Below are 121,700 nucleotides of genomic sequence, written 5' to 3'. Positions count from 1 at the left end.
TAATTAAAGGACTCATTAAATCCAGATTTTGTATTTTCACTTTGCAGTTTTATTAATATTTTAACTGGACTTCTGATTTCTGACTGATAATTTGATTCTTACAAGGTTTAGTTGTAGTTTTAAAAAAATATATATTTTGGTCATGCATTCTGGTTAATCATCTGCAGACATGGTAAAATAAATCTATCTGACAAAATATCTGCGATTCTTTAACCTGCTACTGTTGGTCTGTCATTACCAGCCACTGGTTTGCTTTAGCTATAGCTTTGCTGTAGCTTAAGATGTACATGTCTGACTTGGTTTGCTGGAAAGTCAGATGTGATCATGGCAGCTTGAACCCTGTTGATAAAAAATAAAAAAGTACTTAGAACCTCTTTCATTCTCAGAATGGCACTCTCAACCTTAGGAAGAATTAAAATGATGCTGTCTATTTAATTCAGACTTAAGACCTAAGAACAGTAAATGCCAACTTGAATTGTGTCCTCTTTCACTAAATCAACCACATACATACATACATATCAATAATCTCAAACATCATCAATGCTGCTTCAAGTGCCAAGAGATGCAATATTAACGTGAATCCAGCAGAGGGAGCTGTTCTCCAACAACTGAAGAGTGGAAATGCGTCAACTCTTCATGAATCTCTGAACTGGGCCCTGACGTTTAGCTCACTCCATAGAGTGTTGTCTTTATGCACCGATTTGTTAGCTTAAGTTACACCAGCAGACTTGTCTCCTGATTGTATATTAATGTCTGGAGTGCAAACATGATTTTTTTTTTCAGTTAAGTACAGTGCATGTATTTTGTCAGCGCTTTGCCTTCAGCTCCCTTGTGTTTCCATGTAAGGAAAAATGATGTAGTCAAAGAAATGGGTCCCGACAGTGGTTACCGACATGTCATTAGAAATATGGAAAGATTATCAGGCTAATAAATGTGCTCTCTATCATCTCTTGTAGATTGGACTGGATGAACGTTCATTATTTGCTCTCCTCAAATATCAATCTTTATTCTTCGCATGGACATCTCCCTTTGGTTGGCATCCTCCTCATCCATTCTTCCAATTACACATCACTTCCACCTGAATCCTCTTGCGACCCATAGCATCAGGAGCAGCAGCCACAACATTGTTTAGGCAACGATGAGCTTATATCACCCCAGCTGACTGCAAGCCAGTGCATAGTTTCCAAGTATTCTCCTGTTCGAGTCAAGTGGTGATGAAAAGCTGGATGCTGTGATGCAATCCAGAAAAAAAAATCAATCAATAAAAAACACTCACTCCCACTCAGTTTGTGACCGAAAAAAACTCCAGGGCCTGCAGTTTGGACAGATAATGCTTTGTTATTAATAATATTCAGTAAGCAGATGATTCTCCTGCAGCTGTTGACTCTTTAATCTCCTCACTAACCTATGATAAGATATCAGAGCACAACCGACCTTATCTACCCTCTCATTCTAACGTGACACCTGAGATTTGCCCTCTGCACAAGGACTATTGAGAATTTGTTTTCCTCCATACTGACCCATAGCAAGAAGTTGTGGTTTACAGGCTTTGACCTTTGATTGAGATTCTGCTCTTTATCTGTGTCGCAAGAAGGTGTTTCTAGCTTTAGTGTCATTACTGTCCGTTATTTATCGAAATCAGTGCATGTTGGGACACTTTGATGCTTTCTTTTTAATTAGCTTACAATTTTTCAGCTTTGTGAATCTAGTCAGAGAATTTCTCCAAAACATTTACCTGAAAATATGTGTCCTTTGTTCAACTATAATCTGAAAAAACAGACATTTATTCAATAAACTATGTTTTCAATGCATTGATTTTTTTTTTTTTACATTTATGTTGAGCACCTTAAGGAGTTCCTTTTTTTTTTAATGAATTTCCATATTATTATATTTGTATTATATTTGAATGATGGATAATGGGTTTCCTATTCTAATCCCATTCAGTGATGATATGACATAATTAAAATAGATGTAGAAGTTACAAGATTGGCAAACAGGGCCGACAAAATAATAGCAATTAAAATAATGTACCTTCAGCTGGTGTAATTCCCATCATTTGACAATGGACACAATTAAGTAGTTAAAGCTGAATAAGGGGAGAACAATTAGCATGTTAAGAAATGCTTGGACAGCCAAAATAATGAATCCTTCTGAGCATAGCTTGAAAACTAAAACAATCAATATAAAATGGTAAACCATTCCATCTAGGGGCAGTTTGAGGTTACAGTAAATTATATTTATGATAGTAATTTAGGTTTTTCAAATAAGACAAATAGTTGGGAGAAACAGAGCAAATGAAAAATAATTTAATGTGTGTGAAAGCTAAATCATATTAGTATATTGCTTATTTAGTTTTTACAGATGAATTGGTGCATAATTACTTTTTTCACAATTAAATAAAATAGTTTTGTGCTCTTGATAGTTTAATGGCCAATTCAGTTAAAAATATTGCCTTGGTTCATTACACAACTTCACAGTATTTTTGCACATTCAATTAACACTAAGCATCACTGTACATTGAAAATGAATAATGTTTAAGTAATACAAATACTGCTACATCTATTATTGGAGATTTTTCATGTAAATGCATTTAATACATTTCGTTGTGAAATTAAACTTTGAATTAGCGGTTCAGAAAAAAACATTTTATGCTTTAGATCAAATCAAACTAATGGCTATGATAATAAAAGAAGACTCTGGTGTTGCTTTGCTGTATTTTGCAGTTTGGGATGTGTGTGAAGCAGGCTAAGTAACCCGTACATCCTCCTCCCCAGCCACATCTCCTACTTCGAGGGACAATCCTGAGGCATTCCCAGGGTAAAAGGGATATTTCATCCTTCTAGTGTACTCTGGGTCTGCCCCGAACCACCTCCCTGCTGGACATGCCCGGAGGACATCCAGCCAGGTGTCCCGGGGGCAACCTCATCAGATGGCTGGACCGCCTCCACTGGCTCCGTTCAGCACCAAGCCACATAGGCTCTGAGTTATTCACTTCGTCCACAAGAGTCAGTCACTCTGCAACCGACTGGTAGGGACAATATCCTCTATTTCATCATCTCACTCATGATGACCGTGGATGAGAGCTGCAGTGTTTGAACGTGGATCGATGACTGGTAAATTGAGAGTGTCACCTTCACACTCAGCTCCCTCTTCACCCGCATCACTGCGGACGTCACACCGATCTGCCTTTGGATCTCATGCTCCGCCTCACCCTCACTAGTGACCAAAACCCCCAAGATACTTGAACTCCTAACACAAAAGAGGGCAATCCACCATTTTCCGGCAGAGTTGCCATGGTCACAGTGCAATGACGCAAGCAGAAGTGCATCATTAACAATTAGTTGTGTTGAGTTTGAATTTCCCGAGAGCATCACTAAATTAAGATAATATTCACTCATTCTACAAACATACAATTCAGCAAATATGGAGAGTGAAGAACAGTAATTGGCATTTTTGCACGTTCAGCTGAGCCGCTGTGCGTCTGCTAATAGATTCTTTGGGTTACACTCTTAATTAATTGGAACTACTTAAAGCTGCAAGAATCAATATTTGTACATTGACAATGGATCAAATTACTACTAGTGTGTGGTGGTCGCCAAGAGGTGTCGCTCATAGTGATGATGGTTTTATGGTCTCCAACTTTACTGGTTCACTCTCACTGCTCTAACTATACTGCATGCCCATTATCGAACAGCAAACAGAGTTAGCCACTAGCTGGTGAACATAGCGGAGCATTTATCTGCTAGAGAGATATTTCCCCCAGGAGTTTGTTTTGAGCAAAATAGAGTTCAAAACAGTAAATACTCTAATAAACCTACATTTGTTCAGTGGACACGACTCCAACTTATGCAACATTTTGCTTCATATGTGCTACAAAAGACGACTGTTTGCTAATAGTTCCCCAGAAGGTCAGTGTTGTGTTTGATGGCTTGTTTTTGCTGCCTCCAAGTGGCCAAATCATTAAATCAATGAATGTAGGATTAAAGCGACCGTGTAGCAGCTGAACACTGACAAATCTGCCTCAATATATATGACCTGCCTCCAGATCAGCCGATAGCTAAATGAAATTGCAATGAGTTTCAACCAGCAGTGGCTATTTACAACACAATATGTATTAACATTGTTTTTCTGCTGAATAGAGAAGTTTGGGGGTTTAGTTACTTTTCAATTATGAAATACTTTCAAAATACAGGAAATATTAATGGGAAATGTAAAATAAAATGTTAGTAGGCTAGGTTAATTTATATAAATTGAAATATTGAAACGAACAGGCGGCTACTCTGCTGAAATCTTATCCTATATTTAAAGGTTGAAGTGCACAGATGCCTGGCGCCAAAACCCAAAAAAAAAAAAAAAAAAAAAAAAAGAGTCTGACGTCAGCCTGGTGCAGATCCTGATCTCAAAACAATCAAAGCAGATCCCTCCGCTCTATCTAACGCAGGTTTTCCTTTTTTTCTTTCACATGACGATTTCAGCAGAGCACGCGCCTGTTCATTGAATTATGCGTCGCACCTCCTCGTCATGACAACGAGCTGAGAGACTGAAATAGTGTGGCGTCCTATGAGCGCACAGAGAGAGAGAGGAGAGAGAGAGAGAGGAGAGAGAGAGAGGCAGAGAGAGAGAGAGAGAGAGAGAGAGAGAGAGAGAGAGAGAGAGAGAGAGAGAGAGAGAGAGGGAGAGAGAGAGAGAGAGAGAGAGAGAGAGAGAGAGAGGGAGAGAGAGAGAGAGAGAGGAGAGAGAGGAGAGAGAGAGAGAGAGAGAGAGAGAGAGAGAGAGAGAGAGAGAGGAGAGAGAGAGAGAGAGAGAGAGAGAGAGAGAGAGAGAGAGAGAGAGAGAGAGAGAGAGAGAGAGAGAGAGAGAGAGAGAGAGAGAGAGAGAGAGAGAGAGAGAGAGAGAGAGAGAGAGAGAGAGAGAGAGAGAGAGAGAGGAAAGAGAGGCAGAGAGAGAGAGAGAGAGAGAGAGAGAGGGCTGTTGAAGCACAAGTCGTGGGCTCTTCTTCAGTGCAGGCATCGGGCTTCAAAATAATATGACTGCATCCAGATCTGTGCAGCACATACGGTGTTATCCTCCAGCCATGAAGGCTGAACGGAAGATCCCCGCGCCGTCTCTCTGCCTCAGCTTCCTGTGAAGAGCTTCAGATACCAAGTGAAACCAAGAGAGAGAGAGAGAGGGAGGGAGAGAGAGAGAGAGAGAGAGAGAGAGAGAGAGAGAGAGCACCACGCAAGCGCGTAAAGAGAAGATTGGACACCTGATTTCTTTTCCTCGGGTGTCTTTTAGAGCGCTATTTCACATTTTAAGTCAAACAAACCTTTTTGCTTTTTTTTTGTTCTTTTTTTTTTTTTTTTTCAGAGCCCTCTCGGTGCTGTGTGTGTGTGTGTGTGTGTGTGTGTGTGTGTGTGTGTGTGTGTTGTGGGGGTGGGGGGTGAATACCGTGGATTATTATCAGCATGGACAAATGGGGAAAAGAGGACAGAGCACTGCGTTGACTTTTGAGTCTTGACGCTACAGCGTTACGCATTTATTTTACTGTGAGCGCTTTTTTTTTTTTTTTTTTTTTATTTTAACCCCCCCCCCCATCCCCATCCCTCTCCCCCCCCTCTCCTCCTCCTCCTCCTCCTCCTCCGTTTGAATCACACTCGCTGCTGCATCTCTCAACATTATAAAAAAAAAAAAAAAAAAAAAAAAAAAAAAAAAAAAAAAAAAGTCAAATATCTGTGATTAAAAAGAACAGAGCAGGGTGTTGTCGAGAAGAAAAAAGGAGAAAAAAAGGGGGGATGAGAGGAGGAGGGGGCCGGTATGAGGTGTGCTTTTTTTGGAAAAGCCGGAGAAAGACGGACACCGAGAAGGTGTTGTGATGAGAGACAGCCTGCGACGCGCTGCCCTCCTGAGAAATAATTGCGATCTGGGGGAAGACATGGCCTAGTTAAAACACCACCGACACCCGGCAGAGGACAGAACAGAGGAATCGTGTTTGGATGGACGGGCCATCATCATCATCGTCATCGTCACAATCCCAGTGCTTGCATCGAGTCTTTTAGGTAAGCCGTATGTCCACCACTACCTCCTAAACGTGACTGGAGATTTTTTTTTCTGTCTATCATTTTTTTTTGTGTGTGTGTGTGTGTGTGTGTGTGTGTGTGTGTGTGTGTGTGCGCAATCTGTACGCTTTGGTGACTTCGCACATTGCGCACGTTTATCCATCTTGACGCACTGTCACTATTGGGGAATGAGGTTTTGTAAATGTAAATCCTGCCACTTTTGTTGCTATAGCACACATTTCCTTCCTCTTCGGTCGGCCTTGCCTGTTGACAAGCTGTCACATCTTGATCAGCCCTACTTTGTGCCTTCAAACATCGCCGTTCTGTCGTTTGAAGCACGCTGCTAGAAAAGATGATATTCGTGTGATTTTAATTGGAGTCAACTCATCATGTAGGCTGTCAGTCAGACTGGATGCTCTTCTCTATTGAGCTCCAACAGCGTCCTGTTTCCTCTGCTACGGATTGTTTTCATAATGCTTTTATTACATTTGTTGATGGCTTGTATTACAGCTTAATTAGACACACATGCTGCTATGCTGCAATATAACTAATCTCAACCAGAGTGTGTGACAGGCCTTGAACTCGGAAGATGTCCTCTCCCATGGAAACCCACAAAACACACACACACACACACACACAGAGAGTGTGCGCAAAACACTCACACAGACACACTGTGTCCTAGAAGATGCAGATAGGATTGTGAATTAAATGCACACACGCTGATGATCCAGGGAAAGGCTCCATTAATATTCAGTGGTGGTTGGGCAGTGCTCAGTTAATGGCAGACAACAGGACCTCTGTTCTGACAGGTCGTGGATGAGAAATGGTATATTTTCATTTTTGGGGAATAAATCTCTTTCTCCCACTGATTCGGTGCCTCTAGCTATGGAGGAGTGACATTTAAAATCCATCAGAAAACCAATAAAGTGATTTTGTGGACTTTTGCTGAATTTGGCATTACTCTTGTTCGTGTACTGTTGGAATAGCTGTGATTGCTTTCTTAAGCCAGCGTCGTGTCATCCTGGTTAATGGCATTTGGACACTTACTCAGATAGAACAGAACATGGCTGAAGACTTCTAAGACTTGCATGGGCTTCGTGTATGCCATACATTTGCCAAATTCAAATGTTCTCATTACATAGAAGAGAAAATAGAGCAAAGATTTGGCAGAGATTTAACCAGAACCCCCGTATTGAAATGTCTCATGGGAACATTTAAAACCTGTATTCTTACCAAGATAATAAATTGATTATCTATTTCTGAAATGGATCCATTTTGTGTCTAGTGATTCAGTAACAAGAGGGCCTGGAAGATTTAGTGTTAATATATTGTCGTGCAATTCTTTCCTATACAAGGATATAGTGCAGTGACATCACACATACTGTGATCAACAGTTAATACGTGTACTTTAACAATTAAAACTGCCAGCATTGTTTCTATCTCTAAGAAAAGATATACTGGGACTGCAACCGTTCCCTTACTACTGTATCCAATAAATTACAGCAAAGGGCCAGTGATGCTTATATTGTGGTGAGCACAGTGTCGTTTAGTTCCCAGTGGGAAAATAGTTAAGATAAATGGAATTAGTAGATGGAAGAAAAGGTGATTGGGCCATCGCAACGTTGTGTATGTCGAGGCGGGACGCCGGTCAACGCAACCAGATACAACGGTTCATGAGTTCTAAAAGGGCGGCACTGAAATGAAAGACAATATCTCTGCTAAGTGCAATAATGCCTCCCGCAAGTGTCTACAACAAACATTTTATGTGTTATGAAAGGGGGCGGGGCTAACCTACACAAATGAGACAGCAACTTACTGCTGAGCACATTGATGCCTCCCTTAAGAGTCTACTACAAAGGGTTAAGGGGTCCTGAAAGTGGCGTGGCTATGGTCCAAGCAAACTCATGAAAAAGTGATTTAGGGGAAAATCGGACAATGTACGCTGAAGTTACAACAACCTCTTGTCTCATGGCAAAAGGCGCTTCATTGTTGCCACGGCAACAATATTGCGGGAACACGTAAATGTTTGGTAACTTTTGATTGCAAAAGTTTTAAGATTGTACTGATCAAATTAGAAATTGTTTTGATTAAATCTGATTCACGAGTTAGATAAAGTATGGTAAAGTAAAGGCTTAAAATGGCTTGAAAGTGCACATTAAATATAAAATGACCAACTTCCTGTTGGGTTTACGGAATACCTTTAAGAGACTTTTTTGTTACGTCTCCTTATTTTACATCTGCCTACCAAATTCGTAGGTGAAACCTCAATGAGGGGTTACATTTAACAACTTTGTGGGATGCCTTTGAGTCATTTTGCCACATTCAATATAGCATTACATTTTTCACCACGTGTGATGTGTTTTTGAATTTTCAAAATTTTTAAGCAAGTTGAACACCTCAAAAAAGGTGATTCATTGGCATAGATTTTCATTTCAAAATGGTGCGTGCACCGAGGTTAGTGCTTGGTCCCTAATGAAAATAGAAAGAATGGCACCTTAATGGATTGGATGACAACGTGAAGTGGAGACTTTCAATCCAGAACAAAATGTGTTTAGTCTTAATGTTTAATGAAGTACGTTTGGGTGAGCAAGGTGAAGTGTCGGAAAATGTTCAATGTGACATCCTATCCTGCATAAACATGATCAAAACCAGAGCTTTCATGAAGGAAAAGGGTTTATGTCAAGATGTTTTGTAGTTTATATGCTGTAGCTATATATCTGATTTTGAGAGAGCAGCCTTGTGAAATGCTAGTGCTTATTTCCATCGCCGAGGCCCACAATTTAAAGTGAACAGTCGAATAACTGTACTGTATTGCACTATTGCAGTATTGTACTTCTGATATTTTAAACTTTCATCTATCATTTATTTTATCCGCTTACTGATGGCCCAGTGCATGGCTGTGGATTGAAGTGCACAGTATTCTTTAAAACAATATAAATAATATGTAAATTATGAATTTGATAGTTGGTGAAATGGCCCTTTACTCTGTTTTTTTTCCATTTTATAAACACAATTTGCTGTTCCATTGAGTAAACAAGCCTTGCTATGAGACAGAATGAGTCAATATAAAGACCTACTGTATGATAGCAGGCTGCTGGTGCTGTGCATAGGCTGTTTGCACTTACCCACCAAGCCATAGGATGTACTACAATCTGGTTGGTAAGTAATGGTAAATTGAAGTGTCATTTGTTTCTTCATTTCACTGTGGCCATCTGAGTAGAAACAAAAGTATGAATAGCCTAATAGTTGATTTTTTACTGGGTTTAAATGAGACAATTCTGGGCCCAACAGATGCGTGAAAAAACGTTAATATGCTGTGATTTATCAACATTTTATATTATTACAATTGTGCCTCTGTATTTTACTAAAGCTTGTTTATGTTTCTACTTGGGTTTAATTTCATAGTCTGTGGTATAGTCACTGCTTTTTGTCACTGTCTTTTTTTAAACGTCATATTTTTAGTACTGTAGAAACCAATGTCTCAGTCCTTACAAATTATGTTGCTACCAGATAATCTTATCTTCCGCTGTTAAACCAATCTTTGTCCATGTACATGTCCTCAAAAAACTCTTCATATCAAAAGCATTACAAGCTGTACAGTATCATTATGCTGCCATCATATGAAGAGGGTCGCACTGAAAAAAGTGTTAAGAAACAAGTTATCTCCTAGCAATGACGCATTCACACTTTGAAAAGTGAAAAAAGTATTACGTATGCTCATATAATTAAATATTCTCTTATAATACGGTTGCACTTAAAGTGCCTTTGCCATATAATTTTAATGTAAGAACAGCAGATGCAGGCTGTGACTCACAGAGAGGTTTTTTCTGTTCTTGACCTAACATCATCTTTGCAGGTACAACTGGTAAGTCTTGTATTTAAAACCAGCAGATCATTTGGTGTAAAAGTGATCCAATCACATTGTCTACTCTAAAGCTGAAATATTGAAATGGGAATTTAAGTGATAAAGGATGGGCATCACATGACAAACGTCCGGGTGTTTAATTGGCCATTACATTTAGGGCCTATGAATATATAAATACTTAAAAATGATTGTACTTGGTCAAATCGTAATACTGCTGTATGAAATTGTCATTGTGCCTCAATGCCAGCACCTTCCACGATTTTTTTTTTGTGTGTGTTATTGCTGTTGTTTTCTCTTTTTCTGGGGTTTATTCTGAGGTTCCCCTGTTGTTCCTGGTTTTCATGTCACAACTGTATGAACTGTAGGCCAGTCCCTTAAGGAGAGACTGCAGGATTTTGCACTTTACAAAAAGTGTGTTTCAAGTGCTCAAAAAGTCCACAGGAGAGCCCTCGTGTGCTGTGTTCTCCAATTGTTTTAGTGTGGGACTACCCTGAGCCCTCAGATATGTATCAAGAACATTCTTCAAAATCTGTAATGTCTTGGACTGAGATGTTTGACACTGGGATTGGACTAAACCTGTAGTCCCACTGCTCCACCGGCACCAAGTCCCATTGACTTGCTGTCTAGAAAGCTGCACACTTAATGTACAAAAACAGACACATCATGTGACTTCTTAAATTTTTGAGCAATGCTATGTTGTGTTTTTTGAGTATTTGAGTCACGATAATCTTGAGGCAAGAGAGCCAGGCCCCAAACAGCATTCAAATCCAGCCTATATTGACCAGCTTGGAGGCGGGGCAGTTGTTATTGTCCATACATCCACTTTATGACCGCATCATACAGCATCTTTACATAAAACATTTACTGTATTCCGGGGTTATTGGTGTAGTTGCTGTAATGGAGGCTTGGAGATTTTAATTCTGTGTGAAGATGTCAAGTCAGAGAAATGGGAGATTAAATTGACCCAGCTCTCAGTCACGTCACGACCAAGGGGGAGAAAAGCAGGAGAATAGCTTGACCTGACCCATTATCCGTGAGCAAAGTAAAGCTGGAGAAAAACGCCTGTGCAAATGCCATGGTAACCATCTTGTGTAACCTCCTTTGAACAATATCGCATAGCACTCATCAATGAGACAAACCAGGATAAGTGCTGTCCTGTCTTGCAAAGTCTGCGAAGAATATCACACCAAACCCCATTAAAATATCTGATAATTTAATGTGTCTTTTATTAGCAGCAGAGACGCAAGCCCATTAAAACGAGACAAGCGACCTTTCCAGAATTGCAAAGTTCCACCCTTCGATTCATCAGGCATGATCCATTAAGCAGCTATAACACTTAGTTATCTGATATGTTGTGGGCAGTGAGACGCAAACTTGAGCTGGCATTCAAATATGGCATGGCATGGCATGTACTCTTTTAAAAACAAAACAAAAAAAAAACTGTTTCAAGCGGTGGTAGTTTGTCATTGAACTGCACTGATCATAATTCTCCTTGCTTATGACACAGCACAAGCATTAAGCAGCTGGTGCTCTTTAGAAAGGTGTGTGCAGTGGTGACATGAATTGGACAGATATGCAGTTTGAAATGTAGCCTACATGATGTATTGGGGAGGTGGCCCATTTATTAATAATTAAATGTCATAGTTTCTACATTTGCAAATGGGAAAATAATGGCCAGTTAATGTTGCGGTATGAAGTTAGCTAATGCTAGTTTCATTGGCTTTGGATACAGTGAGGAACTTTAATGCTAATGAGATACGGTGCTGAAGGAAATGTTAATAACCATGCCTTTGCCTACTCTTTACACCTAGAGCAGAAGTGAAGTGTCGCCCAGTGGGGGGAAAAACACACACAGTATGTCCTCCCTGTCTTGTGAATGGCAATGCACTCAGTGTCTTGCCATGAAATCCAGTGTGGCTACTGTACTACAAAGCTGAAAACGTAATAAGGGACAAAAAATGAGTAAAGATTAACATATATCGACGTGAAACAAAGAAAAGACTGCATATAGTGTAGTCACCAACTCCGAATTATCTGAATCCTTATTACATAAACAGAAAGTTAACGCAGCTGGAAGTAAGATGTTTGACTACGTACTCCACAGACATTTTAAGACATTGCTATGATCTGAGGCAAACATTGAGAAGCACTGATAATAATAATACTCTGAAAAAGAATGCGGTCTGACCAGGCTGACTTCGTGCCATCAGGAAGGTGCAAAGACAAGCCACAGAGGAATACATTCACAGTATATAATGACAGATTTAAACCCTGTTGTCCAAAGTCTAGACATCCACCTCAGAACCATACTCGGCTAAGATAGAGCGATGGCCATAAACATGGTAAGCTTTGACACATCACGGCAAAAGGTAACACTACAAATTCTGGATGCAGAAGGCATTTAAATATTGAAATTAGAACTTTTGTTTTGATTCAACAAAAATGTTTAGTGTTCCAAATAAAGCTAAAGTACTGCACTTGACATTAATTAACAAAACGTCAAAGTAGCTGCTCTGTTGAAGCCCTGTGCAAAAAAACAGGCATCCCACAAGGCTCTCCACTTGAATGATTAGCAAGAGACTTTTTTATACGTACTGTCTACTGTTTGGATGTACTGCTGTGTGTTACATTACATCAACTGGTTTAGTCTTGTGATTTCTGTTGATCTGGGTGTATCTATTGTCTCACACTGGATTCTGAAGTGCTCATTGGGCCCTTATATGCCAGGTCATTTCCATTTTTCATTTTTGTTATGGTGTGAAGGATTGTTGGTTTCGGTACTGTTTTAAGTCAGAAGGTCAGTTGTACATATTTCCCCTAATCTTAGTATGTTGTACGGTGATTCAAGATCTCTGCAGTAATCATCTCAATAGAACCTCATTGTCCACCCTTGTGTCTGTTCTGTTCAAATAAACCAGGAAAAACCAGGGTTGCCCTGTTTTCAAAAGGCCAAGACCGCTAGTTTGAAGGCAGTAAACCTTAATGTTTATCAGCAGTTCAAAAGGTTGGTCTGCAAGTTACACAGACAGTTGCAGAATCAGTAGGCTGGTGCAAGTGGAAGAACGAAGAGGAGCCAGATAAAAGCTCAGCCCAGCAGCGTCAATGCAGATAAAAACTGATTTACCTGGACAGTAATATGAAGAGGAGCACTCGGTCCCCTATCATCTAAAGAATAAAGAAATGTTTCTCCTACACATTCAAATTGGCTAATTTACAGTATTTTCTATGATCTATTTAATTAAATCTGTTTATTTTGCATAATACATTGTAATTAAGCATGGAATGTGTTATAAGTTATTATACGAGGAAAGCAACATGAGATTTCTGATGTTGTGTTACTGCATGAAAAATGGATGATGGAATAAGGCAGGTTAATACAAAAGAATAAATAAAATCAGAAATAAAAATCAATTCTAGTATATTCTCTCTTCCCTTGTTTTTTCCTTCAATTTTGATAAGAAAATCTGATTTTCAGGCTTTATTATGAAAAAAACCGAATTGTTTTGTTAATTATCTCTCAGAGCTTCTTTTAATTTTTCACTGTGCACGGCAGTTTGCTCATGAATAATAGCTATTGTTTGCTTCAATAGAATGAGAAATCTTTATTGGAATTTTTTTTGTGCCTGCTGTATAAACATATAAACTATGTAGTACTAAATGAAAGCCCATTGTAAATATAACATCACAGCATCCCCAAGCTATATTTTCCATTATATCCGACGCTCCGTCAAATCACTTGAACTTGATGAACAAGAAGATCAGTTTTAGTGAAGTCTAGTATGTAACCAAGGGGTTACATTGTGGACTGCTAAAACCACTACTTTGTGCAGTGCTCTTGCAAAATGTCAGTCAGTTCAGTCAGACACTTACATTAAAGGATTCAGGACGATTTGTTGCAAATAGATGTCCAGATGCACTTGTTGGAAAAATAGCACTGCATTTCAAGGCGCTCAACAGATAGAATCCAAACGGCATGGGAGAGTCCGTGTGGCGTACGACCCCGAAACAGAAGCACTGACATGAATAATCACAGGAGCGAGAGTGCGAGCTTGTCCGATTATCGAGACCACCTAATGACCTTGTTTTAATCCAAGAGGCGATTGTAAGAGTCAGTTGATAATGATCAGCTGATGGCATGCAGAGACCCAGTGCTCTACCTGAACCCACATGATGCTCCATTCCTCTACATAAGAATAGGCGTCCATGTTTAAAAAGCCCTGAACTCAAAGGTGTAGCAATTAGCATTCTGGCAATTTATCAACAATCCTTTCTCTAATGTTGTGTTTTGGACTTGTTTTATATTCAGCTGTCAGGCTTAATGAGGCATAATGTCTAATTTCACTTTGAGGTTTCAGTGTCAGCTTATTTAAGCAAATTGTGCGAATAATATGTTGCTGTCTACTTTTTATTGAAATATTTTACCCAGCACATTGTTTTTTTCCTGTCAAATAAAAAATGTATGGATTATTACATTAAAGAACAGAAGCCAAAAGGTTAAATATTATGCAAACACTGTGTAGGAGAAATCAAACGTTATCAGAATTTAGCGAGCTTTAAAGTCTTCTATGTCTTAGAGTGACACTTGCAACCCAACTGACACCCACCGCCTCCTATTCAGATGAGCTCAGAGCAGTATCTTTGGAGTACAGGAAACCTCTCGACACCTTTGGGCATACAAATCATTTCAGCAGAATACATCACACACAGCGAGTCTCAGCGCTCTACTTAAGCCAACGCGTCATCAACGCAGCCAGCCCATCGGTCAAGGCACGCTCTCCGCTGAACGTGACAGTCCTCTTAAGGCAACGTTTAAATTTCAGCAGTCGTTTTGTGTTGTGGCAGCTTGAATAGTGTGCCAAAGCAAACTGTATGTATTTACTCAAATGAATGATGATCCTGAGTCAAAATTCCCCCAGTGTTGGGCAATGAAGCAGGCTTATGTTCCAGGACGTGTTGCTGAACTCTTTTGGCTAGAAAAATAAGCCAGTCGGCTTCTGCCCCCCAGGAACAGATGAGCAGTGTGTAGCTGTAGGGCCAGCTGCATGACTTGTAGATATATTTGTTATTACCAATTATTATGATTCTCTCTAGTCAAACATAGTGCACCTGCTAATTCCTACACTTACAGCATATGATTTCTTTAACTTCCCATTTGTGATTGATCCTCCATTTAAAAATCTGAAAAGGCTTCCCCTATGGTGTGCATCTAGATTCCCAATTAACAGCGACAGCTCCTTCCTTATCCAGACTGTACAATGTCCCCACGTACATTAGGTTATAAGGGCCTTTATTATGGCTATAGACAAACTATAAAAATAATAATTGATTTGCCCTGTGTATCCATTGATTTATGCCAGAGTGTATTAACACATGATCTACAGTATGTGTTGCATCTCAAATAGTATTGTAGATCCCCCTGCCTTATTTAAGCCATCATCACTTGCATATTTTCAGACATTGTATATGTGAAGCACAATCTATGGTGATGCATTCCTAAGGATGTAAAGGAAAGTCAATTGCAAAAAGGGACCTTGGTCAGGAACATCTGCAAAACCCTTGATTACAGTACCTTTAGGGAGGTTTTATTATTTATTTATTTTTCATCCAATGTCAACAACTTAAACATTTTTAATTTTTCTACTATACAAGCAAATAGCAAATACAGAAGGCTATGGTTAAGGATAGAAAAAAACTGTGGTTAAAGCAAAGATACTATGGTTAAAAAACAGCAAGGGTTAGGCAACAAAATCACTTAAAGTTGTAATCCTTAAGATTTCAGACTTGGTTGATTTGTCTTCACCCATGGTTACCATGGTAACAGCAAGTGCAGTTTAATGCTTCATTGAATGGCTATTGCAGGAAAGTGCCGACAATGAACACTTTAAAAATGGGGTTTGATTTCATAAAAATCTTAAAGATTATTACTTTATGGTTAGGGAAGAATATGGAGCTGAAAATGAACGTTTGCCTTTTTATTAACTCAAGAGGAAGGTTTGGTTAGGCAACTCAAACTTTTAGTTAACATTAAGGAAGGACTGCACCCCTGAATAAGAAAAATGCAAATGTTAATCCTTAATTTCCCTTGGTTTTTCAAAAGTGCATCAAAATATCAGACTAAAACCACTTTTCCTTTTTTTAAACAAACAACGGCAAGAAAAGAGAAACCAATGAAACAAAAACTTTTTGGTATTGGATCCCCTGACTATATTGGGTTAGTGACTGCATTTACACAAATAGAGCTTCCCTCGTTTATTTTCGGAGAAAATGGCTGGTTTATTGCCAAAGAGGAGAAACACTGCAGGTTTTCCCAGCCTTTCTGAAAACATTTTAATTATTAATTTGTTTGGATACTCAGAACACATCTGCACTACAGTGTACTACTACAGCAGTTACGGAGTTGTGTTTTAGCAGCAGGGAAGGACACAAACTAGACCCAACAAAAGGACACAAACTAAACAATGAAACACTAAGAATGAAATCATGAAAAGTGAGATGGTGATGTAATTGTAAAACAAAAAATTCCCATATTCCGTCTTAATTCTTTCAACTGAGTGGAGCTATAGTCATTGTACCTCTTAACTTGATCACACACAATATATTTTATATTGGAAAATTAAACATTTAACCTAATCAAAATATGTCAGTCGCACAGACTTTACAAAGAAAGATTTCATAGTCCGATCTACTTTGTGATAAACTCAATTTTCTAGTGTGGAGTTTTCTCTAAGAAAGGACTGGTCAATACTGACGACACACGTCACATCACTATTACTGACAAATACTTCAATAGTCTGATGATACTTGGGTAAGTTATATAAGTGTTAAAGATTGTCAGGTGGCCTTGTGAGAAGACACAATTTTATTTTTAGAACTTTCAAAATAACTTAAAGCTCTGAAAAAAGTCATCCGTCTACATCAGTGGAAAACATAACGTGCAAATTCCTTCATGATCTACAAAGTGTCCAACCCCAGAAATAGATGTTATTATATGAATGGGCTATTCGTTTGGGTCATCATTTTTCTTATAATAACATTATATTTGAACTAAAGCATATAGACCAGGCTTTTGTTCAATATTATAAATTATACAATATAAAATATGTGACCTTCCACAAGTTGTACATCTGGACTTCTGTTCAGTTTCATAAAAGGGATCATCTCTGATGTTAAGTCATCATTATTCAGTATATCTGGTATGCAGTGCTCTAGAGCACAAACCTACCTTGCATTATGAAAAGCTTTGTTGATAATGGTTTGAATGGGATTATGATTATAGGAGCCAAGGTGATGGCTGCTATAAATTTACTGTTAACAAGGTGATGATTCTCAAATGGCAAATAGTTTGTTTGTGTGGGTTGGGCAATAATTACAAATGATTGTTTATGGTTCATTTCAGTGAAATTGTAGATGGAATGAAAATGTTTTGCAAAAATGTTTTTTCCAAATGATTATATCAAGCAAAATGAAATGCATTTGAAATGGTAATTCAGGGTTAAAGTTGTGTAGTAGCGTAACAACGCTAGCCGTCTCAGAGGACTGTGTGTGATATTGGTGCTCCAACTCACATTTGTCGCTGTTCAACGAATGGCCGGACAAGTTCAAAACCCTAAATATTGCAAATAATGCTGCGCAACTTCCAGTCCTAAATGAAGAACATAAATTAGATTGAATATGTTAAGTAGATCAGTCACTTAAAACAAAGTCTAACCCATGTTCTTGCGTCAACTAAAATAGGCTTTAACTTTGAAAAGCTATTACCAAGTACACATAGAATAGGTAAAACAAATTTCTCCACAATAGACTTCAATCATTTTGATTTAAAGAAATATTCATACCATAGCTCAGCCTCACATTTTTCTCAACTCAAATTATAATTCCCTTAGTTTTACTTGTCCAGGTATCTCCCCTTCATTCCCACCTGTCATTGTCCATGAACCTTAACAGATACATCCAAAGGTGCGCTGCAGTCTTTTTGTCTCATTACATCTGCATATCACTCTTTGTCACTAATATAACTCCATGTTCCCGCCTTTCTGTTGCAACTCGTGCCACTTCATCTTAAATTTCACACCACTTCTCCAGCACAGCCCTTATCTGCCCACACTGGTGCAGTATCCAGACTCTAACTGCTCTTCCCTATTCCCACCACCACCACCACCACCCCTGACTGTACACTCCTGGAATAAATGATTATTATTGTGTAAATGTCATGTGTGTAGTGTTTAAGTATCAGCCATGTGTGCTTTTTCCAGCCTAGGTTTTCTTTGTGCTCACATGATCTGATGTAAGAAAGAAGCAGGTGTGTCTGACATGTCTCACTCTGCCACTCGCTCTCAGGATGCTCCTTAAAGCAAATTGCACCGTCCACAGAGGGTCGGGGATAACAGGTAACGAAATACCTAATTTGCAGTACATTTAACTAAATGTAAATGGATACTTGTGATTTATTTATGCAAAATCTGACATAAAACAATCCCCTCCCCCCAAAAATATTTTGGGAACATAACTGGCTGGAGTTAGTACATGATAGGAACAATGCAAGTGCCTGCTTGTTTCTCTGACAACAGAGGTTGCAGTAATAGTTCAATTCAGCACACACACAGTTCAAGTGATTTAAAAAATGGGGGCTTTTATAACCACTCACCTTTTTGTCATCCCTGTAAACAATTACCAAATATTTTAAATCCCCCATTTTGTTCCTTCATACACGTGAACGCATTTAAGAAACGGAAAATTAGGAGCTGAAATCAGAGTATTTAAACCAGGTTACTCTTACAGTACTCCTGTTGACATGGACAGACAAGTGTTAATATGACAACTGCAACAATTTGATTAATGTCTTAATTAGTATACAGGGCTATTAGTGCAGACATAAATGCACACATTATAATGTGGGGCTGTCGTTTTCACCTAATATCAATGTGGATGATGAATCGGCTGAAAAAAAAGCATCATTATGTAACACACAGCTGGCAGGAGATGTTTAATTAGCTTTGACACTTTGCATTCAAAGTTATATTTTTACTGATTTATTAATTATATAACCTGATAGTTTCTCTACTCTACAAAACTTAAAAAACAACTGCATTGAATCCAATAAATTCCTGCAGTAAATTAGAAAATATTTCATATATTAGAAAAAAATGTACAATAACATACTGTACTTGTTCAGATAAGTCAAGATTATTGCCTCCTAGAAACAGATCTTTTCTTTCCCAGCTGTGGCTTGTAAAACCCCAGCAAACAGCCAAGCGACTTCTCTTTTGACACCACTGAAATTGAATTGCTTTGAAATGAGTTGCGAGGGAAACTTGATGGCAGAATGCCTGTTTGAAAATTATGTACAGTGCAATAAAAAAAGTATTGAGACAGTGACATGTTTCAATTTGACTCCAGCACTTTTGATGTGAAATGAAACAATGGCTGTCAGCGCTGATTTGAAGCTTCAGGGACGGGTTTGCTCGTAGCTCAGTTCCATACATAACTTCCCAATTGTAGAACAATTCAGCCGGACGTTGATCCCAAACATAGAGACAAGACAAGCAAAGACTTTTGGGGGCCAAACATCTGTCATAACTCAGTAGATGAAAGCAGCCAAAACAAGCAAGATGTCAGGGTGGCTGTGGAAGTGTCATTTTATAATTTATTATTTACTACATTATGTTTCGCTTTCATATCATTGTTCCTGTGCAGCAGGAATGAGGTCATTGATGGAAAAGCCTTAAATATTGTGTTTAAAGTCCTTTGTATATGCTGTAAGTATGTATCATCTTCACAAACTATCAGTGTGGTACAGTTTTAAGAAAGGGGATTACAGGATGATGAGCTGTAACTTGACATTCAGCAAACCACTTAACCACGCATATCACCCTTACTGCCTGCACCTGCCTCTGTTTCAGCCATGACAGCTTCTTCCTTTATTTCTCCCGCCATTGGTCTCTACTCTCTACTCCCCCTTGCCTTTTTTTTTTAATCCTTTTTTATCCATCCTCTTCTCCTTCTCCTTTGACCTCTCACTCTTTTCATACACCCTCACAACTGCACACGTTCACCTCCTCTTTGTGTGCTCACAAACCTTCTTCACTACTGCTGTGAGTGGGTTGAACTTAGAGCTACCAAAGTTGTAATAAAGCAGGAGTTGCATAGGAACCAGCTTGTGGCAACAGACAGAAGTTGTTGAATGAACCTTAACCATAAAAAACAACTTGAGCAAATGAAATATAAATATACAACTCTGTTAAATCTTTTGGAAAGCACAGATTTGATTCGACACCATCCATCCAGAGAACAACCATTTTTGAAAAAATAAATACAGACAATATGTTGAAGTAAAGTTGACGATGTTGAAATAAAGCTATGAAATATTGTAATTATATTACTGAATAATTTCAGCTAATATGAATTTGGCAACCCTGGACTCGACAGTTGACTATAATGTTACCTTGTCAAGTTCTTAAATACATTTGATTCTTAGTGCACCTAGTGGCATATATTTAAAATGTACAGTGCAGGCCTTTTCTCAACAATGAGTTTGGACTATTTCTCCCCAAGGCATTATTATTATATTATTATTATATTAGTGATTTGTAAAATAGCCTATCCCTAGAGCTTTTATGGCGTTTTCTTTCACCAACTCACCGCAAAACCTATCAAGACGTTCTCCACATAAAGGGAGAGGGATTTGCTTGTCAGTTGGACGTGGCTGTCACAGCTGGTAATGAATTAGTCAGACTTGCACATTGCCAGCGAAAATGTTCATAACACATCCACATGAAGAACATGAGACACACATTGACAGTGTAATACTCGGGTGCCCTCAGACAAATGACATACCTTTGAAAACGAACAGAGTATTTTTACTTAATGCACCAGTGTAGCTCCTTCAAACTAGAGGCTAAAGCATGATGTAAACTCGTGTGATATTGCGCGGCGCTGGCTCGCAATGATCACATTTAAAAGAAGGCTAAACCGTCTGGCCCGTGGCTACATTCAGACTTTTGGGTTTCCTGTCAGCCGGGGATCCTCAGGCTCTGTTCACTCTTTCTCACTCTTGAGTCGAGGATAAAGCTGATTGCAGTTTTGCTATGGGGGGTTAGCGTTGAACGTGCCTGCCTGAGGAACCTAAGCTAGTTAATTCAATGTTATCCAGTAAATCTCCTTTCAAATTGCGCGCCTCTAGACATGCTTTTATGTTTTGTTTTCATCTCTGCAACCACCTTTTCTGTTTCCTCTATTTTATTTTTCCTAGATTTAAGTAAAAGATTATCATGAGCATCATTATTCACATTTTTTACATGTAACAGCATATCAGTCAGACTGGGCGATCAAGTCAACATGGCTAAGCTGCCCTCTCTGTTTAACTTAGTGGGCCATTCTATTCTTAAATTAGCTTTAAGCTCGAGGCAAAGCAGCTGTCAGACTGCTCCCTCAAACTGTGTGTATCGCCCACAGACACCTATACACACGCTAACGCAGCTAGCGTTTCACCTAGATCATCGCTAATTAGTGTGTCACCAGATTGTGCACACTACTCGGCTTCAGTGTGACGCATTCTCCCACTCGTAACGACCAAAAACACTTAAGAAAGCAGATAAATAAAAAGGAGCAGCCCCCTAGAGGCAGCCATGTTCATATATACCGTATTTTTAAGAGTGTCTGGCCAGTCGCCTTCGAGATATCTTGCTCTGTTTGTGTGCTGGTGAAGAGAGTTGTAAGATAAAAGGGGTTTCCATGTGATCTACAGGTGTTAACTAGAGAGAACAGTGGTGACTAACAGCAACATATTGATTTTCTGGTCCAGCAGTGACAGAGAGCCTTTTGTCTAACGTCTCCTATCTGCTCCTACTGCCTGCTGCTTTATGATCCCTGCTGCTGCTTTGATGATCTACATCGATGCTTCACTAAGGCCCCTTTAATTTACTTCTACTTGATAATTTGGGAAATTAATTTGTAATCCTAATTTGTGTTTTTCGTGTTGTTAATTATTGGGGTGAATCCAAGAAGCAGTGTAGTGAAGGAATATAATGGCAGTTCATTTTGTTTTAAATTGTTCTTGTTGAGGCCTCTGCTGCTCAGTCAGGAGACAGGATCTGTCCAGAATCCCTTTACCCCTTTTGAATGAGATATCTGCAGTAATTTCCTGGGTTAATTGGAGTCATAATAAGTGTTAAGGGATATTTCCTTGTGGATATTCCCACATTTTTCTGGCTGCAGTGTGATGAGGATGGGAAAGCAGTTGCAAATGGAGCGGACATGTTATCTGATTGAGCTGCTCTTTGAGTCTGAATGCCTTATTGTAAATATAATAACTTGTTGGATGAAGCTCACTGCCCCCATCAGCACAAACAACAAAGTGGCTCTCCACAATGATAGGGTTGCCATGAATTTATAACCTAAAAGGTTGATTTCCTCGGACAGATTAATGCCTTTAAGCAGTACACAACCATTGAATAACTGGTTTATAACTCTCCATAATAACACTCTATAATGTAGTAGTCAGCAGATATAAGTGTTTGTTAGTATATTCATTAAAAACTATGAGTCCTGCTGCTGACTCCCATAAGTGGAGGCTGCTGTATTAGATAATAAATTAAAATGACTGACAAATACTTATGACAAATTCTCAATAATAAACACATGAACATGTCCAAATATCTGTTCTATCAGATTCCTTTTGATACTCAATTGCTGATCGAACGGAAATGTTGGCCTGGTGGTTGTTCAAAATGAAAGGTCAGGGGGTCATGTGATCATTAGAAATCATCGTCTGGGGACAATTTATGTATTTCAAATTTGATGGCGGCCTGGCAAGTACTCCCTGATAAATCTTTCTTACTAAAATATGGCCAGGCAATAATTTGAATTAACTCAATTTTCTGTTCACGTGGTGAAAATAGAGGTATTACAATGTGCACAAAAAGGTTATTTTTGGTCAAAAAACTGCTGGCTACAAAAGCTGCCTTTTAGTTTTGACATTCCTGGTTACTGTGACATAAATAAACACTTTATTATGGGACTGAACTGACTGCAGATGTCTCCGGACTTCAGATGGCTAACTTGCTCTGGCCTTTTCAGTCTGTTCCGACCTGGTGACTAGCTAACATTAGCTAGCCAACTGTCAGATTGACTTATGCCACACCAACAGCAGGAGCAGATCAGTGTGTGCACACTTTTACTCTATCTCTGCTGAAGCTGACTGACTGTCAAAGTGGAGGCCAATGCTCTTTAAAGTTGAAGCATCTGGAACTGACAGTCAATGACTGTATTAAATAATTTCTGTAAAAGCATAACACTGACAGCCTCGCAGATGTCGCAGGTACTATTCTTGCTCAACTGTCTTGCACATTAAGTCCTAAAAATATAAAAATATATATAAATCTCAATCATGTTTTTACATTTTTTTGGTTAAAATCATGAATGAACCATACTTGACGTTGTTTTTCCTTTTTTGGCTACATTTAGCCCAAAGTGAATGACCACATCCAAACTGAATGACAAACATCTTAAGTCTCAGACACTACCTGATTTTTACCAAAAGACTGTAAGCCAAAACAGTAATTCTTTAAAGTTTGTTTGCAACAAAGAACAAAAAAACAAATACATATTTGTCTCGTGATGGGTATAGTCTCCCAGGGTTATCACTGGGTAAGGCTAAAATTCAATCAAAAATCAACCAGCCTACTTAATTTGTTACAGACATTCTCATCAGCTACATGAAAATGCAGCTCTAATGACGCTGTTGAAGTCAGCTGTGATTTTTTTTTATCTCCACAACTTGAAAGAATACACCACCAAAATTAATTTGTATCTTCCCAGAAGGTTCAACAGTGATCCTATTGCAATAATCCTAATATGGTTTGAAGCACGATTGACATAAAGTCTGTCAAATCTCTGCCTATAACCCTCTGCAGCCCTCCCCTTGTCTTCGAAGGCTTCATTTTTCATTATGTGGTGTGTCATAAAGTTAAAAAATCTTTTAGGGGCTTTACTGTTTTCTTTAATTAAAAGCCACTTTTTAAATCAGTTGGGCAGTTAGTGACATTGTTTTTAAATTGTGACCTAGAATTAACCGAGGACTGAGTTATTTGAGTTGACCAGTTGGATCTCCAAGCAAATGCATCACACATGATCCGAATCAACGAGAATAGGCAGAAACTGCCCTCTCAGTGCTGAATATTAAATGAACTGACTTGCCCAATGCTGTAGGACTGTCAAAGCTTTCACCTCTGCCCTGTTGCCTCAGCGTCATCGGTGCATCATGTATTTGTTACAGATTACAAAGAAGAGGAACTGACTCTTCTAGTGGCAGCTTCTGAGTACCGACCAAATAAATTCTGAAATAATGCCGCACTCCAGGAGTGGCAGCCATGTTTTCCCTCATCTCCTATTCCTGCATCAGCCAGTCCATCATGGCATTCTGTACATTGGGCGGTTTCTGGGTTGCTTCAATGTCTAGTACGAAAAGAAGATGAGGCCCTTTGGCTGAGCGTACATATGCAGCCTGACAAGTCTAATCTTGTCTCTAGTTATCGTCTCAACTCATCAACAAAACGACATCTTGCCCAGTCCAGTCAAGATTTTAGAGAACATTGAGACCTCCATATAGCTATTTTACTGAAATCTGTTACACTCTTTAACACATGAAATGCACAACTGCAATCTATGCATTTAAGTAATAGCTTCTTATTTTGTACATGCCTCCCTTATTCCTATCCCCATGATAGCCTGTGTGAATTAAAATGTCAAACTTGATTTTTAACAGGATAAAAAGATTCTTCAGATTTCACTCTCATTGACCCAATAGTCTTGGCAGTATAGGGGCCCAGCGGTGCCTGAAAGGGAGGGGGGACTTTTATTTTATCCACCAGAAAATCGTTTTGTTTACTTCACAACAAATATTTTCACATTTTTGTAACGCCTATCACGATTAGTCTTTACTATTTATCTGTGAAACTATGCATAGAGAACAAATAAATTGAGATTTTACTTCTGATACTGCTGTTATCGAGCATGTTTGATGATATTGTGATAAGTATGTGTACACAAGAAAGGGGAGTGCAAACCAGAAGAAGTAGCCCTGGAGAACAGAAGTAAACTAAGTTATTTTAACGTAAGTGATTTTTCATCTTCTTTAAACTCTGTCTTTGTAACTTGTGCTGAATAGCAGCCACTGTGGCCAAAAGTGAAAATGGTAAATGAGTATCAGTACGTAAGTAGAGAACTGCAAAATGCTATCTTAAGCTTTCTACCACCAGCCAACATTAATTTTCTCAAGCTACTGGTCAAACTAAGGAAGGCTCGGGTAGCAAAACCCCTGAGTGTATTAAATTGCTCAAAGGTGTGTTTGACTGCTTATGAATTCAACTTTTAATTCACGAGAGGAAGAATATGATATTTCCTCTTTCAAAACGTACATAGTCTTGCTTTAACAAAACCTGCCTGAATTTTTTAACTATGTACTTAAAGCCTCAAAGCTTTTCAGATCACGTCACCGTTGGTAGAAAAGAAATCAAGTAGCTGAATATGCTACTGTAATGATCTGATTATTCCGTTTACGATGTGACAGGCTATGTTCCCACATCAGTTATTTCCCTCAGAATCACTAACAAAAGGGAAGGCACCTGAAGCAAACTACTACGTCTTGCAGATGCCTGTTCAGTGACAGAAACAATCGGAAGACGTTCACATAATTCATGCAAGGTATCACGGGCCTAGGAATAATGTGCATTTGCTTTCAAAGTCATTGGGTATAGGCTCTAAATGACACTATTAATGTCTCCTGCAAAAGGAAGTTATCGTTCCCATTAGATATCAATGTATAGAGACAATGGATGACTGCATCTAGACATTGTCGGTTGCAGGAGAATACAACAAACAACCATCAGAGCTTTGTTTGTTTTTTAGATTAAAGGGTCCCTTTTTGCTTCGCCTGTAGATAGCAGACGAGCAACTTTAGTCAAAAACTCAGCACTCTGTTTCTGGCTTGCTAAGCTGCTTGTCGACCACAGATGTTGACTAGCAGAGGAGAGCAGCTTGACAGCTGAAGTAATGCATGTAGTTTTAACAGTCAAAGTGGAAACAAAGCAATATAAAATCCCAAAGGCAAGCATTTTCTGCAACACCACCATTCCGCAAAAGTTTTCACAAACCACTCTGACCATTTCGTTTTTTAACATACCCATAAAGGTGTAGAACTGGCAGAGACATTACCTTCTCAAGCAGCCTCGGCTGACAGAGCTACCTGTTATATAACAACAGCTTAAAACAGCCTGGTGATTTGTGTGTCAATTTATCCCGTTTTATGCATGTAGATTCACGCTCAATGCAATTTCAGCTCACGGATGGTTGACATGAACAGATGTTAGAGATGTTCGGGTACTACCATTTGCAAGTCACGTGTGAGAGGTTGCTAACAGACCAATTTGTGCTTACCGTAGAGTCTCACATGAAACATCTGATGCCTCAGCGGATTTTAAGCATCTGTCTGTATGTCATTGTCGGTGCATGCAGGGATGCAAGCTTTTAAGAGAACAATCTGACAGGCTACTTGAACCTCACCTCTGCTATCTCAGTAAGTAAGGAAATACTTCTGTGTGCATCCCAAGGTCTTCTGGGTTTGTGCTATATGTTCAGACCCATTTACCAAAAGAATATGACAAGCACAGATGGTGGTAACTATAGAAATTGTGAGCAGTGAGTAGTGACAGCGGCTCTGTGTCACTTAATGCTTTTTGAAACCACAAGGTTCATACAGTGTTCTGTTCAGTGTATATTGTAGAAGTATTGATGTTCAGCCTGTGTCTGCCTTGTTTCCAATATTCCTCTTGAATTTAGCAGCTTACAATACATTCCTCTTACTAATTTGTAGCTGGTTGATCAATACCACTCTCATTTCTGTCAGTTGGGTATGATGCCACAGCGAGCAGACTGTTAAAGCATGAAGACTGTTAATAAGGAATAACAACAAGCACGGCTCAGTCCGGAGGTAGTCTTGTTAGTTTATTCTGTACTAAAACAGAAGTGTAAAACCTAATATTTGTGTTTTTGTGTAGAAATTATCTTTGTCCAGCGCTGGTTACCTGGCAACCTCATGGCAGTGTTTCTCATTTATCACCTAGACTGTGGTGGCCTGCCAAGGTCTATTTTGTCCTGCCACAGTTTCATAATGAACTGAAAATATTTGTATTCAGCGGTGGGCTGGCTGACACACTCGCAGTTCAGAATTGAATTGAATTGAATATGAGACTGACCAGTTTTGATTGGCAGCCGATCTATCGGTAAATCTCTACTTACTAGTAACTGATATTGTCAGATAAAAGAAGTAAAAAGTACAATATTTCCCTCTGAGATGTAGTGGACTAGAAGTATAAAGCTACATAAAATGGAAACACTTAATTAAAGTAACAACATTTTCTTCCGAGGGAGCATGTCCCTGGACCCCCTTTAGGGTCCAAGTCCATCCACTATTGTCTCATAAAAACCTGTGGAAAACACTGTCATGGGGATGACAAGCACAACCAAGAAACAGTCCACCTCCTCTAAAAACAAAACCTGTTGTATTAAAAGTAGACAAAGTTTGTATCTTTCGGACAGAGCCAGGCTAGCTGTTGCCTGTTTTTTTTGCTAAGCTTATTTGATCGTCTCCAGAATATAGCTTCATCATGTAACTCTTAGCAAGAAAGCGATTAAAATGATTTCCCAAAATGTCAAAGTTTAAATGTACTTGGCTTGCAAATAAGTCTAGTGGCTTCTCTAAACACGCAGTCTTACCTCCTCACAATGGGTCCATTACTTCAACGTGCAGAGACTCATGTACTGTATATAATTCACATTAATGTTTTTCTAAGTTGGATTTTAAACTTGACTATGTATGCACGCTAACTTTCTCGATGAAAATGAAGGGTGTCCTTACACCACTTAAGTCCTGCTCAGAATGTACTGTAGAGTTGTCATGAGATGGAGTCCCTCAGAGGGCTTTAATGAACAGAATATTTTCTCCACATAACTTGTTCCTCTTTTGTCCTTAATGAAGCAGAGTACCACTCACGTCACTAACTTCGAACATCCTGTAATGTTGCACGGCATCTTTCAGCTGTCATCCCTTGTGTCTGCTGGCTGGCAGCAGAGTTTGGGGGGGGGACTAGGTGGCATTCAACCAACAGTTAGCGCCACATAAAGCCTTTATCACACCTAAACGGCTCCGTCTCCCAGAGCCAGAGTGAGATAAGCACTGCCCATTCATCTGTAATGATGTGGAAGCAAGAACCAACTGAACTGAGTTGAGAGGGAAAGGCTAACTCTGACACAGTGGGGACGGCTAAAAAGGGTGCAGGGCCGATGGGGTTTGCCTTGTTCACTCCTCAAAATGATGTGTTTATTTATGTGGTTTTCTCTGTGGATTGAAGTTGATTTACAAGATGAGTGTTTGTAATTATCTGCAAGATGAAATGTGAAACAGGAGTCACATTACACCGTGGTCATTGAAAAAGTTTACCGTGGGACTACAAATTGCATTTTCCCACACCTCCAATGAAATGGAAGTTAGAGCTTCTGTGTAATGGGATGTATTTCCCAGTGAAACTGAATATTTGACACATGAGGGATTTAAATCAGCTGAGGACTGTTGGCTCCACATTCACCTCTCTCACCTGTTAGATCAGGAGCAGGACGAGGGAGAGATGAAAGGGACACTTTGCAGCTTTTCAATTGGCCGTGTGTCACTGCAGCGTGGGCAGTACATGCAGATGAACGGCACCCGGCCTCCCTCCATGCCACCAGCACCCTGAACTCCCTGCTCACCCAACTGCAAAAGCCTACCGGTTGTTTTGCGTCATCCGGGAGACTTTTGCTATCCCTTAAATTAATAAGAACGCTACATTTTTTGGGAGATGAAAACAAAGTTGTTGCACACTGATATCCAAACCCACATTTCTTCCTGTCTCTCTCATGTCACTCTGTAAGCTACTATGTACCACAAACGGGAAAGAGATGTTTAATATGATAATCGGATGTTTTTTTATGTAAACACAGGATGATTCATCAAATATTTAAAACCATTTTACAATAGAGAAAGGACAGGGACTTTGATGTAAGAATACACTGATACGGATTTTTGGTATATATTTTTTCATATAACAAGAGATTAAAGAACAATTAACCCAGGGACACAGGATTAAAATGGGAACATATGTTCTTCATTTCACTGGGCCTTTAACCCTGCTCATTGTTAGCTTATGTTCTCAAGTAATAATTGCTAAACCAACAAGTTAAAGTTCTTCCTTGTTGGACACATTCTGAAGTGTGTGTACACCTTTGAGATTTCGAGCCTGTATTTCCATTTTTTTCCACATTATTTCTGATAGCATCTTAAGGCAGATTTAAATGAAACCAATGTATTATTTGTAACTTGTTGTCTTTCCCATCTTACCAGGCTTCCTTTGGTTCTTTTCACAGTTTTCACCTCAGTGTGCCTGAATGATGTGATCACAAGTTTACAACTGTAAATACAGCATGTTAGCGCCCAAAAATGCATTAGGGCGGCATCACACAAGCTACTTTTGTAGATTCAATGTACATGGTTATTTGCAAATTCAGCGAGGATATGAATTTTGACAAAAGTTGAATATGTGAAACCTTTTTTTTGTTATCAGGAAAATGGTGATAAAATGGAGCCTATACATGTCACTAAACCTGTCTGTCAAGCTTGATAATACAGAGAAAAGAAAATATATGTAAATAGAATAAACAAACTACATGCACATGACTCTCTATGGTAGTTCTTGGTTAAGTAGCAATGAGCTAGCTGGCTAACAGGACAGTTGAAAAACCGGTACATTAACACAGTGGCAACAAATGAGCAATCTGGAAAGACACTAATGGATACAGTTAAAGCCATTGTGGTGAACATTGAAGAATGCAACATAATGGCATACTTACTGGTTTCATATTGAATGAAGATCTTTAATTCCTATTTTAGACACGTGCTGCATTACTACACTACACCTGTCGGCAGCAGTGATTGTTGCCCATTTTTTACTTAATTTCAAACTTGGTTCTGTGCATTAAGTCTGCATAGTTGACCTTATTGTAAATGCGTCACTGGTGATAGGGTACATCCAACGTGCTGTGTCAAGACGAACCACTTTAACATAAGTGCTATAATGCTCAATGATTTTTATTCAAATCAATTGTCTTCAGCACCACTAAATCGCATGACATGACAGATATACAACTATTGGTGTCTGTTGGGGTAGACACAATAGCAAACTTTAGCCTTAGGGTAATATAAATGTACTACATCTGCAGTCAAGTGTCATTATTCCTTCTCTTTTGATCTAACAGACACTTCATCTAAGGTAGAATCAGCATACCTATATTGTCCTCCAGTGCCTTTTAAAAAAGAAAACACTGACAGGGTTTAAAGAGCACAGTTATTCACACACTGACTCAAACCTGAAACCTGTCTGTGTCTTTCAGGTGTAATTGGCTTCCTGACTGCAGCTCTGGACCCTTCAAGATTTCCAAAGAGGAAGACGGATGAGACCACAGAGTCTACCTGAGAATGCTACCCGTCCCTCCGGCAGACCATGTCACCATAGGAGAACTGTTAACCTGTCCCCTTCCACAAACCTCTTTTTTCCTTTGTTATTTCCCATAACCCACTGAGTTTGTGACCCCTCTCTACACCCAGCTCAAGTCCTAGTGATATGACTAAAAGAGCCTTTATTTTGGACATGTTGTTTTTTCCTCTCAATGCTGCCAGCCACCAAGGCTATGGTGGGAAGCGTCATTATAATTCTCAGCAGATTGCTAATCACTGTCTGCTGTGGCTCTTGGGACTAGTGCTACACCTCACCCTCTCCTCATGTCAACGAGTTGACCTGAAACACCCCATAGTGTCCACTGGCTATGGAAAGATACGTGGTATCAGGAAGGACCTCAACAATGAGATCTTGGGCCCTGTGGAACAGTTCCTAGGTGTGCCGTATGCCACGGCACCAGTTGGCGAGCGCCGTTTCCAGCCTCCTGAAGCTCCAGGCTCCTGGCAAGAGATTCGCAATGCCACCCATTTTGCACCAGTGTGTCCCCAGAATGTCCACGGGGTTTTACCTGAGATCATGCTACCAGTGTGGTTCACCGACAACCTGGACGCTGCAGCGACCTATGTTCAGAACCAGAGTGAGGACTGCCTTTACCTCAACATCTATGTACCAACTGAAGACGGTGAGTGAGACAGAACTCTCATACTAGATAGAGGAAGAGATTAAGTTAGTCTTGGCCTGTTAAACTGTGCTTTTTAAGTGCGTCAGAAGAAGGTGAGTAAGAGTGAAATCCCAAGCCTTCCTGAAAAGATTAGTTTGTGTCACAACTGTTTCAGAGCAGCTTTTACTTTTCTAATCATTTAAAATTTTCAGCTATCTGATCAGTTATCCAGGATTATATTCATTGGAAAAAAGTGTCAACCAAAAGACACCCAGGAGATTACCAAATATATTCTCTGATAATCTCCCTGTCTTGTTTTAATGTCAATCTCAATTAGTTTATATTTCTTTATTACTATTGGTCTAATGGTTTTCTAGATGCACTTACTGCAGCATCATCAGATATGCAAACTTTCTTGTGCTAACACTCTGTTGAGCATTAGATAACACTTTACTTTTATTTCTCATATTTAATTAATTCTAGCATTTTATCAGTTATTTAAAATGCATGCACAACATCCTCTACTAACTAGCTGCCTTTTGTACCAATTAGCCATTGTAACATGCTATGTTTGTACATTCATTTGCTTAAACCATGCATGAACATTATATCTTCACAATACTAATTGTGTTAGCTTGCTAACATTAACCTTTTGCATGAGCAATGCAGAATGAGTTCCATGTGTTTTGACTGACTCAAAATAGTCAGCAGCTGATTAAGTAACTGACACCATTAACATTTTGTTACTTCAACGAGTACAATTATTCACTTACACAAGTCCCTACATTAGGGACGTTTTCAGAAAATTATGAAAGCACAATTTTCTTTTTTTCGTTATTCTATTTTTTCTTTTTTTGATCTGTCAAAGTGTACATTACTCTACTTTGTTTTAATACAGTCATAGTCGTATAGAGATTCCTACAGTAACCAGCTAGCATTACCAAAGCTAACACCACTACTGTGTTTAGGCTATGAAAACTAGTGTTTTTGTAGCAGCTAGGTTAAGAGAAAATATAGCAACTATAATAAATTGACAAAGACAACCTTTTTTCACATATTCAGTTTATTTCTTTTTTCTAAAATGTTCCAAAGGGTTATCACATCAGGCTAATTTATTTTTATATAGTCAGTGTTGTCTCTAATGCCCCTACATTAACTAGCTAGCATTACCCACGCTTACATAACTGTGACCCTCACCCTGCCAGTTGTAGGAAACCATTAGAGCAGGGTTTTTTTTAAATGTCAAACCATCAAAACCCAATTCACACTGGGCCTTAACTGGAAACGACTTTGTGCTTAAATGAACGTCCCTGAACATTTTTACTGCCAATTCTTTGCATCACCTTATATTATGAATTAATATTGCATTTTAATTTATCTTAATTTCCAAGCGATATACATTTTTTAAATCCCAACTTTGTTTTATGCATGTGTTATTGAAAACATGTACACATGTTTTTTCCTCTCAGTGAAACAAACAGAGTTAGCCTTTTACATAAGATTCAATGTTTAAATCGTCTACAATTACCATAACAATCCAAACCTTAAGGCTCCCTCATGTCGCTCAAATGTGTGTTGCAGATATAAATATTAAATAAAAAACTATAGAAGAAATTCTGCAAATTTACTTGGCGACCCTAATAATATCTTCTCCCAACCAGGTTTTGGGAAAAGACTGCATTAGCGAGTTGATGAATAAGGCATAGATTACTTTTAATTGTGAACATGTAAGCTGAACTAACCTGCATATTTTTTTTAGTTTCAGTTTGCTATCAGACTAACATTCACATTGACATATTGTATTATTGTTAAACACTTACTAGAAAACATTTTATTCACTTGCCAGTTTCATTGTTTGAATGGAATTAGCTGTTGTAGCAGCTTGGTTAGGGTAAAAAAACTGATTCAATGCATTGCCAAAGATATTCTTGCTTGGGCCTCCTGGGGTAAAATTAGCCCAAAACTGAAGATCACTATAAAGCAAAACCTCCACCTCTTCATGTGCTATCTGGGTGTACTTCTTGCATTAATGATCCAGTGGAGAGTGTTTGAGAAAGCAGATGGGCAGGTAAAAGAACACAGGATCAAAGTGTAACTTTGGAGGGAAAGCATATGCTACTTATGATAGTAAGCAAGGTTAATGATAAAATGTAAAAAAGTCTATGATTAATGTGCTCACCTGAGAGTTACGTGAGAGTATGCAAGACAATGTTTATGCATTATTGCTCTTATTCTGTATGAAGTCTAACTCCAGGATTAGTCTAGAGTGGTGCACAGCTTTGTAGTCTAACACTAAAGCTGAAACCATAACCTACTTAGCTAGATGGAAGATGGAAACAGATTAATTGCTAGTGGAAAATGTGAAAAATGACTGCAGTATTAAGTTAGACCAGAGAACCAGAGATGCTATGAAGAAGAAAATAAGAACCATTTAACTACTCTTAACATAGGAAAGTATGCACATGTTCTCTGCTTTTACAGTGTGTATGCTGTACACTACTTATGTCACTCTCTCCGAGAACCTGACGTAGGATCTTCAGCGTTATTCCCAGGGGACAAGGTGTGCAAATGAGTGAGACTGATTTAACATGTAGCCCTGTCTGCTTGTCAGAATCTGTCACTTATTGTCAGGGGTCACTGCTTACACAAGGCTGATTCTGTCCCCAAGGATATGTTTTGCCCTGTGTGTGAGAGAGAAATAGAGACTGAAGGAGACTAAAGTGCCCCTGAAATCAAACACACCACATTTTACACGTAACTGCTGTCAGAATCTCACAAATAGTTTTCATGGTGTTAGTTACACTTGTGATAATCTCACAATTACCAATAAAAAATCTTTAGTCATTGTTTATTTAGAGTTTAACGCTCTTAAACTCAGCTAGTTTGAGCGCCTTGGTAGCCGAATGTTACAGAGCATGCCATATAAATGCTTTGTTGCGTGTCCCACTATTAGATGGATTGCGATGACATTTCCAACGGAGATCAATGTCCTTCTAAGGGATCATTTTGAATCACTTTGGTGGTACCTGACTTTTTGAAACGTCCAATACTTGGTCTATGTCTTAATACCTGCCAAACTAAAGACATTCCCATCGGTGTCAGTTGTACTTTGTGTTTAGTGGTAACTAGGTTTGGTGACAACTGTGGACATAATACCTTCTGAACATCAGCATGCATTTAGTTCAAAACCCTACTGTGCCTACGTACAGACTAACAGAGCTGCTAGAGTGGCTGTCGACTCTTGGTGGAGTCTAGGCAGCTTTAGCTCGTAGTTTAGCTTGCTAACTTGGTAGCAGTAAGGGATGGTCAAGCATGTTCCAATGAAGGATGTCAGGGTTGTACTGTGCTGTGTTTGGCAGTGAGCAGTTGCATTGCCACTGATGGCGGATGTAGGTGGTCCAAAATGAATTGGCAGCACAGAATCATACCGACTGGATCAAAATGTTTTGGTGCCAAATCTGGCCTGCTCAACTTAATTTTGACACATTTATAATCTCCATAGTACAACATTATGTATTATCTTCCCGTCCTCAGACAAATTCACAGACAAAAGAAAATTCACAGCTCTCTTCTCTTTCTGCATCTGTTCACCCCTCCTGCTCTTTCCTCCCCAAAATCCTCCCTGCTTCTTCTCTCTTCTCTCCCCTCTCCTCCATCTTTATGCAGATGGCGGTAGAAGGGGTCACTGTTCTGAATGCAAATGAGCTTCTTGCCCTTCCCCACCAGGCCACTATGTAGCCTGCTACTTCTTCAATTCAAATAAAATCCAAATAACTCCTTTGAATAATGTAAATTAAACAAATGTTCTTGTGGATTCAACAGTGAGTTTCCCTCTCCCTTTATCTCCCTCCCACTCCTTACCTCCTTTTACAGTGTTCCTCCCTAACTCTCCTATGTTGCCAGGCTGCGAGGCAAAAGAACTGTCTCACTGCATTCCTGTTTCCTCAAGACACTCTTCGGCTACGGGCCTAAGATCTTTCATTTTTATTGCCGCTAGAGCAGCCATTTACTGTGCTCTTTATTAAAAAACATATTTCAGGAGGCAGGACAGTGAAGGCAGGGATGGAGGCGGATGCTGGGGGCACAGTAGAGGAGATGGAGAGCAGAAGGACAGGACTGCGTGTGCTGGGAGCTGCTGCCTGGATGCAGGGGGGGTTGAACCGAAGCTGTCTGACACCTTGTCAAGCAGACAGGCCACCATAGACATGACATACTGCAGCTTCATCCCGTTTACCGCACTGAGGAAATAGAGAGGGACGGGAGGCAGCTTGCGCTCTGGCCACTAGCTCACTGAACCGAACAGAAATGCTGTTGACTGAGCGATGGAGCTGCATTAGGTCAAACAGTACTGGGACAACCCAAGCCAAATGCTCCCGCGTAGGCCAATGCATTTCTGTGACCAGTGGCCCATTACATTATGAGACAGTCAACCTACCGGCAGGCTTCTCCACTGAGGCAGAAGGGAAAGATGTTTTTTAAAAAGTGTGTTTGTTTCCCTTTGGCTACATCCTACTTTTTGTCTTGTCTAACCCTTTCTGGTATTCCTTCAAAAGTCAGAAGTTTGTTGTCAGAAGTTAAGACCTAGATACTGCCAAGAGCATTTCTTTCGAAGCAAATCACCCACATAGCAATGCTATTTATTTCTGTAGAAGAATGCCAGCAGTAAGTTAGTCACAATATACTGACAACCTACTCTGAAATTATAAATGCATTAGTCCAACAATGGAAATATAGCTTACAAAAATAATTAGATGAATAATTATTGTTTCGTATTTTTTTAGCCATGCAAGCCATGGCTCTTGGGATGGTAATGTAACACACCTTATATACACATTCATGTTCCCCTCAAGATTAATTGTAACTATGGTGATGCTCTGACTTCATCATCTAGGGGCATCATCTAGTAAAAAGTTATCTTCAATGCTTTGGTTTATAAGCATACCTGCAAAACTAATGGCATTCCCATCAACCTCAGCTGCTGTGTGGCGGGAAGATGAGGAGACCTACGTTTGATAAATGATCCGTAATGTGCCCACATGCGGTCCACACCTCACTGAGATCGGAACTCAATGAGGGCCGGGCCACCTCGGCATGTCGTCTTTCTTTTTGGATCTAAATGCGAGCCAGATCCGGTCTCGGAGCATACGTACTTGATAGTTAATGCGTCCTGGCATAATCGGATGACAGAAGTCCCATTGAAAAGACAAGCGTAATGGCCGCCCTAGTCTTGTTTAAACTGACAGAAACTGACAAAACAAGACCTCACCTTGGTCTCTGGAAAACTCTGATGGGCCTTTTCCGCCATTTCATAGACTTAACAATCAAGAATAATAAGGTCAACAGATTGTATGATAATGAAAATTGTCTTAACACAACAGTACTTCTTCTTTGTCACTTTCTTTGTCTTTTAGTGTTAAACGTTAGGGTTTAGGGTTTATATATAAAGTTGGATGGTCTGTTACAAAGTGCGACTCTTTGATCGGAGCTTATACTCACGTATTGGTTAGCTCTTTATTAGGCATTAGAGAACGAATGAAATCAGAGAAGTGTCCATTAAGCGGTGAGGTGTGGTTTTAGAGTGGTGCTAAGTAGTGGGGAAGTGCTGACAAGACGGAGGACTTCTGTGCCTCACTATCCATTACCGGTCTGTCTACCCGTCTGCTCCGTAGCCGAGGACCAACTACTGTACCATCTCCTTCCGTGGCAGGAAGCGCTCTGTGGATCAGGCGCCTGTATGCTGGTACTCATAGGATGCAGCAAATCCATTCAGCATTGATCCTTTTCCATTTAGACGGGAGATAAACATTTTATATCAGGAAACCATATTCATACAGAGGGATGGGTGAAAATGCAGCGGTGGATTGCTGTGATGCTCTTTGCCAATAGAAGCAAAGCAGTGTGAAAAGGGTATATGCCGTCACTTCACTGTGAGGTTTCTAGAATAACGGTAGAAACAGACATGTCAACAGCACTCTTCCAGAATGATTTACCCCTTGGCATACCCGACATAGAGTATTCTTTAATATGAGGGATGGCAACGCCTCCCTACCGGAGAGCAGGGAATGTGCTGCTGGGTTGGTTACGGGGAGGACAGCAACGGACGATAAGGACACTGTTAGCATGCTTTGTGTAGCACGTAAAGGTCTAATGTGTGTGGGCCTGCGTGTGTGTGAACGTGAGTTTCTTTTAATAGCATTCTCTAAGACATGCTTATGTAGACAGTGACTGAGAACGACACAAAACGCAGTAGTAAATGTGGGCTGATGGAAGGTTCCACTGACAAAAAAAACAAACTAATGGGATCCTTATCAGTTAAGACTTACAGAGGTTGACGTGCCAGGGTGTCGGTTGGTCACTGTGATAAATGCTTGTTATTGGACATGCCCTATGGAGCATTTAACTAGCGTTACCATTAAAGCTTGATGTGGGACTCCTCTTTGACCTTGGTGAGGGGAATCCTGTCACAAGCCTTCGCAGGCGGTGTAAACATCAAAAACAGCTCTCTCTTTGCTAATTTGGAAGGAAAGACTCACATTTCAGGCTATATGCCAGAATTTCTCTGTGCACAATGCGCATACTAGTCACATGTATTCACAATGTCCTTGTGTGTGTGTGTGTGTGTGTGTGTGTGTGTGTGTGTGTGTGTGTGTGTGTGTGTGTGTGTGTGTGTGTGTGTGTGTGTGTGTGTGTGTGTGTGTGTGTCTTCAGTGTAATGTTTTGACATTCAAGACTCTTAAGATCGTGCAGGGCCTTTCTGCCTCGGGACTGCAACACTGTCCTGAGCTGGAGCGGGATACAGAGAATCTTGGCATTCCTTTGCCTTTTCTGACCAAAAAAGAGTGATGGCTTGATTCTGCTCATTGATTTTCCTTTACAGAGCAGCGGTGTGTCAGGACTGATAGGGAGAAGGGTTGAGGAGAAGTGGTCTCTGGGGTCATTTCAAGGCGGTGCGTGACTAGATCCTGAGCAGTTAAAACAGAGGTGTTTGGGGTTATCGTTTGAGGAATAGGTGTGCAATTCTTGTAAACATTTGTCTCTAGCTGTACATGGCCACTGAAATGTAACGGAGCATCTGTTCTTTTGCTATTTTCCTCTTTTAATCTTCTCTTGTATTTTCTGTTTTGTTTTTCTGCAAATGCAATCTTTTTGAATTTTCTGTTTTGTCCCCCCCACCCTCCTCTTTTCTGAACCTTAGGTCCGCTCACGAAAAAACAAGATGAGTCTACAATGAACAGACCAAGGGATGAAGGTATTTTAATTGCATGTTTTTTTCTTCCTCGTGCCCCATTTTTCAAGCTCTGTGGGGAATGTTGTGTTTGCATCTGTATTAATAATCACCTTAGACTCATCACTCTATGTGCACATTACATTATCCATTGTTAACTGCTTTTATCAGCACATAGATCTGACAATCCCACTCACTGGCACACGTTGAGCTAAAATGCATGAAGACAGAGCTACATATAAAGTAGTTTTTCTTCATTCCCCACAATTTCGGCTTTTTGTGCACCTGCACGGGGAGCTAATATACTTTCCTTTCCCAGTTGCTATGTGGTTGATCAACCACACGCTGATGTTCTGACTATCCTGTGTGATGCATCACTGAAAATCAATACTCAGTCCTTTTTCACCGGCACTTTCATTCTTGTTCTAAACTCCTCATGAAATGGTCTGCTGATTTATTGTCCTTCATAATGTTATTGGGCTTTCTCCAGTTCTTCATTTTCAAAGAAGAAAAAAACTGGAGGATTTCTGCATATTTCTGCTATTGCTGTGCATTTTCAAGTTCACTGCAGTCGAATTGAGATTGCTCTCACTACTTTTTACTGATGCACCCAAAATCTATGCAGACAGCGTGTGCATCTGTTCCCAGACATACTGTATATTACATAGCATTATGCATACATAGAGTGCATAACATTTCCATTTGTGCGCTGTGTGTCTACTCGAGCACAGTACATGTGCAAATTTACGCCTGAGTGCATGTGCTCTAATTTGTGCCAATGTGTGTGGTTTTTCTTTTTTTTTTTTTTTTCCTGTATTTTCAGCACTGTGCTATTTGGGTATTGAATTCTCTCTCCCTTGCATCTCTAATTGCCATGGTTTAAAAAGAGACAGATGTAGCTAATCCAATTGTGTGGTTTCTTAACGGTGAAAACAGAAGGAAGGATTCATGCAGGATTGCCTAGGAGAGGAGCGGAATGATAGAATAGAGATGAAAGAAAAGGAAAAGCTGAGCACTGCGAGAGCACAGGGGAGGGCAATGAGGGGGAGAGAAGGGGAAAAAATAGTCATAATGAAGACAAGTGCATGATGAAATGACATTTACAAAGCTTTGAAAGTGAGAGAGATGTAGAGAAAGAGAGATTGAGAGGGTGGATGAGTAGGAGACTGGTAGATCTTGACATTTATGCCGACACCTGATGGGTCTTGACAGGATCAGGAGGGCTGGATTCCTCACTTATAATTGCTCATGTATGGATCGGACAAAGGTTCCCCAACATTGTTGGAAAATACTATATTTAGCATCTTGTTTTTCAATGTTATTTTTAAGGAGACTGCATTGCCTGGGCGTGCATGCAAGTGCTGAGTAAGACTGAAACTTTTACGCCCAAATCAATTGAGATTTCCATAAGAATGAATGAGAGAGGCCCGTAATAATAAGAAAAGCAGAAAGTAGGCAGTTTCTTTTGGGAGTCAAGACATAACATTGAGAATAGAAGTGAGAAGGGGGTGAATATTGAGGAGGATGGTATCAGGTTAGGTAGAAGAGGAGTGAATAATTTGCCAGTGTTTTGGAGGCAGGCAGGAAAGACAGAGAGCTCTTTGTTGACCGTAGAGGCCTTGGATTTGGGCTGAGTGAAACACTTTCACCCTGCGACCCTGGAACCCTAATTACCCCTCTGTTTGTGCTGAGCCGCCTCCATCATTGTACCTTCACCCTCACATCAACACACATCCAACTCAGTTCCCATTTTTATTTCTTTATTGTTCGTTGATGCAGAAAGTGATTATCGCATGCAAATGTCGACATATCCTCAGTGTTTTGTTTTACTGCCAGAGTTTGTTTAGCCAGACACCTTACCAAAATACCATGTGTCCCATTTTATCAAACCATAAACCAGACAGATATTATTTTTAAGCTTACCTGATGAAAGTCCAAAGCCCCCCGACATATTGTCAGAATAAAGAGTGGACAAGTGGTGAGATATAGACTGCCAGAAGTTTTCTTCTTTTGCACCACTTAGACCTTTTCCTATTCACCTTTCATTAAGGCATTGTAGGTATGCATGAGCTTTTTATCTTTTATTCCAAAATGAATTACATTTTTTTTATTTCCATTTAGTTTTTTGGGCGGGCTTACTCCTAGCCTCCATTGGGCTTAGCAAATATTTCTGTTATAACTTTATTTTTTTTACTTATTAGGGAAAAAAATTTCACTCTCTTTTATCATTATTATGATCATTTATAAAAGCTAAAAGTGAAAAAATTGTATTTAGAGTCAGTTTTGAAATCAAAGATCACAGTTCAATGCGAACATAACTGGTTGATCTTTTAATGTTAAAATTATAAAAGAAGAACACTATCATCTTTCAGCCTTTCGGAAAAAACAATGAATGAAAGTCTCAAATGGAAAATACATTTTCTGCTCAAGGCTAGTGGAGCAGAGGGTTAGCTTGGAAATGGTGCTCCCTATTAAAGGCACAATTCGTAGATCCAAATTTAAAGAAAAGACTACAAACTCAGTACTTTACTTATTTTCATTTATATGGAAGTGTTGATGAAGTGCTTGAGAACACACAGTGAAAAAACAAAAACCACCAAATGTATTGACTGGCTACTAAACCGACTAAATTTAAAGGGAATTTATATTTTAACTCCACAAATTTCACACATCAAAGTCAAATTTGGTGGAGTTATAAAAGAAGTGGGCATACCAGAACTCTGCAGCTCGCTCCTACTAGTTTAACACACCTAAATCTCCAACCCAGCTCATAGCAGTTGAGTTGCATTGTGGGTAACGTAGGCATTTGAAAAAGAGGGAAGAATGTGTGCAATAAAAAAGGCTAGTTCTCTAGTTCTGTGCAATTCTAAATCAGCCCAGCAATGTTTTAAATTGTTTTTGGTGTTTGACAGGTGAGTGTGCACCAAATAGGTTTACATCAGTTATCTGTGTTAACACAGCATTTAAATAGTATCTTAAGAGTTGAACAGAATGCAGATTGGGCCTTTAACATGGCTGCCATATGTCATAGCCTAAGTGTGTTTTCTCTCAGGATTTAATTTATGGTATGAGTGTTACTTTGCAGCCTGCTGATATGTCACTCCTCTATACAGTCCTGGTAATGCCGGGATAATTGAACTTGTTTACATATCCTCCGGGAAATCAGCCGAGCTACAGAATACACCAGAGAAGAGCAGAAAAAGAGCAGCGCGTCAGAGTGTATGACTGAAAATCTTTATTTTTAGCCAGTCTGCCTGTGTCATACGTTTGATCCATAAAAGATCTCTGTGTGTGTGAAGCCATATGTGCCATTTTTCCATGTTCCCCTTCTGTGTGTCTGTGTGTGTGTGTGTGTGTGCACGACTGCGAGTGACGCACCCAAGTGCATGTGTAACCTGAGATTCAGGTGGTGATGCAGGCGGGTGTGCAAATACGTGAGTAGAATTTGTTACCACGGCAACAGGCATTCAGTGAGTCGGTGCAATGGAATGGCTGGTGCAGTTCTATTAGCGAGAAGCAGTTTCCATAGCGACTCAACATCGCAGCTGCCTATGCAAGAGTTTGTGTGTGTGTGTGTGTGTGTGTGTCTGTGTGCGTGTCTCTGTATGAATCCTGTGTGAATTTGAGTGTTCATTAGCGTACCGCGCTATGTATGACTTGCTTTGTAACATTTCACATTTTTTCATCCTTGCTATCGTGTTTTTCTTTTGGGGGGTGAGAGCCTCCCATCCATGTCTCTACCCCCGTCAGTTCTCTCACACTGCCCTATTTTCATCTCCTTCCTCTCGCCGTCTCACTCCCCTTTATCTCTCTTTCTCTCTTCCTATCTGCCTCTCTCTCTCTCCCCCCCATCTCTGAGTGCTGAAGCTCATCAGGGTAAACAGATGCTGTGGCTGTTATTTATGTTTCCACTTGGTCTGGCTTTCATACAAATTATCCACAGGCCTTGCACAGTGCAGACGCTCAGCCTAACTGGGCTGCACTGGCAGCTCTCTCAGCCTTATCCACGCTCAAACACTCCATACCACAGACGCTGCGAAGTGGGGGGGGTTAAGGAGGTGGGTGGGGGTGCACACTGACAGAATGAACCATAGCAACACACTGATGGGCACAAAGACACCAATAACAGAGAGGGCATCCGAACTGGCTGCACCATTTGCTCCACTCATGGAGGGGTATAAGAGTTTTGGATTGTACCATCACGGCACAGGACAGGGGAAGCCGACATCACAGAATGAAATATAGAGGATAAGCCCAGTGGGGCTGACATGAAATACTTGCAGCCAACTTAAAGGCAGTACACTGAAAATGTTTCATATTTAGTATCTTTATCCTCTTTGTTCCAGTGAATCACTGGCTGTAGCAGGTTAGAAAAAGCTGCTTATGGATCTTTTTACTTTGTTGACTGCTGCAGTAGTTTAGTTTAAAGTGGGTAGACTACCTGTTGCCTGTGGACACTCAATAGGAACTCTTAAAATGTGTGGGTGGGTGGTTTTTACCAAAGAATGAATGAACATGAAAAATATAAAAAACATTGTTTGTCTGTGTTGTGCAGATATCCGGGATCGTCGTAAGAAGCCGGTGATGCTGTTCATCCACGGGGGCTCCTACATGGAGGGCTCAGGGAACATGTTTGATGGCAGCGTCCTTGCTGCCTATGGAAATGTCATTGTGGTCACCATGAACTATCGGCTCGGCGTGCTAGGTAAGTTTGGTGTGCCACACATCCTGCAGGCCTTACCAGGGTTAGGGTTAGCTTCTGATGCTGGTGTTAATAGACTTTGTTTGACAGGTGTCATCTCACCTTTACTGGTCCCTGTGTCAGAGAGCTGATTTCTATCAAAATATGTGTTTGAGAAAATTTGTGGTGCACTGTATGAAAAATAGCGCTCTATTAAAAGCACCAATATTAAAACATCCATTTGCAGGCTCCTGTTGTCCAAATACTGTAGGTGTTGTATTGTCTTACTCTAAGCTAACATCACAAGGCATATGGATGTCAGCTTACACTTGTAATGGCGTACACTGTAATGCTATTTAAATCTTTGACATAGAGCATGCCACTCATCTTAAATTATTTCAGTGTTGACATGCTACAGCAAAAAGAGCATGTAAGGTAATGTGCAGACATCATGCACAAATAAGGTATAAAAGGGTGAATATCCCAAGGGAGATACAGTATAAGATAAAGTCCCATCAAAGCAAAAAAAAAAAGAAATTGCTCAAGCAGATGACATTGCTTTACCAGTGCTAGATTTTGATATATTTATTTTATTGTTTTTATCTTTCTTCTGATGGCATGGTAATACTGTTCGTGCACAAGCAAAAATATTTATTCCAAAAACATTGACATCCCCTTTTAAATTTTGATGATGAATTCTTATAATGTTTCCCCTTTCTTGTCTACATTTGCTGTGGTAAAAACTATAAACCTAAAACAAAGACCCAAAGCCGAGTCTTTGCTACAAGGATTTTGATGTTGTAAACCGCACAAATAAATGTTTTAAACTTCAAATTGTTCAGTATGAAACCTAAGCTCAATGTGCATTCGACAGTGTAAATCTGTTAGGTCTGCTTAAGAAAGTACACTGTGATAGGTTTACCTGTTGCTTGATGCAGATGTTATTCTTAAGCACAAATTAGGTTTTAATCAAGCAGTGAATGTTTCTATTAGTTTCATGGAAATACATGTCATCTATTGTCAGTTTTATTCTGTCATCATCATTAAGTGGCATATCAACTAGAAGAGATTAATATAGTCTGCACAAAGAGGGATAGGGGGATGATTGCCACAAAAACGAGCAGATCAGTTGCAAAAATCAAATGTCCATGCTCCACAATGTGTGTGATAGTTTGTCTAAAAAAGTGAATTTAGTGAATTAATGTTAGGTTACTCTTTAAGATGCTTTTGGGAAATGAGGTCCTGGCATCTTCAACACTTGACCCGGCTGAACCCAACTGTTACCTCTAAATTAAGGACCTGAACCCGACCCAGGCACAAACTTTAATTATTTCATCCATTGTTTTACGTGTAATGTACCGACAAATGATCAGGGTTTGGGTCGAGCAGCAGAGGTTGAATACACACCTGATGTTACAGACATGTGGGACTTGGAAACATGTGTATGTACAAAAAAACAGAATGTGTGTGCAGCTCCTTGATCTGTTCACTAAGGGTTATTTCTGTGCAACAGGGGTTTCACAGTAAAGCACAAACAGGTGTGTTTACTGTGTTCACTTACCCTGAAATTTGTTTTGTTTTTTCGATTAATTAATTGTTGTATTAATATGCACTACTGCAGAAAAAACAAGCCAGGATTAGACTCACTATACAGTATACTTCAGAGACACCACAAACCCCTTAATGCCTTTGGTGTACACTGAAAACAGAAATAAAATGTGTGTTTGTCGCTCTCAGTGTATTTTTGGATTAAGGGCTATTCCATTTTTCCATTCTGATGGAGCTTTGCAGTGCTAGCATGGCCTGTGTGTGTGTGTGTGTGTGTGTGTGTGTGTGTGTGTGTGTGTGTGTGTGTGTGTGTGTGTGTGTGTGTGTGTGTGTGTGTGTGTGTGTGTGTGTGTGTGTGTGTGTGTGTGTGTGTGTGCGTGTGCGCACCCTGCCCTTGTGCTGCTGGATATCAGTAGAGTCAAGTATTTACATACGCCGTCATCTTTCGGAGGTGTTTGCACACAGACTATCTGACGCTGGCATTTCAGTTGCCAGGTTGGGTAATCAGATATTGTTTATTGCATCACGCCTGTTTCAACATAACAGAATAATGATAAACAGAGAAATGGGAGTAGTTTAGGATGCCGTCCAAGAGCTGCAGAGAGTATTAACAGAGGGTAACATGATCCAGAGCGTTATTGAGAGTGCCAATGGAGAGGGGACAAGGACAAACTGAGAGTTAGTGAATAGAGGACCTGGACATGCAGCTTTTATCCTACTCCATTTCAGCTTGCCATGAGTTGTTTTTTTTCACAGCTGCTAGACAAATCATGACCGTTTACAAATTGGGCGTGAGATTCAGTTCACATTTTGAAAGCCGGTTTGTTGAATGTAGTATTTAAACTAAACTCTGAATGAAACGCTTTTACTGGGGTATCTATGTACACTTCCTTTACAGACACATCGACTCGATCGATTTACGTTGACGTTGTTGCCGTGATTCATGTTGGAGATCTTTGAAGTTCATGCTCATGCATTGTACATTGTGTGTCTATTGCACTGAACTTTACACACACTATCATTAAAATGCATACGCAATACATACATATAGATGTGTAGAGCGATCCTGCTGAGTGATAATGAGGGATGACGCAGTGTCCTCGATTCCTTTAACATTGTTGAAAAATGTTGGTATGTGGGCGAACGTGTGCTATCCCTCTCTCACTCTCAGATATGCTTTAAATGGGTTACTGTACTAAGGCGATTATCGTAGCATGTGTGTTTGTATGTTTGTGTAGCATAAGCATACATGTTTGCCCATGTGCACACAGATATCTCCTAGTACATGTAGCAGTGTGTAAGTGTGTGCGTGCGTTAGTGTGTGTGTGTGTGTGTGTGTGCTACTTGGTTGCGTGCCGTGCGTAAAATATATGTATGAATAATGCACCATCCATCTGAATTTTTAATAGCGCTCCTCTCTGACACTGAATTTGAGTCAAAGTGAGAAACACAAGCATGCCGTATTTTAATAGTTTTATGTCCTAATCTTTAGTATTATCCTGTACTTACACACACGGGAGCTTACATATGCCAACCTCATTTCATACAATGCCTGCGCCTTTAAAAGGGTGAGAGGGAGTCAGGAATAAGGGAAGAAGTGAGAGCAGGGAATAGAGACGGATGAGCGAGGGAGAATCGTAGAGAGACAGTGAGGGAAAAGGAAACAGAAGGGGGGAGATGGGAACAGTCTAAAAATAAACCGTCAGAAATGCTTTTTTAAATCTGCAGTGATGCAAAGTATTCATTCTAATAAATGCTCTTGCAGTGTGACCACAGCACCCTTCCATATGGTTTAAGGCCATATGCTTTCACCCCAGTATGACACGTACACATGTAACTTTCCAGCAAATATACTTTTCTTATTAATTAATGATACGCCCTGTCGTTGTGGAGTGAAATGGGAGAATGAGAAGAAAATGTCTGCTGCACACAGACTAGTTCAGAGGTTTGGTGACAGTTAAGATTCCAGATTGCTCCTCGGCTCACCTTCTCCTACCTTCCTCCTGCTCCAGGCCCAGAGAGCCTTCTGATTAGTGTTGCACAGCCATCTGTTCAGACTAATTAACTAATTAACTAATTAATGAACTCTGGGGAAAGGCCCACCATCGTGGGCTCAGAGAGTGAGGGCATTTTTCACCTCAGGAAGAGAGATGAAACGCTTCTTCAGGAAACGTTTCTCTACCCAATTTCAGCTTTTTACTTGTAAGTAAGAGCAACCCATTTAGTAGTAAATACCGCCACATTTAATAACCACAACTTTTACACTGAGTAAAAGGAGTATTTAAGCTCAGAACAAACTAATTGCAAAATGTTCAATGTTCTGAAAATTAGTCATGTTTTGTCCATTCTAACACCCAAATAGATCAATACTGGTCGTCTATTTGATTTGTGGTCTATCTATTGGATTTTCTGACCACTTGGGAAAGGTTTTGTGTTTACGACAAGCTGTAAACACAACACTGACATATTATCACCTTAAAACGTTTATGTGGTGAATGTATTCTATTCATGCATACAGCAGAAACAGAGCAACACTGATATTGATTTGAAGGGCATTTATTCACTAGGCGTCATTACCATTTTGGACGCTGTGCGTGTTTCAAAGTTGCTATTGTTTCAACAAAAAAAGGTGTATGAGAACAGTGAGACTGAAACGGAAATTGAAAGGTGCTGGTTATAAACCAAAACAATAAGCTGTAAAATACTAAATGGATCCATTAAGCTAAGCGGAACTGCAGAGTTTTGTGATAATTTTGGTGGTAACTCAGTGGGACCCTTTTCACATTACAACCATTGTTGTTATAAAGTTGTTGATTAGAGCAACTTTAAGGTGTAAGCGATCTAGCTTATATTTCTATAAAATAGTTTTGAGTTTGAGTGTGTTTAGTGTTGAGTTAAGTCTTATTTGCCTTTGAATATTAATCCTCATCTGTTATCTTCAACAGTTTTGCCTTTCTTTTGTGGTAAATTTTTCTCTATAATATTGAATACCTTTCTGGGCAATATACGATATTGGGAGCATTTCCGTTGTCTCTAAATGGCTCTCAACATGGGAACGCCTGACAGCGGCTCGTAGCTAACAGTGCTAACAGCGTTAACAGACAAACTACGGCAAACAAGCTGACAGAGCTAAGTGTTTACCTGAGGGGGAACCAGGGGTTGGGTGTTACGCTTCAGCGACGACCAACCGGCCAGGACAGGTCAGCAGCTGTGTGCTAACTAGTGGGGCACGCTCACATGCACAAACATGCACTAAAAGCAAGTGCAGCCGGCCTGCTATGTCAGAGCAGGCAAGGAGAAGCTCAGATTACAACACACACAGCGAAGGTGACTTTATTCTCTGCTCAGGTAGACATTACTCCCCCAAATCTTTACATTGCAAATAGTTGTCTTTTTATTTTATCTATTTGAATATTTGATACTGTTGTACTATTCTTAAAATAAAAGAATACAGAGAAAAATGTATTGTCATTTGCTTTGATGTACTTTGTAGAGTTGGTTTGTCCATTAAATAGCCGGATCAATCACTTGAAAATGATGAATGTGTTCAGGTTTGTGACACACTAGTAAACACTATTTCATCCATTACTCAATTAATGTAATTTATGTATATTTTATAAGCCCATGCTCACGAAAACATTTTTAGCTCAAGCCAAGGCAAACAGTATCCACAAATACTACTTAGCCCGGTGAGCCTTGGGAATTAGTTCAAATTGTGTTGCCCTTTGTTCTCAAAAACATCCCGTTAAATATGACATAAACAGTATTTTTAGCCAGCACAGATTTTGATGTCAATTAATTTCAGCCTGCTGCCTTCCCACAACTCTTCTGTCCCTAAATACAAATGAAACACACCTCCCACTCCCTGCACAGAGCCACAATCTTCCCACTCTGTGAGCGATCGTTAACTTTTCTTTTTCCACATTTTGCCAACAGTGCACGACTGATGACAGCACAGAAAAACAGTCATGTTTGCTTTTGTGTGATTTTGATTGTAACTAGGTTCACGTGCAAACTAAGATTTTAAATGTATTCCCTTGGCATAATTGGCCACAATATCCTTCATATTTAGTCCATCTGGTCCCTGTTGCAAGTGTGATTGTATAGAATGAGATGCGAGAGTGTAATGTGTGTGATGGTAAAATGATGTGTGTTGGAAGCTTCAAGTTGTTGCAAAGAGCAGTTACTTCCATGATGCAGGCGAAGTTCACATTGAGCACTAATGACTAATATGTATGTTGACTGAAACTGACACCAATCTGCCTCCCAGGCTGGCAGCCAGCTGCACAGCTGGACCAATCAAATACACGGAAAATAATGAATGCAGCTACTGTAGTCATACTCGATGCTCAACATGTTACACACCACATAGTGTGACATAGAGTTTCAAAATCAGACTAAAAAATGTAGCACCTAAAACATCAACTGTACTTAGGAATTATAAAAAAAGAGGAATTGCTATTAACTAATTGTTTGACATACCTTTAATGATGCCAGTTTGCCATCATTTAAAAAAAATATAGGCTATAGAAATTTTGTCAAATTGTAACCAGATAATTGACTCAAATACTATGCTGCCATTCATCCAAGCTGCTCACTGGAAAATCCTTAACATGACTCACCAATAACTCTTTGTAAAGCTGGTATGATATCCACATTAAAATAATGGTAATTGCATACAACATTGCATAGTTATGGAACACATAATTACGAGTATATATATATATACATAATTAAAAGTTTTTTGTCTGTATCGTAAGCTTTGTCATGAAAAGCTCTCTGTTTTAAGGGTTTTAAACTCGTTTAATTTTATCCATTCTTAATTCTCACTGACTGATTTTCATCAGTAATAACTTGTTTCTGAAATGGAACTTTCTTTAAAAAGCTTTGAAATGTCTTTGTGTGACTGTGATGTTTGAAGCATTGCTTTTCAAATTTGCATGACAGCCTGGTTTTACTGCACAGCTTGGTACCATTTGTATGGACCTTTTGAGAATAAAAATTGAGTGAGATAAGTAAGGTAATAAATACAATGACATTGGAGGCCTATGGGCGGTGTGGTGAAATGACATTAGTTCAGCAGGAGGAAGCCCAATTACAATATAACTACATTTCTGGGTGTACTTGACGTACACAGTGATACGTAATTGAAATGGACCTGCCATAGGGTCTTCTGATTGAGCTTCTGATTCAGCGCCAACAAGGAGATTTGACAGGTTTGTGTGAAAATGTTGCTAATCCAATTATGTGCAAAATATAAAGTATAGCAGCATAACTTTTAAATCAAGAATGGAAATGATCATGCAACACCAAGGGGTGCAAGCAATGATTTAGACTTTTAGTCTCAAGCAAGACAGAAAAACAGTAATATAAATCACCCTGTTTTTAGCAGATATATAAACTCAACTCAAATATAAATGTCTTAAAAAAAAGTTATTTACATAAACTCTTGTGAGAATGTGACATTACACTGCTCATTTTTTGACAATGCCCGTTACAGGATTTACTAACTTGTGTCAGAGTCAGTACTTTTATTGGAAGAAGAACCTTTGAAAATCTGTCAAAATCGGATGTAAAGTTATTCGTATACACTGCATACAGTACAGATATATTCATCCATGCATACATGCATACATTCATACGCAGTAGCTAATCCCCAAGGTTGCCGTACAATACTGTATAATCAAATCTACTTTATTTCAATCATCAATACAGATTCTTTAGTCTGCAGTGTGCAGGAGACAGTCACCTTCTGCTAAGGTTTTAGTTTCCTATTTTGTATTAGGGCCTCTGCTTTATCTTGATTCATTTTGTGACTCACAAAGCTTTGTTTTCCCCCTCTTCAATCACCTTCTCTGTGTGTATAAAAAGGCAATATCTTCCCTCTGATTTTTGACATCTCTAATCATCCTCTTTGTGACGTCACAGCAAAATTATATAATATGGCCTTCAATATATCCCTTTCACCTCTCTCTCATTTAGGATCTGACAGTAGCTTTGGGTAATATTCGGTTTAATACCTGTCAGATTTTCTTATTTTTTATCCCTTTTTCCTACCCGACCCCCCCCCCCCCCCCATCCCCAACCCCTCCTCCTCCTCTAGTTCTCTATTCTCCTTTTACAGAAATATGTTCAGTGACCCACTGCAGTCATTCTGTTCAGTCATGAAACTTCCTCAGCAGATGCTTGTTCCTGTCTCAGTGGTCAAACAGTCAGATGAATGGCCGCTCTTCAGTTCTGGACTTTGGATTTGTGATCGTTGCAGTCTTTCCTTGTCAGTGTTGAGGTGGTCGACAACAGGGGATGCACTGAATAAAGCTTTGCACCATATAGGACACTAAATATACTGTGCAAATCACTGAAAACATCCTCTCGAAGTGGAGCTGCCTGACACAGCTTCCTTGTCTCAAAATTTAAAAAGAAAATGTTCTTAATACTAATACATCTTCCTGTTGCAGATGCAATACAATATCAATAAGGGATAATGGCTTTTACCATGACTCATCTCATCAGCGTACATTAGAGAAACACTAAGTGCTCCTGCCATTTTTTTGTATTCAGTGGTAGTGTGCATTATGCTTTCATGAGTTCACAAGATACCCTTTTTGGAAAGATTTTCTAACTACGCTATATGAGCCGAAGCAGCAGTTATTATCAGACTGGTCTTGAGGGAATTTTTGTAGGACACTCAGCGTGATTGGGTATACTGTAAATATTTCTGTTTTAAATTTCCCTCCCTCTGTTTCTCACCCCTCCTCTGTTGTCTTTCACCCATTCATTTTCATGTCTCCGGCCTGTGTCTTTACTTAGAGGTTGATGACTCTCCTCACAGCTCCTTGGCCGTTACCTAAAGCAAGCGTTGAATATGCATGAGTTCAGCCTCATAAACTGCTGCTCTCAGCGCTAAAGTCAGTAGGAAGCCCAGCTCAGCAGATGGAGGGGGAGAGGGGATCAGAAAGAAAACTTACTGAAAGAGAAAGAGAAGAAGAGGGAACTTGTTTGACTTATCTTCAATGGCGGATGATTAACCAAATTCCCTTTCTTTATGTTGCCCTTGCAGAGAGAGCGACAGGAGGCGCTAGCTCAAGCTAGCATGCTAGTTCATACACTAAACTGAGTGTGTGCATTGACTTTGTTTTTGTGTTCATGTGCGCATGCATGCAGCTGTTTGTGGACTTGAATACGTAAGTGCTTGAATCTGTGAGCGTAAGTGCTTCTGTGAGTGTCTGTCCATATCATTTTGCCTAAAGCTCTCTGGACAGTTGCCAGGCAACTGTGGCAGGCCGCTCAGCACGTGGCTGGGCAGCCATGGAGCAGACACTGTCCACATGCCTATGGTTTTGATAAGTGGCACAGGTCAGCGCTGATACGTTCCCAGGGTCACATCAGGCTAAGAGCCAGTCAATTGCTGAGTTGATCTAAGGATAATACAATTACACAATAGCACACTAACTATAACTATATCTTTATGTGTTAATCCTATTATCTGTCCTATTAACTTTGGTGTCTCATGGTCATTATCTCATTATCATAAAGTAAAGAAGAAGGATTATTGTTTTCACAGGAGTGGGTCACTATTTGTGGCTGAATAATGGGCAACTATTAGATTTAGTAAAGCATTCATTCAATCTCTCAAGATAAAGAGATAATGTCTTTTTTCTTGTGTTATAAGTACATGCAGGTCACTGCATCTGTGGACCAACATAAACACATTTTTTTGGGGGTACTTTCATCGGCACAGACACATGAACATTTTGAGAAAGGTTTACCATGATCTACTTAATTTTTTGCTTTTCATGCAAAAATACTCAAGCATAATCACTATGTAAAGGTCCAATAAATAGTGTATATAATGTAGGATTCTTGCACAATAGCAAAGCACAAAACTGTGATATTACTTGCAGATTTCTTTTAAGGCTTTAATGGTTTTACAAAAGGGATGAACCTATCCAAAATAATCTTAATGAGACACCAGGTCCCAAAAATATGTGCAACCACTACATATTTATTTTTACTGACTGGTATTCATACATATTGTCCAACTGCGAAATTTAAATAACAAATAGCCAATCATTTGGACTACCCTCTTTTATATGAATCATAAATAACCCAGGTAAACCCACAGCAGTGTAAGTACAGTGAAGAGTGTGGAATGACACTTTTGGGTCACACTAATTGTTGAAGAAAGGTCAGTTTGCTAAGCTATCATTACCATCATCATCATCACTTACATTATAATCACTAACAATAAAACTGTTGCTCTTCAACACACTTTATGTAATGTACTAATTTTCCTCTATTACCATCCGTCTCTGTGTGCTCCCTAAACTGTACTCTATGGTGGTGCCGCTTGCTCCAACTGCCCTTTAGAATATACTGCTGCTTAGTTCATTCACTTATGTGTTTTTAAATTCACACACAAGAAAACTTGCTGAATTGGAATCACCAAACAGTATTTACTAAAACACTACAATGTGGGCGAATGCCATAGAGAGATACATAGTAACTAACACAGTGTATTAGGACACACTGAACATGACACCAGGACCTTGTTATAGTGGTATATCTTGTGTAAACTAGATAATACTGTACATATCCCGGCAAAACTTAACATTTAATATTCAAACAACATTAACCAATATAACCAATATCTCATTTAGGCGACTTATAGCATTATACTGTATAGAACCTCACATGAATGATATTGTCTGCCCCCCTGGTTTTACATTACCATTAGAATGAAACCATACACAGACTGCCTCGCTGTATAAAGCATTTAATTGGTATACAAGTCAGTGAATGACTGGGATTGTCATTTAAACGCAATTCAGATCCATTAGTGCAAAGGCGGACTCCGCCACTGACATGCATACTACTATATAGAGAAATAAAATAAACACATTTAAAGGATTTAGCAGAAGAGATTCCTGTCATAAATATACTAGAAATTGGGTTTGATAACAGGAAAATCCTAAGGATTAAAACTTTAAAGGTTATCAGGTGTTAGCTTGTTTCTTCTGCCAAATAATTAGCCAACGCAAGTTTAACTGTGGAAAAACAGAAGTTATGGTTTCAGTTACAGGCACTGCTGGGAAATTCTGCTCATGCACTAGAGACAATATATAGATATATATCTATATATATATATATATATATATATATATAATAAACAGCAATGTTTTGAGGTACTGAAAGTAGATGTTTTTTTTTTTTTATCATGTCATCCGCCCCAACAACCTCTAATCTGAGGAGTACACAGTTTATTGAAATCATTTTAGATGTTTTCCAGGTATTGAAGTCATCCAAACCGTTGAAAAAATGTTAAAAACTCTGCTTCTTGTGGGGTGAAATAACCTGGTACTGTCTGAAACACATTTATTTTGCGCTAATTCAATATTATACTACAAGAAAAAAAAATTGTGTGTTTGTGCTTGTGTGTGTCAGAAATTTTGTTCAGTTTATTTTATCTTGTTGTGGGTGTGCACCTACTGTGTAAATACGTGTCCTAGAAGTAGGTGAAACATGGCTTCTGTTTCTCTCCTCCTCTCTCTCTCTGCTGACAAGTTCTCTTAACTGTGTTGTATTTCAAGCGTGGGTATTAAAAATGAGTAATTTGGCAAGCTTTCTGTGTGAAATCTCCTCAGACCTGCAATTAGTCGGAGGCTGAGAAGTTCCTGACAATGACAGGATGCCATCTTCTGTTTATGTGGAATACTTTCTTTTTTAAGAGTCAATAAATGCACAGAATTGTGTTATCTGCTCCCCTTCCTGCACATAATCAGTTGTTTTTTTTCTCTTTCCCTCTCTGTGTTTGTTCTAATTTACCCTGCAGGGTTTCTGAGCACAGGGGACCAGTCTGCTAAGGGGAACTATGGCTTGTTGGACCAGATCCAGGCCCTGCGCTGGCTCAACGAAAACATTGGCCACTTTGGAGGAGACCCAGAGAGAATCACGATCTTTGGCTCGGGAGCTGGTGCCGCTTGTGTGAACCTCCTCATCCTCTCCCACCACTCCGAGGGTAAGGTTCTCTCACTGTCATTGTCACATTAGTAGTTATATACCGTGCTCAAAGGGGATGAACATTTCAGGCAGTGTGGGTACTGTATTTGTTCACAGAGCATGTTAGTAATTTCAATGAACAGCAAAAACAGATGACAAAAAAGTATTCTATATATATATATATATATATATATATGTATATATATATATATATATATATATATATATATATATATATATATATATATATATATCATTATATATTATATATTATTAAATATTATTCCCTCAAGTGAGGGGATGCAATATACAGGAATGAGTCATCCAAATGTGTGTGTGTGTGTGTGTGTGTGTGTGTGTGTGTGTGTGTGTGTGTGTGTGTGTGTGTGTGTGTGTGTGTGTGTGTGTGTGTGTATTAATCCTAAATAACGTCATAAAATCACTGAACTGCACTGACAACATTTTGTTTCTCCAATAAAACTAATTATTTTTCTCGTATGGACAAGGAATTAGGAATAGATACAGTATATTGGTTGCTTTGATATATTTTACATGGACTTCATGGAGAGCATCATAAGCATATATATATATATATATATATATATATATATATATATTAATATGAACGTTACTTTGCTGATTCTATGCGAACACGTTATGAATGTGGTCTTTGTATTTTAGAATAAGTCCATCCCTTTAATAGATGGGGAGTTTAAAGTGCCATTTGGGCTTGTAAAAGCTAAATTACAGAGTCTCTGGTTCACATGTGCAATGTTTCACTAATGTGGGCAGATGCTCCTGGTGCAAAATTTGATAACCTGTTTCTGTTTCTGATTTTTATATATATATATATAAATATAAAAAGCAAGGGATGTACCAAGTTTTTAAACCAGTGGCTGTGTGTGTGATTTACCACCATGATAAAGGTAAATAAAATAAAATAACAGAAAAGCTAGGAAATAAGTAGAATAAAATGTATATAGGACTCTGTCCCTCAGATATTTAGGCCATGTTGCTGTGCAGATTTGAAGATAAACTTAAACCAAACAATGAATAGAGAGTATGCTAGTTTGTTAAATGCATTTATTTTATTCTGTTCTAAAGTCAATTTTGCTCACATTTAAGAGTTTTCAAAAAAAACAACAACACACATGCTACACTGATTCTATTGTTCATTTAGATCTCTTAGTCCCTTGCATTGCTCTCTCTCTTCTGGCTACCAACAGTGTTTTATCTTAGGATCTCTCCTCAACGTGTTCCGCTTTACATTTGTCACTGCAGATAAGTGACTCCGGTGTGGGCCAGCTGGCTTACAGCTTTTGGTGGACAGGTAAATGTATGGTTAAGGTAGTTTAACCATTCAGTGAGATTTAACTTTGTTTGACTTCCTGTAAGTCGCTTTGGATAAAAGCATCTGCTAAATGACTGTAATGTAATGTAATGTAATGTTTGGTCACTGCTCTTACAGTCATTATTTATGAACACTGTGCATTTGGAAAACATGACGACTGGAAAACATGTTGCTTTAGGACATGCGACTGTGAGGGGCTCTTACCAGCTGTATTATAACTGGATATTTAATTGTATACAGTGGCTTAGATTAGTGGCTTTATTTCTCGTTTGAAAGCATAATATTAAAAACATTCCATGTAAATGGTGCCTCGTTATTTAATGTGATCAAATGCTATTGAGAATGTACAGTAAAAGCAAATACTGATCAGTCTTGCGGCAGCCTTGACCCGTCCTCTAGGCATCACCTCGGGGACCACTGAAGTATGCTACTTATTAAGGACTGTACTGCACTTCCTTTGTTTTTGAACGGCAGATCTCTAAAATACCCACCAGATGTTTGATCACTAATCCTCTGATGTGAGTAGAGTTCGGAAGGTGAATGCCACTTTATATTTTACCAAGAATTCAGATTATGTTATTACTGAACTGTTAACCTTCAAAAAACTGAATTTAGACAGACAAAATAAAAAAAGGTTTATCTGTAAGCATAAAGGAGATTCTCAGAATTCTGAGTGTGGGCATGGGAACACACACATCTTTTTGTCAGAAAATATTCAGGAGGACATGGAAAAGCATTTCAATGATTGGGTAGTATCGGCCAAGTTGTTAAATGTTGTCAAGGGGCCAGCTAATGTTGGCTGTAGTGCATCCTGTCCATAGACAAAGATTGATACTTGCACAAGCACTAGTGTTCAGATTGTATTGTGGGTGCTGGCGGAAAGTGTTGTAATTAAAACATATCTTATGTCATTAACATTTATGGCACTTTCATTTGCCCATTTGTTGTGTTACTACATAATCCCCTTAAGAATCGGATAGGTTTGGCTCTTTTTTTGTGGTTAATGTTGGATAAATATGACCAGAAATGATGGTATGTTTTTGCTCTTGTGAACAGTTGGTGTCATGGCAAATAGTGAACATTGAATATCCATTTTATCATTATGGGTTGCTCTGCATAGATTTGTGGCAAAAGCCCTCTTCTTCTCCATTTTGAAGACTGGCTGTTACACCGCAAAGTGCGGAAAAAGTTGGTGGGTGAACAGTTTTTAAAGGTACTGTGTGTGTGTGTGTGTGTGTGTGTGTGTGTGTGTGTGTGTGTGTGTGTGTGTGTGTGTGTGTGTGTGTGTGTGTGTGTGTGTGTGTGTGTGTGTGTGTGTGTGTGTGTGTGTGCGCAGAGGAGAGATGAGATGAGGGGTAGAGCTTGAGCTGCAGCTGAGAGGCTTCTTAATTGATTTCACAGGGAGAAGAGCGGGGGTGGGGCACATGCAGAATATGGGGGGACTTAATTATTAATGACAGAATCTGCAGATAAAACTGAGGGACAGCAAGCCACTTTACATAACAGTGCAGCGGTGCAACAGTGCAAGCAGTTTCCTTTCTCATGCTGTCTCTCTTTTGCGCTTTATCCAAGACAGCCATCAAACCTACTGCTGTGTGTTGAGTTGCCACCATCTTTCATGCTGCTGTCTCTCGCTGTATGTGATGGAAGCACTTAATTTTCCTACCCTAATGTTCGTGAAGATTTTCTGCGGCTATCAAAAGCAGCAGTACTTCTACTTCATCTTGCTTCCTATGTATTACTCTACAAATACTCCTCCTCCAACATATGCATTATTGAGCACGCACACTGGAAGGCCTTGAAGGCCCCATCAGTTGCTAGCAAAAGTGTGTCAGAGAGAAAGAACTGAGAGAGAATAAGTGTTGTATTCTGTTGAAGCTATATCTGCTGTATATGATCCTGCTCTGTGCAGGCCTGTTCCAGAGGGCCATCGCTCAGAGTGGCTCAGCCATCTCCAGCTGGGCAGTCAACTACCGGCCAACGATGTACACCAAGATCCTGGCGAGGAAGGTTGGCTGCACTCTAGGGGACATGGCTGATTTGGTGGACTGCCTGAGGAGGAAGAGTTTCCGGGAGCTAGTGGACCAAGACATCCAGCCTGCACGCTACCACATTGCCTTCGGGCCTGTGGTTGATGGGGACGTGGTGCCGGATGACCCTGAGATCCTCATGCAGCAGGTAAGAGCTGATGTCTCTGGAAGTCATCCAGTGAATGAAAGCCTTGTTTCTATAGGTAATTTCTTTGCTGTCATGTCACGCTTTGTGTATTCTGTCGTGACACCAGGGCGAGTTCCTGAACTACGACATATTGCTGGGTGTCAACCAGGGAGAGGGCCTGAAGTTTGTGGATGACAGTGAAGGAGAAGACGGAATATCAGCAGCCTCGTTTGACTACACCATCTCCAACTTTGTGGACAATCTGTATGGATACCCTGACGGTCAGGCCCTACCCTATATTACCTTAAAAATAATAATTAGTTTAAAGCTCAAATCTTTAACTTTCCACATGTTGTTGGCCTATGCAGCACAGAAATGTTATTTAAATAATTTTCAAATAAATGTTACATTAAAAGGAAAAATTGTATTTAAAAAGTACATATTAGCAATGTGTTATCGACAAAAACACTTAAAGTATCAAAAGTAAAAGTACTCATAGCAGACAAATATGTCCTGTGAGTACTATGCAATTATATCGTTGGATTATCGACTAATAATGTGACATTAGAATAAGCAGAGTGCTTGAGTAAATGTACTTTAAAGTTACATTCCACCACTGCTGCAAGGCGAGGGTCACATGACCTACGATGGTAGCCAAACCGGCGGTACAAGTAGCAGGCTAATCTGCTAGCATATTTACTGCTAGCTGTGTTGTTATCTGATATGTCTGAAAAAGCGTCTATGGGTCTGACTATGCTGTATTAGCCACCTTTTTTGCTGCAGTAGCATTGAGGTGTTTCTTCCTCATTATTTGATACCATTCATTGCCAGACATTTAGAACAGAGCTGCGCTGAGCTACAAGTTTGCGTTTGAATAAAGGGAGGTCAATTAATAAATAAAGGCAGCAGGTTACTTTGTTGTAGAGTTGATTCATTTTAAAGGGACAGTTGTGTATTCATATTCGCAGTAAATTAGGTTTATGATACTTCCTGTGCGATGGCCCCGGTGTGACTTAATTGGCACAGTCCAAGCAGTGAGCGAAAATCGAACAACATACATGTGTTTTAACCAAGTTACAGATTTCAGCCTTAAATCCTTTTACCTAATGTTGCAGATCACCACGCACTCACATTCCTTTATATTTCTTTTAAGGTAAAGACATCCTGAGGGAAACCATAAAGTTCATGTACACCGACTGGGCCGACAGGGACAACAGCGACATGCGTAGGAAGACCCTGCTGGCTCTGTTCACGGACCATCAGTGGGTGGCCCCGGCTGTCGCCACTGCCAAACTGCATGCTGAGTTCCAGTCGCCTGTCTATTTCTATACCTTCCACCACCACTGTCAGACGGAGGCACGGCCAGAGTGGGCAGACGCAGCCCATGGAGATGAGATTCCCTATGTGTTTGGGATTCCCATGGTGGGAGCCACTGACCTGTTTCCCTGTAACTTCTCCAAGAACGATGTGATGCTGAGCGCTGTAGTCATGACATACTGGACCAACTTTGCCAAGACAGGGTTAGTATAATGCCATGTTTGGTACTTACTTTCTGTTATCAAGTGCATTTATATTATTAAATATCAGGTAATACACAGCGTGCACAGTATACTGCACTTACAAGCTAATATGTAACACAATGGTGGTATCACTTTCCGAGTCCCTTGTCCCTCCAGCCTACTAGTGGAGTCCCACTAGTGAGTGACTATAGAATTAGGGTTTCGTTTTGATTTGATTTGGAGGTACTGTCTTGGAAGAGAGAATCTGTTGAGTTTCTAAACATCTGGTTTGGGACTGAGTGACGCTGCACATGTTCTATTCGAGGCGTTCTTTGTGCTTGAATACAAACCAGATTTCTACACAGGTGCTAACCTCAAATGGCACCTCAGCTCTTTCTGTGTTTTGGTATGTTGAATTGCTCAATTAGCAACACAGGCAACGCTAAAATCAAAACTTAGTAGCGGTTAAAACATATCATTTTTCTCACCTCCAGGGATCCTAACCTACCAGTTCCTCAGGACACTACGTTCATCCACACCAAGCCCAATCGCTTTGAAGAGGTCATCTGGACCAAGTTCAGCTCCAAAGACAAGCAGTACTTGCATATCGGCCTGAAGCCTCGTGTGAGAGACAACTACCGGGCCAACAAGGTGGCCTTCTGGCTGGAGCTAGTGCCACATCTTCACAGCCTCCACAAGGAAATCATTAGTTCCATCACAACCCGACTGCCGCCCGGAGGCACCAACCGCTGGAAGGGCCCTCCCAGCCCTGATATCTCCACACCACCCCCCTTAAGCTCCACCTATCCGCCTGATCCTGAGCCCGATGGTTCAGAGAGACCCCGCTATTCTCCCTTCCCCGACGAGACAAGGGACTACTCCACCGAGCTGAGCGTGACAGTGGCCGTGGGCGCCTCGCTTCTTTTCCTGAACGTGCTGGCCTTTGCCGCGCTTTACTACAAACGGGACAAGCGCCACGAACTCATGCAGCGACGCCACCGCCGGCTGTCTCCGCAACGCGTCACGACGATGGGCATGGGCATGGGCGTCGGCATGGGAGTAGTAGGGGCCCCACCACACAATGACCTGGCGCTGAGTCAGGAGGAGGAGCTAATGTCGCTGCAGATGAAGCAGCAAAGAGTGGAGCTGGAGCACGGCACACCCCTCCCTTCCCGCGGCATCCATGGCGACCTGGAACCCCTGCGGCCTCCCGTGTGCCCACCTGACTACACGCTGGCCCTGCGACGGGCGCCTGAGGACGTGCCACTGATGACAGCCAACACCATCACCATGATCCCCAGCACCATCAGCAGCATGCAGCCCCTCCACCCCTTCAACACCTATCCCCCTGTCCCGGCCCCCTCCACCACACCTGTCCCCAGCCACAGCAACAATGCGCTGCCACACCAACACTCCACCACCCGTGTATAGGACCAGGCACAACCTCTGCTTACAGAGACGCACCACACAAACTGCTCCAAACAAATTCCACTCTCACCACCCTCTATTCTTCTTTACTATATCTTTGTCTTTTCTCATTAAGCCCTCAAATAAAGCTGCAGTTTGTAAGATTTTAAGCAGTGAAATACCTCTAAAATCGAATCATAAATCAAGGGGGAGTTGATTAAAAAAGCTCCTCTGCCAAACGCCTGTCATCGTAGGTACATACTGCTTTGCCCAGTTAAAGCGCTTTTCAATATCTCGTGCTTAGGTGAGCCACCAAATGCAGCTTTAAGCTTGTAGCTGTCTCTAAAAGAGGTATCGAGCTGATCACAATCAGTCAGACATCTTATTTGTGGCTCAGTTGTTTTACGCACGTGTTGTTGTGTCAGTGTAAAACTATGTTTGACATAGAATACATATATTCACTTCCATTCACTTAACGAAAAGATGATACAGAAGCGAGCAGCTTTGAGCGAGGCAACATATGCCCCCACAAGCTGTCTGTCATAAAGCGGTGATTTCTTGAAACTTACAAATTGCAGCTTTAAAGGCCCAATCTGGAAGTGGAATTTGGCACTCTGTGTTGAACACCATGTCCCAACAGCTGTGTCTGTGTTCTGATTTATGAGACTTTAGTGAAGTGTGAACTGCATTGACAGCACTGGAAGTACAAGGATGAGCTATTTGACATTTGAGCATGGATTTTTCATCGATTTTTAAAACTTTATTTCTTCTGTTTACAAATTTATGCACCTGTTTTCAGTTATAATGCGACCCAAATGCCATTATTAAAAAATCTGTAAAAATCACAAATACTGCTTTCAAACATTTCCAGATTGGGGCTTCAACTGTTGGGCGGTACAGGAAATAACTGAATCCTACTCAGTCCGTGGGATGCAACCTGGAATCCAGGCTGCACATTAGAACTCGCTGCATCTCTCCGCCACACAGGCTCTAATCATGTCCATTACTTTATTTGTTTCTCACTCATTACCTCTCTGTCTGTATCCCCATTTTAGCCCATTTAACCGCTCCGCTCTTTTTCGCTGCCTCACACTTTTTTCCCTCTCTGCATCTGCCCCTTGTAGCTCTTTTTATTAAACCACTGACATAATCCATTTCCATCTCCACTTCTCTCCTCTTTCTCGCAGTCACTTCTAGACTCTTTTTTCCTTTTGGAGTCTTTTATACAAAAACACAAATGTAAATGTTGTATTATTAATAAATTGTAAGGATATGAATGAAAAAAAAGATATTCTGATATCTCGTTTTTACCAGCATTCTTGGTGCCAAGTACTGTGATAAAGTTCCTCTTTCACTGGCGTCCAGTGGACGGCCTGGAGAGGTCCACCCTGACTCTATCTTACAAAAGGAATTACCATCATAAAAAGTGCCAACCCCTTCATCTTTCTTTTGGATCCACACACTTCTTTTTTTATTTTGAATTACACTCAATGTTGCACTGTGGCTGGTCTCTTCTTTAAAAGGAAATCAGATTCAATATATCCTTGTTTTAAAAAAAAGAATATAAAGTTTTATTAACTACTTTTCTGTCTAGGATATTTGCATGATGTTTTTTTTTTTATAAAGAGTGTGGACAGAGAAGTTTGTTTGTCATTTTGAATGATTTGCCTTGTTCTTCATTGATTTTTATTTTATTTTGAAAAACATTTTCATTTTCTATTTTAATATCAGCTGCACTTTGTGGTACTTCAAAAAAAGGTATTAAAGTATTAAGAGATGAATATTGTGTAAAACTATGATTATAACAAAGAGAGTAAATATTTCCTCTTTATTTTTTTCATTTCCTAACACTGAGGCTGTGCCGCAAAACTACCAGAAAGACTGATGAAAGCCGTTCTCTTTCCTCCCTCTTTTGCTCTGTTTCTCTTTATCTTTTGCAACTGTCAAGTTTGCAGTCGCTGTCTCTCAATCTCACCTGAAGATAGCACTCTTTTAAGTTAGGGAAAAAAAAGAAGCAACTACTCTACATGAATAGTCTAAATAAGGTTTTTGTCTGTGACTGACATTAACCACATGCTTCAAAGACTGCCTGACACTTATCTTTTCGTCTGCTCTTTCGTTGTTTCACGATTCTCCCTTCTGCAAGGCGGCAGAAGGGATAAGATATATTTATGACGGTCAAAAGGTGAGAAAGCCTTGTACGCGTGTTTCACATCTTTCGCACAACTGAACACAAGGGACGGGTCACACTCTGGACAATTCTGAAGAAAAAAAATAACCCAGTGACATTAAGACAACACTGGACAAATGGTGGCAGTGGTGATGAGGAAATAGCTCGTCAGCAATGGTATGATTTTAAATGCACAGAGGATGCATTCTAAAAACCTGATTTTAAAAAAAGATCTTTAATGACTGACGTTACTCATACATCATATATCACAAAAGCAAGGGGAGTGGGATCAATTCCCCCCTCCTTGTTATGTTCTGTATCCTGTCTGCTTAGGATAACAACACTGGAGCCAGACTGCCATCCCTTTCACTGGACTGGAGCGAGCCGCGAGGACAAAAGAACAAAAACCAACACGTGAAACAAACTGTACATTTTATAAGTGTAAGAGAACAAACTGGAATTTGTAAATATTATGTTTGTGGTTTGGTTTGAGTGATTGGCCGGATCTTTTCTTTGTGACAACAGGTGCAAGTTTAGGTGACTTACATGATTTTAGCCCTCATGCGTATGTTTGATTCTCCTTTATTTCCTAGATCTCAAGGGCAAATTCCAATAGGTTATGGGCACATGAATGCATCCGTGAATAAAAGTGAACAATTTTTCAAAAAATCACAGCATGGTTGAGGTCAACACGAAAACGAAAAACGAATGCTTACGGCTCAGGTTAGCCTTGATATTGTGGTGATAAAAAATGCTATTACTGCATATATGGCAGTCTAAAGCATAACATACTCACCTGGCACTATCTCATGAATCATGAAGGCAGAAATTAGTCCTTTCATTGGTTAAAAAGCCAAAGAACAGCTGCATAGAACAGATGAAGGATAGGGAAATAGGTACGTTTCGAGAAATGAAGCAGAAAAAATGAGATAGGGCGTATGTTTCAAATGTGCTCAAAACAGACCACAAATCAAGGAATTTTACTTGTGATACTGTTGGATTTAATTGCTAGTGTCTCACATTGTCTTGAGCCTTGTCATACAGTATAACATGTAATTGGGAGGTTGTGAAATACTTTGTACTCTTTTGGTCTTATTTCAGACTCTAATCATGATGGTTGTTTTGCTACAGTTTGCAATTTTGTCTGCACATTCTGTTTACGGGATTATTGACCCTGCTGTTTGATGCGAGTTTGAGTTGCCCACGCTCCCAAAAACAGCATTACAAAGACATTTGTTGTTGTTCTCTTTTCTTTTTTTTTAAACAAGCATCTGGACAGCCAACAGATAATGGAAGCACACTCACCAAGTTTACATGTTTACACTACAATTTTGATGTTGGCTTAAGGTAAGGAAAAAATATATATATAAAAATAATAAAAAGCATTACAAGGATCCACATATCTTCTTATTACAACGTTTCTTGTTGGAATGGTAAAGTGAAGGCTTGCACCTGTTTGTCTGTTTCATTTAGTCTGATTCAGTAACCTGCTTGAAGCTCAAGATACTGCGAGAGAGCATAATGAGCAGAAGGAGTTGAAAGAATTAAAGTTAATATTTCTATTTCAAATAGAGGCTATTACACACTGTATGTTGTGTATCTGAACTGGAAAACATTAAAAGACATTCTTAAACAAATGCTTTGCCATCATTTGTCAAATTGTCAGAGGTGCGATAGTAAAGCTGTTATACATTTTATAGCCATGTGCGGGCAGAAGAAACCCACTACCAGTAGGCACACACTATCCAAGGGAACATGATATTGTTGTTATAGCTAACCCATTAGCTTGTTTTACACAGCGATGAGACAGGAGAAACTCTTAACGTGGAAACGGAAAACTCCTGAGAAAGAATACCTTGGTCTTTTGTTGTGCTAGCTGCTTTATTAACTTCTTTCACCAGCGAGCTAGCTGCTAGCCTAGTTGCTAACTTGCATTTCTGCTATAAGAGTTGATAATGGAGAGCGTGAATCATACAGTAAAGTTTTAGGACATGAATGTTTGAGAGGCCAAAAAGTTCTGTAGGGTTGGTTTGTTGCTTGGGCCTGTCACTGTTGGCGACTCACATTTAGTAATTTGAATGAATTTGACATTGTTCGAATATTGATTATTATTTGAGATAAGAGTAATGTTATATTTGTTTTCATTTTTAAGAAGGACAAAACATATGTCTGTTGTAGTGTGAGTAAGGTTAGCATTAGCTAGCATTCACTCTATTGCTATGTATTCTCCTAATACTGAGCTATCCATGATTTCATTTTCTACATCCACACAAACTTGAGTTCTGACTCTCATTCCATGAGGTCTTCAAGTTATCCAGAGAATTTGAATTTCAAAGCCTAAAATAACAGCACCAGTTTTATGAAGGGAACTGTCGTCTAATCTGTGTTTATTCAGCTGTTGTACACAAAACTCACTATTGTGGCAAATATACTGAAGCAGACCGATGCACTGGTGCTGTTGGATGAAGCATTTGTGCTAATGCACGGCTTCACATCATCCAAGCTCTGAACTGGAAATAACTGAATGTTTTTTTATGGCCACAGATACATTTACTTCTGTGTTATCACATGTGAATAAACACTTTTAGATCATATTGCACCTTCTTTTACGTATCCAAGGTCACCGTTTCTACTCCAATCATTTGTTCTTCTTGTCATCCTTGGTATTGTACAGATAGATTATATCAATAAGCAAACTCTGCCTGTAGTGCTAACAGTTTTGAAAAAAATTTGGATATCTGTACGTAGAATTCTTTACAGGAAAGTGGGAAAATCCAATTGTTTGACCTTGCGTAAGTTTACAATGCATCCATTTTATTTTACTTTTCCATAGTTTTTAATACTTTTTCATATCTAATATGTATTAAATTGTTTCTCCTGATTTAAATTATCCGCCTTGAATTATTGCTGCAATAAGAAGCAAGTCATTAGACCCTGCATTGTCTAATAACTTATGGTTGATGTGCACTGTATATCAAAATCATCTCTGTTATAACTTCAGCAGATTCATCATAAATAGATTGCACAATTGTTTAGATGACTGATATTTATGGTAATGTCATAGTGTTTTTCTTTTGCGCTAAGCTCAGTCCCCTTTGCAGATAACACAGTGATCACAGGAGATACTTTTCCTCCGTCACAAGGTGGCAGTGTGCGACTATAATGTGCAGAAAAGGCTTGCTGCATCAGAAAATGACTGCTTCTAGCCCAAATGAACCAGCCTCTAGTGAAAACAAAATTCAAAATGATTTTGGGATGATGGTTGATGATTCTCTAACAGCTCAAAAAGCATCTTCCTCTTTGGAATTGCAAGCTGAAACATCACAAACATTTAACAAAAAGATATCTGAAGCATCACATTGAACCAAAAAAAAACATGGTAACATTTGACATTTTTTATTGGATACCCAAACATTATTCTCATTGTCTTAGCTTGAAATGATCAAATGGTCGGTTTGTAATGATTCTCAAATCATGTTGGAAGTCTAAAACCCAAAGACCTCTCCAACAAGTTATGCAACCATATGCATGTTTTATTATATTCAAAATACTTTTATTACAGTAGATTAACTAAATGATTAAAGATACTAAAACCAGATAAAAGTCAAATCCAATTTTCATAACTGACCCAAGATTCAAACTCACATATACGCAGGAGTAGGATGAAAGGAAGCTATTTATATGTTTACACCAGCTTTACATTGACAAGTTTCAAGAATTTATAGTAAATGACAAATAACAATCACAATAAAGACCGGTAAATTAAGATATTTTATTAAATGAGACAATTTACTTAACCTCCCACACATCAGCATTAGATAATAATCCCTCTCCCAACAATGCAGCTCTCCTGTGTGTCACGCTTTTTGAAAAAGGAGAGATAATGAATGAACACAAAAACGTTTTAAAATCATGCACAACCAACTCTGTTTTCCCCAAAATAATAACTGAGCTGCAAGATACATTTTAATAATTATAACAGAGAGTTATGATCAAAAGCCTATGGGATTTTTTTTTCAATGCTCTTCATCACAAATCCCCATTATAAATATTGAATATTGAAAAGTAAGTAGCCTGACCAACATGCACTCTTAAGGCTTTCAGATAGTGTGTTGGAGGTATAAAGGGAGGGGTGAGGGAGAGATGCAGTTGTCATAGAATATCTGAAGGTCCTGGTCAACATCCAAATTACTTTTCAGGAGGATCTCAAGTTCCTGGACGGGCATCTCGTGCACGCTGTTGCCCTCCTTGGCATTTTTGGCCAAGACCCCGTAGGAAGGGAAGCGGATGCGAACGTCGTGCGGTGAGTTGCGGTCGTATTCGGTGCAGCAGTACGCGGACCACACGTCTTCGGGGATGGCCACGCGGTCCTGGTTGTTCCTGCGGATCATGTTGCCTCTGGTGGTCACGCCGGTCACGATGTAGGCCGTGCCGCGGCAGAAGTTGTTGAGGCGCACGCGGATGCGCTCCTCGTACTCACGCCAGGGCCCAATGTTGAACTCGCGTATCTCCGGCACCACGTTGGTCAGAGTGTATGTGGAGGCGCGGTCGTGTGAGGTGGACTGGTGCTGGTCCGGGTTCAGGTGACCTCTCTCGTACAGGACCACATCAGAGTAGTCGTCCAGGACCGCCTGGCTGTCCTCAAACTTCATGTGCAGGTAGCCAGTGGGGAAGGACTGCATGTTTCCATTGCCATCGATTTCTGCCAGCTGTGGAGACACAGAGCAAAGACCTAGACATAGACACGGTTCTTTGATATGCAAGGAAACAATGCAAAGCCAGTATTGTCTATTAGGCCTCTTTGCCTCTTGACATCTTTTTAAAAAGCGATATTATACCCAGTGTGAGCTACCTGGTTAAACAATGGTTTAAATGATTGAGTATGAATGAGGTTTTTGGCATTTTTGAAAGCACATCTGAACTACAACTCAAAGACAAGTATCTGACCTGTGGCTCATACATCCAAGGGTAGTCCACACGTCTGTCTCCCTCTGTCTTCTTGAAGGTATAAGCTGAGTAAACCGGAATCCGCTTTTGGGGGTCGTACAGGGTCACGAAGCGAGGTCTGTCCGCGTAACGTTGACAGATCTTCTTCAGTTTGGTGTCGGTGAACCCCCGCGGTGGTGTCCCCATGTACAGGGAGTCCTTGCATCTCTCTATGTGATTAAAATCTTGAACCACCGTCGCAGAGATCAGAGGCAAAAGACAGGCCAGAAAAGGAACAAAACCTGAAAGTGTCAACATATTCATGGTGACAGACGTCTCCTCTGCCTCACCTTCTGTGGCGTCTGGAAAGCAATGACAGAAAATGTTTGCAGTTATGAAGATTGGCAAATCAGATATGCAAAGCAAGTAGAGAGAATTTGACCAAAAGACAGGCCTCCTAACACATGTGGGTGTGGATGTGCAGGTCATTGCTCTGACCTACAATTCTAAAATACTACTGAATAAAAATGCTGTTTGCTCTCTTGACTATTATTCTAAATGCTCTTTTTGAAGTAAAGCTACTGTAACAAACTTATGGATCTATTGGGGTTAAGTCCATTATCTCTTTGGGCATTTAAACTAGTTGTCAACTTTGTCCCTCTGAGTTCTTTATGATGTTATGATTTGACATTTGACATAGCCATTACATTTTATTCAGGTGCAATCGAATGCTGAGGCAACTAGATGCTGGATCACTGACTGGGGTGAAGACAACGCTGTTAAATGTCACACTTTTACCATGTCATTATTACACATATTGACGGTAGTACCTCAAGAAATTCATAACCAGCACATCTGTTCTGATCAACTTGTGAAGGCATCATTTTACCCAAAACATAATATCCAAAACTACCAGCCAAAATAACTTTCCATTGCAAAACGATTTTGGCCTTGCAAGTGCAAAATTCACTCTCAAAGAGGTTGGTGATGACGGGACATTGAAATGGGACATTCATAGACGTGCTATCAATGAAATGGTAAAATGCAAAAGTGTCTAATCTGTCTCAGTGATGAACAAAAGGCCTACAGTGACCAGTGTGTTTCAGTGCTACTATGCTACTCAGCGTGAATGATGAAGATAAAGAATGAAAGTTTAACTACGACATGGCGACAAAGAGCGTATGAATTCAAAAGCAAGAATTGTAGAGACACAAAATATGAAAATAACCCAGTATTCCATAGAAATTGAAGAAATCTAATCTGCCATGAAGTAGAACAAGAATTTCATAGCAAATGGTTCAATGTTCTGCCAAAACGGGTGCTTGACTTATTCTGGCAGCTCACTGTGTACAGAGCAAGTAATCCATCTGAAACTCTCTGCCTGTTTCCAAAGTTGCAGCTTGGACACATTATGCAAATTCTTTATTTTTGTTCTATTTATCAGACACATTTGTTACCACGATTTTATGAATGCGGGTGCACAGTTTTCTCCCTCCGGTATTGCAAGGGACACTTATTACACCTATTACAGGAGGGTCACTGATTCATCCACTAGTCCTGTCAGTGTCTGATCTCAATGTACATGCTCTGAGGAGAATTATCATCTCAATTAGTGATTCCCTAACAGTGTGTCTCTCGCCCTATAAAGGAAAGAGTGTGGAGAAGCCAACTGAGTAGCTCAAGTAATAACAAGCAAAAGAAATTAAATAAAACGTGCTGCATATCAATGGCTGGAGTGTCTGGTGCTGAACTATAGCTACTGGTCTCTTCTCCAGCCGGTTTTATGCAAATTGCAAGTGTTTGTCAGATTAGCTGGAGCAACAATCCTTCACTGCCCTAATAAGTCAATTTGAGTGACTGAGTGTGGTCATTCATCTAGGCACCAGCTTGCCTCTCTGATCTAATCCTGAGTTATGACAATCATAACTTATGTAGCTGGGGCTGATGATGCAGTTATGCGAACAGACACTTTTCAGCTGTCAGCATTTTTACCAATTAAAATTATGAATTCAGACCAAGTGCCGACCCAGCTCAGCTGCCCTCTGCTGCCTCATCTTCAGCAGAGGAGGGAGAGCCATTAACTGCTGTGGAGTTAAATGTTATCAGTTCTTTAGAAGGAAATGTAATTACTGCTCATCATTTTTGTTTCCTTCAAAAGGTCATTACTAATGTGACACATGGGGGCACTTTGGGGTGTGATTTAAAGATGTGACAAAAATCATCTAATCGTCTGTCTGTTTATTTGTTCATTTCTCTGGATGGATGACAAGTAAATCTCTGTGATTCTAATACAAGTCCGAATTAATCCTTCTATAGTTCTGTGTCTCTCAGACAGGCTTGGAGATATGGTCAGTACGAGTCAAATATAATGCATGCCAGTTAAAAGTCTGACCTGGAATAAGCCCATTAGACAAGTATGAATGTGCAGAGCTGTTAAGAGATTTAACAACAAATGTAATCATTGTTTAATTCTGGTACAGGGAATAAAAATATATAATTAATACAGTCCGGCATTTAAACAGTATGAAAATACAATGTGATAAGTAAAAACAATTGTACCTATTTTGCTTTAACTTAACTTTCCACAACATTTGAATGTTCCTGACAGGTCTACTTTTTGTTCTGAAACACACAGTATGTCATCATGCAATAATATATTTTGCCCACTTGGAGGCGGTGTAGGCTTGTTTGTTTCCATTCCTGCTCCATGATGATCAAATGCATTTATGCGTTTAAACATGAATTAAAACTTTTTGAAAATCCATCAACATAATTGCATTTGTAGGTCTGAAGAATGTAACAAACACCACCATTGGCATTTAAATGTTAACTCCCCGTTGACAGGCAGTTGTTAGACTGTACTTTTTGGGTTATAGTATTGTGTTAAAACAGTTTTCCTGTTATGTAAATTAATGTATTTCAATTTTGAAGTACAGAGACAAATTTATGTTTCCAGGTATTCAACATGAATCATTTTTTAATTTGATTTAAAATACTGATGGATCTTCCAATTTGGGCTAGTCTGTTTTTACTTTTCCCTTCTTAACTTTAATTTTCACTTTGTTTTTTCTTCTCATGTCACTTAGTTTTCAGAATTTTAGTTTTTAGTTAAACAAATGGGTAAAACATCTTAACACATTTGTTATTTACCTTTAAGATAAGATAAGATAAGATAATCCTCTATTAGTCCCGCAGCGGGGAAATTCTCAATTGGTGTGACATTAAACTGTTTTTAATAACGTAACTCTCAATCAAACCCATATTAATATGATATTTATAATGATTTGATTGAAGTGCATGGGTGACATTGTAAAACATTTGCTGTATTATTACTGCATCAGTAGATGACAGCTGTTTGGTTTTTGATAGAAACTATTGAGACCAAACAGTCCTTCACTCAGCCACTAGGGGGGTCAATTCAGCAGCTCTTCCAGACTGTGAAGCTGTTCCCTCTTAGTGCTGCACCAAAGTCCTCTGATTGGTCCAAAAGCCCACATGGGGTTGCGCGTTGACCAATAGGGTGTGGGCTCATCAGGGGCTGTTGCTAAGGCACTCTAGAGTTAAAAAAAAAAAAAAAAAAAAAAAAGCTGTCAGTGGGCTGCTTCCACCATTTCATTTTCTCCCACTCGTCTGGCTCCTCAGCAGCTCTCCCTCCATCTCTCCTCCATCTCTCCTCCATCTCTCCCCCTCTCACAGCGCACTCAGGTGCCGACAGCTCTGCATGCCTTTAATTGGTCGCCGAAGGGAGAATTGAGAAGCGGTGTTTTTTTGTTTTTTTCTACACCGTGTGTTAGTACCATGGACCCTCCCTCACGAACCCCGACCCGTAGCTCCACCTCCCCCGGTTGTCCTGTCACTTGACATTTGAGCTCAGCCGACACTCGCCGCCCGTCTGTCACCATTTCACTCTGCTTCACTTCCCACTCCATCCACACAGACACCTGGTGGTGCAGCTCCACCATGAGACGTTTACCAATGTATAATGCACAATATGGACGTTTTCTCCTTTAATTAAGACATTACATATCGTATTTAGGGGGGGGGGGGGGGGGGGGGGACGGTCAACCACTTGTAGTGATATTGAGTAAAAAAATAAAATAAACCAAAGTGTTCTAGAAGATTATTTTACAGTTTTGGATTTTTTTTTTTTTTTTTTTTTTAAATAGGCTGCCTCCTCTACTGTAGGCTACTGGCCATGTTCCAACTCTCTCTCTAACACACACACACACACACACACACACACACACACACACACACACACACACACACACACACAGAGGGAGAGAGAAATAAAGAGCCCCTTCCATGCCTCTGTCTGCTGCCCCCCCCTCACAGAAAATGAGATCCTCGGCCTCCCATTGGCTTAGAGCATCGTGACTGGCAGCTCGTCGGCCCGCCCCCTCGGTCTCCGTAAATGGATCGGTGTGCACGGAGAGCCCGAGCATCAGAGAGCGGAGTGGAAACAGGAAGAGGTGGAGAGGAGAGGGGGAAGAAAGAAGACAGAGGAGAGGATCGGGTGAGACAAGGTGGTGAGGAGGAAAAGGGGAGCAGAGGGGCGCTTGGACCGAAGACAACAAAAAAAGGTGAAAAAAAAAAAAAAAAGGAGTAGCTTCTTGTGCTATATGCATATGTCTGAGAGTAAAGAACACTACTTGTGCTACATCTACCTGTGTGGAAGAGGTGTGAGCGTGTATTGCTGTTTCCTTCTCTAATGTGTGTGTGTGTGTGTGTGTGTGTGTGTGTGTGTGTGTGTGTGTGTGTGTGTGTGTGTGTGTGTGTGTGTGTCTGCATTTCGGTATATCCAATGTGTGTCATTGTTCTGAACCATCTGTCTTGGCAGAACATACTGCAGTGTGTGTGTCTGCAGACAGTGCTGCACATTCATGCATGAAGCTTACACACACACACACACACACACACACACACACACACACACACACACACACACACTCATGCACACATACAGTGCTCACGTGCAGACAGACAGACAGACAGAGAGCGAGAGCAGAAATGTGAAATGATGAATGTGGTGATGGGGAACTGTTGCGGTTACACTTGCGTTTTGGTTACATTTGTGTGTGTGTGTGTGTGTGTGTGTGTGTGTGTGTGTGTGTGTGTGTGTGTGTGTGTGTGTGTGTGTGTGTGTGTGTGTGTGTGTGTGTGTGTGTGTGTGTGGGAGGCGTACAGTAGTAAGGAGCTACCTAGTGACATGATTTATCTTCATCTAGAGTCATGTCTAAACTGTGTCACATAAGTATTTGGCTCCACTGAAAGTTCAGCTCAGCCTGATAAACACATCTCACACGGAAAGCTTTTGGCTTTGCTGTGTTTTTTTTCATTTGCTTATACTTGTTTACTTTTCGACTTGTTTAAAGTGTAATGAATATAGATTGTGTTGCTTTTTAACATACAGCTTGCACCCAATGTATGCCTCCAGCTGATATGATTGCCGGTTTAGGAAACCAGCTAGTTGTGCAATTCTAGGTTACCATTCCCCACACAAGCCAGCTGCCTGACACACATACCCACACACACACACACACACACACACACACACTCGCACATGTGCATCCATTGCCTTCTTCAAACCTGTTAACCTGCCTCATAGTCTTTGTTCACCAAAAAAAAAAAGCAGTACATTTGGCATTGTTTTCAAAAGACACCCCTCTTTCTGGCTCTTGACCTTGCGTTGGTACATTCCAGTACCCCTCAGAGGGCCGTGCTTTATGGAGCATACACCGGGAGAAGCTGCTATTACACAGAGGGAGAAGGGGATAGAGCAGAGGGAAGTGGGGCTGCAGGGATGTTATTTTTAGAAATGTGATTGATATTCGGCTCCTACTGTACACTCTGTCTCCGTGAACATGACGCTATTTCAGGGCTGAATCCAATAAAAATTCACACACGTGCGTGCATACAGAGAGGGTTGTCTGTCCGGTCTATCTGTCTGCACAGCGTCGCTTCCCGCTCCTGCTCCATCTGCTCTCTCCATATCTCTGCTCCTCATGTTAGCTTAGCCAAGGAGCCACCAGAGACGGGCCCTGGTCTGCAGCAGCCCATCATTCCTTTTATGGTATAGGATCAGTATCTTTACTACACACACACACACATACACACAGAAAGTCACAGCAAGCAGCTCTAGAGGTGGTATGCAAGAACGTGACAGATTGTTGGTTCGTGCCAATGAGTGCACAAATTGGAGTGTATTTGGAGAACTGTAGCAGGTCTTCACTAAACAATGAATATTTTTTATTCAGCGTACGATGGTTGCAGCCATTTTAGCAAAGAAAAGGAAAGAGAAATGTGGAAGTTTACATTCAATCCTATAGACTGGTCTCCATTTCCCCCCAGTCCTCTTTTCTCCACATGTCAAAATCACACTCTAACGCAAACACTCCCCTCCTTCCTCGAGGCCTTGCTCCCAGCTCTGGACTAAATGATATCATCGGTTGCCAGGGATACAAGGACCCAGCGTGCAGAGAAAGAGGGGAGGGTGAGGCATAGGCAGAGCCATACACATAGCCAGAAAGAGAAAGGAAAAGGCTGGGATATTGGGTATCAAGAAAGAAAAGGAGCCTTGTTGAAACAGGTAGTGAAGATAGCAAAGGGCAGGGCCGTGAGGAGGAAAGGCAGGAAGCAAAGAAAAGCCTGTCAGAGGTTACTGGCCCATCCTTCCTCTCCCTCTTGTCTTACATCTCATTTCATCCTCTTCCTTTGTCTGGAGAGGAAATGGCTTGCAACAGTGCAAATGTATTTGAAAGCATGTGTTGTAGGCATTGAGAGGCAAGGATAGAAAGGAAGGGAATGGCAGTGATACGTGAAGGATGGACAATAAAACCTTCCTGTCTTTTACATCTGTGCACCAACTGACTATGGTATTTCCTCACTCCCTCTACAATGTGTGTCTGTGTCTGTGTGTTTGCCAGCTCGCGGAGGATGAGCAGGTCTATTTAAAGAGGTCTGCACGGGTCTGCTGTCTTGCTGTCCTGATTGACAGCATCATCTGATTCGAACTTGGACCAAACGTCTGTCTCCCCTTTTTCTCTCAGTGCTCATTGCAAGGTAAGATTGGTTACAGGGATGCACGTGCACACATATATACACACACACACACACACACACACACACACACACACACACACACACACACACACACACACACACACACACACACACACACACACACTATTAGGTTAGAAATACAGTTGTTAGAAAGTCACAGGGGGTTTCAGCAGGATGCATGGCTATCCCTCTTTGGTTACAGAGAGATGACCAGGGTTTCCTTGGTGACAAGAGGGAGAGGGAGGGAGCAGACTGAGGGGGGCAGGTTTTTACCTACCAGTTGCAACTACTATCACCCACCGTCATAACAACTGTAAGATTGTATTTGTACAGCATATATGTGCACAAATATTTCACTGTACAAGTCAGGAACACAACGCACTCTTAGTTTGCATTGCACATTCTGTTCTTAAACGTATCTCACTGTGAAGCAGTGGGTTCACCCAACAGCAACTTAACCCCTTTTGCACATGACATCATTTGGCCTCGGAGCTGAATTCCAGATGTCTAGAATTAACCCTGCGCAGATGGGTTTGATATTGGAAGCGCAGAGCCATTGTTGTGCAGAATCAAATTTAAGCTGCTGCTGACTGACGGCTCCCCCCTACAACACTGTACCAACAGCGTGTTCCTGTGTGCAACAGGGAGGGTCTACAGCAGATGGTTTATCTGCTGCCCGTGTGATGTTGCTCAACTACCAGCAGCAGGCTGGTTAAAAACGCAGTGAGGTGCATTCTCTTATCATAGAAACAGGACTGTTGCAACACTCGTGTCTAAAAATGTAACGGCACACAAACGGTGAATCAGTTTACAAGTTGTTGGCATGAATTAAGCACACAGTGACAGTGATGTGACATTAACATAACTTGACTTTCTGGGACACAAATAGGCAAGTCTGAGAAGAAAGTTCTACAACCCAAGATCCTAGGATTTATAGTGTTTGATAAAGATCGGTTATTTCAGCATTAGCACAGAATCGCAGTAACCCAGAAAGCTGGTCTCTCAAAAAGTAGATTTTGGTGGAACAGGAGGTGATGTGAGGAATAGAGTGGATATAACCAGAAACAGTGTGTCTATTACACATCTTTATGTAGCAACTGATGGCACACAGTGCATTAGATAAAAGCATCCATTCCTGAATCACCGCATGTAAGAAGTGTAACATTGTATGTGAGGCCTTTTGTGTCCTCTTCCTATTCTAATAATAAATCTTAATCAAGTTGACTTTAATAAGCGTAAAGCCTCAATGGGAAGAACTGTCTGGCTCCAGTTGCTCTAGCAACTGGTAGGAAAAGGTCTCTCGAAGAGGTTGCCCACCTAGCTCATTCAGTGTTCACTGAAAGGTTATTTCACATCTGCAAACCACAAGCAAACTTGTGTGGAACAAACTTGTAAAATGTAGTACATGGGGGAGGGGTTAAAATGTTGCACAGTATATATCGTCATAGTTCTTATAAATAGCTGTGGGAAATGAATGCATATAGAGGTGCAACCTAGCAGGGCTACAGGACAGCTCTCTTCAACATGCAGAGTTGATCTTTACAAGGTCAGCTCATTTCAACACAATAAAGGCTGCTGAGAGCTGAAGTGTTTGGCAGCAGCAAGAGAGACAGTAAGACATTATTCCTGTCTATGGTCAAATATAGCTGCACGGTGGTGTAGTGGTTAGTGCTGTCGCCTCACAGCAAGAGGGGCCGGGGTTCAATTCCCGGGCCAGACAACCTTCTGTGTGGAGTTTGCATGTTCTCCCTGTGTCAGCGTGGGTTCTCTCCGGGTTCTCCGGCTTCCTCCCACAGTCCAAAGACATGCAGCTTAGGTTCATTGAAGACTCTAAATTGCCCGTAGGTGTGGATGTGAGTGTGAATGGTTGTTTGTCTATATATGTCAGCCCTGTGATAGACTGGCGACCTGTCCAGGGTGAACCCTGCCTTCGCCCGTTGACAGCTGAGATCGGCTCCAGCACCCCCGCGACCCTTAACTGGATAAGCAGGTTACGGAAAATGGATGGATGGATGGATGGTCAAATATATGACTGTATTCAATAATTCTATTTTAATCAAAGGGGAGGAAAAAACAACAATTAAAATGATAATATGCAGATTAGGCAGGGGAGGAAAGGATAAGAAATTGTGAAAAAACAACAAGTGAACACTTGAAATTCGTCAGAGACACAAGCAGACAAACATCTGACCTGTGATGGATTAATACTCAGCAGGACTGTGCTTCTGTAAATTGGTGTAATTGAAGAAAATGAAAGGGAGATGCATGGACCTAATGAACTAGCAGCTGCCGATGAACTGTCAGACTGGATGGAAGACTGGTGCTGTTGATTTGAGACACATTCACCACCAGTCCTGTCAAATAAGAAATAAAGACTCAGGGCTTTCACTGTAAGCTGAGAAAAACACTAAAGCAGCCCAGCCTTTTTTTTTTCTCTGCTTTTATTTTGCTCTTAAAGTGAGGTTGCCATGGCCCTTCTTCTTAGTGCCATGTTTTCTTTTCTATCATTGGATGGCCACTGGCTGTGGTGGATGCTGGGTAGCAGTGATTAGAGAGTGGCTGAATGTACAATGCAGCTCTGGCTGGCTGATGATATGACTGCTGAATAGATACAGTGCAACAGAAAATACAGCATGATGAAATGTACCAGGGATACATGAAAACTGACACTATGGTCTCAATGTATATCAGACCCACAGGGATAAGCCAGAACAAAATAAATGATTGTGTCAACATTCATGTTTCTCTCTCATTTTGCTCTCTCGTTTAGTGTGAAGTGGAGGGCCTCCCAAACACAGACCAAGACTGGTAACACATTGTGTGTGTGTGTGTGTGCGTGTGCGTGTGCGTGTGCGTGTGCATGGCTTTTTACCTGGCAACATGTACTTTGTGCACCACTTTAGCACTTTATGGTATGACAGTGTTGATTGAACCTATAGATTACTGTCAACTGTATTGTGAGTGAAAACAGTAGTTACTGCAGGATGAAGATGCTGAAATACACACGTTTCTTTGCACTACCAAAATGGCACCAAACCTCGAATATATCCATGTGTGAGGCGCCGCATGCAGGGTTTTTCGTTAGTGTTCACCTGCTGCTGTAATTGGATTTCACATTACGTGATTACAGGGCCCTTCCTGTTGGCCTTTTTCAATTAATGAATCAGGGAGTTGAGCTTTCTTCTGAATAAGCCACAAGGAACTGAAGCTTTGGTGAACAGTGGTGGGCTTTCTCATGGCATAAGCTACTGTCTGATTGGTTGAAATGGTTGCATTTTATGTAGCCAGGCGCTCTTTAAATGAAATATCATATTTATTAATCTGTTCATGTTTTTATTCAAAATAGCAACATCTTACACATTAAACATTATCTGTGTTTCAGGCTGCATGTATCACTCCGCAGAGCTGTACTCTGGCCGTAATACATGGGACTCCTATCCAGCTGGAGGACCTAACAGAGGACAATGGGCTCCAGTAAACATTCGTCCCTGGAGCCACACAGAAAGGTCAGCAGCAACATCACAATACTCGCACTTAGCGTTTCCACAATGTCACCTTTTCATTCTTAAAGGACAGTAGTCCATTTGCAGGTGCACACATATCATATCACATGCATATATCATAGGCTCTCATGTATTTACTGTACTGTATAGTTTTCTTATTTCTTGGATTATGATCTTTAGTCGTGAACTACAACCAAATTAGACTACAGTATGCTTCACAGGAGTCAAAGGTTGTTGGCTGTAACAGTTAAGAAATCTGATATAATATAAATGCCCTAAACAACTCGAGAGTTTGGGAAAAATAAACATCCAAAGCCTTCCCGAAGATAATTTAAACTCATTCGGAGTGGATAGCGCCACAACTTGAGCCTTGAACTCTCCCTACAAGGGTCATTCCAGCAGGTGGGACTTCAGCTTCTGTTGTCTGGGTTGATTCAAGAGAAGCACCACTTTCTGGCACTGACTGATTAACTGAAGCTGTGATGAGCATATTCATGAAAAAATCTTACTTCAGCTGCAGCTGTAAGCAGGAGCCCATCTGCAGTTTAAATAAGCAGGACTCTGGTGAATGAAACTATAACTTCCTCAGCTGCAGCTGTGAGAAGCCTCAATCTAGCTATTCAGCTGCAGCAGTAGAGGGTGGCTCTAATGAATATGATTATGTCTGTGGCTGACATGTTGTGGATTTGGCAATAGTAACAATTGTGACTCTGATAAAGTGGCATGACATAAACACGGCCCTATAAACAATAACTGATATTTTGAAGAAAAAAAATATATATATATGTATATATATATATATATATATATATATATATATTATATATATATATATATATATATATATTATAAGCAAAGCACTGAGCCACATGCAGTATTGTAGGTTGGTAAAATAGAGGAAAATATCATCCAATTAAACTGAGCGCCACAATTCTCCTTGCAAGGTAAAGCTTAAGACTTCATTATGCATGTTTTTAATGAAAAAATATGAATTAGTGGGTTATCCAGTTGTCTTTTTATAAAGTTTAATATGCTCACGATGACGGTATAACCGCTGATCATGAATCCTAGATCATAAACGGGGTCCTTCAGATGTGCTTTATTAGCAAGCTATGTAAATTAACTCCATATTCAGAGAGGGTTCATTGCTACAAAAGTGCACAATAAGCGATCAACGAGGATCAACTTCATTAAGATTTTCAAAGAAAGAGCGGACATACAAAGCAAACAATTGAAAAATGAAACGTCTGGCAGGTTAACCGGGTTCAACCTGACTTGTAACCAATAGCAACAAGGTTTATAGATACTACTGTAGGTTTCTTATTTTGTCTTATGTGCTGTATATTTTAAAATCTACATTGTTAGCTTGAGACTAGATTTTCTGTTTTGTTTTTTTGGTCACTACAGATGCCATGGAGGGCGCAATCAATCACATAATCAACCTCCAAGTCGTCTTTATAATAGGTGAGTAACACAGGGTAAACATCTTGCTGGAATAAGTTCTGTACTGCAATTTTACTGAAACCACTTTGAAAGCCAGCTTCCCTTGTACTTGCTACTTGAGCATCAGGACAGTATAATACTGGATCTGTGTCATGGTACTTGTTGCTTAGTGCAGTTGGTCTTTTGCTCAGGGGGGAGAGAACAGTCAACCATGTCCAGGACAAGGTTGCCTCAAAATGGCACCGACAGCCTCTACGTCTCTGGGATGGAAAAGAGCCGTCGTTTGAGGCCCAGAACTGGCATCACAGCTCCACACGCCCATTCCACAACAGAGCTGGCACCAACAACGGTTATCTAACAGGACCAGGAGAGCGCTACACAAACTGGGACAACAATGCCAGCAACTCTGTGGTGGGACCTGCAGTTCCAGAACAATATTACTTTCAAAATAGTTTGTATTATTATTATTATTATTATTATTATTAGAACTAGAAGTGTGTCATCATTTTAATGTCCTTTTTTTTTTCTTGTCGACTGTTAGTATGGGGGGCCTCGTATGCATCGCAACAACAGAGAACTCCAGTCCCCACCAGAGAGATGGGCCCCCTCAGACTGCAGCAGGAGCTTCCCTGGCAGAATTATAAACAACAGACCAGGACCAATGAAACGGCCAGCCCTCCACCAGCGGCGAGACCAACTGCACCAGCACAGTCCACCTCCACAGCACCCTCTGTCCCCTAGGGACGGATTTCCAGCCAAGAGGAGACGGGACTCTGGCCCTGATCAGGTGGAGTTTGTTGGCAAATATAGCCTATTTATTTGTACACAGGCTTTTATTTCTGTGCAATAGCACCACCCATTGGTAAAATCCCATCTAGTATGACAGGATATTCATGCTTCTCTGTTTAGTCATCTCATCCTGGATCAAGGCATCTGTCCTCTCTTGCCCATGCTCCATCACCACCTCGCCACCACCGCTGCAACCAAGACGTCTGGAAGCCTCCTAATGAAAAGGCGGGTCATTGCCACCACAATGACCACAGGACCTCAACAACACAGCAACAGGTAAGCTTGTGGAGTCCGTAAATGATTACTAACGGATTAAATTCACTGACGATCGGTTGGTGATTTTTATTATCGTTTTCTGAATTTGCAGGAAACCTCTAAACTGCGAGCTGGAGGACATGGCTTAAGTAACACTCACCTAGCGGCTCTGAACCAGAGCTGTGGCAGCAGACCACCACACCACGGAAGCAGGGGGAAGGTCGAACGGAAAATCTCGTCATCACCAGCAGACCACACCCGTGTGCCTTACGGCCACCAAAACCATCATTACTACTATCAACGGCACACAGGCCACCCGAGAACTCCACCGCACAACATGCCGCTACACCCTTTTGAGGAAAAGGCCTCACGGAGCCATCACCACAAACAAAGCACAGTGAGAAATAAACATTTAAATAGCATGAACACAAAAATGTCTGTATGAATAAATAGGTGTAGTGGGTTTTATGTAACCAGAGGTAATAAAGTAGTCTTGACAGCTAACAATACCTTTTCAAAAGCTAAGTTTGTGACATTTCACCAGGAAACTTGCTATACCATAGACCCATTTATGTCTGTTAGGAGGGAAAGGGGATATTTAGGGGGAAATAGCAGATCAACAGTATATGCCACATAGAAGTGGTTTAAACATCTGAAAGCTGGGAACCTGAAGATACATTTTGACGCAGCTCAGCACTTTGTGTCCAGTTTTATTGACATTAATCTGTAATGAACGTTGTGTTTGTCACACATTTTCATAAGTTGTTGCACCATATTTTGGATTGATACAAGTTGTTACACATATTTGGTGCTAAATGTAACAAAATTGATTAAAATGATCAAAAATCCCTCTATCATAACACATTAAGAAACCAGGACTTTGTGGAACACCGTAGACAAATACTTACAGTGAGGTATGTAGCTTTCAAAATATGGTCTCACTATAATGTAATTGTTTCTATGGGGACTTACATCGTCACACATGATTACAATTTGTGCAATTCCAAAACTGTTATGTGACCCCAGTATCGATAAATATTTTAATATATACCATTTTTAGAAAAAGTAAAAATAATTAATTTATACTGCATGCAAAAACTGCTTGTTTTTTCTGGATTCTATGTCATTGAGTGTCCTATCCCCAAACAAAAGTCTAACCAGATGTAATCGTCTGCAGGAACCTCAGCGCACTCATCAAAGGGGAAATTCAAGGGATCCAGCCCTCTCCAAGTCTTCTGGTGCAGACTCTCCTCCCTATTTGTCCCTCCACTGCAGCCCTAAAGATGGTGGTTCTTCTGCCAGCAGTCCACATGCTTCTTCCAGTCCCTCTTCATACGCAGTAACCAGTGGCAGAAAAGATCCATCAATCATTCATCAGTGTATCCCTGGCCTCAGTGGACAGCAGAAACTCCAGGGTAGCCCTAATCACACCCTGAGACCTAGCCTGACATCTACCATGTCCCTCACAGCTCACACTGGTCCAAAATCCAGGTTTTCTGATGGTAAATATAGAAAGACATTGCAGCCCCTTTGCTCAAGACAGAACCCCCACAGCAGATCAAGAGCAATCAAGCCGGAAAAGGAGTTGGACGAACACAAAAAAACAGAGAAGCTGATTAAAAAGGAGAGGAAGGGTGAAGTTCAAAAGACCAATAGAATGGGTGAAGAGAGGAAGAGGCATAAGAAGAAAGAGGAAAAAAGGTTGGCCGAGAGAAAAAGAAAGAGGGATAAATCAGCAAGGAGGGAAAGAAAGTTAGGCTTGAAAACTAAGGTCACAGAAAACAAATTGTTTACCTCCATCTCTATTTCTAACTCTTCAGGAGAGGCCAAAATCAGTAAATTGGAGACCTCTACCCTGTCCCCAGAGAATCAAGGCCAGTTACCACCCAAACACAAGCACAGGGAGAGGAAGGAACGAGCAGAGAGGATGCACAGGCCATCCACAAATACCCCTCATCCCAGCTGCACTTCACCGCAGCCAACCTCAAAATGTGAAAATCACAAAATGCCCAAGAAGAACAGCATTCCCCCAAAACTCTCTGTCAAGGAACAAATAAAGCGGTCCCTTCCCAGGAAAACATGCCCCAACCAGACCAGAAGGAGGCCCACTGCCGTCTCATCACGATCAGAAGGGCGACCAAAAGCAAAGCCTGATGACACACTCCCCTCCCTTTTGTTTAAAGCCTTAGCACCTCTCAGTACCGCATGTTCTATCAGCTTAGAGCAGCCCATCCATGGCAAAGGAGGTGGGAAGGGAGGGGTTCTCAGCGCTCCAGACCTACAGCCTGTGGGAAATGTGAGGGAAATGGAAGACAACCTTGCCAATACTCCTCCTGTTCTCAGCTGGCAGGGCTCTCCAGTATCAACTCTGGGAGAAGATGAAGAGGAGCTAGAAAAGGGAGTGTTGAGCAGACCTGTCCTCCAGCCCAGCCCCACCCAGTGCTTCTCTCCTCCTCCTGTCGACAGTGAGACCACCGATGATATGAATAAGGAGCCTTGTGAAAGTGCGCTGGCTGATTATTCCCACGATGGCATGTCTGAACTCAGCGATCTACCTTGTGTAATCGAACAAGTTTCTGAAGACGAAAAGGAAGAAGAGTCGGACGGTAGCAAAGAAACTTCTGTCTCTCTTCTCCGTGAGCTTCGCCACCATAAAACAGGTTTGGATGATGTCTTCAAGAGCCTCGCCAGCTTTCTCGGAGGCCAGCGGGTCACATGTCGAGGCGGTCCATTCGGGGGGCCTCCTGCAGGCTCCACCAGGGGGGTGAAGTACTCATCTTCTCTTGAATTGGGGCCTGAGATTCACGAGCATCAGGATTTCTCCCCCAAATCAGAACTTACAGCATCCTCCAAATGCAGTAATCAGTCACCAACTCACTCTACCTCCAAGTTTTTGAGAACCCACAGTCCGACACATCAGGGGGAGCCTGTTGCGGATGCCCTGGTGCAGGAGAAGCAGGAAGAAATCAAGACCAACATTAAGGAGAGCCAAGAGAGTAAGGATATGGAGATCTTTTCTGAGAGAAACGAGTCATCTCTTTTGGATAGGCCACTGAGTGCAGAGCTGAGACTTACCACAACACACACAGCTTCCTTCACCAGCCGCATTACTCTCTCTACAAAGGAAGAGAGAGGACACAGTGAAGAGACAGGACGCATAGGTACTGACAGAAAGAGAAAACAAAAGGTTAATGATGGGGGGAGTGAGGGAGAGATCAAGATTAAGATAAAGACGGAAGAAAGCAGCGTCATCTGTTCTAAAAACAAAGCAAATGAAATACGGGATTTGGAAGAGAAGGATGTTTCCTCCTCAGTACTCGTCATCTCCAGAAAGTCACCCAAACCTCTCAAAGATAGTACGAAGGGACAGATTCCTGTGGAAAATCAAACCCCACCTGGCCATCACATCCATAAAGAAAATGTGGACACGGGGAACACCGATGTAAAAATCAAAACTGAGAAGAAGGAAGAGTTGGACAATAAGATATCCTCAGCAACCGTAAACACATTTACCAAAACCTCAAGCTCAGCGTCAACTGTAACAATCAATACATCAAAATTATGTGTGACAACACCAGCAAGTAAACCTCTCTGCTCAGTAGCTCCAGTTGACCCGTTGAAACTGAAAGCATTGTCCATGGGCTTGTCTAAGGAGTTAAGGATCCTCTTGATTAAGGTGGAGAGTGCCGGAAGACAAACATTCAATGTATCGGAGGTGGAGGAGCAAAGAATCCCACTTTCTAAGATCAGCATCGAGAATACGGGCTCTGAAGTGGTCAGAGCTTGCAAGTGAGTTCTCTGACAAAGACACTCCTAATTTAGGAAATCTTTTTCATTTATATATGTTTTACATCCAAGTTCTTACTCTTGTATTAAGTATTTTATTGCTCTGTCATATTTTTCCAGGGGGACGAGGGTGAAGGGGAAGTTCAAGGAGTCTTTCCTGCTTCCTACTTTCTCTGTGAAACCTAACATTGCCACCAACACCCCTATTCCTCGAGAAAAGCTTAACCCTCCTACACCAAGCATCTACGTGAGTCCACACAGATTAGCTTAGCATACTCAATATGATCCAGCTCAACAAGTGACATCAACAAGTATTGAATCCTAACAACGTGTTTTTAGCCATGCTAGAGGCATGGTTCTATGGAATTTAATGTCGGCCTCTACTGTAGGTTGGCTGGTAGGTCAGTTGGTGTGCCACTTCTCTCCAAACTGAAATACCTTTATAACTATCGGATGGATTGGCATACAATTTGGTAGAAACATTCATGTTCCCCTCAGGATGAGTCCCTCGGTGATGCCTTAACTTCTCATCTACCACACAAAAAAATAATTATTCTTAAACCCTATCATTAAATACTCGCAAAACATATGACATTCCCATCAACCTAAGCTGTACTTTGTGTTTAGTGCTATTAGCAAAGTTAGCATGCTGACGCGTTAAACTAAGACGTTGAACAGAATAAAACCTATAATATCAGCATGCTAGCATTGTCATCGTGAGCATGTTAGCATGCTGATGTTAGCATTTAGCTCAAAGCACCGCTCTGCCGCAATACAGGGACTGCCCATTGTTTCGATGGCCTGATTATCCCGAAACCCCAATAGTCTCAAAAATGTCTCATTTGACCGTAAGCCTATTTCAACCAGGAGAGACAAGTTAATGAAGGAAAAGGATAATTGTGTTAACAAACAGATGATGTGTGTCTAGAAAGTCTTGACAGAGTCTTTGGCGCTAAGACTCTACAGAGAGATTTGTAATGGAGGGGCATCTGCCTTCAGCTGTAGCAAGTTAAAACCCCTGTGGAGGCCAGACACTGTTGTTAGTGGCTGATAATTTTGCTCAAATTGGTAGGCTGATGAATCTGACGAATCTGCGAGGACTGGGCGGTGACGGGGAGGTGGAGGGGTCCGTTTAGCAGCAACATTAAAGCACTAAAGACAATGAGACAATCCTATTTAAAAAGAGACAGCACCAAGATGATAGGCTAACATTGTGTGTCGCTGTGCTATTGGATAGATGAGACCAGCTGATATCACTATTGACAGCCCCAAACAAGGAACTGCAAGGAAACTTTTGTGTGAGCATGCATGACAGGAGTGAATGGAAAGATGAAAGAGAAATAAACTTCAGGCCTAAGCATGCAAAAGTAAAGTTTTCTTAACTGAACTTACGTTATTTGTTCAACACCCTTTGTTACAAAGGTCTTTTTTTTTTGTTTTACTTGCAAAGTCATGAGCCACCACTTTGCCTCTTATTACTTGTTGCCTTTGTTGGTTAAGTTCAGGCATGAGGAGTGAGATTAGCTATGTTTAGGGTAATAATATCATTGCTTCGCCATGGTAAAAAATAAATATTGCGACAAAGGAAGATCCGTTGCCGTCATTTTGCAAAAATAATTAACCATGTGCTTCTTTTTGTTGCACAGAAGTTTGTAGTCTAGGAACATTGGGTGGTTTCTTTCGGTTCAACAGGCTGCTGAAAAAATGGGCTTTCGGTTCAATGGGAAATTTTTCAAACTTTTGGGATTTCCAAAAATGGGCTATCCGAAAAATGGCATGGCACCCTTAATACAACCTCAGAGAGCGCCTAGCATGGCTGTAGACCCCTAGGCTTGTTCTCATATGAACTAAGAAATGAGTAAACCACCACCATAAATCTTTGAATTTATTAAAATCCCTTGAATTATGTCTTGGATTGTTTTCTCGATAGCAGCAGAGAGAGCTGCCTTATCATACCTTGTTTCAAGACATCTACAGGTTACCAACCTACTGTCAGTATTTTTCATTTGTTTTCAAAACAAATAAATTATTTCCTTCAACGCGTTCAAATGTTCATAATTATTCTGTGTTTCTTCCGCAGTTGGAGAGCAAGAGGGACGCCTTCTCACCAGTTCTGCTTCAGTTCTGCACTGATCCCAAAAATGCGGTTACTGTCATCAGAGGCCTTGCTGGCTCCCTCCGCCTTAGTAAGTTTATACACCACACTCATCTCAGCTAATTTACCCCCTCCAGTCACTCTGTTTATGAAATTCCATTTAATCTAAATGAGTTTTTGGTGATTAGTAGCACATTGCCAATGATTAGGGCCTTTTGTTCATTGTTTCATGAGAATTGTTATGTAAGGAGCGGGGAAAGAGAAAGGGGAATGGAAGGAGGTGTTGATTATTCAGATATAAATGTAGCATATCATGGGGGTTATTTTAGATGCAGTAGATACTTTACACATCACATTTGAAAAATGTCATCATCATACAGTTACACATTCTCTGAGTCACTATCATATCTTTATGATACATATCTGAATGCAGAGCATGTATTTTCAACCATGATGTGATGGCTAGGCCACTGGTAGGCTGCACTTTGATAGAGGGATGTTAGTTTGAATGTGTTTGCATATTTCAGTGTTTTTTACAATCATCTAGTATAGATAAACTAATCTTATTTCTGTTTTTACACCTTTTTCTCTGCAACATGACTCAGACAACAAGCAATGCCATTGAGAAATCTACAATCATAATCAATGAAAAAAGCAAGAAATTCATATGTATCTGATAAGTATCTCTGTTCTCTGCTTTCCTCTCCCTATGTGAGACCTTGGTCTGTTCTCCACTAAATCTTTGGTGGAAGCCAATGCAGAGCATGCGGTGGAAGTGAGGACTCAGGTCCAGCAGCCCGCTGATGAGAACTGGGATTCAAGTGGTTCTTTGCAGACATGGCCCTGCGAGAGCAGCCGCTCACACACCACCATTGCCAAATATGCTCAGTACCAGGCCTCGAGCTTCCAGGAGAGCCTGCAGGTAGACATTTTCCCTCATGGCCAACACAAGTACACACATGCACACAGATGGTTTCATATTTAGTCGATATGGATATAATTAAAGGCATTTTTAATTGATTTACACTAGCTTGTATTGCAACTTTAATTCAAATTGAATAAAAAAAAAACAGAAATGCTCCATTGGGCCCCATTCAGGAACCTTGTGTAGTACTAGTACTTAAAATGTCCTCCTAGATAGACACAAAAACTCAAATTTTAAGTCATACATAATTTGGAGTTTGAATATGATAAAAAATCAATAGTCACCATATCATCATCATCATGGCTTGCCAATTTACTTTTTTAAAGATTTCCTGATTTCCTGATTTTAATTTGCATATTTGGGCACAGTTGTCACCGCGACAGCTACCTCAGGGTCTCTGTCCAGTATCCTCCTCCATGCGCCAACATCGAAACATCACCTACCTCAGACTATAATATTATCTTGTCTAATATATCCATGACTGTCACATCTCCCTTGACCACCAGTGAAAGAGAGTCTTCCTGACTGAACTTCTGCTGAGCTTCATTATGAATGAAACCCACATACGGTGCAAAACAGGTAGCCTCATATGACCAATAGGGGCAATAAATATGTCTCAAACGCTCATCTCCTTGTCAACAGGCCTTGTTAATCATTCATCGAAACAACTGAAACTTATTATTGTAGTTTAACTTTGTGTTTGTGAATCCAACTTGGAACACTCATATGAGCAAACCTCACAGGTTCAGAATAAGAATAAAAAAAATAATTGCGCAAGGCCCATAGTGCATCAAAAAGAGCACTCAAGAATACAAAACAATGTACATTAAAAAGTGTGATTATTTAAATAAATGAGTGTTTTGAAAGTTCAGTCTTTCTTTGAATCGTCTCTGGTGTATAATGCCTCTCGAGCTTTCAGTAAGTTTCAATAAGTTGTTTTGATAATAGTTTAGGGTCATAAAAAAGTCAAAGTATAGAATGTAAAAAAAGTCATAGCATGGTATGCCATAAAAAGTCAAAGTATAGTAAATAAAAAAAAGTCATAGTATAGTGTCATCAAAAAGTCATGATATGTAGCCCTATTTACACTTACCAATGTGAAACAGGGTTAGAGTTGTGTTGCATACTTATTCCACTTGTGTTTATGTGAGTCTATCTAGTTATTACATCCATCCATCCATTTTCCGTAACCTGCTTATCCAGTTAAGGGTTCGCGGGGGTGCTGGAGCCGATCCCAGCTGTCAATGGGCGAAGGCAGGGTTCACCCTGGACAGGTCGCCAGTCTATCACAGGGCAGACATATAGAGACAGACAACCACTCACGCTCACATTCACACCTACGGGCAATTTCAGAGTCACCAATTAACCTAAGCTGCATGTCTTTGGACTGTGGGAGGAAGCCGGAGAACCCGGAGAGAACCCACGCTGACACGGGGAGAACATGCAAACTCCACACAGAAGGTTGTCTAGCCCGGGAATTGAACCCGGGACCCTCTTGCTGTGAGGCGACAGTGCTAACCACTACACCACCGTGCAGCAATAAAGAAAAGCAGTTTTTCTAAATTAAAATATTTAAGATGCATTTATGTTTCGTTTAATCGTCTGCTTTCACAAGTGTATGGAATAGTGACCACCACACATAATGTAGGTAAATTACGATGTTTTTCAAATAATATTTGTCCAGGACTAAGCTCAAAAACTAACTAAATAACGATGCATCCATTTTTAGCTGTTGGCCAACCTGTCAGCTAAGCTCATGTAGATGTGTTACAGGAGGAGAAGGAGAGCGAGAATGAAGAGGAAGGAGAGGAGACCAAGTCTTCAGATACAACAGCCGCTACAAAAGCTGCTCTGACATTAGACAACATCAAAGGCAGTCCTGCCTCATCTACCATTAAAGCCAACTCTGCTACTTTCTTCAGCAAAGCCCAACCTGATCTCTCAAACAGCACAAACGGGTTAGCACAAAGCAGTGTTCTGTCTGTAAAAATAATTCACAGTTTTATTGTGTTTACAGTACACAACTCAGACTTTGTTCTTCTCCCCAGCTCAGAGCAGAAAACGGCCGGAAAGATCATTAAATTTGGGACAAATATTGACCTCTCTGACCCTAAAAGGTGAGATTTTTATTAAATTCCGCCTGCTCGAACTGACCTCACTGAGGGTCCTTGTTGTTTGACATTTCCCATCATATGTTTTTATAAGGTGGAAGCCTCAGCTGCAGGAGCTGTTGAAGCTGCCAGCTTTCATGCGCGTGGAATCCAGCAACAACATGCTCAGTCACGTCGGTCACACCATCCTGGGCATGAACACCGTCCAGCTCTACATGAAGGTGCCAGGCAGCCGCACGCCAGGTCAGTGTGTGTTTGTCTGACAACACAATCAGGAGCTAGTAAACCACTGAATGATGTTTCAAATTAAGTGTTTGAATGAATGAATGGACTATTGGCGCTTTTCATCAGGTCATCAAGAGAACAACAATTTCTGCTCTGTCAACATCAATATTGGGCCTGGTGACTGTGAGTGGTTCGCTGTCCATGAGCACTACTGGGACGCTATCAACAAATTCTGTGAGAAGTGAGTGAAAAGGCTGTTAATGAACACATGCAGCAACCAGAAATGTGCATTCAGTAGAGAGCAGATGCAAGGAGGTTCTACAATGACCACTGCTGTAATGTTTGAGCCAATGAATACAAATCATAGTTAGTTAACCCCCCCGTCCCCGTCTTGTCGTGTTTTTCCCTAGCACGTTTCAAACAACAGATACGCTCTCATTTTAATCCATTCAGACGAGTCTTAGCTCTGTCTCACGGACATTACACCGACTTGAAGCATGTTTTTATGTTTTATTAAGTCTTTTGTTTTGACAATACGTGTGTAAACACACGGTCCAAAACAATGAAAGAGATCAAACTGTTTTACCCATTGCGTCTCTGGCCACAGAGCAGCAGCTGTGCGGCAGCGAGGCACTCTGCTGTTCGATAACTTGTGGCCCCAATCAGCCGGGGGCCGGTTAAGTGTAGTGAGAGGGGAGTCAGCAGTCAATCAATGGCATTATAACACAAGCAATACCACAAGAGGACCTTTCAGCATGCAGCCATAGATAAGCACCCAATATACTATGCAGTTGGGTGCAGCAGAATGCAAGATTAGTCGTGTATAGACACATAGAAGTACACCAACACATGCGCACACTCACTCAAGCACACAAACAACTTATCCCATTATCTCCTGGCGGAGAAAAAATTGGGGGTATCTATGCATGCTAAATTGCATTGTTGCAAATTGTTTCCCTCAGGCACGGTGTAGACTACCTAACCGGGTCCTGGTGGCCAGTCCTGGAAGACCTCTACAGCTCCAACATTCCGGTGTACCGCTTCATCCAGAGACCTGGAGACCTGGTGTGGATCAATGCAGGGACTGTGCACTGGGTCCAGGCGGTGGGCTGGTGCAACAACATCGCCTGGAATGTGGGACCACTCAACTGTAAGTTACATCAAGGACCAAAACAAAGTGTAGAACAGCAGCTTTAAGCATGACATGCAGGTGTTTTTTTTATATGATGTTCAATATGCTGCCTACTTTCAGACTCACCTCTGTTTGTGTTTTTTTGCGCTCCCAGCTTACCAATATCAACTCGCCCTGGAGCGCTATGAGTGGAACGAGGTGAAGAATGTTAAGTCAATCGTTCCCATGATCCATGTTTCCTGGAATGTAGCACGCACCATCAAGATCACCGACCGGGATACCCACAAGATGATCAAGTAAGATATGCGTCTCTGCCCGTATCTGTGTGCGAGTGTGTGTTTATTTACATCACTCACTATGCACTCCTCTCTCTGCCTCAGACACTGCCTGATGCAGTCCATCAAACATATCCAGATTCTGAGAGAGAAGCTGGTGGCTGCAGGGAAGAAGATCTCTTACCAGAGTCGTGTGAAGGACGAGCCAGCCTACTACTGCAACGAGTGTGACGTGAGTCCCACTTTCCCTGGCTTCCCTGTCTGTCTATACAGAAAATTGTGCATTTTCTGTATTGCAATCGTGATATAAACTGCAGTGGCAAAACTGCATCTGTGCAGGTGGAGGTGTTTGATCTCCTGCTTGTGACCAGTGAGAACAGCAGTAAGAAGAGCTACGTGGTGCACTGTGAGGACTGTGCCCAAGCTAAGAGCCCATCGCTGGCTGGAGTAGTGGTGCTGGAACAGTATCGGATGGAGGAGCTGACGAGAACCTACGACACCTTCATGCTGGTCAGTCTTACTTACCAATCACACAGTAATGCAGAGTCCTTTTGAGAAAATCTGCACCCATATCTTTATCAAGAATTGTCATTCTTCTACAGTCCAAAGGTGCAGGGCTGCAAGCAAAGTGAAAATATATTTCAGATATGTCAAAAAGGCATAAGTAAAATTATTCAGCATGTTTTAGTCCAGTATCTAGAATTTGTATTTACTTAACATTACTCTTGACCCTTTTACAAAGTAAACGATCGGATTTTAGATTGATTTCCTTTCTTCACATCACCGATTGTTTCAGTTCATGTCAACACAATATGAATATCAGCTTGAATCTTGTTTGCAATTGGTGATCCATTACAGCAAATACTTATCTGTGTATTTGTTGTCCCAGTTTACATTATCATTGCTGTGGACATTTTTTTTTTTTTTTTTGTTGCTGTAATCAATTCTCCATTCCGTACTGGTCAAGAATAGATCCCTTCCTAAAGCAGTCCTAAGTGATGGGGTACAAACTCCACAGTCCTTGTCCTGTGTGAGAAATAATTAGCAAGTTTAGCTGAGTTACACACGTGGTCATCTTAAAGACTTTCTAGTATGAAATTCATTCTTTGTGTTTCCCCAGACAGTGTTATTTTTGCTGAATTTGTGGTGGAGGGATAGTATCACTGAAAGGAATGCCAAAGTTTGACAATTGACCACAAAACAGAATTATTAGAGAAATACCGTCAAAAATATTTTGCAAAACAATTTTTATGTCAAAATAATAATGATAAGTTATGGTATCTATTTTGTGCATGTTAGATTTTTGTAGATGCAACATTTACATTGTTTTTAATTCACAATTGTACCATAAAATGTCTCAAAATCACAATTTAAACTCAAAATCACAACACAAACACACACACACACACACACACACACACACACACACACACACACACACAGCTTTTTCAAGTGGCCAGCTGAGCTCTGTCTCTTCCTCTTTTTCTCCACCTTCAGGCCCCATCACCCTTATCAAAGTGAGGACTCCTTCCTGGTGTCTTTCAGCCATAACCAAAACTCTAATGGCAGCACAAACGTTGTCTCCAAGGCAATCTATTCCTGCAAACACTCTTTGAATCAGCCAATCACGTTTACTCAGTATTGTTTACATCACACAATAAGGTATGGATACTCAGCCAATCCAACTATAGCTCACTGTCTTCCCCATACCAGCTGCTGATTGGACGTGTGTTTTGAAATAGAATGACTAGACTGGTACTTTTCATGAAAAGCATTTCAGATATGTACAAAAAAAAAAATGTGAGCACTGTTAGCACTGAAAATCAGGTTCTATGTTCAACGGACACTGCTGTGATTCAAAAGCGTCAAGTAGCCGGTTCTGTGTTTAAATTCAGGTACTTTTATGCAAATTCTGTAGGACTTTTTTATACCAATCTAGTTATTCTATATGTCCATGAATTTGCTGTGATTCTGTTGTACCAGCAGGGGAATCGCTTCACAGGAGAAGTAGCTGATTGTCACATTTGGCATCTTATTGGTTCCTCTTGATTTTTCTTTGGTATTCAGGTAAACTCTGACATTTGTAATTCCTGTCTGTATACACTTTGAGGTGCTATTCCAATCTACTTTATTCCCGTTAGATACTTACAAAGTTTTACCAGCCTATTAGTACACCACATTGGCCTTGCAAACTGTATTTATAGGAGAGGTAATTAGAGGATTCAACACACAAATAATGACTCAAAAACTTTTAGCAGTTTCTCTAAAATACGGGTTTACTAGAGGACTAAAATGGTTTCATTCATAGTAGGAAATCAAGTATGTAAATGGGAAAGAGGATTTTTTTGTTTGTTTTTTTTCCAGATGAATTAGTGTGGTTTCTATGATACAGCCGGAAAACAGACAGTGTCTTTTTTATTTTTGGAATGGAAAAACAATACCAGTTTTATACCTCTTTTGTTGCTATGTTACTTGTCTCTAGATGACAGAGAAAATAAGTAATTGTAAATTGAATGAATTTATGGGATACACAGTGGTGTGCATAGATGGGGAACAAAGGGGGATGGGGACTTGGGGGGGAGATATGTCCAAAGAGACAAACAATCATAAACTTATAATGCAAAAAGCCAATGAGGCCAAATATATGACCAGACTGAACGGCAACTCAGTGCTTTTATTTTGCCCCAAACATCCATCCTGATGAGGCTCCATGCACTGCCAGGGTGCTTAATACACTGTATTTCCAGTTGAACATGTTGAAGAGCACATTACTTGAGAAGTAACGAGAGGCCCAGTCGTTGTTTTTATTCTTTTCCCACCAACATTTAGACAGCCCTTCGAAATAAAAGGTCTAATTTTGTTGAGACAACATAGTCTAAGCTTTGGCATTACATTTTTTATGTTATATTGCAAGGGTGAGGTACAACTAAAAGGTTTGCTTCCACGGGATTGTACACTCGTACAATGTTTTGGTGGCCCAAGTTCAATCATTTTAATAGAGATTTATCATTACTACTAAAAATATAATGAAATCCCCACATACAGTATGGCAACTTTTACATTTTAGCCCTGCCCTCATCAGTCTGTGCACACCATTTACTGTACATAATGTTACTGTTTTCAGGTTCACCAGAAGAGTTTTGCTCTCATTCAAATATTTAATTTGTATATGGTCAAATATGTCCACCTCAGTCATCTGTTTTTGTTGTTGCTATTATAATACACCCTACAAATATCATGTTTCACTCTAGTTTAAATTACTGCAATGGGAATTTCTTTCCCACTTTTATACCTCTTTTTGTTGTCAGTTTCTGTATTTTGGATTACAGAGAAAATGGAAAATTGTAAATTGTGACATTATTTATACTGTACATTGTGGTTTTCTTACATATTTATTGCATATCAAAGGTTAATTCACTTGATAGGGGCTACAAGGTATTTCAGAAATGTAGTATGGTCATAATGTGTGGATAGGGGAAGTGCAATCAGGGGGCGGTGTAATTTTCATGGTGCTAGACCCCTCCTTGCCTCATTGCCCCCTCATTAAACAGCATACATAAGTCATTGAAACAACTCAAACCAACCGGTTGGTGCTTAGAACCATTTCAACACAGTTTGGTGGTGACATAAATGGAATGATGTCTTTGTACTGTATCTAACAGATGAATACAAAATCTTTTAAAATGTTTTGTCCATTTTATGAAATTCATAATCTTGTGAGACAGTAGTGGTTTTACGATGAGCATTAGTAGTAGTTGTAATTCTTAACACTTTTGCAGAGACTTTTAGGGATGTGACTTTTAATGACGTTGAGGTTTTGTTTTTTGTGTCTTGTCCTCATTATTAGTATTATTTGAAAGATGTAATAATGCTCTTTTTCCTCTTGACTTGTTTGATTTATGCTGCACTTATTGTTTTAAAAAAAAAAGAACTGACATAGAAGAAAACCTGAGCCAGACCTGTCTTAAATCCCTCTGTGATTTTTCTGTGACATATTGTATTGTTGTTCAATAAAATAAAATGTTTTGATAAATTATTCATCAATGAGTCTTTGCCTTTTGATTTATCATGTCGTCTCTCTTCTACTCACCAGAAGTTGTTGACATAATCATGGTCCTCCACTTTGGAAGTCGTTGACTTCTGGTGTGGAGGATTTGAATCTGCCGGTTTTGAGGCATGCTCCCCTTAAATGTCCAAATGATATGCTTGATATGAATTGAATCTGTTATCAGCTCTTGGGGAAGTAGAGGGGATGCAAAGATCAATTTTGAGCCACATGTTTTCCTCTCACAATCTCATTTAAAAACCTTTGCTGCATAATTCAAATATTTTATTTTTTTGCCATTTTTCGACATACTATACTATTACTTTTTTCGACATAATACAATGACTCTTTTACCTTTTTCCGACATACTATACTATGACTTCTTTTGATTTAGTATACTATGGCTTTGTTAACTCTTTACGACATACTATACGATGAGCCTTTTTCAACCTGACTTAGTCGTCGTATAATTTGACTTTTTTCGATATGCTATACTATGACTTTTTTACGTGATACACTTTTTTGACATACCATACTGTGATTTTTTTTTCGACATACTATAATATGTTATTTTTTTCGACATACTCTACTATGACTTTTTCGACATACTATACAATGTCAATACTAGAGTTTTTTTCATATTTTTCGACATACTATAATGTCTCTTTTTTCGACATACTATACTATGACTTTTTTCGACGTGCTATACTATGATTTTTTTGACGAACTATATTATGAGTTTTTTTGCACTTTTTTCGAAATGCTATACTATGAATAATTTTTACTTTTTCACATTTTTGGACATACAATGCTATGATATTTGACTCTTTTCAACATTCTAGAATATGACTTTCTTTCACTCGACATAAAATACTATGACTTTTAAAAAAAACTTTTCTTACATACGATACTATGACTTATTTATAACTTTTTTGACATACTAGATGTCTTCAACTATTATTTTTTTCAATATATTATACTATGAACTCATTTAACTTATTTCAACATTCTATAATATGACTTTTTTTCACAATACTATGACTTTTTTCGACATACTATACTATACCTTTATCTATTTTATTTCTCATACGATACCATCATTTTTTTTTAACTTTTTTTCCCTATACTTTTTCATACCATATTATACAATCACTTTTTACTGACTTTTTTCTACATACATACTATGGCACTTTTAGGATATATTTATTTTATAACGTACCACACTGACTTTTTAATGCCTTTTCCTTACTACCTATACTTTTGCTATTACCTGACTTTTTTTTACATACTTTGCAGAGAAATGCTGAACTAGTACCTTTTTGGTATACTATAATATTTTTATTTTTTTTGACAAACTTCACTTTGATTTTTTAATGACTTTTTTTTTACATTCTATGCTTTGACTTTTTTTATCATTCTTTTCTACTATTTTTGTTGTAACAACTTTCCTGACATGCTTCAACTTTAATAAGTCCCACAATTAAGAGATCGAGCAGGACAAGGCCATATTAACTTTTGTTCTCTGACACTATAACGTGAGTGAAATCACCCTCTGCTTTATCATGTTGATCTTTGTTAATTGCTTTAGTTTTTTTGTTCAATAACTAACTCACACTGAGACATAGCCATAGGCTAATTTAGGCTAACATTTCTCAGATCATGTAGCTTTTCAAAGCTTCAATCAGAAATATATAAATGCTATATTAAGTATTAGACATTGCTTTTTTTATGCAAATAATAAGAATATATCATAAACCACACTTATAGAATTCAATAGATACTCACATTGAGTTAAATGGAAAGTATTTAATGCTGTTGTATATTATGTGGCCTATACCAGAGGACAATGTTGCTCACATAGACATAAAACAACCAACAGCAGCCTCTAGTGGCTACAGATACAAAGTCTCAGATGAGAAGCAGTGAACGTTGAGTATAGGTCATTTATTTTGCAGCTGCTGCATAAGATGAATAGTTGATAGTAATGACATTGATAAAGATAAGCTTAATGTAACGGAATAAATTAGTAATCTAAAGATGTATTTCGAAATTTTCAAGACAAGATGTGTTGTTATGTAAAAAAGATATTTGTAATTATATATGTACTATAGCCCCTTCAACAACTATATGAATCTCACAATCACAAGTTATCAAACTTTTTTTTTCAAATTAGCCTTGATATCTGCAAATACTTTAATGGTTCAATATGATGGATGCTCTAATAATTTCCTCACTATTTAGAAAAAAGTCAATTTATGTTTCACACAGACACAGAAGTGCTGATGTCTGCACTGCACCTCTTGTATATTCATGTGAAAGCAACATCAAATAAAATATGAATTTGACAGCTAAGCTACAGCAAAGAGGTTTCTAGAGATGGTCCCAGTCTACAGGCATGTGTAGAAAAAGATGATGAAGTAGCAGTATGTTAAAAACCCCTACAGTGTGAAGTACTGAGCTAATCATCGGAACAGTTCAAGAGTCAGTGTATTTTTGCACTTTTACCTCATAAAATAGAGTGAGGAAGAAAACAATATTAATAGAGGAACGTATTATGGGGGAAAACAGATCAAGAGAGAGCTACTTAATTGCTGGTTTAATTCCTCTAGCCTTAGAGATGTCATAGTTTAAAATTTGAACATCACAGCTGATAATTAAGTGTGATCCCTTGATTTAGATCCTGGCAGAGGAAAACATGTTTTCTTGTATTACATTTAGGGATATAGTGAACAATGATAATTTAAAAAAGGTCATACATAATAAAGGTCACACTATGATGCATTCAGTATTTAAAATTAGAGAATTTCTTTATTTAGTATTGACCCGACAAACAATTTCAAGGATACATTTGTTTCTAAAGACCAAAAATAATTAAAGTCTGCAACTTAGTTGGGCTTTGTTAAACAGAAAAAAAAGGTCAAAAAAGATCTACTACATTTGGCTATGTGTGTGCCATGCCATTATATCAAATATGTAGTAGTCACAATTAAATATCTATGGAGAATGTATCCTTAATTTCTTAAATATAACATTTAAATATCTTAAAATTTGAAACAAATTGAGGAAAAGGTTTTTACAGATATTGTACTAAATTGTGCTATTGGAGGGTTTGAAATGTGAACTGTTAATTAGTTTGGATAAAATAGTAATTTCATAAAAATTGCATTCAATATGAGATTTCTGCAGCCTCCAGAGAAACAAAATATGTTTTTGCCTGTAAAGAATCAGTGTCAAACACATAAGAGTTGCTACTCTTTCAAAGTGTAATTCCTGCTTGAGGTGATACATGCCATCTATGAAACATGTGGCTCCGGACATAGTTGACCATGGCACCAGTAAAATAAAAATGTAGGCCTGGTTAGGATTTGCTACACTGAAGCTACAGTTACTGCATATACTGACTGCACACACATACTGTACACTGAGGTGGAATGCATAAAGCATCAGTGCTGAGAAATGTGCATTTCTTTGGAAGTATTACAAAATGCAAACAAATTGATGGACTCTTCCATGTCATGGAATGTCCCAATGGCACTGGACATGCAGTCCCAACGCATCTTGCATGGCACAGCTGAGGACTCTCAAGCTTTAAATGTTTCAATGTAGAGAGCAGAATTAAAAGGTATCCAGTCTCTTTACAGTCCTTAGTCTTTGTATTGTCACAGTGCGGCTAGAAGGTCTTCATGTCGTAGAACTTTGTAGGTGAGCCAGTAGAGCACATTAAACATGAGGAAACTCATGGGGAAAACCGCTCGGGCGATGGTATCAATCCTTTTTGCCCGATCCACAAAGCGCCTGCGGATGTCGTAGAAGCCTAAACCAGGAGGTAGATCGGCAAAGACCGGTGTTGCATCCATTTCTGGTGCACCTCCTGACAGGGCAAGTCCAAAACTCTGGAACAGTAAACCCTGCTGCGCCAGCTCATCCTCCTGGAAGGAAAAGACAGCACAGAATAACCATCTGCTCTCACAGAGAATCACACAGGTACCCTAATGCCAGTGATTAGCTGGTGTTAAACAGAACAAGGCGACAGTACACACCCTGGCACAGGCAGTGCACTGCTGGGCTACGTTCCCATGAGGAGCGTTGTTTCCTGACATGTTTTTTCCTTTCACCTTACTGTCTCCGCTTCCCTGCTGATGGGGAAAAAACGCAACACCTAAATTGAATCATCAAACAGACTGCATCACAACCCTGACAAAACTCCTGTGTGATGTATGTGTGTTTCAAATCATCTTCATCAGCAAGCATCATCGTCTTTTCCCTTAGAAATCCAAAACAAGTCTGAAATTATTTAGAAATGAGACAAATTTCCTTGGCACTGCATAATCCCAACTAATAAATAAATACATATTAAGGATTCAAGCAGATGTTTTTTGGTAATGTGTTATAAATGTTACAAGGTATTAATAAATCCTGTAGCTACTGTCACAACTCTTAATTTAGGAAATACTTTATTTTCAAAGTTTGGTCGACTTTTTCGCCCTTATTATTCTTTCCACATGTGAGGCAGCAAGATGTTGAGAGCAGTAGAATAAGATGATGGCTTGAATTTATTACAGGTCAGTGATTTCTGTATTTCCCGGCTGGAGTGCAACACACAGCTGAGTTGTAGTGCTCGTGCATAGCTGGGCCCAGGGAATAGCAGGTGACAGCCGCCCGAGGTGCTGAGTGGGTGGGTTGCACTCACAGTTCTCTGCCGCTGTTGCTCCTTCAGCTTCTTCCTGAGTCTGAAGAACTCCTTGTGCTGCCGGGAAACAAAATTAACGGCTGCATACTCCAGTAGTGCAGCAAACACGAAAAGAAGGCACACCGCCATCCAGATGTCTATTGCCTTTACGTAGGACACCTGTGACAGCGTGAAAATCAAATCAGTGAAACCACTCAGTCAACATTAGCATTCATGCCATGTTAGGCGGTGACACGAAGGACATGGAATTACAAACTCTGTGTCAAGAGCAACATACTACACTTAACAACTCAATTTAACAAAACCACACTGTATATATAAAAAGTCTTAGATTAAAAAAAAAAGTTATTTAAGTTTTAAAAGTAAATTATTCATTATGTGGACTGCCAGTGTTGCGAGAGTGCAGTTGATGCAATAACATGTATTATGATGCAATAACTTAATAACTAACTGATACAAATCCAGTATTATTTATTAGTTTAAAAAAAAAATCCTGATAAAGGATTGGATATTCTGCTGAAAAATGTCATAAAAATGTCATAGAAGAGTATGTCATTTAAAAGGTCATAGAAGAGTATGTCATTTAAAAGGTCATAGAAGAGTATGTCATTTAAAAGGTCATAGAAGAGTATGTCATTTAAAAGGTCATAGGTAAGGGTGTTGCACAAAAAAGAGCAACAATATATACAATAATGTCTTCACACTTGGGCCATTCTGCAGATCCAGTTCTTTTAGTTTTAATACTTACAGTAGAGTTGTAAAAACAGTTGCCAAATTACATGTATTTTTAACAATTTCTATGTTTTACTTGTGTTGGAGTATTTTTACATTGTGGCATTAGCACATTTATTAAAACAAAAGTATCTGTGTACCTCATTCATTTCTGCGTTATTAACCATGTATGCAGTCCTGTCTATTTCAATTCCTAAGGCATTAAAAATCATAAAAAAGTCATAGTAGAGTATGCCATGAAAATGTCCTAAAAAGTCATAGTATATTGGGCCAAGAATGTAATGTTATTATATGCCGTAAAGAAGTCATACAAAATGATTAGCATAGTATGCTATATTAATGTCATAGTATAGTATTTAATTAAAAAAAGTTATAGTATTGTATGTCTGATAAAGCACTGGATATCATGCAAAAAGACTGTATGAAGAGACTGTATGTCATTTAAAAAGTCATAACAATGTAATAGCATTGTATGTCATAAACAAGTTATAGAAAAGTCACATTATAATATGTCATAATAAAATGTAATAAATAAATGTTATAGTATAGAATGCCATAAATTTGTTATCCAAAGTCAAAGTATAAAAAAATCAGGAAAGAAAATCAGAAAAATAAGTAATATCAAGGTATGTCTAAAAAGTAAGGCATAGTAATAAAGTCATAGTACAGCATGCTGTAAAAAAAAAAAGTACACATTTCATTTTTATTCTTTGTTTTTTTGTTGTTTATAATGTATTATTATAAATCATATCTTGTAAAAAGATATGTTTTTTCAACAATATTTTATTCCATATGTATATTCTTTTTGTATTTTTGTATTGTAAAAAAAAATATTCTTTTTGTATTCATTATAGTATTGTAAAAAATGCTATATTATATAGGTGGAGGCTTCAAATAAGCCCAGTGGGCTTTCTGCCTTTTCCTACACTGTAATATTATTTATCTATGTTATGTTTTTTTATATTTTTCAATTGTTCAAATAAAATAAAATAAACTAAACTAAAAGTATATATAGTATGTCCAAAGAAATGTCATAAAAGGTCATAGTACCCAATGTCAGAAAAAAGTAATTGCATAGTATGTTGTTCATAATTCATAGTATAGCAAGTCATAAAAAGGTCATAATATAGTATGTAATGAAAAAGTAAAAAAATAAATATTACAGTATGCCATTAAAAAATGTCATAGTATAGAATGTGGTTAAAATCTCATTAAAAAGTCAATGTATAGTATAACATGAAAAGAAGTAGTACAGTATTTCGTAAGGAGTCATGAGAGTCAAAGAGCAGGAAGTCATGAAAAAATGTCATAGAAATGTCACATAATAATATATCCTAAAAAGTCATAAAAAAGTGAATTATGTCATTAAAAGCCATAGTATGTAGTAAAATTCAATGTGTAGTATGTCATTACGATTACATTTTTAAAAGTCATTCTCTGGCAAAAGCCATCGAAATAGTAAAGCGTACCATAAAAAATGTCATATTAGTATCACATTAAATATCTCATAAAAAAGTTAGCATATAGGTCACGGGTTGACAACCTTTTTGATATGAGGTACTGTTTTAAATGTTTATGTTCATCATTACATCATAGGGTTAACATAAACACATCAAAATTTAACAGATCTGTAATTTTATTCAAAACATATAGGCAACGTATACATAAACATTATTAAAAAAAAATTATAATAATCTTTCATGACCAGGACATTATAATTATGTCTGAACGTATTGTACAAGAAAGTGTCCCAACCCGTGACTCACCTTAGGCAGGGAGGCCCTGGACCCAGAGCTCTGTGTCGTCATGGTGAGCACTGTGGTGATCCCCAGTCCAACTCTGGCCGGAGCCGCATCCATGTTGATCCAGAATGACACCCAGGACAGGATGACGGTGAGCAGGCTCGGGATGTACATCTGGATCAGGTAGTAACCCATTTGACGCTCCAGGTAGAATTTGACCTCAATGCAGGTGAATTTACCTAACCACGGGAGGAGATACAGGTGCAAACTGACAGTCTTATTAGAAGTTTATTGACAGTTACGATCAAGGATGTTCCTTGGCAGGTCGTCATGTACCTGTGTTGTAGTGCTTGGTGCAGTAGCCGAGGCCTTTCTCCTCTTTCAGCACAAACTGAGGGAGCGTCAGATCATCAGCCACCTGCACTGCTCCCACATCCAGCCATTCAAAAATTAGATCATTCATGGTGTAGCCAACTAGAAGAAAGACAGACAGAAGGTATATTGTATGCAATGATAACAAAATCTGTTTGTAGTGTTTTCAATCCTGCCTTCAAAGATTTACTCACAGCTTTCGAGCTGCATTGTACACTTCTGGCTGTCCATGGGGAAGTTTTTCAGATCCATGGGACAGGAAAGGGTAAGGGTCAGCCTGGAACACAAAGACAACAACACCATAATGGTAGTGGAATGGAGTTTTAAATGAAATAGTGATACCCTCACACACCAACTCATGAGTGGAGACCCAGCTAGCCCACGGCACTAAACCGCACAGCACTGTCTCATGCTTATGTGGACTGAACTCCTTCCTGCACACTCACCCTACGTCAGGGGTCAACAAATATGCAAAAATATGTCATCCCCGCATCATTCTATACTTTGAGTTTCTGTTCCTCACACTGCTTTGTTTTGTTGAAACATTATATATTTTTTTGCTGCTCATTTTTAAGGAAACCTCTTCTCTTTATTCCAGCAAAGACAAAGTGAAGAATCTCACACAAATTAAAAATACTGCAGATGCAAATGATCTTGATTCAGTGTGGTCCACTAGATATAGTGGCTAGCTATAGGTGCGTAACTAAATGAGGGCATAAATCTTTTTTTTGTTTGTTTCTGACACTATGACTATGACATTTCATAATTTTGTTGGTTGCTAAGTGTTACTTGCAGCTTTCAGTTTGATCCCCTTAGTTTAGGGGTTGCTTTTATGATTCAGTGACCAGAGAAGCAACTGATCGTTTAGTTCATGTTTAACATATTTGCTAATAAGGCTTTATACATTGCTTCATCTTTCTTATATTCTAATGAAAACCATTACGCTACAATTCACAACTGCTTTAGTGCCACATTGCTGACCTGATTCTGTCTTAGCCTGCAGTTATTATTCAAAGTGGGTGTTGGACAATACAATGACAACTGAACTGAACTGGAGTGAAACAAACATGTTGCATGACCGTACACTTAGAGGGTTAAGACTACAACTCATAGAGCCAGAAGTTCATGTTCAGTTGGCACTCGACAAACCATGGAACTGGATTTGTAATGTCTGATAGAGTTACATCTTGGTGCATTATTCAGCAAAATTAGCAATTTAAAAAACAGATCACCTGATGCTGTAGAGGACATTTCCATTGTGGAATATACGAAGCAGTTTGTTGTCTGTTGTAACTTCGTGAAAGTTTGCTCCCTTTTCATTTGCAAAGAACAGGTCAGGTTTCCAAATGGAGTCCAACATTGAGGGGTCCAGGTCCAGAGAGTCATCCGGATACTCTTTATAGGCCAGTCGAGGGTCATTCCACTGCTGTCGCAGAAATACATTGAGCCGGTAGTCCTAAAGTTGGGAGATAAGTCATAATTGGCATTTGAAAATAGTTATTAATGACTGAAACAAATGATATAGCCACAAGTGGCAATTGTGCCATGGTAGATATCATAATGAGTTTTTATAAGTAACGTAGTCCTGAGAGCTCAACGCAAATTAACAATCCACAAGCAAATAGACAAAACATATGCGGATTCAGAAAACATGTGTTGGTTAAGTTGTTTTCTTAATTCAATAGTATTTTGTCTATTTGCATATGTCTATACATTTATGTATGTTTTCATTTTAAGAAAAATTGTGAGAAAATTGTGGGGCGGCTGTGGTGTAGTGGAGAGCAAGGTAGTTCTCAATTCAGAGGATCGGTGGTTCGATACCCGGTTCGATACCCGCCTTCGGCAGTCGATGTGTCCTTGGGCAAGACACTTAACCCCAAGTTGCTCCCGAAGGCTTGCCATCGGTGTGGACTGGATGTTGCATGAATGTTAGTTAGAGTCTGATGGTGTCATCAGTGTGTGAATGGGTGAATGATATGTAATATACTACTGATTGTAAGTCGCTTTGGATAAAAGCGTCTGCTAAATGACTGTAATGTAATGTAATGTAATGTAAAGAAGGCCAAGATCACCTAAACAGGAATTAATCACATTTAAGAGCATATGAACCTGCAGCGTATCTCAGCAGGTGAGGACCACTGTTCACGCAAACAAACAAACAAACTCTTTTGTGACTAAAACGAAATAAATAAACACTGACAAGGAGGCATGAGTGCTCTTAACCTGAACGACAGACAATTCCACTTACAATTTCATCATTTAAAATTTGATGGCTCTCCCCAGATAGAAAAAGCATTAGTCTTGATAAAAAAACATGCCCAACACTAAACACTTAACCACGGGCCACATAAATAAAGGATTTCCCTTATTTGACTGAGACAGAGAGATGAGAAAATCCTAGCTGCTATTATATAATGAACTTACAAGATGGTGTTTACAGTCATCCATTAGTCATAATCTAACAACAGTACGTTATGTCACCATGAGTATTGCTCCTAAACAGAGGGAGAAGCGCCAGAAACGCTTCCAATGATTGAACATCAAAGGGTCAGATGCATCTGATACATTTATTTTTACTCCACTACATTTATTTGACAGCTTTACTTATTAGTTACTCTCCAGATTAATATTATGTTGATGGTATTATTACATAATTTAATCAACAAATAAATGATAATACATTATCATAGATAAAGCTACCCAGCCAGCAGTTTATAAGGTAGTTTAAATTAGCCATATCTTAAACATCTGCACCATTAAATGTGTTTAAACATGGATGCATCAATAATTAAAATCTAATATATAATATTTATCTGAAATGGGCCATTCTAATTGCTACTTTTACCTTTGATGATGCCAATACTTAGGGATTATCATTGAAGTAAAATTTTAAATGTAAGATTTATTCTTACACTGTGGTATTTGTATTTCTACTGAGTGGTAATCAGTTCTGCTACTTTTTTAGTAAAAGAGTAGCAAAGATCTGAGTACTTCTTCCCCCAGTGGTGAAAAATAATAACCCAACTTCTGTGACAAGAATCAGTAGCACATGTTGACCATAACAACCTGTCAAGAAACGACAAAACCTGATTGTGGAAAACCAGTGAAAGTGTGAAACTTTTACTTTAGTAATGTCCATATCATAAGATTCCACTGACTCTACTTAATTTTATATTTTTAAAATAGTGTTACATTTATTGGCCTGAGGACCTGAATTGTGACTTGTAGTCACATTTGTTGCTGAATTGTTTGCATATGATGCAGTGACACCTGAAGGTCACAGTGAACAGAATTTTTGCATTAAGATAGTCAAAGTTTGACATCCAACAACCAGATGATCAAAGCAGATGTTCTTAGTTTATCTGCTGCAATACAATTCTTACCATAGTTGTTTCAGTAATGGATCCAAAGCTGTTGATGAAGATGTTACAGGTGACGTTGACAGGAGGACCTGGCAGAAGCACATTGTCATCAAACATTATAGTCACACTGGATTCTTAATTACCACTGATGATGTTTTTCTGAGGGGATCACATGAAGTATTTAATCCAGTAAAGGGCAATGCCATGCTCTGTCCTGATAAATAACCTTATCAAAGATAACAAGCATGAAATTGTGGTGTCATTTTCAGTACCATCTCATTAGCAAAGTCCATATGTCGACCCCCAAAACTTTAAATATTTCAGGGGCTCGTTTCCTTAGAGGCAATCATTTATTGATTCTCCTTTAGTCACATTAGTGTATTTATAGATAATCAACCGGGATTTACCTAGCATGCACTGACAAAGATGTGGAACATGTATGAAATATATATGAAATGCGACCCCAGAGAGTGAGGGGGGAGTTTGTCGGAGAGAGTCTGCTGGCTTCACTCAGATCAAGTTTGGACTTAAAACGGGGCCTGTGGGGAAAGTGCACATTTCTGACAAATAAGAAAGAGAAGTCTGGGTAAAAACATCATAACCTACGGCTGTGGGTCAGCATAAAAACAGTTACAACGCGTGACAAAAAGGCTCCTGTGTAAACACATCTTAGCCTGCAGGACCTCTTACTTCTGACCCATCTGTGAGGGATTTGTGCTACTTCACTGCCCAAAATGGTATGCAAATGGCACTTTCCCACACCTGTCCTGACCGAGGAGATCCTCCTACTGCACACCACGGTGCTTTACCTTTGAAGTTTGGTCTGATGCGAGCGTCATAGCCAGATGTGCGTCCCATCAGTTTGTCCAGAAAGTCAGATGGAGAGGGGGGCTTAGCTGCCCTGCTGGGGAGCTTCATCTCCTTACAGAGCACAGACCTGCAAGGTGACAGGACAATCTACACGGGGTGTACTGATATTTTCTTAATGTAATATTTAAGTAAGTTAATAGTTCCAATTCTTCTTCAGGAAAGCTTTTATCTAATTTGTAATAAAGGTTTGCAATAACGATAATTTAAACTGGAAAGGTGTTTTACTGGTTGGCAACACATGAATTTTGTAATTTAAGAGGTGACATATTCAGTATACTTAACAGGATTCAGATTACATGTATTTAACTACTTATTATATAAATATTTAACAATTTTATACAAAGATCCAGTTCAATTTATCTTTGAAATTACTTTGGCACATACCTAATCACCTAAATAAAACACAAGCTTCTTTTTCCTGTTCACTCAACCCTGCATCTCACATTAAGGCACATTTTCACTAAATTGTTTTCATTTAATTATAGATAAGGCATATGTAATGCATCCAATTCTAAGAGAACAGGAATACTGATGTGCCCCTGGATCAAAGAATCCCAGAGATCATCTAATACGCAATTACCAATCTTTTTAGATATAATAATCACATTTTCAAACAAACATGAATTTACAATACATTACTATGGCTAACCAAACTGTAAATTACAGATTTCTCCAAAAAAATACAACTTAAAAATTGTCCCTTACCTGCATTGCAGAAATATGACAGATGACATCCACAGCACACACAAGATGTAGAATACCATTTTTAGTTAGTAGAAACAACAAATGTAACAATGGAGAGAAGAAAAACTGAAAAATAAAATAAAAGCAGTGATGCAGGAAACTTGTTGTTGCTCCTCCAGCCAGGCTCTGTGTTCTGGACTCAGCCGAATCTCCCTCCTTCTCTGTAAGTGTAAAATACAGGAAGCTGCTGCTGTATAATTCAAAATCCTTGTGTTTGTGTGGATGACTTCAAGCTTCATCTCTTTTTTATAGGCATATGCATGTTCAAAGAATATTTAAAGGGACACGACCATTTCCAAAGCTGAGTGGCCCACACTGCTTTTCCTCATGGCATCAGATTGGCAGCAATATTTACTTTTTTCCCTGAAAATAAATACTATTTATTCAAATAAATATTATGTAATTAAAAGACAGAAATATATATATTAAAATAAGGCATCATGTTTTCAAATCCATGAACAATCTTTCACTGACATTATAAAAGATTATGGTCCCTAAATTAGAACATTCACAGACATTTAAATGACACTCATATCTTCCATGTTGGCTGTTTACTTTGTTTTCCATATTATGGTGATAAATTGTTGTAATGAAAAGCCATTACCATGAGTATATATTGTCTAATAGAGTAAATGTGTTTACTTATCTTTAAGAGAGATCTGATCATTTAAATCAAAACTGAATTGCCTAAAATTAAGAGCATCCTACGAGACTGCAGTTTGAAGACAAAGGATGGAAGCAGAAGGGTGAAACACAAGAATGTTGTTGCATTCAAAAGGGAGAAAGGATGAGGGCATAAATCTCCAATTAACTGAAGTGTAACATGTTTCTGTTAGGTGTCAGTACACACCCAGAGGTTATTTATCTTAAGCAGAGCTGTCCAACGTTTCTGGTCTAATTGTTTCATCTGCAAATCGCCAAGCAAATTCAAATATAAATGTGGAAGCTCATGTTTATTCCTCCATACAGAGGGGGAGGCAGTTCAGCCATTTACTCATGCAAAATTGATGTCAAAGAAAGCGATGGGACGTTAAGGCTGCACGTGTTTTGCCTCACTCCAAAGGCCATTCCACACTTCGCTCTAGAGCCCACAGTGTCAAATAGGATAAGAAATGTGTGAGAATACAGAACATGAATGCAATCCTAATAAGAAGAAGCCCACAGCAGAAAGAAAAAACATTGTTTCTGCATGCTTGAACATTTTTACCTCCGGACAGGATTAAGTAGGCCAAGCTTCATTTTAATGTTGTTCTTGTTGGAGCGCACATTGACACTGCTTAATTAAATCGTACTTGTACACGCTGAAAAATGCACTTGTCAGATGCCTTTCATACAAGCCTGCCTGTACCCAGTGCTTTTAGCTTAAGTGAGACCTGTGACATACCTCACAGAACTTAAAAAAGGTCCAACGACTGTAGTACGACCAAAGTAAATTCACTAAACAGTAAACAATGATTAAAATGCTTCAGGACACACGAGCTCAACCACACAGACTGTAACAACCATCACAGCTCAGAAGGCTGGTCAAGTTATACGTCATCATCAGTGATAATATCTAGGAGCAAAATGAAAATAATTGGATCACTCCAATTTAAAAATAGCCTTTTTATTGCAGCTTCTCTCACAACAAGCTGCTCTGATCACACAGAGGAAAACGATAATCCATGCTCAGCATCTTCAGCCGGGTTTGGAAAAGCAGAAAGACAATCACATCTTGACCATGATTTTCTAAAACATGAACATTTGGTGGAAATTGAGACAATAATTTTCCCTAGATAGAAAAAAAAAGAAACAAACAAAACAGGTGCAGCAGATACAAATTCCAAATATGAAAAATATCTCAGACATCATTTACATGAATTTTCCTGTTTTTTTTTGTTTTATGTGTGATCAGTTGTTTCTTAAAGAGTGTGGCAACGGCTGCCAAAGTTCAGTCTCCACATGAAGTGCCCGCCTCCATCATCTTAATCGTCATGGATGTTGAACAGTTTGGCTACTTCATTCAGATCTCCATGTTCCTCTCCATCCTTGATAATCTACAAATAACCAAAAGATTTACAATAACCAAACCTATATTTTAAATCCTTACTATGAAACAAACCCTTTTTCTTACAAAGTCACATACCTTCCTTGCGATGGGCATCCTGTTGAACACGTTCCACAGGATAATGCCCACCACCACTTTGTCTCTCAGGTAGAAGATGACTCCTTTTCCGTACTCGTCTTTGTGCTGCACCATAGCGGGAGCAGGCGTTGAAGAGGCCACTGGGCTAGTAGCAGTGTCCTCTGTTTCACTTTCTGACCGGATCCCAGTTCCTGCAATAAATGTAACATGTAAGACTAAATCCTCGAGCCTTGGTCCTCAAATATGCTTTTTTTTATGCTCAAAAATGTCATAAATACCTGACATCTCCGTAGCAGCTTTAGGTGTATCCTTGGCTGTGGCTTTGGCAAACACTCCTACTGTTGGTAGGCTGCTGTCAACAATCCCAATTGCCTCGTAGCCCACATCAGGACCCAGGTCACTCCTGTGAGAAACCATGAGATTTGAAAGCAGGTTGAGGGAGTCATTTAATTCAAAAGCTCTCGGAGCAAGAAGCATTCTTTCTCTACTTATTTCTATTTCCTCTGCTTTACAAGAGGTTCTAGTGCAAAATGGAAATAAAGAATAACCTAAAAAGACAAATGGCTTTTTCCTCCACATCCTAATGATATTAGTAATGGATTTAAGCAGATATTAATCTCTATAAGCAGATATCTGCATATGAATTCAGGATCTGTAGGCCACGGGACAAGATTTTGGCATCTGAAGCGATCTGGTTTCAGTTTTTTGGATTATAGTTGTATTTACCAAACACGTTTGAGCGTGCTTTGGTTTCATGCAGTTAAACAGTCCATGTTGAGGGCAAAAGAGGCGGAACGCATTGACCAAAATACAATCTCGTAAGCCATCGGCTATCATCTGATTTAGTTTATTTACTTTTAATATTCATTTATCTGCCTTCATATGCTGATATCCGTTTATAGATATGAGACACCAGAACCCCCAAAATATTGGCTCCTCAGAGGCTAAATCACTGTCGGACAGATAGCAGATGGGTTCAGAGATTGAGCCATTATAGGTTGACACTGCAGATAGACATACTGCCACTTAGTGCAAAGTATTTTGTCAACTATATTTTCAAGGCAAAAACAAAATCTTCTGCTAAATTCTGTCGTAAAAAGTTTGCTGAAGTTTATCCTCCAATGTAAAGTACAGGAACTTCAACACCTTGAAACTTTACTGTCAAAACAGCTTCCATAACATTGTGTATGGTTTTGCACCTCACACTGCTCCTATTCTAAACACACACACACACACACACACACACACACAAATAAACATAAACACAAAACAAACAACCCTGAGAGGGCACTTCTTAGTTGTGAACGGCAGTGACAGCCCCCCCACCACCACCACCTGATGAGTTGCAAGCTGAAGAAATGACCTTCACAAACAACCTGCTGTGGTAATTCTGCCCAGAGAAGCATGTACACTACAAAGCATCACCTAGAAACATCCAAATTAGGATTTTTTGGGAACAACATAAAAGGGACCAACCTGGACCCTATTCTCCCATGTTTTTGTGTCCAAGTGAGTAATGGGGAAAACATTTTCTTTTAAATTGGTCAAGAATTGAGGGAAAAATCTGCAGATGTCAGCGGCTAAAGATGTTGTCTCCATCAATTTATGTCTATTAAAGTGCTTGTTTTTGCTACTGGCAGGCACTGATTCTTATTTTAAGTGTCTTATTGTGGGGTCCTTATTGAAAGGACCCCACAGAGTAATAAAACACTTTCTATAACTTTTCGCTGGACCCGGCTTGTTTGGTATTGTGCATCACACTCTGACAAGTCTCGTTCTGAAATATTGCTTCCATCCACATTGTGAAAAAAATCAGCTAAATATTCAGCCATGACTTTGAAAATGTGTGTGCACTTCCGTTCGTATAAAATGACCAATAAAAAGGTCCTTGAGCATGCGGCCATAACTGGCCACCGCAAATATTATGCCGCTTGCTGCAGCAGAAAGCAAGATTAGTTGTGGAAAAACACAGAACACAAACATGTGCACACAAGCAAGCAATGCCCTGATTCTCCTGGCGGAGCGAATTATAACAAACAGAGAAGTAAAATAACTTCCTTTCCCTGTAGTGTGCTTTTCGATAATGTTGTCAGACAATTATTATAACAATCTGAGACTGACTGCGGCAAAAACATGGACCGTTAGTGGACGTAAATTGACGATGTGCAATCCCGAATATGATTATATTGCAGCTCCTGATCGGCTGCAGCATCTTCCCTCAGTGATGTACCAATTTAAAAGAAATTTGTTGCATGGAACATGGAAAAAATAGGGTTCAGGTTGAAAAAAAACAAAAAACTACCCCTTAAATATAAAACAAATGAAAGCCCTTAGAAGGAACAAACTGATAACTGCTGCTGAATTATAATGTGGTGTACCCAGGAGGATCACAACAGCCTGGTTCTGCAGACACATTACACTGGCATTCATAGGAATATCAGCATATCATCTGACAACATCTGCTGGTGAATAAGTCACAATAGTTTGTCTACTCTGTTTGTTGATTTTGGACTGCAATGAACTCATGTTGACATCAGTGTGCCATATTTCACCAGCTGCTAAAAACAAGCAGACACTGCATTCATCCGTGTACTGCGGGCCGCACGCCACACGCTAGGTCGTTTTTTTGGCAACGCCTTGAATATCTGGTAGAGTGATGTTTTTGAAAGAGTTATTAAAAGTATGATGGGCTTGAAAAATGCAGCCCTCTGCTGGAAACTCCTACCTTAATGTCCTCTAAAGGCAGTTTAATATTTTAGAACTTAATGGTATTCAAGACTTCAAAGCAGTCATGCATGTGCATCTGACTTCTAAATGGATTAGAATTGAGTCATTTGAAGAATTGTACATGCTGCCCCAGTACCCACTTATTTAAATGTAGTCAATGAATGTGGACCTGTGCAATCAACAATTCAGGCTGTTCTTCATTTCCACTTCAAGCTTGTTTAATGGCTTGCAGCTACAGCTCTCGTTTCCAAACAGTTTGAATTTGTGACCCATGAAAACCCCTTAAGTTACCATCACAAGCAGGAAATAGGAAGTGCCCCAAATACCCACCAGAACATAGACTGATGCCAGTAGGGTTTGTTGGCTCCCGTCATGTTCTCTCCTGCTAGTCTTCCACTCACAACGGCGTGGTCGTGGTGCTCCACTCGTCTGCGGCCCAGTCTGATGTCATAGAAGCACGCAGCATCTCCCGCCTAAATCCAGACAGAATGGATTGAGGATATGTTTGAATGATCTACACTATATTACAATTGCATTACAGGTCAACAGAGGTGCATTGCTTCTAGACCATGCCCCATTGAGTTTACCTCAAGGGGGCACTATAATAAAAGATGACTGAAAGAAGTGTAAGGCATGCATTTATGAAACCTTGTATGCTGCTCACGTTGACTAGTCAACATTAAAGTACTTTTCATTAACTCATTGAAAGAGTGTTGTAATGTATACATGAATACAAGTTTGTCCAATTGGAATAACAAGGGTCAATCATATTACTAAAGAACTATCTACTACGTGAAAGTTAACTTAACTGTGCCACGTGTATCAGCTTTTCAAAAAGGTTCAACATCAACAGCAAAATGCTTCCACAACTAGTGACAGGTTTCACTAAATTAAGTATATATGCACTTTAATTTCCAAAGCCAGCAAGGCATGATCCTGTTGACTTCCACTACCTTGTGAACATTAACTTACCACCCAAATATTGGATCTAGCTTGCAGCTCTGCATTGACTCGAAAGCCACCAAAGTCAGAGTCCACCTCCAGACCTGCTGACTTAGCAAGGTCAACATTGGGCTCCAGGCCAACAGCTGCAACAATGTGGTCAGTTTTCACCTATAAGGTGAAACACAAGATAATCAGAAAACTAAAGAGTTGTTTCCTTTACATTAATTACACTGGAGAAAACAAAAACCTGGACCTACCAAACGGCCATCCTTCAGTTGGATTTCTAATTTATCATCTTTGCAGACCACAGATTTCACCAAAGCTTCGGAGATGACTTTCACACCCTCTAAAAAACAAAATGAGGAACATGTAATAAACGAAGAAATGAGGAAATAAAAATGTTTCTAGGGATGTTCAACTAGATATGAAAGTTCAGACGTGTTAGTGTACATAACGGTCATTAACCTCTCTTGACTTTTTCTGTCGTCCAGTTGCTCAGATACTCCGGCAACACTTTTCCCATGTTGCCCTTCTCAGGGAACATCTGTATCACTTCCAGGTCACTCTCAGTTGCTGAAAAAAAAAGAAAGAGGCTGAGCAATACAACAACAGGGGAACAAATGAATTCCATTAAACTATTATTATCTATTCTGTCATTTTGTCATCATGTCCAGTAGTCTTACATCTCCTGCCGAGGGCACAGGCCAGCTCGCTGCCCAAGAAGCCGCCCCCAATGATTGTGATGGACTTGATGTTTCTGGAGACCTTATCCAATGCTTTGAAGTCCTCGACCTGTGGAGGAAAACAACATTTATAATAAATTGTCTCTTTTTTTTTGGTAGTGATATATCACCATTAAAATGGCCACATTAGTGTGGTAACTTGTCTGTGCAACTATGAAGGGATTGTAATCAACGAGTCATAAGAACAGTGGAGCAACAAATGTAAATGTTGAACACACTTAATACCATTGGAGTTATTGAGCAAAGTATCTGCATTTCGTGGTGTTTTCATGAATTTAGCATTAAGGTTGTTTTTAAGACAAAGCTATGTAATTCTTACCTATTCCAGAGCGGTTGAATTAACATTCAGAGAGTATTTCTTGTTTTTTCAACACGTCCAAACAACTTTTTCAGAGTCAAAAATATTTTCATCTAAATAAAAATTTATAATAAAAAAAAAAAAAAAAATGTACGATATGGTGGATTCCTCTTTTGGTTGTAAACTCTGCTTTTCTGCTCTCTCTGCAGTCCCTCTCATATCATATGGTTTAGGTTAAATAGTGGATGTGTAACTTCTTTATAGGGCTTTGCACTATCAGCCAGAAATTCAAAAACTGAAAGAAGGCTATCGCCCCCTTGTGGCTAAATACTGACCTTGCGGAACAACGTTGTCCTCTTCACCACCTCCTCTCCTGCTCTTTCAATGACCTGTAGATTTCTTGGCACACCACCTGAAAGCAAACAGTTCCAATTAGCTTCCACCAAGTTTAAACAACTTGGTAATACATGAATTTGAAAGAGGCTTACCTGTAGCAATCAAACACTTGTCGTATGAAATCTCAGTATCATCGTCCAGTTTTATTTTGTTTCCTCTCACATCCATGTGAACCACCTTAAATGGATGAAATCATGTACTGTTGTCAAACATCTCAATACAGTCAAAAAGTACATTTACATCAGCCAATGAAATCCCTCACCTCTGGTTGTTTACTGTACATATTTGTGACATCAGCAAAACGTAGTGTCCGACTGTTAAAGGGAAAACAAATATAAAACAAACCTTTTTGCCGGTGAGAACTGCCACTCCACCATTTTCAGCACCAGCCAATTCTTCTGCGTTTATGTAGAATGATGGTGGCTGGAAGTAGATACTGACAAACACCCAAAAAATATTAAAATCTTTTTTTTTCTTTTATAAAAAAAAATATTAGTTTGTATTATGACAATACCAAGTTGCAACAATATGGTGTTCAACAGCTCTTTCCTGAGGAATATAAATAATTTGCAGCACAGGAAATAGTGCAAGTTCTTTTTTTTTTAAAACCATCAGTGATTTGTTGTGAATACTATAAAAACAGGAACCCAGTAAACAGTTTAGTGATGATGGTTAACGTGAACAGTAAGATCCACCTGATTAGAAAAAACTGCCACAAACAGAAACTCTAATTTTGTAATTAAGCAAATAAAGCAAAGAGATGTTACAGGACTGTCTAACTCACTGTAATTACAAATTATCCCAGCAGGGAGACAACAGTTGAGACGCATTGTAATAAAAGGCCCTGTGAGACAGAAATAATTAAAAGGCAATAACGTTGAATAAACCAAAAGCACAAAACAGGAAACGCAAACACACCTCCTTTCCTTTCCATTCCACTGCTTGAAACGTAGTGTTTCCGTCACACTGGGGTCATCAGAGAACCACAGTTCCTTAGAAAGAGGTGGTCGCATGTATGGAGGGACTGGCTCATCAGTCACAATCAATACCTGGGAGCAACCATTCAAAAAAGGCAGATACAGTACATGAGGACAACACACTAATATAACTAAAGAAACTGAGGTACAGTAAGATGAATGATGCACGGATTGCTGACCCTGGCATTGGGATCTCTGGCTCGAATGGACCGGGCAGCAGCAAAAGAGGCGGTACCGCCACCAATAAGGAGGTAGGGGGTGTGTGAGGGGACCTTGAGAGAGGCAGGTGTGGAGTCTCCTGGAGTTTGTACAAGAGAGCGACAGCAAGCCAGAGAGAGAGAGAGAGAGAGGGGGGAGAGAGAGAGAGGGGGGGAGAGAGAGAGAGAGAGAGAGAGAGAAAGGCCAAAAGCAAAAGCAGGAGAAAGAGAAAGTCAGTAATCTTGGATGTTCATCAGTACCCATGACTTACACAAATACACCTGAAAGGAGTAAATGGAAAAAGAAATTAAAAAAATGTTGTGAGTGCAATTAACCATTATCATTACACAAACAATGTGAAAAAGACATAAAAAAAGGCAAGTAGGGAGCTGAAATGAGGAAAAAAAAAGTTAAAACCTCAATAGAAGAAAAGGTGAAATTAACATTGACAAACTCCAACAACTGGGTCCCACAAAATAAGAATTATTAACAGGTCAGAATGGAGGTGAGTATATGTGTCCAAGGTTTTGCAGAAACATTTTTTTCATTCAAGTGAGATTATCCTTTATCGTTCTCTGAACACAAACAATGTGAAAAAGACATGAACAGGTAGGGAGAAAAGCTATGGCAAAAAATATATAAATAGGAGAAAAGTTTTTTCAAAATAAACGTAAAAAGAAAAAGTATCGGTGTCTGTCCGCTTCCCCTCTCCAACCGAGGCTGGACTATGGTCTTACCACTCTCTGCCACAACTTCCGGTTGAGGCTCAGTTGGCTCTGCTGCGGGGCTTTCTGCTGCTGCTGCTGTAGGTTCTGTTAGTATAACCGGAGCATTAACCAGTTATGACACATTAACCCCTTGGATGTGGTAAATGTTTATCACCATGCACAGACTGAGTGCTTACCACTCTCAACAACAGGTGCAGGGGCTGGCTCTGTGAGCTCAGCAAGGGACGGCTCAGAGGGGGTTGATGGTTCTGGTAGTAAATTGTCAAAGTTACAAGAAAGCCTTGGATGTGTACAACAATTGAATGAGTAAATTCTTTAGATCATAGTATCCTTTCTTCTCAAGTCTTACCCTCCTCAACTAGAGGTGCAGCAGATGGTTCTGCTGCCTCCTCTGGGGAAGCTTCTAAGACTGGCTCATCTGCTGTTGAGGCAATCCATAGTATGGGTTAAGAATGAATTCTTTAAGAGATTATTGAAGGGAAAGAACATCAGGATCCATGCATTTCCTCGGCTTTACCCTGGGAACATTCTGCAGAGCATGCAAACTAAAACACAATGACACATGGAAGCTGCCCAATTTGTGGAAAAATGTTTTAAAAAAGTGTTAAAAAAGGTACATACTGTATCAAAGAGCTGAGTATATGGGTTGATACCTTTGTGAGTACTGATGACAGTGTCTAATAGTTTTTACTTAACCATGTCTCACCACACTGATGTTTAAAAGTACCAGAGACCTTTCTGTTACCTGCTGTGAAGACTTTATGTATCTTAGACACAGCATGAATGTTTGTAGGTAATAAATAAAATCCACTTGGATGGGCAGCTTCCAGTTATGAACAATAATGTCACATTAAAAGTAAAACTTTTGAGAACTATCCCAGAAAAAAGTTTCACAGAGTATGACACATTCACAGAAAAAGTCAGACAGGAAGGGTTCCATTTTAAAACACGACTATAACAGAGCACACCGGGGGTCAAGATATTTCTGGAAAATACTGACAACTCCAACAACTGTGTCCCACAAAATAAGAAATATTAACAGGTCAGAATGGAGGTGAGTATATGAGTGTCCAAGGTTGTGCAGAAACAGAATTTTTAGATTGAAATGATCCTTTATCGTTTTATCTGAAACCAAACAATGTGAAAAAGACACAAACAGGTAGGGAGAAAAGTTATGATGAAAAAAATATAAATAGAAGAAAAAGGTGTTTGAAATTAACATTAATAAAATGGGAAAGAATATCGGTGTCTTCCCGCTTCCCCTCTCCAGCCGAAGCTGGACTATGGTCTTACCACTCTCTGCCACAACTTCCGGTTGAGGCTCAGTTAGCTCTGCTGCGGGGATGTCTGCTGCTGCTGCTGCTGCTGTAGGTTCTGTTAGTACAACCGGAGCAGTAACAAGTAAGGACAAAATAAACCCCTCAGATGTGGTAAATGTACAACACTGTCTCCCTGTACAGGTCTGACTGACTGCTTACCACTCTCAACAACAGGTGCAGGGGGCGCCTCTGTAAGCTCAGCTGGGCATGGCTCAGAGAGGGCTGGTGGTTCTGGTAGTATAGTGGTAATATTACATAAAAACCTCTGAAGTACACTACAGATAATATAATATGAAAGACTGTATCTGAGCTGTAGTATGCATCTACGAGACACAGACTCAGATGTAAATGCAGAGGTGTAAATGGCACCTTAATATATTTACAATTAAATAAGTGAATTAATTGGATCATAGTATCCTTTCTTTTCAAATCTTACCCTCCTCAACTAGAGGTGCAGCAGATGGTTCTGCTGCCTCCTCTGGGGAAGCTTCTAAGACTGGCTCATCTGCTGTTGAAGCAATCCATAGTATGGGTTAAGAATGAATTCTTTAAGCGAATTTTGAAGGGGAAGAACATCAGGATCCATGCATTTCCTCGGCTTTACCCTGGGAACATTCTGCAGAGCATGCAAACTAAACACAATAACAAGTGGAAGCTGCCCAATGTATGTGTAAACTTCTGCAGAGACGAATATATCGTTTACCATCAAGGTGATGTGTTTAGTGTTGTAAACACATTATACTGAAGCCTGTCTTACCACACTGATGTTAACAATTACCAGGGACCTTTCTGATTTATGTTTGAAGGCTTCCTATGAAACACCTATGAAGACTTTTTGTATGAAAAAGTTTGGAGGTAAGAAATAAAAAATAAAAAAATCACATCAAAAGGGAAGCTTCCAATTATGAACACTAATATCATATTAGTCGGGAAAAAACATTTTGAGTACTATGCAAGGACAAAGTATCCCAAAGTTTGACAAATTCACAGAAAATGTCAAACCATGTTACATCACAGACATTACAAAGTACACCAGGAGCCAAAATATTTATAGAAAATACTGACAACTCCAACAAATGTGTCCCACTAAAACTGAATTATTTGGGTTCAGAGTGGAAGTGAGTATGTGAGTGTCCAAAGTTGTACTGAAACTGTAAAAAGGTTAATATACAAGGTTACAGGATGCAAAGTTAATGGAACTGTACAGAACACACTGAGAATGACACATGCATCACTAAATACAAGAAGGTGAATAGAATATAAACGCATGCAACAAGAGGAAAAAAGTCACAGTTTATGCAGTAAACTTCTCAGCTTCTGGATAAAGACAATACATGATTCCAGAGTGCCTTGTGTAGAAAACATGCCATCACCATAAAAGTGCGTCTTCTGCACTGATTTTGTTCAAACCAGATGTATGTGCTTTTTGCGACCAAAAAATAAATCATGAATTTTGAGAATTTCCTATTTTATTGCCATTGCCTATGAATTTTGTACCCTAAAAAACATTTTTACAGTTCAATATCTTCAGCCATATAACTCCTAGAAACATTAACTTTGGTAGGGGCAAAGACAAAATGGACAAAAGATCAAATGATTAAAAGGCACAAGCAGATATCATCATTTTTCATTGCATGCCATTATTGTGAAACTGGGACCTTTCTGGTAAATCTCATTATTATTAGGTGTGATTAGTTATGGTTGTTCTCCAGGAGCAGGGTTGGAGACACCCGATTAAGATTAGGTCATTGGATATACAAACCAATCAGAGATCAATCAGATGATATCTGTAAGTTGCCAACTGTACATGTTCCGTACACTATCCCAGCTTTAGCTACCATTGAGAGGGGACGACTATCAAACATAGAAAGACCAACAGAGACATTGAAGTGGCTTTGAGCACTTCCCTTCTACCACTGAGTTAATGTTAAATCAATTGAGGAATAATTACCTTTTGCATCATTGTTTTCCTTTGTTACCCATAGTTTCTCCACCTCACTTGCCATATTATAACAGCTCCATTATGGGTTTAATTAAACATAAATTTCATTGTTAGCTGTCATTTCAGTTTCAGTCTTCATTGCTCAATACAGCTATATGCATGGATAGTCTGTTGTGCATAATAAGCCATATATTTTGTTCAATTTAACTACGAAGACAACACTTTACACACGAAATGCCCACATATATAGACCCCTTTTTACCCAAATGTTCATGGTACTAAGAATGAGTCCACATCGCCAGTTTGGCATCTCAAAAAAGAAACAAATTGCAAACTTGGCCTGCCATATCCCGAATTGGGATGATGTTAGAGCTCTTAAAATTTGGTACACCATCAATCAACTATTGTATTTTCAGAAGGAGGTATTGAAACGTCAATATGTAATACTTTAGGGTACTGCTTGGGGCCCTAAAACCACCCATTTTGTACTTTTAATTTCAATCTTCTTGTGCTTTTCAATCATTTGGATTTGCTACATACCATTTGGGCTGTGCCCCTACACAAATGATATGGCTCTAGGAGTTAAATGTCTGAAGATGTTGAACCCCCCCCCCCCAAAACATTACTTCCAATGCAAGGGTGAGAAAATGACAAAAATCACAGTGGCAAAAAGATATGCACTCTCAAAATTCAGCCAAAGATTTTACAGAACGTATTCTTTGGTCTTTAATAGCACAAAGAAAAGGTATGTCTCTAAATCTGAAATGTAAACAAAAACCTTTATCTGATTTGACCCAAGTGTGTGAGGCAGCCTGCATTTTTTAAATAACCTGACTTAACCACTTGGTGTCGCCATTTCTGAAACTTCAGTTCTCTTTAAAGTACAGTATTTGTACAAAGTGTGACATTACACATAATTCCAGATCAAGTAAGCTTTGAAGTTTTGTTTTTCCGATTACTTTTTGGTTCAAACGCACTGTTTTTACAGAAGGCACTTGTTATGCATGCATGTAGAGGTATGGAAAAGTATGCAAACAACCTGGGGGTGGTTCAGTTGTTTCAACGGGGGCCAGTATT

General features: G+C 39.7%; 5 protein-coding genes across 8 annotated transcripts in view; 2 read left to right on the top strand and 3 right to left on the bottom strand.

Moving 5' to 3' along the window:
- Positions 1-30,608: 30,608 nt before the first annotated feature.
- nlgn2b (neuroligin 2b) lies at positions 30,609-60,995 on the top strand. Its single transcript, XM_054625379.1, has 8 exons — positions 30,609-31,125; positions 38,300-38,353; positions 42,885-43,034; positions 54,391-54,576; positions 57,821-58,086; positions 58,193-58,346; positions 59,219-59,585; positions 60,059-60,995. The coding sequence occupies exons 1-8, from the start codon at positions 30,609-30,611 to the stop codon at positions 60,993-60,995; spliced, it is 2,631 nt and encodes an 876-aa protein (XP_054481354.1).
- Positions 60,996-67,241: 6,246 nt separating this feature from the next.
- LOC129113931 (endonuclease domain-containing 1 protein) lies at positions 67,242-68,391 on the bottom strand. Its single transcript, XM_054626416.1, has 2 exons — positions 68,089-68,391; positions 67,242-67,850 (listed from the first exon to the last, which is right to left on the bottom strand). Exons 1-2 carry the CDS (start codon positions 68,389-68,391, stop codon positions 67,242-67,244), a joined length of 912 nt encoding a protein of 303 aa, XP_054482391.1.
- A 4,141-nt stretch (positions 68,392-72,532) lies between these two features.
- Positions 72,533-95,652, top strand: LOC129113184 (lysine-specific demethylase 6B-like). 2 transcript variants are annotated; one of them, XM_054625377.1, is made up of 21 exons: positions 72,533-72,650; positions 74,994-75,129; positions 78,512-78,635; positions 80,040-80,096; positions 80,267-80,486; positions 80,617-80,862; positions 80,985-81,140; positions 81,232-81,516; positions 82,297-84,908; positions 85,026-85,152; positions 86,986-87,091; positions 87,717-87,922; positions 89,699-89,883; positions 89,974-90,042; positions 90,131-90,279; positions 90,388-90,502; positions 91,224-91,411; positions 91,548-91,689; positions 91,774-91,900; positions 92,008-92,178; positions 93,166-95,652. In XM_054625377.1, the coding sequence occupies exons 3-21, from the start codon at positions 78,517-78,519 to the stop codon at positions 93,187-93,189; spliced, it is 5,304 nt and encodes a 1,767-aa protein (XP_054481352.1). In that variant the 5' UTR covers positions 72,533-72,650; positions 74,994-75,129; positions 78,512-78,516; the 3' UTR covers positions 93,190-95,652. The 2 variants fall into 2 exon arrangements, with proteins under 2 accessions (XP_054481352.1, XP_054481353.1); XM_054625378.1 differs by lacking the exons at positions 72,533-72,650; positions 74,994-75,129; positions 78,512-78,635; positions 80,040-80,096 and having other exon boundaries at positions 80,378-80,526.
- A 3,720-nt stretch (positions 95,653-99,372) lies between these two features.
- Positions 99,373-108,245, bottom strand: glra4b (glycine receptor, alpha 4b). The gene is made up of 9 exons (XM_054626414.1): positions 108,187-108,245; positions 107,421-107,548; positions 106,633-106,700; positions 104,482-104,705; positions 103,444-103,526; positions 103,214-103,351; positions 102,902-103,116; positions 100,404-100,562; positions 99,373-99,642 (listed from the first exon to the last, which is right to left on the bottom strand). The coding sequence occupies exons 1-9, from the start codon at positions 108,243-108,245 to the stop codon at positions 99,373-99,375; spliced, it is 1,344 nt and encodes a 447-aa protein (XP_054482389.1).
- Positions 108,246-109,815: 1,570 nt separating this feature from the next.
- Positions 109,816-121,700, bottom strand: part of aifm1 (apoptosis inducing factor mitochondrion associated 1) — a 15,254-nt gene continuing 3,369 nt past the window's right edge. The window contains exons 5-24 of one of the 3 annotated variants that reach the window (XM_054625380.1): positions 121,663-121,700; positions 119,118-119,189; positions 118,841-118,912; positions 118,656-118,736; positions 117,712-117,783; positions 117,539-117,610; positions 117,372-117,446; positions 116,616-116,734; positions 116,378-116,508; positions 115,805-115,895; positions 115,552-115,636; positions 115,399-115,475; positions 114,706-114,814; positions 114,488-114,595; positions 114,280-114,368; positions 114,050-114,190; positions 113,408-113,550; positions 110,629-110,753; positions 110,351-110,541; positions 109,816-110,261 (exon numbers count right to left, since the gene is read on the bottom strand). The exon at positions 121,663-121,700 is cut by the window's right edge and continues 70 nt beyond it. In XM_054625380.1, coding sequence (XP_054481355.1) covers positions 110,190-110,261; positions 110,351-110,541; positions 110,629-110,753; positions 113,408-113,550; positions 114,050-114,190; positions 114,280-114,368; positions 114,488-114,595; positions 114,706-114,814; positions 115,399-115,475; positions 115,552-115,636; positions 115,805-115,895; positions 116,378-116,508; positions 116,616-116,734; positions 117,372-117,446; positions 117,539-117,610; positions 117,712-117,783; positions 118,656-118,736; positions 118,841-118,912; positions 119,118-119,189; positions 121,663-121,700 — 1,963 coding nt within the window. In that variant the 3' untranslated portion in view covers positions 109,816-110,189. Of the gene's footprint in view, positions 110,262-110,350; positions 110,542-110,628; positions 110,754-113,407; positions 113,551-114,049; positions 114,191-114,279; positions 114,369-114,487; positions 114,596-114,705; positions 114,815-115,398; positions 115,476-115,551; positions 115,637-115,804; positions 115,896-116,377; positions 116,509-116,615; positions 116,744-117,371; positions 117,447-117,538; positions 117,611-117,711; positions 117,784-118,655; positions 118,737-118,840; positions 118,913-119,117; positions 119,190-121,662 lie in introns of all 3 variants that reach the window. The other 2 variants (XM_054625381.1, XM_054625382.1) reach the window with 2 other exon arrangements.

Source organism: Anoplopoma fimbria, chromosome 24 (genome assembly GCF_027596085.1).
Source record: "Anoplopoma fimbria isolate UVic2021 breed Golden Eagle Sablefish chromosome 24, Afim_UVic_2022, whole genome shotgun sequence".
In the NCBI taxonomy this organism is placed as follows: domain Eukaryota; kingdom Metazoa; phylum Chordata; class Actinopteri; order Perciformes; family Anoplopomatidae; genus Anoplopoma; species Anoplopoma fimbria.
Note: the sequence above shows the minus strand (reverse complement) of the source record. Positions and strands in the feature narration are given on the sequence as shown.

What these genes read in the sequence shown, in the direction of transcription:
- nlgn2b (XM_054625379.1), top strand. Translation starts at nt 30,609, where the DNA reads ATGACTAAAAGAGCCTTTATTTTGGACATGTTGTTTTTTCCTCTCAAT. An exon ending in CTATGTACCAACTGAAGACG is followed by an intron (nt 31,126 to 38,299) that starts GTGAGTGAGACA and finishes TCTGAACCTTAG; the next exon opens with GTCCGCTCACGAAAAAACAA. An exon ending in CTGAGATCCTCATGCAGCAG is followed by an intron (nt 58,087 to 58,192) that starts GTAAGAGCTGAT and finishes TCGTGACACCAG; the next exon opens with GGCGAGTTCCTGAACTACGA.
- glra4b (XM_054626414.1), bottom strand. Translation starts at nt 108,245, where the DNA reads ATGGTATTCTACATCTTGTGTGTGCTGTGGATGTCATCTGTCATATTT. An exon ending in TACAATGCAGCTCGAAAGCT is followed by an intron (nt 103,352 to 103,443) that starts GTGAGTAAATCT and finishes TCTTTCTTCTAG; the next exon opens with TTGGCTACACCATGAATGAT. An exon ending in CACCAAGCACTACAACACAG is followed by an intron (nt 103,117 to 103,213) that starts GTACATGACGAC and finishes TCCCGTGGTTAG; the next exon opens with GTAAATTCACCTGCATTGAG.
- LOC129113931 (XM_054626416.1), bottom strand. Translation starts at nt 68,391, where the DNA reads ATGAATATGTTGACACTTTCAGGTTTTGTTCCTTTTCTGGCCTGTCTT. An exon ending in CTTGGATGTATGAGCCACAG is followed by an intron (nt 67,851 to 68,088) that starts GTCAGATACTTG and finishes GTGTCTCCACAG; the next exon opens with CTGGCAGAAATCGATGGCAA.
- LOC129113184 (XM_054625377.1), top strand. Translation starts at nt 78,517, where the DNA reads ATGTATCACTCCGCAGAGCTGTACTCTGGCCGTAATACATGGGACTCC. An exon ending in ATCACCACAAACAAAGCACA is followed by an intron (nt 81,517 to 82,296) that starts GTGAGAAATAAA and finishes AATCGTCTGCAG; the next exon opens with GAACCTCAGCGCACTCATCA. An exon ending in TGCTGGCTCCCTCCGCCTTA is followed by an intron (nt 87,092 to 87,716) that starts GTAAGTTTATAC and finishes TCCCTATGTGAG; the next exon opens with ACCTTGGTCTGTTCTCCACT.